At 35.5% G+C, this 120552-nt stretch overlaps 11 protein-coding genes and 1 long non-coding RNA gene across 14 annotated transcripts; 7 read left to right on the top strand and 5 right to left on the bottom strand.

Moving 5' to 3' along the window:
• Positions 1 to 2212: 2212 nt before the first annotated feature.
• LOC117915069 (1,2-dihydroxy-3-keto-5-methylthiopentene dioxygenase 2-like) lies at positions 2213 to 5218 on the top strand. The gene is made up of 7 exons (XM_034830635.1): positions 2213 to 2280; positions 3551 to 3662; positions 3749 to 3846; positions 3990 to 4101; positions 4189 to 4313; positions 4673 to 4743; positions 4858 to 5218. Exons 1-7 carry the CDS (start codon positions 2266 to 2268, stop codon positions 4922 to 4924), a joined length of 600 nt encoding a protein of 199 aa, XP_034686526.1. The 5' UTR covers positions 2213 to 2265; the 3' UTR covers positions 4925 to 5218.
• Positions 5219 to 7203: 1985 nt separating this feature from the next.
• On the top strand, positions 7204 to 9310 carry LOC117915067 (heat stress transcription factor A-6b-like). Its single transcript, XM_034830632.1, has 2 exons — positions 7204 to 7441; positions 8075 to 9310. Exons 1-2 carry the CDS (start codon positions 7232 to 7234, stop codon positions 8843 to 8845), a joined length of 981 nt encoding a protein of 326 aa, XP_034686523.1. The 5' UTR covers positions 7204 to 7231; the 3' UTR covers positions 8846 to 9310.
• A 1249-nt stretch (positions 9311 to 10559) lies between these two features.
• LOC117915066 (dymeclin) lies at positions 10560 to 27872 on the top strand. Its single transcript, XM_034830631.1, has 18 exons — positions 10560 to 10987; positions 15549 to 15788; positions 16552 to 16615; positions 16731 to 16860; positions 16966 to 17110; positions 20081 to 20329; positions 20412 to 20496; positions 21543 to 21645; positions 22045 to 22170; positions 22250 to 22363; positions 24020 to 24138; positions 24244 to 24331; positions 24445 to 24537; positions 24663 to 24752; positions 24938 to 25057; positions 25163 to 25254; positions 25889 to 25946; positions 27549 to 27872. The coding sequence occupies exons 1-18, from the start codon at positions 10798 to 10800 to the stop codon at positions 27621 to 27623; spliced, it is 2181 nt and encodes a 726-aa protein (XP_034686522.1). The 5' UTR covers positions 10560 to 10797; the 3' UTR covers positions 27624 to 27872.
• Positions 27873 to 28617: 745 nt separating this feature from the next.
• Positions 28618 to 29621, bottom strand: LOC117915068 (early light-induced protein 1, chloroplastic). The gene is made up of 3 exons (XM_034830633.1): positions 29379 to 29621; positions 29180 to 29290; positions 28618 to 29085 (listed from the first exon to the last, which is right to left on the bottom strand). Exons 1-3 carry the CDS (start codon positions 29520 to 29522, stop codon positions 28741 to 28743), a joined length of 600 nt encoding a protein of 199 aa, XP_034686524.1. The 5' UTR covers positions 29523 to 29621; the 3' UTR covers positions 28618 to 28740.
• A 591-nt stretch (positions 29622 to 30212) lies between these two features.
• On the bottom strand, positions 30213 to 36659 carry LOC117913935 (DPH4 homolog). The gene is made up of 2 exons (XM_034829067.1): positions 36430 to 36659; positions 30213 to 30946 (listed from the first exon to the last, which is right to left on the bottom strand). Exon 2 carries the CDS (start codon positions 30912 to 30914, stop codon positions 30366 to 30368), a length of 549 nt encoding a protein of 182 aa, XP_034684958.1. The 5' UTR covers positions 30915 to 30946; positions 36430 to 36659; the 3' UTR covers positions 30213 to 30365.
• Positions 36660 to 37556: 897 nt separating this feature from the next.
• Positions 37557 to 40098, bottom strand: LOC117914056 (perakine reductase-like). The gene is made up of 7 exons (XM_034829221.1): positions 39971 to 40098; positions 39536 to 39706; positions 39076 to 39279; positions 38799 to 38971; positions 38551 to 38647; positions 38264 to 38417; positions 37557 to 38048 (listed from the first exon to the last, which is right to left on the bottom strand). The coding sequence occupies exons 1-7, from the start codon at positions 40028 to 40030 to the stop codon at positions 37870 to 37872; spliced, it is 1038 nt and encodes a 345-aa protein (XP_034685112.1). The 5' UTR covers positions 40031 to 40098; the 3' UTR covers positions 37557 to 37869.
• A 7092-nt stretch (positions 40099 to 47190) lies between these two features.
• On the top strand, positions 47191 to 58966 carry LOC117914986 (transmembrane emp24 domain-containing protein p24beta3). Its single transcript, XM_034830525.1, has 4 exons — positions 47191 to 47484; positions 57236 to 57422; positions 57627 to 57734; positions 58667 to 58966. Exons 1-4 carry the CDS (start codon positions 47266 to 47268, stop codon positions 58798 to 58800), a joined length of 648 nt encoding a protein of 215 aa, XP_034686416.1. The 5' UTR covers positions 47191 to 47265; the 3' UTR covers positions 58801 to 58966.
• A 1201-nt stretch (positions 58967 to 60167) lies between these two features.
• LOC117915099 (stem-specific protein TSJT1-like) lies at positions 60168 to 64261 on the top strand. Its single transcript, XM_034830666.1, has 4 exons — positions 60168 to 60441; positions 62311 to 62551; positions 62674 to 62794; positions 63798 to 64261. Exons 1-4 carry the CDS (start codon positions 60242 to 60244, stop codon positions 63983 to 63985), a joined length of 750 nt encoding a protein of 249 aa, XP_034686557.1. The 5' UTR covers positions 60168 to 60241; the 3' UTR covers positions 63986 to 64261.
• A 174-nt stretch (positions 64262 to 64435) lies between these two features.
• On the bottom strand, positions 64436 to 68991 carry LOC117915098 (meiotic recombination protein DMC1 homolog). Of its 2 annotated transcripts, XM_034830664.1 has the most exons (15): positions 68909 to 68991; positions 68733 to 68815; positions 68127 to 68218; positions 67983 to 68054; positions 67841 to 67879; positions 67510 to 67567; positions 67367 to 67412; positions 66917 to 66962; positions 66409 to 66470; positions 66198 to 66264; positions 66019 to 66111; positions 65865 to 65933; positions 65375 to 65453; positions 65063 to 65229; positions 64437 to 64781 (listed from the first exon to the last, which is right to left on the bottom strand). In XM_034830664.1, exons 1-15 carry the CDS (start codon positions 68923 to 68925, stop codon positions 64737 to 64739), a joined length of 1035 nt encoding a protein of 344 aa, XP_034686555.1. In that variant the 5' UTR covers positions 68926 to 68991; the 3' UTR covers positions 64437 to 64736. The 2 variants fall into 2 exon arrangements, with proteins under 2 accessions (XP_034686556.1, XP_034686555.1); XM_034830665.1 differs by lacking the exons at positions 68733 to 68815; positions 68909 to 68991 and adding an exon at positions 68304 to 68554 and having other exon boundaries at positions 64436 to 64781.
• Positions 68992 to 75804: 6813 nt separating this feature from the next.
• LOC117914169 lies at positions 75805 to 91500 on the top strand. Its single transcript, XM_034829394.1, has 11 exons — positions 75805 to 76562; positions 82281 to 82545; positions 83015 to 83177; positions 83322 to 84063; positions 84200 to 84629; positions 84739 to 84920; positions 85659 to 85818; positions 86228 to 86455; positions 86554 to 86904; positions 90288 to 90389; positions 90888 to 91500. The coding sequence occupies exons 1-11, from the start codon at positions 76066 to 76068 to the stop codon at positions 91119 to 91121; spliced, it is 3354 nt and encodes a 1117-aa protein (XP_034685285.1). The 5' UTR covers positions 75805 to 76065; the 3' UTR covers positions 91122 to 91500.
• A 5771-nt stretch (positions 91501 to 97271) lies between these two features.
• LOC117914241 lies at positions 97272 to 98985 on the top strand. Its single transcript, XR_004651248.1, has 2 exons — positions 97272 to 97875; positions 98015 to 98985. It is a non-coding gene; the product is annotated as an uncharacterized LOC117914241 (long non-coding RNA).
• Positions 98986 to 101491: 2506 nt separating this feature from the next.
• Positions 101492 to 111108, bottom strand: LOC117914642 (protein argonaute 10-like). 2 transcript variants are annotated; one of them, XM_034830055.1, is made up of 22 exons: positions 110775 to 111108; positions 109234 to 109870; positions 108709 to 108917; positions 108294 to 108443; positions 108060 to 108193; positions 107849 to 107958; positions 107655 to 107761; positions 107296 to 107434; positions 107076 to 107192; positions 106520 to 106627; positions 106362 to 106433; positions 105939 to 106061; positions 105687 to 105846; positions 105444 to 105565; positions 104908 to 105045; positions 104664 to 104806; positions 104474 to 104536; positions 103259 to 103322; positions 103022 to 103157; positions 102829 to 102902; positions 102370 to 102496; positions 101492 to 102024 (listed from the first exon to the last, which is right to left on the bottom strand). In XM_034830055.1, exons 2-22 carry the CDS (start codon positions 109726 to 109728, stop codon positions 101828 to 101830), a joined length of 2988 nt encoding a protein of 995 aa, XP_034685946.1. In that variant the 5' UTR covers positions 109729 to 109870; positions 110775 to 111108; the 3' UTR covers positions 101492 to 101827. The 2 variants fall into 2 exon arrangements, with proteins under 2 accessions (XP_034685946.1, XP_034685947.1); XM_034830056.1 differs by lacking the exon at positions 110775 to 111108 and adding an exon at positions 110426 to 110532.
• Between the last annotated feature and the right edge of the window lie 9444 nt (positions 111109 to 120552).

Genomic DNA, 120552 nt, shown 5'->3' on the forward strand with positions numbered 1-120552 from the left:
ATAAGGATGAGATGTGTTAGATGCTTAGGAGGAGGGCGGGGAGTTAGGTAGTTGGAATTGTCACTTTTCAAGACATTTTAATGATTGGGAGATGGAAGAGGTGGAGAGCTTGTTCTGGAAGCTGCAACCTTTGGTCGTGAGAAGAGATGTGGAGGATGTTTTGAGCTGGAAAGAAAGTAGGAATGACATTTTTTTTGTTAAATCCCTCTATTGCTCCTTCACAAGGGCCTCTAGTGATCCTTTTCCTTGGAGTAGTATTTGGAGGTATTGGGCTTCGATGAGGGTGAGTTTTTTTTGCTTGGGAAGCGTCTTGGAACAGAATTTTGATCATCAATCTGCTCAAAAGGAGGGGATGGAACATGCCGAGTAGGTGCTACTTGTGCAAAGAGAAAGAGGAAACTAATGATCATCTAATCCTGTTTTGCAAGAAAGCTACAATATTATGGAGTTTGATATTCTCTCTTTTTGGTGTGCAGTGGGTTTTGCACTCCTCAGTTAAAAAGAATTTGCTTGATTGGCATGGTGCTTTTGTGGGCAAGAGAAGGGAGAAGGCATAGAGGGCTTCCCCTCTATGCTTAATGTGGCCTTTATAGAAAATGAAAGAGTGTTCAATGATGTCAAACGGTTTGACCAAGCTATAAAACATTCTTTTTTTTATACACTTGAATTGGGTTAGGGTGTATTTAGAGGATCATTCTTTGTCTATGTTTGATTTTATAAAGTGGTTGTTTTTCTAGTTAGGGGAAAGGTATTTTGTCTTTCTTTTTGTCTAGTTTCTTGGGCAATGTTTGTATACTTCGTGTGTACTGTTTTCGCCGCTTCTAAGCGTTTCAAATACAAGCTCTTATTTACCTATAAAAAAAATAAAATCAAAGCTTCTGATCATTTTTTTAATGTCTAAAAGTCTAGCCCAAAGAGGGTAGTGAAACTCAACTTATAATTCCCAGTCCAATGCTTCTTGATAGCAGCAGCTCTTGCTCCTGACATGAGCACCCAAGGATAAAATGAACATATGAAAAACCATCAGCCTCAATAATTATTCTTCCCTGTGATCTATTGATGATGTAGTCTATGTTGTGTGTGTGTGTGTGTGTGTGTGTGTGTGTGTTAGATCTATGATGGTATGGAAATCTATCAGAAAAAAAAAATCTATGATGGTATAGAAAATTCTGTTCTCTCCATCTTTTGAGCTTCATTACTTTCTACCCTTTGTTGCTTGATATTGCTGCTAATATTTGCTTATTCCATTTCCATCTTTTCTCTTCTTATTCAGCACAGAACAACTATTACACAAGGCATCTTGCAAAGATTTTGATTCACNTATATATATAATATAATATATATATATATTAAAATAGTATAATAAAAATTAAATTAAATTAATTTTATATATAATCGGGATGGGACGGGGCAATACCAGAACCGGTCCCGAATTTTAAAAAAATTCTCAATTTATCCTAAACCGGTTTATTAAAATCGAACCCCGTCCCATTAGGGGCGGGACAAAACGGGTACCCGAAAAACTGCGCCATTGCCATCCCTAGCCTTAACTTGTTCAAATTGTAGACCCTCTGCCCACAATAATAAAATTGACTCCAACCTTCTATTTTTTCACTTTAATCAACTTTCCCATGGTTTTATTCAAGTTCTCAAATCATTCATCTCAATGTTCAAAATTCAAAGGTCTACAAATTTGACTTGACTGTGAAATAAGGCCCAGCTTTCTTTTAAATTAAAATATAAAATGAGAACTTATGAATGATTATGTTATTGATACAAATTTCTTCTTGAATTTTTACAAAAGAGGAAACTTTTTCTCCGTTTATCCTCTCTTCTTTTTTTTTTTTTTTTTTTTTTTAAATTTTACAACAAATATATATTTTTTACAATATTAGAATGTTATTTCTATATTTTAAAAATATATATGAATTTCTAATAATTTTAAAATATCAATGCTTTTATTTTTAAAAATAAAATTATTCTCTCTTAAGGAAATGATTACTGTCAATTGGCTGGCGGTGGTGGGTATGTATTATTTTTCCATGTTGGACTTGCTTTCCTGTCCAAAATGACAATAAAGCCTTAAACGACCCCACGGGTGATTCTTGTCTCTGGACGAGTTTTGGTCTTTTAACAGCCCAAATTGCGAAATTATTGCGCAAATGGGGAAGGGCATTTCAGTATTTTGACTTTCATTACACGTATATAAAATGGAGGCGTGGGCTCAACGCCTTAGAGCGTGTTCACCCAAAGGCAGTGGCTGAGATGGGTTCGTTCAAGGTAAGTTCATAGTTTTCCCTTTTTATTTTCTCGAGAATGTTTTTGAAATTGTTTTTCTGATGATTAATTTTGGAGGGTAACTGAACGGTGATGAAAAATTTTCTCGTGGCAAAATTTCCAGGAAATATTTTCTATCGATAAAAACAGACTTTAGTTTGGTTAGGCTTCTGTTGAAAATTTTGTTTCTGGAAAATTTCAATATTATTTCGGATAATCTGCTCTTCCTACTCACAATCAGATCCCCTGCGATGCTTCGTAGTTGGATTAGAAACTATCTAATATTATTAAAGCTTCTACCAGTCGATTTTTTTTTTTAATTCAATTTTTTGTTAAATAGTTATTCTTGAGAGTTGAGAATAGAATTGATGGCTTGATGATTCTTTGTGTTTTGTCTCTATCAGAATAACTACTCGGCCCTAATTTGAACTTAGGGTTTACTACAGGATAAGCCCTACCTGATAAGATGGCATCAACCAGAAAAATTTTCTTTTTTAGCAATTATTTTCAATTAGATGAGAATTTTAAAAAAATCTATTGACAATAACTGGCATGGTTTGACAAGCAAGATTTTATTGGTCAGCGGAAGATGCTGAGCAGAATTCCCAAGAGAGAAGATAGTGTTGGAAGCATTTTGTCTTATCATCTAGTAGATTGGAAAAGCAGCATAGGGAAAAAAAAAAAGTATACTTCCACTATGCTGCAAATGGTTGGGACTAGGGATAATAGTAGAGTAGAGTTTTTATATAAGCGAAAAAACAGGTTTAATAGTTATCAGCTGATTCTGTATTTTATTTTGCTCCTGCATGCAAGTTCTTTTAGTGGATTGAGAATCAGAGCCGGTTTATGTTAAAATGCAGGAGATGATATTATATGGTATTCATGAATTTTGAATCTTGAAACTAGTTCTCAAGCTTCCTTGCCTAATAAATTCCTTGAGGGAAACTAGGATTGGATTAAGTTGTAGCAAATTTTTTATTTTTATTGCAGATTACTTGCATTATGTTAGACAAAATCTGCCAAGGAAGAGCCTTTTGAAATTAGATTCTGATGTGTAAAAATTTTGTGATATGTCTTTGTTTGGATGTTCATCAAGATGACATACCCAATGACCTTAGGAAAGTTCTACCTCCCATCTTCATGTTCATCTTCTAACAGGATTAACTGTTATGTGTTGAATTCACTTTTTTTTTCCACTCACAGAAAAATAGTCTGAATAGTGAAAAAGCATATTGCAGTTATGGAATGTTTTCATTATCTTCAATTACTGCAGGATGACAGAGAGGAAGTCCTACAGGCATGGTATATGGATGATAGTGATGAAGACCAAAGGCTCCCCCATCACCGGGATCCCAAGGAATTTGTGTCCTTGGACCAACTTGCTAGTATGTATTTAAACGTAAATGTTGTTCAGACCATGAAACTCATTAAAAGGTTTTGACTAACTGCTCATGAGCGATTTACCTTGCAGAACTTGGAGTGCTCAGCTGGCGATTAGATGCTGATAACTATGAAACAGATGAGGAATTGAAGAAGATTCGTGAAGCCCGTGGATACTCCTACATGGATTTTTGTCACCTAACTTACATTTTTCATTCAGAAAAAGGAAATTGTTCTCCAATTCTTCCAGTTTGTGCCTTGAATTTATACCATAGCCTATAGTTAAGTCTGTATAATATAAGTGTAAATGGATGTAAACATTTTCTCCAGGATTTTGTGAGGTTTGCCCAGAAAAACTGCCAAATTATGAAGAGAAGATCAAGAACTTTTTTGAAGAGCATCTTCACACTGATGAGGAGATTCGCTACTGTGTGGCAGGAAGTGGTTATTTGGATGAGTTGCAGTTTTGTAGTTTTTAGTTCCCACTCTACCTATTAACCCAGGCTTTCTAATTTTTACTTTATGGTGAAGGTTATTTTGATGTGAGGGATCAAAATGACTCTTGGATCCGTGTGTGGCTAAAGAAAGGAGGAATGATTGTATTACCTGCTGGAATTTATCACCGGTTCACACTGGATTCGAACAACTACATCAAGGTAGCTTTACACTCCATGCTTATGAAACACAAATTAGTGGTTTGTTTGCCTGCCAAGAATGGCAATAATAATACCAATACCACTAGGACTATATATTCTATTCCCCTATGTTTGGCAATTATAACCATTATGAATAAAATGACTGGATGGGAGATTTGCTCATTTTTCCCTCAGCATGCCCTGATACTGGGTAACAGCCCCAAAACTTTGTGCCGTGGCACAGTATATTGCATTAGAGTTAGCATTATTTATGTTTCGTGTGACTACTGTGTCTTGTCCTTGCATATCTTCTATGCCAGTTCATTATATACTGTATGATTAAAAAGGAAAACCTATTTCTTAATGAATTTATTTTTCAGGCAATGAGGCTGTTTGTTGGTGATCCTGTTTGGACTCCATTTAATCGTCCTCATGATAATCTACCTGCAAGGTATGGCTTTTTCTGTTCTCCATCTTGTTTATTTCTTTTAATCTCCACCTTAATACCTGGTGGCCAATTAAGTCTTCGTATTCTTGAATCTCACAGATGGCCTTTTATTTGCAGGAAAGAGTATCTTGAAGCTTTTGGGCAGGAGGAAGCCGCTAATCATGCTGTTGATGCTGCAGCATGAAATCCATCTTTAGTTCTAGTACTTTGAAAAAGAATGTGGTGTGGGTCTAAGAAATAATACCCATGGTTATGCATCTGGCATATTGTGTGGTTTGCTTTGATTTACTTGTCTCTTTCAATATACTTGTGTACCTCGGCCAGGACTGGCAAAAACCTGAATATAAGGGAGCTCTACATGATATTTGCTGTATGTGTATGGGTGGGCAGCAACAGATGGATAATCCATGTGTGTGGTTGCTTTCTCAGTTTGCGGATGGATGTTGACGCCTCTCATTGCTTCATTTTTATCAGGACCTGATATGTCTCACGTGCATGTGGCATCTTGTCTTAATTATGGAGTCTGATCTAGACATTTTGTATTTAATTAGGTCTCTTCGAAACTGAGTCAACCCATTGTGGAAGGCGGCTGATATCCATTCCATGAGGGGTGGAAGCCGCTTGTGGAAGATGATAGTGGATCACTGACCAGGAATGCAATAATTTGCTTCTAAAATAATAAATATCAGATTGTGGGCAACAGTCAACTCCAGGCTCCGTTTTGAGATATTTCTTAGGTTTTGTCCCGTCAGGGATAACCATTTCCATTCCTTTAATGGGTAGGTACCTTTTTGCCTATCGGATTCATTTACACTGATCTGTCTAGTGTTCCGATGCTGGGTAGCATGCTGGATAGCATGCCAGGTGTATTAGTATCCCTGGCTATGTGAAAGAAATAAAGGGTAAATCATGAAAAATTAAATAAAAAGGAATCATCATGACATGGTGTGCGGACTTTGCATGATGGATGGCATGGGCAATCTAAATCCAAAAGCAAAATGGTGGGCGCATATCCATATGGGCTTACTGTTCACCTAAAGCAGCTCTACATGTGTCGGATAAAAAAAATTCACTGTGGTTTTATCTAGTGGGGTGTCATTTCATAATCATTGGATTCTTGTAAATGTGTCTTCCTCAAGTTTTGCCCCTAGAACAGCACCCGATTGCCACCTTGAGGACAAATTCATTCCAATTCACGACCTGATAAATGTGCCGCCACTTTCACTTTTCCCTGAGTTGATGCATGAATTGTTTCATATCTTCCATGATTCGCTTCAAATCCTTGAACACCAAGAGCATGTGATCCTTTTGCTCTTTAATCTAATTAGTCCATCTGTTATGCACTTTGGGGATGATTAAACCTGCTAGGGTGGATGGAAGCCCCGTGTTCAACTCAGATTGACCGACATCTACCAACAATCAGTAACTATCTCGGTGGGACCTACAATGAAAGCTAACTATTTTTGTAATTCCCCATTCATCATTCATTCATATCCCCAACCTATTCATCCAAGCTCCAGCAAATGTATCAGAGTATGGGTATTTCCGTACTGCCCTTGTCACACGACTTGAAACATATATGGGTAGTGGGGTCCAATTCAGATGGGGAGTCCTTAACTCTAGGACACTACCACATTTTTATATTACAATTTACAACTTGATGTGATTAATATTTAATGCATATAATGATGTCTAATTTCGTAGCCTTTTAGTTCCTTATCCTGATCCCCACCCACCCTCCGGGCTATGCTCTTTCTTTCGTTATATATCTTGTGCTCCCATTATAAAATTTTTCATCCTTTTGTGGCTTGTAAAATGTTTTTGTTTAGCAAACATATATTTCTGAAGTTAGCCCAATTCCAACGTCATTACCGTGGAAGACAGAAAAGCGAAGCTCCCCTAGTGCCAGGCATTTATAAACGTATAAACCAACTTGCTGAACATAAGCCAGTTATTTTGGTAAAGAAATTCTTGATTTGGTAAAGGCTCCCAACCTTACGGTCCAGTTCTTTTCTGGTTCTTGATCTCTTCGTTGCTGAAATTCTAGGCCAATTTTTTCCCTTTTTCTAGTCAAACTGTGATCCATTTCAGCACTTCGATACTATTATCAGATACAACTTTGTCATATATGTCCGGGTTTTCCACATTTTCATCCGTTCAGTTGAAACCCCAGTTGGACTTAGTCTTTCTTCCATCTCTACCAATTAGCTTCTACTTTTATTTTGTTTTATTCTTTTTATTTTATTGTAAACTGCTTACAATCAATACCCTTATATAAGGCGAATTCAGATTCAACAGCATTGTGCTGTAAGACCTGAAGAAACCTTCTATCTACTCATAACCGGAAGAAATTTTCATGAAGAGAGTCAGACATCAAATCAAGTATTTCATCTAACTTTGTTGGGTTAGTGGTCATGAATCCCCCGGTTAGAGGAAGCAGTTCATCTTACCCGATGAGCCTCTCATCGCTGCTTCTCAACGACCGCAACCAATGGAGGGACTTCATGATATAGGCCCTCCACCTTTTCTCAACAAAACCTATGACCTTGTCGACGACCCAAGCACGGATAGTATAGTGTCTTGGAGTATAGGTAACAACAGCTTTGTTGTATGGGATCCTCAGATCTTTGCCGGGAATCTTCTTCCGAGATATTTCAAGCATAACAATTTCTCAAGCTTTGTTAGGCAACTCAACACCTATGTAAGTATTCTCTTCCACCGACAATTCAGATAGTTTAATCCAATATCATCTTTTCTTTTGCAATTTTTTGCCTAAAAAGAGAAGAAAACTGTTGACTGCTCCCATGTTCCTGCACCGACAATTCAGATAGTTTAATCCAATCTCATCTTTTCTTTTGCAATTTTTTGCCTAAAAAAAGAAGAAAACTGTTGACTGCTCCCATGTTCCTGAAGAAACTGGAATGTTTCGTTAGTATTATAATCCCATGTGTGGTTCTTCAGATTTGGCTGCTTCTTTGTTCACGAAGCTGCAGGAATCTTTTATTATTATTTCGGTTTCCATTTTTGTTTACAAAAGATTGAATCACTACTTGCTTTTCTCTTAATTGTTTAATGGGTTTCTTAATGTGGACGCTTTGTTTAATGGTTTAAAAAATTGAAAATGCAGTGATCAGAAAATAAAATAGACTAGTGACGAAGCAGTTCTTCACCATATCTATCTATCTATCTATCTATCTATCTATCTATATATATATATGATGCTGCCACACCATTATTTCTCGTTTTTAAAATTCAATATGTTTCTTTCTTCTGTGTAAAACTGTTTCACGAGTTCCGGGTATTGATATGAACAAGAGGAATTTCAATTGTATAGGGTTTTAGAAAGGTTGATCCAGACAGATGGGAGTTTGCAAATGAAGAATTTCTCAGAGGACAAAAGCCTCTGTTGAAGAAAATCAAGAGGAAGAAGGCACTTCAGCCTCATACCTCACAGCAAGCTGTAGGTCCGTCAGTTGAAGTTGAGCGATTTGGGTTAGATGGGGAAGTTGATCACAGGAGGCGGGACAAGGAGGTTCTGATGATGGAGCTGGTGAAGCTCAGAAGGCAACAACAGGATACAAGAGCTTACCTCCAAGCAATGGAGCAAAGGATCAAAGGGACAGAGTTGAAACTGAAACAGATGATGAATTTCTGGGCAAAAGTTATAAAGAATCCCAGTATCATACAGAAATTGGTCCTACAAAGCAGAACAAAAGAACTTGAATCAGCATTAACTAAAAAGAGGAGACTGATCGATGAAGGGCCTACCTATGTGGAAGCCACGGGGGAAGGAAATTCAGTCAAAACTGAACCCCACGACTATGGTGACATTTCAGCATTTGAAGTTTCAGAGCTGGATACACTTGCTATGGACATGCAGGGACTAAGCAAAACTGGGAAGAACCCAGAGAAGGAACAGATAGAGAAAGAAGAGATGAAGCTCGAAAGCGGAAATAAAGCACTGGATATAGGAATATGGGAAGAGTTTTTGAATGAGGAGCTTGAAGGAGATATGGGTTTACTGGATACTGTTGGAGGGGATGATGAAGAAGACGTGAATGTATTGGTTGACCAGCTGTGTGACTTGGTTTCCAGTCCAGTATAGGGAGCTGAGCTTTCTCAATGCTTTCCTACTTGCCTGTGTCTTCAGTAGTCAGGGAAGAAGAGACCTCCCTACAGCAGTCTGACTCCATGATTACTTGTTTTCCTTTTTCATCTGGGTCTCCCTAATGCCAAAGAACCAGTAATTTTCAGACGGGTTCTTGGCACTGACAGAGAGCGTTTTCAGTATGTACTCAAAGAAAGAAGAAATTCCAAGACATGGTGATAAGTGATAACCAAGCTTGTATATTTTTTGGCTTACAGTGTCCTCAAGCGTTCTTTCAGAGTAGAATTCTAGTTTAGGTTCTTAGTTAATGGTGCTCTCAGGCAGTGCTGACTAGAAAACTTGCTCTAAAGTCCAATCTCGTGTCTGTTTTTTTTTTTTTTTTTTTAAGTTTTTAACAGATAGATTACTATTTGCCATTAGGGCTTTTTGTCATGTAATCATTTTTGTACTTTTCATAGAGCTTTTGACCAAAATATTATAAATATATATATATATATATATATATATATATATATATATATCTTTAAAAAGTACCCGATCTATATCTGTTTAAAAAATAATGTCCATTCTTGTTCTTCTTATATACATGGATGTTCGCCTACATGGATGAATTCATCATATTGATGGATCATCTTCTTTGCCTAAGATATAAAGAAATCCATAGGGTTCCACCACTCACATAAAAATGTAGCGTTTGTTGCTTCACAGAGAAAGTAGCACATGATGTGCATGACAAGGAATGAGACCCCCCATTATTCTATTTAATATGTGGGCTTCCCAAATCTTGGCCTATTCTCTTCAAAACTACTTATTGGGCCTTGAGCCCAAACAGCCCAGTCCGGGTGAACCCAATCCCCAAAGTCCCACAAGGCTCCAATTGTTCTTCTCCAAGGCCATTACAGCTTCTGGAAGTGTGATTGAATTCTTTCCAACCGACGACTAATTCAAGGGACAACATAGCCAAACACACCCTTCCACCACCCATTGGTTGTCGATGAAATCAATTGTACAGACTCAATTTTTTTTATAAAATATAAAATAAAATACAACTAAAGGATTAAAAAAAGAAAAAAAAAAAAGGAAATGATAACAGTTTAGAAGAAAATATGTGGAATTGGCTACAAGACGTGTGGAAATGATGAAATGTTGAATAAAGACGGAATTGAAAAATACCTGAAAAGGTGGTGTGTTTCATACTTTGCATTTGCGATGTGGAGATGCCCAACATTTCTGCAAATTGCACAATGGAGGAGGTGTCGCCTTGATGACGCTGGAGTGGTTCTGAGGTGGCGCAACATAGAAACCGACTTGCCACGTGGCAACCCACCGACGAAGCCTAACCTTCCCTCTCCTACTGACGTCAAAACTGTGGTTAATAGAGAAACTCTACCTTCCAAACCATGGAACTGACTAAACTGCCCTTTGATCTCACATCACAATGATTTTATTTTTGTTAAAACATAAATGCTTGAACATGTTGAAAAATTATTTTATTTTTATTAAGGTCTTTGAATTTGTAAAATAAAAAATGGTGGCGTATGCTTTTACCAAACACCCCTTTCCTCGAAAAACTAATTTGTTTAAATAGTAATTGGTTTTCTTTTTCTCTATGGTTAGGGGATTTGGAAGCAAGGCAAGGGCAATTTCGTCAAGCGGTATGAATTAATGACGCATCGTCGTCCCAAGCCAAAACGATGAGAAGTCAGTCCTCAATCTCTCTCTCTTGCGTCCTCTCTCTCTCTCTCTCCATAAAGTCCAAACCCTTGCTCTCTGACTTCACAATTCCGGCTACAATTTCTGTCTGAACCGACAGATCCATACCTCTGATCCACTCTGAATCCATTTCTTCTGCAATGCCATTGTTGCTGCCGACTCACCGCTCGGAGATCTCCGGAAACGGTTTCTGATCAGAGTTTACTCCTCGCAGAGACTGCCGCTTTACGCTTTCAATGGGTACCGTGCCTTCCACTCCTCGCTGGAGCAGTGCGCGGCCAGTCGACACCGCCGAGTACCTAATTGGCACCTTCGTCGGCGAGAAATCATTCCCTCTCACTTCCGATTTCTGGCAGAAGCTTCTCGAGCTTCCTCTCAGTCTTCAATGGCCGAGCCACCGTGTTCGTCAAGCTTGCGAGCTTTTTGGTCAGTATAGTTTTTTGGTGATTGGTTGTCGGTGTTGTTGTTTTCTTTCAATTTTGCACTGCACCAGGGCCGCTTGGTACCCGAGAAAACCAGGGAGAAAGAAAGCAAACGGAAAATTGAATTCAAGGCTTGTGTTGGTTTGGTTGAGTGGAGATTTTTATTTGTTGGGATGCTAAATATGACAATCCTAAGATTCAACATTTCACTTTATTTTCTTTTATATTCTTTTATTTTCCTAGAATTTCACGAAAGCCAAACAGAGGGTTAAGGAGTAACTGCATTTCGAAATGGGGTTAAAAATTCATATTTGGCTGTTCTGAACGTTTATTTAGGGAGTTTATACAGCAATTTAAGTTGATAAATTCATATCTTACAACAAAGTCTCAATTATGTTATTAGATGACGTCTTTAAAGGTCTGTATCAATTTGGATTACAAATTTTAAGTTTTTTATATGGAGTTATTTCTGAGTTTGAGATCTATTTAATAGCGTTACAACTTACAAGTCAAGGCAGCTCAAGTCCATGGAAACAAAGTAGCTATTCTCATTTTTATGATTGTGATTATGATAAATATGCATTCTCAATACCCTAGGTAAACTGTATGTCAACTTCTACAAATTCGAATATAATTTGATATGGTATACAATACTTTACAAGTTTGCAAAGCACAAGCAATCCAGATCAAATAGAATCTTTTGTAATCCATCTTTGGCACTGGAGAATGCTATTGAAATCTACGTGGTGGTTCCAAGTATGCAAGCAGTTTGTCAGCTAATTTGTATTGAATTGATTTTTGAGAAACTATTGATCAATCCTTGATCCCTGTGTCTTACCTGTGAGCTCCATAAATCCCAAACTAACATTCTAAAAATTCCCCCACCTTAAATGGTAAATGCCTGGAAACTCATATGTAACTTCTCAAGACAACAAAACTGTTAAAATAGGAAAATACAGCCATAAATTACTAAAGGTAAAATACACAATGAAATAACAATCATCCTACAACCCTGATTTGTTGGAATGAGTTATCACATATCATGCCTTGTTAATTTTAGGTTATTCTATAGCTCCTTAATAGGTCAATAATTGATGCCTTCATACATGCATATATTTAGTAGTGCCAGGAATTTCAAGAAACCAAAATGCTGAAAGTTTAGACAGGTTGAATATGTTTTGGAGTTGAACAACTATTTTCAAACTCATTCGAGTGACTCGAAGTTGAACTTGAAGGTTTATTGTGAAACTAAAGAAGCTTGTCAAAATTTATGTTACCATGCAATGCATTAGAATTTCTAATAGGATAGATATGCGAAAGAAAAAAAGTGTAATTACAAATTTGAAACTAAATCAACTCTTAAAAGATGCTTTCTTAACTTTCTCCAATATAATTCTTAAATTTATTTGTGTCACCAAACTAAAAGAAAATAGAGCAATTAAACTTATTGGGTGCACCATGATGTTTAAGAGCTGAAATCCCTCAATTTACTGACAAACCAGTTATAACATTCTGAATTTAGAACCAAATCACATAATCCAGGGCATGATAAATTGCTATTTGAATGATATAAATCAAAGCTTTTGATCGCTTACCTTGATAAAAAGCACTTTATCAAGTCTACCAATTAATTTCATGTCTCTTTTGTCATTCCACGGAAGGTGTGTGTAAGACTTGAAAAGATTCAAAAGGATTTTTTGTGAGGCAGTGGTGCCTTAGAGAAAAAACCCTATTTGGTGAATTGGAGTTTGGTTGTGTTGATAAGCAGGACTGAGGCTTAGGAATCCATAGTCTTGTGGCTCTAAACAAAGCTTTACTTGGGATGTGCAGTTGGATATTTGCGATAGAAAGGGATTTCTTTTGGAAACAAGTCATCATCGACAAATTTGGGGTAGAGGAAGGAGGGTGGTGTTCGAGAGAAGTGAGGGGAAGCCACGGTGTGGGGGGTGTGGAAATCCATTAGAAAAGAATGAGAAAATATTCATTGTAGATCCCACATTATCGTAGGGAATAGGAGAAAGGTCAAGTTTTGGAAAGACTTGTGGTGTGAAGACCAAACGTTAAAATAAGCTTTCCCTAATTTATTCCTATTGGCCACTCTGAATAGAGCCTTACTGGGCAAGTGGATTTGGAGGTTTGCTTGTGAAAATGATAACCTTTGGAAACAAGTGATCTCTACGAAATATGGGCAAGAGGATCATGGATGGAGGTCTAAGAAGGTCAATGGGGCGGCTGGAGTAGGGGTTTGGAAGGAGATTATGAAATAATCAGAATGGTGCTGGGAGAATTTGGCTTTTATAGTTGGGAAGGGTTCCAAAATTAAATTTTGGAAAGATAGATGGTGCACTGATACTCCGTTGTCCCAATGTTTCAACCATCTTTTTGTCCTTGCTGTGCATAGAGACGCCACGATTGAGGAAATGTGGGATCAAGATTCGGGTCAAGGAGAGTGGAATCTTGTTTTTGAGAGGGACTTCAATGACTGGGAGTTGGACATGGTTGGTGATTTGCTCCATACTTTGAGGGGTCATAGGCCTTCACTGGGGGATGACTCTGTTAACTGGAGGCAAGAAAGAAATGGTTTTTTCAGGGTTAAAGATGCTTATAGGCTGTTGGATAAACCTAATGATACAGTGTTTCCCGCAAAGAAAATATGGGTGGATAGGGTGCCAACTAAAGTCTGTTTTTTTGCTTGGGAGGCCACTTGGGAGAAGGTGCTCACTCTGGATAGGCTTCAGATAAGAGGGGTGCAACTACCAAATTGTTGTTTTTTGTGTGGCTGTGAAGAAGAGAATGTAAATCATATTCTTTTACACTGTATAGTGACTAGAGTCCTTTGGGATATTATTTTTGGGTTGATAGATATCAAGTGGGTCCTCCCAGAAACTGTAAAAGAGACTCTTATCTCCTGGAGGGGCTCATTTGTAGGGAAAAAGAGGAAAAGATTTGGAAATCCATTCCGTTGTGTATTTTTTGGACGGTTTGGAAGGAGAGGAATAGATTAGCTTTTAGGGAGGGTGAGTTGAATATTCAGAGATTAAAGAATTCTTTTGTTTGTAACCTGTGGAATTGGGCCAAAGTGTATTTAGGTGAGGAGTCTTTCTCCCTTATAGGTTTCTTGGAGTGGATAGCTTCCATTTGAGGGGAGGTAGTTCTTTTTGGTCCTTTTTCTTTTTTTGGGCTGTAGCCAGCCTGTATACTCCCTATATGCTTTGTGGCGTTTAGCCTTTTTAATGAATATCTTGTTTACTTATCAAAAAAAAAATTTATTCCTATTGGCGGTTAATAAGGATGAGATGTGTTAGATGCTTAGGAGGAGGGCGGGGAGTTAGGTAGTTGGAATTGTCACTTTTCAAGACATTTTAATGATTGGGAGATGGAAGAGGTGGAGAGCTTGTTCCGGAAGCTGCAACCTTTGGTCGTGAGAAGAGATGTGGAGGATGTTTTGAGCTGGAAAGAAAGTAGGAATGACATTTTTTTGTTAAATCCCTCTATTGCTCCTTCACAAGGGCCTCTAGTGATCCTTTTCCTTGGAGTAGTATTTGGAGGCATTGGGCTTCGATGAGGGTGAGTTTTTTTTGCTTGGGAAGCGTCTTGGAACAGAATTTTGATCATCAATCTGCTCAAAAGGAGGGGATGGAACATGCCGAGTAGGTGCTACTTGTGCAAAGAGAAAGAGGAAACTAATGATCATCTAATCCTGTTTTGCAAGAAAGCTACAATATTATGGAGTTTGATATTCTCTCTTTTTGGTGTGCAGTGGGTTTTGCACTCCTCAGTTAAAAAGAATTTGCTTGATTGGCATGGTGCTTTTGTGGGCAAGAGAAGGGAGAAGGCATAGAGGGCTTCCCCTCTATGCTTAATGTGGCCTTTATGGAAAATGAAAGAGTGTTCAATGATGTCAAACGGTTTGACCAAGCTATAAAACATTCTTTTTTTTTATACACTTGTGAATTGGGTTAGGGTGTATTTAGAGGATCATTCTTTGTCTATGTTTGATTTTATAAAGTGGTTGTTTGTCTAGTTAGGGGAAAGGTATTTTGTCTTTCTTTTTGCCTAGTTTCTTGGGCAATGTTTGTATACTTCGTGTGTACTGTTTTCACCGCTTCTAAGCGTTTCAAATACAAGCTCTTATTTACCTATAAAAAAAATAAAATCAAAGCTTCTGATCATTTTTTTAATGTCTAAAAGTCTAGCCCAAAGAGGGTAGTGAAACTCAACTTATAATTCCCAGTCCAATGCTTCTTGATAGCAGCAGCTCTTGCTCCTGACATGAGCACCCAAGGATAAAATGAACATATGAAAAACCATCAGCCTCAATAATTATTCTTCCCTGTGATCTATTGATGATGTAGTCTATGTTGTGTGTGTGTGTGTGTGTGTGTGTGTGTGTGTGTGTTAGATCTATGATGGTATGGAAATCTATCAGAAAAAAAAAAATCTATGATGGTATAGAAAATTCTGTTCTCTCCATCTTTTGAGCTTCATTACTTTCTACCCTTTGTTGCTTGATATTGCTGCTAATATTTGCTTATTCCATTTCCATCTTTTCTCTTCTTATTCAGCACAGAACAACTATTACACAAGGCATCTTGCAAAGATTTTGATTCACTTGGGACAATGTTTGCAAGAGTGTATTTCAACTTCTGGTGTGCCATCCACAGTTTATACAAAGGCTGTTAATGCAGTATACATCTCATCTGTTTTCCTGAAGTACTTAATTGAAAATGCCAAGAGTGAAAACATTGAGGAATTGCACTTGTCATTAGACGAAAGTGAAGTTATACAAAACAATTTTCCTGCTGGTAATTCACATGCAACCTACAATTCATTGCGGCATATTTTACATGGGTCATTTGGCACTAAAGTTGGCTATTACATATTTGAAATTGTTGAAGCATCTTCAGTCTGTGTTACATCTTAGATGGGCAAAAATAGCAAAATAGTAGCTCAGTTATATCCAATTGCCTGGTTGTAGCTTAGTTGCTTTGGCTACAATTTGGGCTTGCCCTGCTAGCCCTGCTAGCTGGCTCTTTCTGAGATGTCCTCTTTCTTTGATATCCAACATCTTGGTTTCTTCTTTCCCCACACTTTTTTTAGTTTCCATTCATATCAAATGTCACTTTTCTTTCCCACTCTCTTTCTTCTTTATTTGATATCTAACTGCTTGGTTTTTTCTTGCACCACAACCTTCCTAACCTCAATCTACAGAAGAATTCCTTCTTCCATTCCTTTACTTTCACTTCTATCTGCTTTCTTTGGTTCAAAACAATGCATGCCTTCATAAAGAACCTTGGTTGGTGGGGAGGCAAATTCATTTATAAAACCTAATGGAAGCTCAAAGAAAGTTTAAAAATAACACTTGAACTGCTGGGCCCTGATTATGTAATAAATCTTGGTTTTGGATTCATCCTCATCTTTCATGTCATCCATATTGCAGCATTGTTGGCTTTTGTTTGGCAGTTGGAATTGCATTTTTAAAGGGATAGGATTATTTATCTTTATCATTTTTTTTTCAACTCTTAATGAAAATAATGCAGGGCTGAAGTTTGCATGCTTTCTGTGCAGATCAAAATATTGAAAACTTTGTTATGCACGGTGTGCTTAGTTTTATTGGCACCTTAGATGTAAAGTAAGTTATGTATTGTTTGATATGCTTCTTATTTTCCCAGTTATATTCATTGTTCTCTTAATTTTATATCATTCTGATGCTAACAAAGTGCTTCCATTCACATTCCTTTTCCAAGTCCTGAGACACACCTCCTACATCATGAGCTACTTAACTTCATGCTCATCGTGATGTCAACTCAGCTTCTTTCTGGGCCATCTCCAGGACCAAAAGATGTGAACCCATTCATTGATGCGGCAATGGCTCAGGTAACAGGAACAATATTCTCTCTCTCTCTCTCTCTCTCTGTTGGTGCAGGATCTCCAGATCTTTCAAAATTTCTCATGTCTTAAATCATTGATATAATTGTGCAGGAAAGTTCTTTGGTTGGTTTGGTTGTTCGCAGACTGCTAATTAATTATATTAACCGGCCTCGCATTCCCTTAAATGATGTTTCTTATTCCATATTCTCTGAAGGGAGTCAACCTGGTGTTCTACAGAGAGTTGGTTCGGCAGCTGGTATGGCAGTTTCTTTGATTCTTGTTTCCATTTAAGTAATCTTGTTTTTTATTTTTATATTTTATTTTTTTTAACATGTTTTCATAGGAAACACTTGTTGGATAATGGACTGAAAGGCCTTCTGAGTACATTCAGTTGTAAATGGGTTTTATTCTTATGTGCAAATGATAATCCATTCCTTTGGTAGAATCTCATGTTCTTACTATAATTTAAATTTCCATTTTTTATATGCATTTATGCATCATAATACCAGAGTTTGTATCAATTATTTATTTATTTTCACGGCCTTATCATTTGTTATGTTATCTATATTTTTGTCATTTAATCAAGATGGCATGAAGGCTTTTTGACAGTTTTCTTGGGAGTTTGTGAAGGATGAGGTGATGGGATTTTTTAAGGAATTTCATGAGCTTGACAGTTTTTTCAAGAGCTTGAATGCAACCTTTTTAGTTTTGATTCCAAAAAAGGGGGAGTTGAAGATTTAAGGGATTTAAGGCTGATTAGTTTGGTGGGTGGATTGTACAAGTGGTTGGCCAAGGTGTTAGCCAATAGACCAAAAAAGGTAATAGGAAAAGTGGTTTCCAAGGCCCAAAATGCCTTTGTGGAGGGAAGACAAATTTTGGATGCAACACTTATTGCTAATGAGGCCATTGACTCGATTCTGAAAAGTAATGATTGTGGTATTCTATGCAAACTTGACATAGAGAAGGCTTATGATAATGTAAATTGGTCTTTCCTGCTTTTGGTCATGAAAAAAAATGGTGTTTAGGGAGAGGTGGATTGGGTGAGTCAAGTGTTGCATATCCATAACAAGTTTCTCTATCCTGGTCAATAGCACCTTGGCAAACATTTTTCAAAGCTCTAAGGGCTTGAAGTAGGGGGATCTCCTTTCACCCTATTTATTTGTGATTGCTATGGAGCTGCTCAGTTGCCTTTTAAAGAGGGTAGTGAATGAAGGTGTTTTAGTGGGTTGGCAAGTGAGGGTTAAGGGTGGAGAAGGGTTCAAATATCCCATTTATTATTTGTTGATGACACTCTTGTCTTTTGTGAGGCATCTCAAGATCAGATGACCTATTTATATAGTTTGAGGTCATTTCGGGGTTGAGAATAAATTTGGATAAAAGTGAGTTAATTCCAGTTGAAAATGTGGAGTATATAGATAATTCAACTTCAAAGTTTGTCTATAGGGTGGGTAGCCTCCCTTCCTCTTATTTGGGCCTCCACTTGGGTACACCATTTAAATCCATGGTAAGATGGAGTGGAGGAGAGGTTTTGCAAAAAGTTAGCCATGTAGAAGACACAATACATTTCCAAAGAAGGGAAAATTACCTTGATTTAAAGTACTTTGTTTAGTTTGCCCATTTATTTTATGTCTTTGCTCTGCATGCCACAGTCGATAAGATTGAGGCTAGAGCAGATTCACAGAGATTTTTTGTAGGGAAGTAGGGCTCTCAAGCAAAGACCACATCTAGTTAGATGGGCGGTTGTTTGTTCAAACAAAAGGAAAGGGGGATTGGGAGTTAAGTGTCTCTCAACTCTCAATAAGGCTCTTCTATGCAAATGGAGTTAGTGATTGCAAGTGAAGAGAGGCCCTTTGGACTCAAATCATTGCGGGAAGTATGAGGAAGAAGGATGGAGGTGGTTAGCTCAAGTAGTGAGGGAGGGGTATAGTGTTGGGTTTTGGAAAGTGATAAGGAAGGATTAGGACCTTGTGCATAGCAGGATTTTTTGTTGGTGGGTAATGGGCGTAGTATAAAATTTTGAAAGGATAAGTGGTGTGGGGACAATCCTTTGAGAGGCTAGGGTGGAGGATGTTTGGAATTACTTAGCTAAAGCGGGTGGGGTGAGGGGGTAGGGGGGTTGATGTCATCCTTGCTTCTTTAGATCTTTCAATGATTAGGAGGCGGATTGTGTGGAGAGATTTCTGTTGTGTTTGCATGGGAAGAGAGTGTGTAGGGATGAGAAAGATAGGGTGCTATGGATAGAGACAAAGAATGACAAGTTTACAATTAAGTCCCCCTATAATGTCTTGGAGCTTGGTAGTTAAGTTTATTTTCCATTGAGAATTATTTGAAACCCATGGGTGCAACCTAAAGTATGTTTCTTTGCTTAGGAGGCGACATGGGGAAAAGCTTTAACTTTAAATCAAGTTCAAAGAAGAGGTGGTCTTTAGTGAATAGATGTTATCTTTGCCAAGTGGAGGAAGAATCCATAGACGACATATTTTTGCATTGTGTAAAGATAAGGGTTTTATGACAGTTACTTTCTGCACTTTTTGGGGTGTCTTGGGTGCTTCCCTCATCTGTTGGAAAGACACTTTTGGGTTGGCATGGTTCGTTTGTAGGCAAAAAACGCAAGAAGGTTTGGAGAGCAGGATCCTTATGCATCTTTTGGATGGTTTGGAAGACAAGGAGTAGAATCACTTTCGATGATGAAGTGCTTTTGATCCAAAGGCTAAAAAACCCTTTTGTTTGCTTTCTTTGGTCAGAGACTAAGATGTCTATAAATGATGGTTCTTTGATTCTAGTTAGTTTTTTGATTGGTTGGGCTCTTGTTGAGGGTGGTGGTGTTGTTGCCCCTCCACTTTTGTAGATCCTTCTCTTGTTAGGGCCTCTTGGCAGTGGGTGTATACGTCTTGTGTTCATTGGTTTGCTTATTTGGCTCCTCTTTTTAATATATATATATATATATATATATATATATATATATATAATATATATATATATTTATCTATTGAAAAAAAAAAAAAAAAAAAGGTGGCATGAAGTCCAAGTTTAATTCAAACTGAATTTGATGTAATACATTTCCAAAATTTTCTCTTCCTTAACCTTCTCAATCCTAATTTATGCTAGTTTTTTGATAGGCCATAGTGGGTGTTTCTTTAGAATGCCACTGAGGGTTTTCCACCTATACAAAATTCTTGTATTTTATTAGTAAAAGTTTTGATAATATTTTGTGTTTGATTTGCAGCAAACTTTGTGCTATTGCCATTCAATTACCTTGTCAGTTCAGGTGGTGAAGGTCCAAGAAGTCCATTGGCAGACAGCAGTCTCCAAGTGTTACTTATTCTCATCCATTATCGTAAATGTATTCTGGTAGATGAGTCCATAGCAGATAGAAAATCAGGCAGTGCCACTTCAGATTCTCTTTCAAAGGAGAATACATATTTTTCTGAGAACCCTTACTGCAAGGCCTTGGAAAATGCTAGGGATATTGAATGTAAGTTCCTCCTTTCTATTACTTTTTGGATGGTGATAACATGTATTTATGGTGTTTGAAGAAATGAATTCCATGGCTGCAGTTGATCGTGTGGATATTGAGGGGAATGCACACAGTGGTCCACTCGTGAGATTACCTTTTGCTTCGTTGTTTGACACTCTTGGCATGTGAGTCTCTCTTTTTCTATCACATAGTTAAAGATTAGGCTTATTAATTTAGGTTGTATGTTCTGAGGCTATCCTGATTTATTTATTTTTTTCTCGTTTTCCAATACCATAAGATCAATCTGTGGGCTGAAAAATATTGCCTTTCTGCAGTAGCCTTTGTGAACCTGAAGATAAATATGAAAAAATTGTTTGGCTTGATGACAGCTTATGCTAAGTTATAATGTAGTACTGTGGTTCAAGGTGAGCATAGGCTTAGGCTTGGGCTTGTGGTTTGTCAAATTTTGAATGCTCCCAGTATGGGGCACAATGATAAATGAATTAAAATTTGGTCCCTGCCCACCCCTTTCTATGATTCATGCATGATTGTTGTTGATTATTATTTTATATATTTGATTGTGATTGTATCAGATTATATTAGATTTAGAATATTTTTTGAATAGCTTGTTTGATCTACTTTTTTCTAACACCATATACACCTCCAAAGTGGAATTCATATCAATTTTTTCCCCTTATCTGCCTATTACCTCTGTTGTGGCTTGGTCCTAACTTCAGGTATATCAGGATAGTTCTTCATGACTTCTGTAACATTGGAAGAAACTGATTCAACCCTTATAAGTGTAGGGTTCCTCATAAAATCATGATTCTCATAAACTACAACTGCAAGCGAAAGAGTTATAACATGTATAGACACCCAGATTCATTTACTGCGCATAGCTCCTAATGCTATAACAATAAGGTTTGATACTCAAGACATAATTATTAAAACAGCTGTGTTATTGAATCTTAACCCACGGTAATTTTACTGTTTGATTCTCAACCAAAACAAGAAAATTTTCACTGAAAATTGTTCTGAATTACAAATTATATGAAATTTTGGTAGCTCCAAGGGCTTCCTTGTGATTTCATTTAGTGGGACGCTTATGTCCTTGCTTTGATTTATAATTTTTTTGAATCTGAAAAAGTATAAATGTGTGATCCTTGATTTGTAATCATGCATTTGCTTTCTATCTTCTTTTTTTTTTTTAACTTCTATAGTATTTGCTCAGGTTCTTGGCTGATGAGACTGCCATCCTACTGCTTTACTCACTGGTGCATGGAAACTCCGACTTCCTGGAGTATGTTTTGGTGCGAACTGATTTGGACACATTGGTATGAAACATCAGCTCATATTTCTGTCTTTGTTGAGCTAAAAACCAGTCCCCATATATTCCATTCTCACATCACCAGCCCAACCCTAAGACCCAAAAAATTAAAGATAAAAATAGAACAATCATGTAATAAATGCCCTTGCTTATTAAGCATTTAAGACTGTAACACTATCATTTTGCACAAGTTGCCAGTTAGTTTTATTTGATTTAAGTTGGTCTTGTCATTTTGAATGAAACAATGATACATATAATTAATTATCTTTAACTTAAAGGACTCTTGATATTAGTCAAATTCTCAAGACCATTCTTAATTATATGAGGAGGCATTTCATATTTACTTGATCTGACATAGCTGCAGCACAGCTGAGTTTGACATGTGTTTCTACCCTGAAATCAACAGTTGATGCCCATTTTGGAGACCTTGTATAATGCGTCAAGGAGGACATCTAATCAAATCTACATGTTGTTGATTATCCTTCTCATACTTAGTCAGGATTCCTCTTTCAATGCCAGTATTCACAAGCTGGTAAGGATGGACTCTGTAGGCCTGCTGCATTCCAGTTCAGTATGTATGAACCATATTGATGTATTGTTTATTTTGACAGATACTTCCTAGTGTTCCATGGTACAAAGAACGCCTCCTTCACCAGACCTCTCTTGGTTCTCTGATGGTCATAATTCTCATTAGGACTGTGAAATATAACCTATCTAAGCTGCGGGTATGACTTGAAGTTTTCATATTTAGATTCATGGTCAAGTAATTACTGTCATCTTTCTTGTGATTGTTAAAAGCAGACTGTTTCTTTGACTTGAGATCAATGTGAAAGTTTTCTTCTAAAGATTTTGTCATCAAGTGCTTGTTCTCTGATTTTGTCAAGGTTTTAAATGTCAGTGCCAACTGACTTGTCGAAGTCTAAAGATACTGATGTATTGATGAGTATTTGATTTGATGTGATGCTGTGTAAAAATGTTAATATTTTTGAAAACATTTAGTGAATGCTTAGACAATTTCATAAGAGACTAATGTGAAAACAAGACTGTTATTATGCTATAGTGTGATCTGATAAAGGAAAAGTCACTAGTAACAAGTTTGTCATTTTTAGAAAATTCATACATTTACAAGTTAAACATAATCATTGGTTGTTTCTAACATCTAAATGTAGTTTAGTACTTAAATATGGCAATAACCTAATAAGTGCTATAGAAATTTACCATCCTTGCAATGTACAAAGTTTTTAAGCTTTTTATTCTTAATGAAAGGACAGGTTCTTTGAAATCCTTTTTTTGAGTTGATTTTCATTTTTATTTATTTATTTATTTATATTTTTTATTATTATTTTTTGTGTTATGTCAAAACCACTGAGTTAATTATATAAACATGTTGTTTATCATAGGAATATCAGGATGATAAGGGCTTATATCATGTACAACAAACCTCATCAGAAAAGAAAATATGTTATCTTTCTATGCAAAATGATTTTGTTTATGAGTTTAAGAAGTGAAATGTATTAGGAAAGAGAGGAGAGAGGAGGGGATGGAAGAAAACATACATACACAGGATAGGTGGGGATAGGTATCCTCGTTAGAGGGCTTCAAACCAAGTAACTAAGAGAGCTAAGCATGGAAACCAAATTAAGTAACTAAGGTAGGTTGGTGCAGAAAGTCTCAGAGGTTGTTTCTGCTCTCTTAACTAGGAAGTCAGCTTCATTGGCTTCCTAATTCTTTGTATGATATACTTCTAATGTATGTGTATGTTCATAGATAGATACAAGTTAAGATGAAATATCTTCTTCATAAAGTGCAATATCTCTAAATTCTCTGGATTCTAGACCCGGTCCTAGTAATGACAGACTTGACAGCAGGACCACATTGATTCAAAATGTTGCTGAAGCTCTGCCCCTTATCATTGCCTAGATTCCTTAATATATGATTGTCCTTATACATCTTGAAATGTCAGTAGACATGCATTATGCCAATTGTATATGGGTGATATACCAATTGATAGCCTGATGTGTCAAGAGACATTTTGCTTAATTATAACATCAGTAATAATTCAATGGTGCCACTTGGATATTGCACACATTGGGAGATTTGTCAGTAGGTCTAGGCATTTAAAACAGTGGATTTTTTCCAGTCCCTTCTTACTATTGTGTTTTAACATTTTAAATACCAATATTATATGGGCAATATCATTTGTGATATCCTGATGTGTCAATAGACATTGTGATTATTACACCACCAGTAATATTTCAGTATGCCACCTGGAGATTGGACACTTCAGGAGATTTGTCAATATGCAAAAGTATTTAAAGCACTGTATTTTATACCAATCCTTTCTTACTATCATTTTTTTTTCACATGTTAAATTGTGACAGGATGTTTATCTTCATACAAACTGTCTCGCAACTTTGGCGAACATGGCTCCTCATGCCCACCGTTTAAGTGCCTATGCATCACAGAGGCTGGTTAGCCTTTTTGATATGCTCTCACGCAAGTATGTTTATGTTATATATTGATAATTTGGTAATTTTGATAAATGCTTTCATTTTCAGGGCTTATGATCTTTTAATTTTTCCTTTTATTGTAATATTGGATCCAGGTATAATAAGTTAGCAGAGTTAATGGATGATAAAATGCATATAGACAAAGCCAACTCACCAGAAGGGGACAGCATCGCAGAAGATGTGGTTAGTCACTGTCATCTTTGCTTTTGATGGTGCTCGTAGATCACATTTTGTATGCCTTTTGGCTGTTTACCCTTTATATGTTTTATTGTTTCTCTAAATTATACATGTTGCAGTCAACAGAATTGCATATATACACCGACTTCCTGAGAATTGTCCTCGAAATACTGAACGCAATCCTAACTTATGCCCTGCCTCGAAATCCTGAGGTATCATCATTTGTTTGTGTGGCAACTAATACATTATAGACTTGTATCTGTTATATCTCACAAATATACAAATCTTATTAGCACCTTTTCATGCTTTATAAAATTACTCGCTGTATTTTGGGCAGGTTGTATACGCGATAATGCACAGACAGGAGGTCTTTCAGCCTTTCAAGAATCATCCACGATTCAATGAGCTGCTTGAAAATATCTACACTGTGAGCTCCAGATTTTTTGTTTAAACCATGGTTTTTATTTATCTCTTTTACAAATCTTGCAATTTATCAAAGAGCAGGTTTAGGTGGTAGTTGTAATAACTGCCTATAAGCTTTCTTAGTATCTAAATTTTATAGTATGCTTGTCTACGTGCTTCAGAATTATATGATGCCTGCTTATTTTTTAGGTATTAGATTTTTTCAATAGTCGCATGGATGCCCAAGGAATGAATGGTGGATGGTCAGTTGAGAAAGTTCTCCAAGTCATAATCATCAACTGCAGATCTTGGCGGGGTGAAGGGATGAAGGTAAAAGGCAATTGGTTGTTGAGCAATTACAGTTGTTCCAATTAATGAATCTTATCTGAAAGGTTATGTTCCACTTATCACGTAATATAAATTTTCGTTTGACAGATGTTTACACAATTACGCTTCACATATGAACAAGAGAGCCATCCAGAGGAGTTCTTTATCCCCTATGTGTGGCAGCTAGTTCTATCCCGCTGGTACTGTTCCTGAATCTTTCCCCCTCTTTTTGGAGGAATTAAACTAGGAAAAAATTAAATAAAAAAATAAAGTAATAGAGCCCTTTGCAATTGTGCCTTGATGCATATCCTATTCTACAAAAGGGTGGTCCAACAGAAAGGAAGAAAAGATGACCATTCCAGTATTGGATATGTGATTTTCCCTGCTATTTTTGTCACTCATTTTATGACACGGCTGTTCAATTTAGCATAATGCAAAACTTGTGATTAGCTTGATTTTCTTAAACTCCATATTTTGATGGTTGAGTTTCTTTAATCATTATCCATCAGTGCAAAACAATCCGGATAAATTATTGTCTGGATATGATCTGCCCATTTCTTTAATCATTACCCATCAGGTGCAAAACAATCCAGATAAATTATTATCTAGATATGATCTACCAATTTAATGAGTCTCCTTCATTTATCCCTTTTGAGTAGCAGGCTACATGTGGTTTTGACATATAAAAATAATTTCTATGTTTTGCTGCATGTCCTTTCTTGATCTGTCCATTTAATGAATCTCATTATCCACGCATACTCTTTCAGTTGCATGCTACTGGTGGTTTTAACACAGCGCTAATTTCTCCATCTTGTTGTGTATCCTTTTTTTCAGTGGATTCAGCTTTAATGCCAGTACCATAAACTTGTTCCCAGTTGATCAGCCTATAGATGTGAGTATTTTGGCTCTTCTTTAAATATTTCCAAGATGCAAACTGTGTATCAGCTAATGCATTTGCCTTAAATGCTACATATTTCTTATGAGGCTTTCATCCATTGTGGTCTAATAATTTTTTTTTAATGCGTACTGCTGTGAATATGTTGGTGCATGTTTCTAGGGGGTAGACTTGGATATTTGGATCCTGTTCAATTTGTGTTTTAGTGAATTGTTGACATTGTTCATAATATATTGATCATGTTCAATTTTTGTTTAATGAATGTTAATGTTGTTCAGTATGTACACATTATGTTATTTTAATAAAAGGGAAGGAATACATGTATTGTTACTTATTTCCTCTTGCACAAAGTTTTGGTGGTAAGTTCATGTCATATTGTTGGTTGTAATTTTTTCATTTTCCTTTTTCGGTAGTTTACTTTATTTGTCTGTTGTTGTTTTGTTTCCATATTCCTTTTCCTTTTTTTTTTTTTAATTTCAAAACCTGATATCATTTTATTTCTTTCGTGTAAGGGTGTTTTTCCCCTTGCTGTCATGGAACATATGTTCAATTTTGCATTATCTTACAGGAAGTTTTTGCCAGTAAATAAAAATGAAAGAGGAAGAAATTGTTTGAAGTCTTTGTCTAATTTTCCCTTTCAAAAAGGGAAAATAACTGTCATAAAGGAAATACTTCCATCATATCTTGGAACCACGTAGAATGGTACTTGCTTAGAATCTTGCAAACAATTCATATTTCAAACAAAAACGTGTTATACACTCATAGAAACTATATAACAGACTGATACTGGTATTGTAGGTTACTTACCATCAAGAAGTACTCCATTCTGTTTTTGTAGGCTTCTTTTCTGGTGAAAAGCCCAGTTGTCCCACCCAGCCTCTGCAAATGTGCTAGATTTATCATCATTTTGTTTGTCATCCTTATCCTATCCAAGTGTTACAAACCATGTCAGTTCTCATTTGTTAGTAGCAGTGGTATAAAAACAATCTAACTCCTTCATATGCCAATTACAGCTTTTGAAATCCTACACTACATGCTGGGCAACTAATGCATGTGGTCAGTCCTATTATAGCCCTTTCATATATAGGGTATTGGAGCACTAAGAGATCTATATGATTCTTTGGCCATTATACTTTCTAGTTGAGCCATCCAAAGTAATTTTGGTTCCAAAATGTAGTGACTACTTCATTTACAAGTATCTTTAGTTTGACCTGTCCTTTTGTTACTTCAAAGTGCCTTAACTGCAGCTTCCATGGAAACTAAAAAGGGTTGTACCATTCTATGTTACTGATTGTGCAATTCTTGCAGTTATCTATAGTATTTTCAATATCACTAAGCACTATGCTTTGGACTGTGTTTAGCCAATCCCTGAAACACAGGTTATTTAACTAGAAATATAGTGACATTGCTTCCTCTGATTGGATTGCAACAATTGTGAAAAAGGCAAATGCACTGGGTGTATCTCTCTATTATTCTCTCTACCGTGATATGCACATTTAGTTAGATAACTTAAGACTAGACTTCAATATCCTATAACAATTATTCCTTTATTGAGTGCTTGATTGGCTGCCTTTAACAATGATTTGTACTTTGTCACAGAAACAGAATGTTGACTCTGAAGGGGAATTGAATAAGCCTCAAAATGGTGAGTTGATTGCTGAGCTGGTTCAATAATATACTCCAACAGAAGTTCCAAGTTTTAGTGAGATGTAAATACATGAAATAGTAGGAAAATGTATTCTTCTCATTCTTTCTTGTTTATATGCTTGAGACGTTGTAGAGAGGCCTTTTCATATAAATGAATGTGAGATCCACCTATGTAATGAATAAAAGAGGTTGCTCAATTGCGTTAGCAAATAGTAGTTCTTAAAAAAGGTTGAACCTTCTTTTTCATGTCTAGAAACTGCACCATTGCCCTGCTAATTCTATTTGTGATTAGGACAAACGGCCAAACTAATGGGCCTTTTAACCCCATGGATCTAACTCTCCACTGGCTTGGCATAATTTGCCCTAAACGTGCTTAGCTTTTGATCCTCTAACTTTGTGTGTGTGAATGGGAATGAATGCATTCAGGAAACCTGTTGGGAGGCATTGTGGAATAATGGCGCGCAGGAATGTTGATCAGACCTTTGGCCCTGCGCACAAAATAGCGAGCATTACGCAATATTTTAGAGTAAGCTGGCAAGCTTCTCTGAAACTTCAAAACCCCTATTAGAATTAAGGCCGCCATTCAATTAGCCAAATAATATTTGTGTAGGTATGTTCCGGGGGGGCGTCCGTTTGAACTGAATGCCATTTTATGACCGAATCGGGAGGTTGATATAGTTTGTTTGAATGGCCTTATAACTCTTGAAATTAGCGAAAAAGATTGTTTTATGTTATTAAACTATATTTGGAAGATATTTCAACTCAAATTTGATTTTGAAATATTTAGAAACCTTAAATGTATAAGAGTGTGCTTTTATTGCATTGTGTTTGTGGAAATTTAAAAAAAAAAGGGTAAATCAATGGGGTACATGATTCAACAGTGGTGCTGTTTTGACACATTTTAATGGTTGAGAGTTGATTTACATGTGATACGAAGTTGTGAAGTTGAGAATAGCTTGAAGTTGTATTCGACCTGGGGCTCTTCCAAGTTCCAAAGAAGAGCCTCGACATTTCATCAGAATTTTAGGAGAAAAAACTTTGGAGTATATTAAGTCAAGATACCAAATTTTCCATTACATTGAAGTATCCTGAATTTACATTAAAGATGTGAGCCAAAACAGATGGCAAACGCGGGGGTTGAGAGCTAGACAAGAGCACCACCTTTAAGATATTCAGTGAAGGCGAGTGCAACCAGACCCAACATGGCAAACCTCCCATTCCACATCTCCGCATCAGAAGTCATCAACCCCTTCGATTTGGACTCCACGCTCACACCTTTGAACAAGGGAATCAGAGAAGCTAGTGAGAATACAACAGCGGTTCCCAGGAACCATGGAATCCCACCGTTGGATATCTGAGCAAACACATCCTCACCCTTCCATATTTCCGCACCCATTGCCGCAACAAAGCCTACCATGGCAAGCCTGCCGTTGATCCTCTCCGGTGCCGGCCCACTAAACGCGAACACATCCCCAAATTTGGTGCTCACCTGCCACAAAATTCAAAAACATATATATATTCTCAGGTTATACACCCCACCGGAAAAGTGACCATGGAAAAAGTTACCCGCGGACTTTACATACCTTGGGCGCAGGAGGAGGAGGAGGAGGAGGGATCGGTTGACGTGACTGTGAGAGTGAGGGTGGCTGCTGGGGGTTGGTGGTGACAGGTGGTGGCCGTTCGCTTTGGCCATCCTGCACATTGGTTACGAGATCAGTTGTCAAAATCCCATAAATCGGCTGACATTATCTGCTATGATCTGAGTGGAGGTTGAGATCTTACCTCCTTGGTGCACCGCACCTGCACAGCACTCCTTTGAAGACGTAGCACCGACCTGGGAGGGACGACCTGGAGATCTCTGGTTCTGTTGGCTACGCGTGTCATAGCTGTTGCAAGGGTGGATTGCATGGTGGTTGCCATGGCCATCAGCGTCGACTCCGAAATTCTTAGCGAGTCGTGCAAGGGCTTCCAAAGGCGCTATGATGCTATGGCGATGCTACTGTGTACTTCTGAGTGTGGGTATGAAGATTGGAGCCTGGCAGCATTATTTATAACGTGGGAGGGTAAAGGCTAAATCGAGGTGTGGATATTTTGAGTTCCACGTCATTTTCTCAGAGTTGTCCAGAGGATTGGATCACGTGGGCTCATATTTGTCCACACATATAGGTTGAGGACGTGGTCTCTGCTCCGCTCCACACAATATCACCATATGCTAGGTTGACGACGTGGGCTCCGCTCCCAGCACCCACAATATCATCACATGTGGCTGTCGAGTCTACCTTGTTCTAGGTTTTTCCAGCCCCGAAATTAGGCAGATGTCCATTTGTTATGTCATTAAATTCATCTTCGTCAACCATAACCATTCACACCTTTGCACAAATTAAATTCAGAATTAATTTGAATTAATTTCAAAACTTGTACACTGCTTTATAAATATTGACGAAATATTATTTATTTTTATCATAGATGTTTCATTTTTCTTTAAAAAATCTATGTAGTTTACATTTATAATCGATGTTATACAAATTTCATATCATAATATCAATATCCTAAATTTTCTTTTATTTTCAAACGTTACATAATCATATTAATCCCATATTGTTACGTGACATGGCATTAAAACTAAAAGAAAATTTATATCATGCCGTTTTTCAAATCAAAATTTTGCTGGGAAGCTCCCAACAGATGTGGAAAGGCTGCCCTGATAGTTTCAACTCCTCTTCAATCAAAAACTTGAGGCCCTCGATCACGAAAAATTAATCCCACAAATTACAGATTATCAGAAACTACTACTGCAGTATCTGCGTTAATCAATAGGCGGACTTTTAGAGAACAAGACCCACAAGGAAGAATAAACGATGCGGGCAAAGAATCTGGTGTCTGTAAAGAGATCTTGCTTCCGTCCCTAAACACAGCATACCCCATTTCCCCCAATTCAGACGAATCAACAGAGAAGTAATCACCGCAGCGACACTGGTAAAAGAGCTCTAATACTTTGCCATCATCTTCAATTGTCATATCCTCTAAGCTGAGATCTTCAGCTGTGGCTGTATCCTGTCTTGAAGCTCGCAGCCCACTATCATAAACAGCTCGTGACCTTGGATCACTGAGGGTTTCCCAAGCCTTCTGTATTTTCAGAAATCTATCTCCTGACTCAGGATCAGTATTGGATGTCTCTGTTGTCTTTTGCAATTTATCAGGATGGGAATTGAGGATGGCGGATCGGTAGCATCCACGGATCTCTTCATAGTTTGCATCTTCCTTGACAGAGAGAATGTCATAGTAAGTTTGCTCAAAGGAGTTCTTATAAAGAAGCATGGTTTGGTTCCACTTGCATCAGACTGCTTTCCCTGCAAATGCAATGAAAACTGTCATATTATCTACTTTGTAGTAAATTCAATGACCAAACCCACCTTCAGAATGGTGACAATGTCTACCCTCTGATGCAGAAAGATGTCTGACTATAGTGTAATCTTTAGACTGTTACACTTCTAATTTAACTTTTACCTTCTTTTTGGGAATACCAAACTTTGGATCAGGCAGACGCACATTTAAGCTTTACCCAGTTTTAGCCCAGACCAACATATAGTTGATTGGAAAAAGGTTATTCCATGCTGAAATTTCTAAACACTATGTTAACTAATCAAACAGTTTTGAACTTTAACTGGATCAGATTATGATAAAAATAAATAAATAAAATAAAAAGAATGAGCAACTAAGAAATCCAAAATAGAGGGGCTCTAAAAGTGATTTAATGAAGAACTCCTTCAATCTTTGATCTGAGAGTTCATCATTATCGAAAGTTCTTCAGTTGTACTCCTTCCAAATACACCAAAATAAACAAATCGGAGCCAAGCGCTGAACCATTCTTTTTTTATCTAGCCCCTTAAATTTTCATTCAAGGAGGATATTTCTCACTGAAATCAAAAACACCCAAATTGTGCCAAAAACTGCTATCAGAAAAGTTCATAGCATTCTTGTCTTATCACAATGAATCAAGATGTGATTAGCCAATTCTTCATCATCTTTACAAAAGTTGCATCTATTGACGATGGGCCATCTCCCCTTCATTAACATATCTATAGTTAAGATCTTCCCCAAACAACTTCCCATGCAAAAAATAAAAAAACAAGCTAAGTGGAGCATGGAAACCCCAAATCTTTTTGGCTGGAAATACTAAATTATTCTCAGCACTTGAGGATTTGTTGTACAACTTGACACTAAAGTTTCCCCTCCTATCATCTTTCCAAAGTAAATTGTTAAATCCTACTCGCACTTCCAATTAGTAAATAAGTCCCAAAAATTGGGTCCCCTCATCTATCTCTCAATATTGGAAGGGTCTAAATTAAACCTCCCAATGGCCACCTCCGGCTCCTCCTTCCTCCCATAAATCTGCAACTGTAGCACTTTTGGAAGAGTCTATTCTGAAAAGTGCAGGTGTCCTCCCTCTCATAAAATGTTTACATCAACAAATGGAATATGTGACCCATACCAAATAGCTGCTAGTTACCATATATATATATATATATATATTATAAGTAAGAGGGTGAATTAATAAATGCTTAAAGCGTACAAAAGTACACGGGTCGTATACAAAGAGCACCAAACAAAAAGCAAGAAAGAGGGTACACAAAAAAATACTCCCTCCCGCATCCAAGACCCAACCAGTCTATGAAATCAACCAAATGTGTATATCCTCCACCTATATATACCCTAATCCATGCAAAGAAATTGTTAAGGAAAATGTTTTTTAGCCTTTAATTTGATAATTCCTCACATTCAAAGAATCTCCTATTTTTTTCCTTCTAGATTGTCCAAAAAATACAAGAAGCAGCTTTGCTAGTTACCCGAATATTGAACTCAATCATCACATTAGACAAAATGGCACAAAGAATATGAAATCCAACAGTGAGCCAGTGCCTCAAAGTTTGCTGTGACAACTGGGTAGTCTTGAATGGTTGAAAAAATCAGTACTCCCCATTCAACAACAATGATGTTTACAATGCTTTTAGAAGAAATGGATATTCTTTGGCAAATAAGAGAGTGAAGTTGTTCCCTTTTGACATAGTTTGGAATTCTTGGGTACCATCAAGAATTAGCTTTTTTGTTTAGGAAACAACTTAGACAAAGATTTTGACTCTAGATCAACTCAAAAAAAGAGGTTGGAGGATTCCTAATAAATATTACTTGTTTAAGGAAGAAGAAGAAACGAATGACCATATTCTCATTCATTATTCGAAAGCTTGCTTATTATGATGGTTGATTTCTGCTTACTCAGTTCTACAACTCACGTATTTCTACAGCAACTTACTCAGTTCTTGTTAATGGCACACCGACAAGATTTTTCAACAGCTCAAGGGGGTTGAGACAAGGGGACCCCCTTTCGCCCTATCTTTTTGTGATAGGTATGGAAACCTTAAGCTGTTTGATTAAGAAAGCAGTTAGTGGGCCATTTGACAAGCTGCAGGGTTAAAGGGAGGGATGGTGAGGGAGTTCAACTCACCCATCTGTTGTATGCTAATGATATGCTGATTTTTTGCGAAGCCTCTGCGGAACAACTAACTCACCTAAACTAGGTGTTAATGTGGTTTGAAGCCATCTCTAGTTTAAGAATTAATTTGGACAAAAGTGAGATCCTACCAGTGGGGAGGGTTGAGAATTTGGAGGAGTTGGCCCTTGAGCTTGGGTGTAAGGTGGGGACACTCCCTTCCTCATACTCAAGGCTTCCTTTGGGTGCCCCTCACAAATCAGCGACAGTTTGGGACGGGATGGAAGAGAGGTTTTGGAGGAGATTAGCTATATGAAAGAGGCAATATATATCTAAAGGAGGAAGACCCACTCTTATTCGAAGCACTTTGTCCAATATGCTTATTTACTATATGTCTATTCTGCGTATGCCTAGATCAGTTAAATTGAGACTTGAGCAAATCCAAAGGGATTTCCTTCGGGGTGAGGGGCTTTGGAGTGGAAGACTCATCTTGTTAAGTGGACAGTTGTATGCTTAAATAAAAGTAAGAGTGGTTTGGGTGTTAGATGCATTTCTACACTTAATGGAGCCCTTTTGGGTAAATGGAGTTGACGCTTCATGGTAGAAAGGGAAGCTCTTTGGAAACAAGTCATTAGTATGAAGTATGGAGTGGAAGAATGGGAGGGGTATACCCTTGATGGAAGAAAGGGTTTTGGAGTAGGGTTGTGGAAGGAGATTAGGAAGGAAGGTTCTTTGTTGAGCAACAACATTGTGTTTACGCTTTCCCCTCTTTGTTTGCTTTGGCGGTTTCAAAAGAGGAGTGGGTGGCGGAGGTTTGGGACCCATCGGTTGAGGGGGGGAATTGGAGTCCTCGTTTTTCTAGGGCTTTCAATGATTGGGAGGTAGTCTTGGTGGAACAGTTGCTCATGACAATTCAAGGGAAGAGGGTTATCGCAGAATTGGAGGATAGGGTGGTTTGGAAAAAGACAAAAAATGGGATTTTCACTATTAAGTCTCTTTATAGTGCAGTAGAGCCAGGAAATACAGTCCGGTTTCCAAGGAACATCGTTTGGTGTCCTTATGTTCCTCCCAAAATGGGTTTTTTTGCTTGGGAAGCCTCGTGGGGAAAAGTTTTAACATTGGATCAACTTAAGAGGAGGGGTAGGACCCTAGCTAATAGATGTTTCTTTTATCTAGCCAACGAGGAGTCTACTAATCACATATTAATCCACTGCACGAAGACTAGGGTTTTGTGGGAGTTATTATTTGCTCTCTTTGGGGTGACTTGGGTTCTCCCTTGCTCGGTAAGGGAGACTCTCCTTGGATGGTATGGGTCCTTTGTTGGTAAGAAGCGCAAAAAAGCTTGGAAGCTAGCTCCTTTATGCCTTTTTTAGGTAGTGTGGAAGGAAAGAAATAGGATAGCATTCGACAATGAAGAGTTTTTGGTTCATAGGTTGAAGTATTCTTTTGTGTGTAGTTTTTGGTCTTGGACAAAGTTGTATATAGATGTTAGACCTTTACCTTTAATCGACTTTTTTGATTGGGTGGATTCTAAGTGAGGGCGGATGAGGTTTTTTGTATCCCCTCCTTTTTTGTTTTTCTTTGCTTATGGCACCTACTGTATACTTCCTGTATGCCTTGGATTGTCCTCCAAGCTCCCTTTTTCTAATTTATATATTCTCTGTGTTTACTTATCAAAAAAAAAAAATGATAGTTGATTTTTGCATTTTTTTTGTGTCAAGTGGGTGATGCCCTCTTTAGTTAGAGGTCCTTATGAGCTGGCACGGTTCTTTTGTTGGTAAAAAGGTAAAAAAAGCTCGGAAGGTTACTCCGTTGTGTTTATTTTGGACCTTATGGAAAGAAAGAAATAAGAGAGCTTTTGATAATTGCAAAAGCCCAAACCTAATAATTAAAAATTATTTCCTATACCTTTTGGGATTGGATCAGATTGTATATTGGGGATGGTTCTTTGTTGTTGTTAAATATTGTGGATTGGTTAGGCTCTCCATAAGGCACGGTTGCTGATTTTTGTGTCTTTCGCGCCTCTTTTTTAGTCTTTGGTTTTCTTTGTATACATTGTGTATACCTCTTTTTTATAAACACACTCATCATTTACCTATCAAAAAAAAAAAAAAACTCGGCACGAAATTATTGCTCAAAACTCCATCTTTAAAGTTTTTCCTGATCCATTGAGCATTCCCAAGTTTATCAACTCTTAAAGCATATTTTATTGTATTCACCACCAGAAAAAATTCAAACTTTGGGGTTTATGCTGCCTCTCAAGCTCGATTGTGGCATTAAGTCTCAGATTTCAAAAACAATCATCACATAAGAATCACACCTCGAATTTAGGGTAGGCTTTATACCATATCCTTTAGCCCATTTGTAGCCAAAAAAACACCCTCAATAATTTGATTGGGCCTTATCACACAACTATTTGAGATTGACCATCCATGTCAGTGCTTCTCCTTCAAATTGATCACGATTCAAATAGTTTACTTTGATCATAGGACAATTTTCCTCCTGGAAAGATTACGTTGGGGTGCTTCCTTGAAGTGCCTCTTTTTATTAATATATTGTCTCTTTATTCATCAAAATTTTCCTCCTGGAAAGACAGCTTCCATTATGTTTAATCACCTATTTTCCATGTAGCACCATCAGCTACAGCCCACCTCTCCTTACTGTTTGGTATCTTTCTAATAACTTTCCATTCCATGATGTTGTCTAATCTCCTTGGAACACCATCATCCTTTCCCCAAACTTTGTCACAGTGGTTTTTCTCCCCAAACTATCCCTCTTTCCAGAAAATTTTCACAGCCATTTTCCTAGTAAAGCTTTACTGAGCACCAACAACATCCTGACACCTAAACCACCCTTGCTTGTTTGAGCTACAGTAGTTTTATAAGTGTTTCTTGACTTTGCAATGTTCTATTCCATGAAGCACAACTAGCCTTGCAATCGTCTAAAAACGCTTCTTCCTAATGATGACCTTAATTGCACAATAACCTGAAACATCCTTCATACCCAATGCCTAAGAAACATCTTCTTCAGTATCCCTCCCTTGGGAGGGATTGAAAAAATGTATATGGATGTTCTCCTAGCAGAAAATAAACCAAGTTTAAATGGTCATTTTTGAGCATCTTCAATCCCTAAGCATTTTTTTTTTCATTTCCTTAGCTCTCTCCCGAACCAAACCTACCAAAAATCAACTAAACCGTAAGTTTTAGGTAAAGTGCAATTTTTTGTATTCTCGAACCCTAGATGGTGAAAAATCTACCAATTTCTTATTATTTTCTCAGCATGCAAACAATCATATCTAACGCAGAATTCGATTGATTGGATTGTAAATAGAGATTCAAACAGTACCTTGAACTCAGAGATCGCCCGAGACGCAGCGTTTCAAGAATGGGTGATTGAATGCCTTTTTGTAAATAGAGGTTGAATGCTCTTCTGTAAACAATGATCGGGCTACCTTGAACTCGGAGATCGACCAAAACACAGCGTTTGTAGAGCAATGATTGAATGCTTTTGTGTAGGCTGAGAGTCTATGATCAAGGTATTTTGAACTCAGAGATGGCCGAAACCAGCGTTTGGGTTGCTTTTGTGGAAACGGACGTGAGTTTCGTCGGGTAATAATGGGCTGAGGCGGGCACAACCCGGCCCATTTCTTGAATTATTGAATTATTGAGGTGATTTCCAATACAAATCATAAATTTCTTTATTCAGGTTTGGTTTGGATGAAATGCAATTCACGAGTAGCCCGCTAAATGGTGATTCAACGTAAATTTTACATCTTGGAACCAAACCAATTTTGGAGTAGCTTTGTGATGATGGAACCAACCAGAAAAAAGCATTATGATGCAAAGATCAATGTGTCTGGCACAATAAAGTTGTAGTTCACTAATTATTCTCACTACATTTAAAAAAAATCAAATATTATTTGTATTCCTCGAAAACCCCCATTTGTGTCACCATTCAATATTTCTTAGCCCATTATTAATCAAACTACCACTAGATCCAATGCGAGTAGATCACTTAGCCATGCTTCATGATTGAAAAAACGAGCACCGTGAAAATACATGTCACTTAACCAAATAATGATGATGGAAAGTTGCCTGAAATGGACACTAGATACTTTGAAATTCAATCAAATCTTATTTCAATATCAAGATTTTCAATCCGTGTTCAATTTCATCAGGTAGGCTTCACAAATTTAATAAATAATTTATAATTTAAAGTTTATGTAATTTATATTCATTAATATGTTAATTTTATAATTAATTAATATAACTCTAAATCACTTGAACTGATATTACATTAAATTTATATCCTTCAATTTACAGGACCAAAACCCCCATCTCAATAACTTTATATCCTCTTCCTCTTCCTCTTCCACTTCATGTGATTCTTGCTGTTCAAGTCCTCCAAATTTTGAATTTTCAACGTTGTAATGAATTTATTTGGAATATAACTGGAAAAGAAGGGATCAAACAAGAAGAAAGTGATGGAAAAACCTCAAAGGCCTCCACATGGTATTCTCAATTTGTGCTTCACTTAGATCACATCGCCACTTATTCATTGTTGTGACAAACTGCCATTGCAAAATGCTGGCGGTGGGAGGCAGATTTAATACTTCACATAATTGATATTGAAAATGCTTACATGGTTTGAATTTTTACAGGAATATAAGGGGAACTCTTTCAGAAAGTGGAATGTCTTGCCTGTTACTTAACACCAACACCAGCACTCGTTCAATCTCTGGCTTTGGCATGCACCATATCTTCTTCTTTGTACTTCAGTAATTTTCTATTTTTTTGGTGGGGTATCTGCTAACTTCCAATTGTACTCAAATAAAAAACTGAGATCTCTACTGCCATTCACTTCATCAGTAGGCACAGCATCACAAATTTCTTTCAGATCATCCTCAGTAAGCTTCACTCCCAAGGATCCAAAGTTATTGTCAAGGTTCTTAACTTTAGTTGTCCCTGCAAGCACAATATCAAAACGCCACATTATAGTATGTTGTAAAAATAGGATATTGTCATAACCACTCTCAACTGCAAAGCATAATGAAGTAGAACTCAGCATTTGAGTTTGTGGCCGGGCAATGGAAAGAAGAGAAGTCGTTTTGAAAAGTAATAAAAGCTACTGGGTAAACAAACAGACAAGAAAATTGAAGGGAAGGAAGAGCATAATTTACCAGGGATCGGAACCACATCATCTCCCTGATGGAAAAGCCATGCCAGAGCAAGTTGAGGAAGAGTGCAGCCATGTTTTGCAGCCAGTTTCTCAAGGCGGGCATATATAAGTTTGTTCTTCTCTAAATTCTCTCCAGTGAACCTTGGATGCATAGTCTGTGGCAGGAATGTCAGTATGAATTTAAATAACTGATTCCAATGCTAAAACAATGATCGATATTCTTTGCCCATCAAAAGAAGTAAAAGAACTCAGACGCAAATTACTAAATTTTTATCTATAGTTACTGACCAGGATACTCTGAGTGGGCAAGCTCTCCACAACTGCCTTCCCACCAAAGAATCCACGACCAAGAGGGCTATATGCTACTATTCCAATACCAAGCTCTCTGTGAGTAACAGATAAGAAGAGATTCAGAGTCCATGATTTAAATTCTGTAATATTCTCAATCCCTCAGCTTTTTCAGGCTGTTCTTCACCCTGTATAAAAAACTTAAAGGTTTGGTTTAGTGATGCAAACATTAAAGCTAGATAACCAACCGGCAGAGTGGAATTAAATCTTCTTCAATTTCACGGGCCCAGAAAGAATACTCCATTTGTAAGGCAGTGATGGGATGAACTGCATGGGCTCTCCTTATTGTGTCTAAACTAGCTTCAGATAAACCGATGTATTTTATCTTTCCCTCCTCCACCAACTTCTTAAGCTCCTCCATCTAAATCAAACAAAATTAATCATCCATCAAATTTTGATGCAGTTTCATACATTAGAAACTAGATGAAACCGAAAATAAGAAGAAAAAGAATATTTGATACTCACTGTATCCTCTATTGGGACTGACATGTCCACACGATGCTGAAAGTACAGGTCAATGTAGTCCACACCAAGCCTCTTAAGACTGGCTTCACAGCAGTCCCGAACATATTCAGGGGTACCCTTTATCACAACCTTACCGACCTCTAACACCTGAAGGCCAAATTTTGTAGCTAATTGAATTTCTTCCCGAGGGAGCTCCTTCAGAGCCTGAAAATATAAGGAAAAAGACTACCCATCAACTTAAGAACATGATTCAATCCCATGGATGATTCGGCAACAGATTCATACTTCAATATAAAATTTTGGTTTGCCCGTGTGTGACTTTCTTTTCTTTCTTTCCTCCCATGAAACTTCCCATTGAAAAAAAGTGAAGCATCATGTGAAGGAAGAAATTGGCCTTTCAAAATGGTTCTTTTATATTCCTGATTTACTCAGATTTGAGCTTGAAAGTAAAAAACAGTACCTTTCCAACCATGATCTCATTGTCATGATTTGCTCCATAAATATCTGATGTATCAAAGAGGGTGATACCCTTATAAAAAGCTTCCTTTATAACTGAACATCCAGCTTCATGGGAGAGGGGTGAATTATAGATCCCAGAAAGTCCTGCACATCCAAAGCCCAATCTAGAAACCTACAGAAGAAAAAAAAGAGCAAATTATTAGAATGAAAATCAATCTTTTCATTTTTTTTCACAAAAATTGCGAACAGATATTTTACATTTTTATGAAAGCAGCAAACCAGATATGATTCATTAATCCATAGATCTGAACTGATAAGGATATACAACAATAATCAAGTCATACCCGCAATGATGTTAGCTGAACAAAATTAAAGAAGTCCCAGAAAAAAAAAATAATGGGCATGGTACAGATGGGTGTGAGAAGAACAAACTCACCTCCAATCCCTGACTGCCCAATTTGACTCTTGGGATTTTGATCTGAGGCATGTCCTCCATTTTGGTTCCTCAGGAAGCCAAAGAAGAAAGATGCTGCAAGAAACAGGGAAATGCTGTAGGTGCCCACCCACCTGCCACATCTCAAGTTAAACGGGGTACAAGTGCCGACCCGCAAAGGCAATTGCTGGTGGCAGAAAGTTGAAACGAATATTCTAACGGCGGCTCTTGTCACTTTCTTTCTGGATGTATATGTGTTGGACATGCCACTCAAAGCATTTTGGGAATCTATAATACATGTTATAATACAATCTCTAGTACAAGTTGTAATTTTTTTTAACAACAATTTTTAAAAACAGTTTCTAGTGCTTTCAGAGACAAAAATGCTTTTGAAAACTGAATTCTAAAACACAATTTTTTGTTCTAAAAAAAAGAGTTAATAAAAGCTATTTTATAGGAAAAGTAAAATAAGAAAAAAAAATACTTATTTAAGAACTATTTTTTAAAATTGATTGTTTTCTTTCATTAATTTGATGTTATAAATATAAATAATTTTTAGATTTATACTGCAATGAGTTAAAAAAAATGTATCCATTTTTAAAATTACTTGCATAATTTTTCATTTTTGTATACAATTTTTATAATATATTTACACTTTAATCATTAGTTAGCCTAAAATGCAAATTACCTCATCTTAGAAAAAAAAAATTGTATCCATTTTTAAATCACTTGATTAATTTTTCTTTTTATATACAATTTTTTTTATCTATTTATAATTGATCATTGGTTAGCCTAAAATGTAAATCAACTCAACTCAACTCGGAAATTTCTTCAACTCCGCAAAACTACATTCAATGAAAAAATCATTCTTTTATTACTTCATTTATTCAAACCAACTTGAATATGAATCTCACTAGATAACACCAATAGGGGGTGAATATGTGTTTTTTAAAACAATTAGATATGGTATCTCACAAATGCTCACAATTCCCTTGTTTTTCCTATAAAATGATATTCTTTTTCACCCTTATAAATAAACAAGCAAATCACAAACAACAATGGATACACCAATACTCTTCTAAACAAGTTATTCAATGCAAATCACATGCAAATGAGACAACACTCCCCGAACCTGATATATAAAACATTGCATCAATATAAAACTCTTTTTCATATATCCCTTGTCATCAACTAGCAACAATTAACATATATCTTGTTATTTCAAAGATTCAATAAACACATTTCAGCTAATGCTCCAATTAATTCAATCATCATAACACAATGAAAAATACCATAAGCTCATGAAATGCTAATCAAAAGACAAAATAGAAAAGAGTTTTTAATATGGAAAACCTCTAAAGAAATAAAAAAACCACGTGTCCCAAGTAATCAAATAATTTACTATGAAGAAATATTAGCTGAGTACAAGATTATACCTAACTCAAGTCTTTCATCCTCTCCCGAACCACTTGCTTAGAACATTCAAATATCAGCTACCATCATTCTTCTTTAGAAAAACACTTGTCATCCACTCAAAGCTTTGATCTCAGCCTCTTCTTAAGTCCACACAAGAAGAATCTTGGGTTTTACCCCAATAAGTTGAATATGAGAGTTAGGATGAAAAACACAGTGAATCAACCCATTTGAAATAAATATTTTTCTCTCAAAAATTGATTTTCAATTCAAACCCATAAATTTTTTCACTAAGCAAACACTCCCCAATATAGTAAGAAAAACTTGAAGCTCAAAAACCTAGAGTTTTCTCTCTCATAGTAGCCCACACCACATCTAGAAAGAGGACTTAAGTATTAGGATTTTGAAACTCATCAGACTTTTATAACTTGAAGCTCAAATTTTCATGATTTGAGATTTGTTTGAAAAATCATGAAAATTTGCAAGTGTGATCGAAGTCTGATGGATTAGACAAGACTGAAAAATTTGGGTTCAAGATAAATTGTTACCACTTAGTTCGATCAATCCAAATGTTTTAAACACAATGTTTTACACTTTTAAGTTTCAATTTCATTTTCTAATAAAAGAATAAAAATTTTAAATATGATTGATAATTGTTTGTTATCATCCATCATCTCAAATGCACTTACCAATTTCTCTAGTCATCTTCAAACATGAAACAATTTGGAAAAGGTATGTGTCCAAAAGAGGATTTGAAGCATATGAGCTACAAGACATAATGATAATTTTGACCCAAAATTGCCAATACATACAATATGGTTACACAACTCAGTATAGAAAATTTTGATGGAGTGTTTGCAATGATCTTAAATAATGTCTTCAAATACTACACGAAAGGTATATGAAAGAAGTTTTCTTCAAACAAATCTCTACACATCATCGACCTTATCATCCAAAACACCCGATACAAAGTTCAAGGTACCTATTTCTTCACCCTTTTTAGTTATTCTCATTAGGTCTTTTTCCCCTTCCTATCTCCGAGTGACATTGTAATTGCATTTTTTTTTCTTATGCTCCCAAATCAAGTAAAAGATGGGGTTTTTTTTTTTTGGTACAATAGCTTCCCCGAATCCCTAGCCCATAAAAACAATAGATTAAGGAATGAGTCCTTCACCTTTGAACTTTTTTCTTCATCTATCCAAATTGTCTATCATACACTAAGGGGATTACAAATTGCAAGCAAAAGGCTCCAAATTTGCTTTTTCTCTGTTGTCAAATCTAGCAAATTGTTTAGAATTTAGAAGGTCCCTGCCCAACATATTTTCAAATCTAGCAATATCAAACTAAGAAGAGAAGCATGAGAACACAAAGAACACCCTTTTAAAAACATAGAGAACAACCCATTTTTTTCCCACTAAATATTACAAAAAAAACAAGTGAAAACATGAAAAATACAAAGAACTGGAACAACATTCCTTGTCAAACATATTTTCAGTGTTCTTTTTTTCTAGAAAACAAAAACCAATGCACAAAAACAGTTCTCAAGTGGGCCATGATCTCTTTTTAATTAAAAAAGAAAAGAAACTTACAAGAATTTGCAAAATAATAATAATAATAATAATAATAAAGAAATAATCCTAAACACCCCATTTCGCTTCCTTATGTTTCTCAAGATCAATCCTTACTATTTCATTTCTTTCATCTTGTGAGTAGGTTCAATTTGTAAAAATGGACCAATAAGATTTTTTGTCAAAGAGTAACAAATCTAAGAACTACAAAATGAAAAACAGAAAGCAGAGCATCAAAACACACCATAGGAGAGCAAATCAAAGCATAGATTTCTTGTTTGAGGTCTTAAAATGTTTCGAAATTTTTATAAATTTCCATGTTTTTGAATTGATAATGTGTATAATACTTAATAATAATATTTTGCATTATAGTGAACCATGAATTTGAAGAAAAATTTCCTTTGATTGTTTGTGTTAGTGTTTTACCAAGGTTAAATTTCTATTTGAGTTATTGAATGGGTGTTTGATAAAATAATTTAATAACTTAAAGTGATTTAATAACTTAATTTAAATTATTAAATAAATTAAGTGTATTTGGTAAAATTATTTAATGGTATGACTTAAAATAAAAAATAACTTTAAGTAATAAGTAAAAAAAAATAAACTCATTTTTAAGTTCATCTTCATTTTACATTTTTACCCTTTCATCTTTTTTTTTGTTAGGTAACTTCACAGCCTCTTTTACTACTCTATGACTTCTATTATTATTCAATATCTTTTACTCTAATTATAATTTATGAGAATAAATATATCAATTTAATGATTTAAAATAAATTTTAAGTTAATTTTATTGAACACTCTTAATGTTAAAGTAAGAATTAAGTAATAAGTTTTAAGTTAATATTTAAATATAATTAAACTTAAAGTCAACTTAAGTTATTAAGTGATAAGAATTAAGTTTTATCATATACCCACTAAAAGTTTTTAGATTTAGGAATTTCAATGTTGTTAAGTTACCATTTTTATTTTTATTTTTTTTATGGTGTACTTGTGATATGTGTATATAGTTATGACAATAAAGGCTAATGTGGTCAACTCAAATTATGATATGACTAATCATGTATAATGGGAGTCTTAAAATAAAAATATTGAAACTAATACTATGTCTTATACTGATTTTAGAAAGTGATTTTAGTTTTTCTAACACAAAAACTTTTATCTTTCAAGTACTATAAATACTAGAAACATTTCTTAAAATTATTATTAAATACACTCTAAAATAGTATTTGATAAACTTAATACTTATTATTTAATAATTTAAGTTGACTTTAAGTCAAATTATACTTAAATTGTTAACTTAAAACTTGTTATTTAATTATCAATTTAAGTATGAAGGTTATTTGATAAACTAACTTAAAACTTATTTTAAATTATCAAATTGATTTATCCTCATAAATTATAACTATGGTAAATGAGGTCGACAGTAAAAGTTGTCAAGTAGCGAAGGAGATTATGAAAGTAATTAAGGCAAATGGGGGTAGAAAGATAAAATAAAGATATGAATTATCATCATCTATACACATGCATTTGTGATACTATATAATTTTCTGCATGATCACTAATTTTATTTCTTATAATTTCAAGAATGACACAATTAAGAATAGAGGATTTGTTGTATTTTTCATCAAATTTGCATGTTATAATATAAGATTATTTAATTCAAAAGATGAAATAATCTTAAATTTGTAAAAATAATCTCTCTCCTATTTAAACTCGAAAAAAAAACTTTTTTATGTATAAATTTCCTTCAACATTTGAATTATATTAAGTAAGTTTTGAAAGAGTGGGTTATTTTCATAAAAATATATGAGGGGTATTTTTGTTATAAAAAAAAAAAAGATATTTTTCTTAGAGTAAAATATGTGGAAGGGTTAGATTTGTAAATTTAAAAAAAATCATCAAATTTCCATAGGCCATAGCATAACAAGCTCATTTAATATCTCAACTTTTATTATTGTTTTCATATAGTAGAACTAACATAGTTGGAGAATTATTTTTTTTTTTTGTATACTATTACACAATTCATATGGATTTGTAGTAATTTTTTTACTACTTTTAATTACCTTGTAGTATGTGATGCCACCTCCGTCATTGTCTTTTATCTTGCTAAAATACTTTGGAGGAGTTGACAAAATTTTATATTTCTGACACTTGGAAGACATTGAGAATATTAAGAATAAATTGATCAAGCTATAATTTGAGGTTTTTAAGACCTCACCTCATATTTTGATTCCTTCTTGGTCATGCATAAACTTCATTTTTCAACCCAAATTGTCCATTAGAGAGTTTTGGTCCCATTCCATGGCATGAAAAAAAATAATAATGAATAAGGATACATTCCTTAATATTAAGAATAAGGTGTGTGAAAAATTGTTGTCTAGTAGAGTAACACCCAGAGAAGAGTGAACGAGTGTATTTTTAAATATTATAAATTAGAAGTTGAATTATTAACCCAATTTAAACTTGTGAGATATAAGAGATAATTAATATAATCAAAATAGCTAGAGATCGAGTAAGAGACATAGAAATTTTAACATGGAAAACCTCACACTAACTGTGAAAATAAAAAACCACAAAATCTAAAATCTAAAATCTAAAATATGTTATATGAGATCAAGTTACACATAATTATCTAATTATTTTATTTTAAAGACTTTCTCTTTAAAACCTATAGCTTGATTAACGTCTGCGACACAACAATCTTTAATTACTCCAATGAATACTTCTCAACCTAGTTGAAGGGATGCATGTTTTTCAATAATTCAAAATTCAAACTTTGAATATTTCATGTGAGACTGAGAATGGTAGGACAAATTAGGTTAAACCTTTCTATAAGTGTTCCCACCCTAAAAGGGTTAAAGAAGGGTTTGGCCTTTAGGCGTTAGGAGATCAATATCCCAAAATTTTCAAATAAATATTTATTGAATTCCCAAAAGATATTTTGGCAAATTTGGGATGATCGCTTAGGTGTACTTGTCCACCGCTTGAGTGCCTAAGGTGCTTGAGCACTAGATATGCACTTGAGCAGTTCCAATGCTAAAGCACTACTTCCATCGCTTGAGCATTCTTTGTTTTTCTAAAATAATAAATTAAGTATTTTAATTCATATAAAAGATGTTGATCCATTTTTAACCCCTTAAACACCTAACTTGTCATTAATAAAACGTTTTTAGGTATATTTGCAACTATCTGGTTGAACGAACAACAATTTTGAATCTTTAATGAAAAATAAGTTACTATCTAAAAAATTTCAAAAGAATTAGAACAAAATTGTCAACATGTAATGAAGACCCATTGTTTTAACAATGTGTAATGATGTGTTGAAAAAAGTTTTCATTTCTTTGGGTGAACAAGAAAAAAAATTAGAAGAAAAATGAATGAGCCTAAAGATGAAAACATGTTAACCCTATTATACTTTCTAGAACATATTTTACTTGGGAAATAAGAAAATTGTTTAATAGATATTCAATGAGCTGATTTTGTTGAGAATTTTTTAAGACCTTAACAAATATGCATGGGGGAGCTTTGTTACAAGATCACAATTTTTAGATTGCAAAAGACTAGAAAATTCAGGTTTCAAAATACCAAAATAATAAAGAACTAAAGGGAAAAGTCATATTCAAGACATACAACGTTATCACATTTGCATATAAGTTATAGGTTTTGACATAAAAAATTATTCCACTTATTGGATTGAAAGTCATGTATCACGGAACTACCTATAGATATTAAATTAAAGTGTAACTATTACTTAAAATCGACAAAAATGGAAAAGTATTTTTTAACCAAAATATGAGTAATTCTTTATCATTAAATTTTAAAGATGCAATGATACACATTGTTGTATTATTATTATTGTGAAATTCTATATTTTAAAAAAATTTATGTTCTTAGTCTCTTCAAAGTGAATTTTGGGTTTTATTGTACATAATGTAAAATTAAATCCAAAAAAAAGACCACATGATTAAAAATTTAATCAGTTATGAAATTAGTGTAAATTAAAAAAAAATTATGAAAATGTAATAAGAGTATTTAAAAAATTATAAATTTAATCATTAATTTTAAAAATAATTTTAATTTTATTTTAATTATTTATTTTTTTAGTAATAATCTTTTTAAAAAAAATGTATTTTTGAAATGGAAGTTTTCAAGCAAAAATAATACCAAAGGCCGCGTTATGAATGGAAGCACATGACTAAAATAATTAAATAAATAAGCGACTAAAAAAAGCGTAGGTTTTCTACAGGCTATATTCATTATTCATTCTTCTTCTCCTTGATCCACCGATCGATTTTCAACCCAAAACCCTAATTCAAGATGGAGAGGAGGCACACGCACAGATGTGCAACCGGCTTTATTTTTATAGCTCTCTTTTTCAGCTTTATCCACCGTATCTCAGCTCTCTCCGTCACCGTCAACGAAGTAGAATGTGTTTATGAGTACGTTATCTACGAAGGTGACACCGTTTCTGGGAACTTTGTTGTCGTCGATCACGACATTTTCTGGGGCTCTGATCACCCTGGCATCGATTTCACTGTATGCCCCTGCCTAATTCTCATTTAATTCATCTAGTTCTTGGATTTTTGTTTTTCTTTTCGGGGTTTTAATCGTAGTGGTTAATTGATTTGGGGTTGCTATGGGATTTGAAGAAGTTTTCGGTTTTTTTTTCCTGGAGTATTTAGGGTTTTTGTTTGGTTGGAGAGAAAACTGAGGAAGAGAAAAAGGAAACGAATTTTGGATCTGAGATTTTATGCAGTTTGGCTTCTTAAAAAAGGGAAAAAATTCAAGTGCCCACAAACATCAAATAGAGATGTGTTAGATTTTGCTTGATTAGACCTAGATTTTTGGTTTCTCTTTCGGGTATCCTCAAAGTTTCTCCACAATCAAACAGTCGTTTTTCCCCTTTCCTTTAATTTTATTTTAAAATAGATTTTTTTTTTGTTTCCTATAAAAATAAATATGTATAGAGGTGTTAGGGTGCACCAACAACAGAAAATAGATGTGTTAGAGGTGCCTTATGATACGGATGATTGAGGGCTAGTTTGAGTTCTGGTCTTTCGGGTCTGAAACAGTGGAAAATTGTAGACCCTGATTTTTCTTTGTTTAAATCTCCTCAGTTTTTCTCAGGTCTGAATTTTTATATGTTGTCATATCATTTCATATCAATTAGAAATTTAGAATAAGATTCCGGGGCCTTTTGGTGTATCTGTTCTGGGTAAAAGAGACATAAATAGGTCAATTATAGATTAACCTGGAAGATTCTCTTGCAATTCAGAAAATTAATATCAATATACCAACTAGGCGTTATGGTTCAATGGTAAAATGATCATATATCAAATTCTGGACCAAGCCTTTTATATCATGACCAGAAAAAGGTTCAATACCGAGATGAAATAGTATCATAACTTTGTATTAGATCTGTTGATCTCAAGCTTCAATTGCATCTTATTCGAGAATTAGTATCCAATTGTCCAACCTCATCCTTGGGGTGAAAAGATTGGTACCTGGGGAACTCCTTAATTGAAGAAAAATAATATCCAACTTGACATTAGTAGGGCTGTTGAGAAATTTCAAACCAGCAGGTTGATTAGAGGTAGAGGTACCAGAAGCTTGTTGAGAGGACTGCAGTTAGTCCTTAAGGAAAACAATAAACAAGTGATTATTCCTAGATAAAATTCAGAAACAATCAAATTCAACCCCAAATATTGTAGTGTTAGTTTAGCTCAATCCTTTGTTTTCTGAAACAAGAAGCTGATGCTTCCTTGTAGACTTATCCAGTTGAATTGTAAGCTGGACTGGTCCTGATTGTAAGGTTGTTTGAAAAATCTCTTCCTGTCTGAGAAAAGTGAACACAGGAATTATATCCTCAGTCATCCTTGCAATATTTAATGTCTTTGATTCAAGCTGGATTAATCATCTGCTCATGTGGCCTAAATGGATGGCTTTGATGATGATGATGGCAGCTGCAATTGTGAACATTAAGGAGTAAATAGTTTTGATGTAGGACAACCTAGGATGATTGTAGATTAGGATATAAGAAGAGGAACATTTTTTTTTGATAAGTAGGATATAAGAAGAGGAACATTGAACTAAAGTTATTGTTGCAGGGGAAAAAATAAGATATAGAACAAGAAAAAAATAAAGAAAAGATAGGAAACCTTAGAGTCTTCCCAATTCCTTCTAAGAGTAAGAAATAAAGTCTTACTCTTGAAAATTGGAAGGCACGAAAAAACTTAATACTATCCCTCGTCAATAATTAGTCTCATTTTACATCAGTTACCATGAAAAAAGAAATCCAATCTATGTAGTCATTTAGTAGGACTATTATTCCTTTTCATAAAACTATTAAATCTTCTAAAAAGATTAAAAGAGCATAGAAGCTTTTATATATATATATATATATATATATGTATATATATATAATTAGAAACCTAATTTTATAAAGACTTCTTTTAATAAAAGTTTATAATAAAGAAGAGTTGTAGATACTAAAAGGACTTACATAGAAACTTTAGAGAAGAAAGATTTTAGAAAATAGACAATTTAGAAATTTAAAAACTTCTTTTGAGGAGAAATTTTCAATTAAAAAAAAAACCTTTCCAAATTCTAAATGCAACTCAAATGCTGATTACTATCTAATTAATACATTAGAGTTTAAAAAACTACAAAATTACCTACATACCATTGATAGAGCTTGGAAAAACTTGACCTCGAGTTTAAATGACTTTTCATGGTTAATTGTAATCCAAAGCAGTGTTTTCCACCTTTTTTTTCCTTTGTTGCCCCCTATAAACTTGTTTTTTGATTGGCTAGGTGCTAGTTGAGGGCTGGTATTGTATTTCATCTTCTTTTTGTGCCCTTTGGCGCCTCCTGTATACTCCCTGTATACTTTTGGGTCAGCCTTAAGGTGCCTTTTTCTAATATATGCTTTTTGTGTGTTTGCCTATAAAAAAAAACTTGTTTTCCACATTTCATTGAATTTTTTTATATAATATGAAGTCAAGATTAAATTTCTTTCCACACTTGTAAATTATTCAAAACAATCTTCGGCTTTTATAGGTCAAGCATTAGCTTTACTTGAGCTTGTACAACTTCAAAACAATTATTACTTAGAGTATGATCTCTCTCTCTCTCTATATATATATATATATGTTTGATAGGTAAATTTTTGTTCCTATTGGGACTCGAACCTGAAATCTCCCACAAACTCTCCCCAACCCTTTATCACTAGAGCCAAGCATCAAGGGCTCTTGGAGTATGAACTATGATTGCATACTCAACATTGACAATTAAAATCCGTGTCATCACTCACATAAATATGTTTGGTGCATTAGTTAATTGAGAGATTATGACCAACCGCTCATATAGCCTATCCTTAGGATATAGTAAGCAAAAAACCTCCAGGAATGCTCAACCTTAATCTTTCTTGAATAAAGCCTTCAATAGATGATTCATCAACTTGTCTTTAAGGACTTGCTTGCTTCATAGGACTTGCATAGTAGATAGATAAATTAGGTGATTAATTCTTTAGCACCTTAGGAATTTGCTTGCTAGAATCAACCAGCATTTGTCGCACTTCTTTGAGCTCTCTTACAAGTTATTTAGGGATAGATTCCACCACATTTGGCATTCTAGATCCATCATACCTTACTCCTTGTTTGCAGCTTCAAATTATTTCTTAATGGGAGTATTTGGTGGTTTTTTTGGTTCTTAGAATGTTGCTTGCTCCATTAGTTGCTAAGGTGGTGAAATTTCCTTAAATGAATACAGAATCTTCTTATGCTCATTTTGACATGTGTTCTCATGACCATCATGTTGCACTCTCTCATCAAAAGTCATAGTCTTTCAAACAAAATATGAACAAATTTCATCGACAAAACATCACAACATATCAATAGCTCAAAATTATTGATAAAATTAAAATGTTAATAGACAATGAGAACTCATTGTAATAGAGTTGTCATCTACTTGTGTTATTTAATAAGGATTTGGATGCTTCTTTGTCTTTAAGTTAAGCTTGTCAACAAGTTCTTGTGAAGCTAAGTTGGAATTAATATTTACAATAATCACTGCCCAATTTTGTTGGACTGTGGAGGAGCAAGGAAGGGGCCTTCCCCCTTCAAGTTTGAGAATATGTGGCTGAAGGAAAAAGGTTTTAAGGATTTGTTAAGGAATTGGTGGATGGGCTTCCAATTCAGAGGTTCTTTCAGTTTCACTCTGTCTGAAAAACTGAAAGCACTTAAGGCCTACTTGAAGATTTGGAATAGAGAAGTGTTTGGTAATGTCACTGCTAGAAAAGATTCAGCTTTAAAGTAGATGATGTCTTGGGATTCAATAGACGGGGACAGGGTGTTGTCTGCTGAAGAGCAAACTCTCAGAAAGCAGGCTTTGGAGGAGTATAAGAAATGGGTGATAATGGAAGAGACATCCTGGAGGCAAAAGTCTATAAAGTTATGGCTGAGGGAGGGTGACAAAAACATTGGTTATTTTCATAAAATGGCCAATGCACATAAGAGGGTCAATTCGCTGGTGAAGATTAAGATAAATGGGGCATGGGTAATAGAAGAACGTGACATCAAGGATGGTGTGGTTCAGGCTTTCCACTCTCTGTTGTCGGTAACAGATGAGTGGAGGCCCAAATGCAATGGGCTATAGGTTAGGGTTCTGGAAAGGGAAGTTGCAGCATTGTTAGAGGCTCCTTTTTCTGAGGAAGAGGTGTTTGGTGCTCTCTCGGACCTCAATGGGGATAAAGCTCCTGGTCCTGATGGTTTCACAATGGCGTTTTGGCAATTCAGTTGGAGCTTTCTGAAGGAGGAAGTTATGGGGTTCTTTAAGGACTTTCATGATTAGGGCAAGTTCGTCAAGAGCATTAATGCTTCTTTTATGGTTTTAATTCCTAAGAAAGGAGGAGCTGAACAGAGCCTTGCTTGGCAAGTGGATTTGGAGGTTTGCCTGTGAAAAAGATAATCTTTGGAAGCAAGTGATCACAATGAAGTATGGGCAAGAGGATCATGGTTGGAGGTCTAAGAAGGCTAGTGGGGCAGTTGGAGTAGGGGTTTTGGAAGGAGATTCTGAAAGAATCCGATTGGTGTTGGGATAATCTGGTGTTTCTAGTTGGGAAGGGCTCCAAAATCAAATTTTGGAAAGATACTTGGTGCACTGATACATCGTTGTCCCATTGTTTCAATCATCTCTTTGTCTTGGCCGCGCATAGGGACACAACGATTGAGGAGATGTGGGACCAAAATTTTGGTCAAGGAGACTGGAACCTAGTCTTTTTGAGAGACTTTAATGATTGGGAGTTAGATATGGTTGGGGAGTTGCTCCACACCTTGAGGGGTCATAGGCCTTCTTTGGAGGAAGATTCAGTTATGTGGAGGCGAGGAAGAAATGGTCTATTCAAGGTCAAGGAAGCTTATAGGCTGCTGGACAACTCTAATGCCACAGTATTTCCTTCAAAGAGTATATGGGTGGATAGGGTGCCAACTAAAGTTGCTTTTTTTACTTGGGAGGCGACGTGGGGGAAGGTGCTCAATCTGGACAGGCTCCAGATAAGAGGGGTGCAACTCCCTAATTGTTGCTTTTTATGTGGATGTGAAGAAGAGAATATAAATCATATTCTTATACACTGTATAGTGACTAGAGCTCTGTGGGATATTATTTAAATGGGCTTTCCCAGAAACTGTAAAGGAGGTCTTAACTACCTGGAGGGGTCCATTTGTAGGGAAAAAAAGGAAAAAAGTTTGGAAATCCATACCGTTGTGTATTTTTTGGACGATGTGGAAGGAGATGAATAGGTTAGCTTTTAAGGGAGGGGGGGGTGTTGAATATCCAGAAATTAAAGAATTCTTTTGTTTGTAACTTATGGAGCTGGGCCAAAGTGTATTTAGGCGAGGAGTCTCTCTCCCTTATAGGCTTTTTGGAGTGGGTAGCATCCACTTAAGGGGAGGTAGTCTTTTTTTGGTCCTGTAGTTTTTTTGAGGCTTTAGCCGCCTTGTATACTCCTTGTATGCTCTGTGGCTTTTAGCCTTTTTCTAATGCATATCTTGTTTACTTATAAAAAAAAAGGTCTTTATAAGTTATTAGCAAAGGTGTTAGCTAATAGGCTTAAAAATGTGATGGGTAAGTTAGTGTCCAAGTCCCAAAATGCATTTGTGGAGGGAAGGCAAATCCTAAATGCCTCGTTGATTGCGAATGAGGCGATTCATTTGATGCAAAAAAGTAAGAGAGGTGGCATCCTTTGTAAGTTGGATATTGAGAAGGCATATGACCATGTGAATTGGAGTTTTCTTCTTTGGTTGATGGAAATGATGGGTTTTGGAGCCAAGTGGATCAGCTGGATTCAGTGGTGTATTGGGACTATCAGTTTCTCCGTCCTTATTAATGGAACTTCCTCAAGATCCTTCCAAAGTTCTTAGGGATTGAGACAGGGGGATCCCCTATCACCCTACCTGTTCATGATTGTCATGGAGGCCCTTAATTGTTTGTTGAAGAGAGCAAAGGAGGTGTTTTTTTTGCTAGGGTGGCAACTCAGTGGTAGAGGAGGTGTGGGAGTGGAGATCACTCGTTTGCTGTTCGCGGATGACACTTTAGTATTTTGTGAGCCTTCCATTGATCAGGTATCCTACTTGAGTTGGCTTCTTATGTGGTTCGAAGCCATGTCAAGGTTGAAGGTGAACTTGGACAAAAGTGAGATCATCGTGGTGGGAAAAGTGGAGAATGTAGAGGAGCTGGCCCTTGAGTTTGGTTGCAAGGTTAGCCAACTCCCTTCTTCTTATTTGGGTCTTCCTTTGGGTGCTCATTTTAAGGAGGTGGCTACTTGGGATGGAGTTGAGGAAAGGCTGAGGAAGAGGCTTTCACTTTGGAAAAGGCAGTATATCTCCAAGGGGGGCAGAATGACCTTGATCCGAAGCACTCTGTTCAGCATGCCTATCTACTGTATGTCCCTGTTTCATATGCCAAGGAGCGTGAGTTTGAGATTCGAGCGGATCCAAAGGGACTTTCTTTGGGGTGGTGGGGCCCTGGAAAGGAAGTCCCATTTAGTGGAATGGTCTATTGTTTGCTCAGATAAACGAAATGGTGGATTGGATGTGAGGAACTTGGCGTTGCTAAATAAGGCACTCCTATGTGAGTGGAGTTGGCGTTTTGCGGTGGAAAGGGAAGCTTTATGGAGGCAAGTTATATGTGCAAAGTATGGGTAAGAAGAGGGTGGTTGGAGGTCCCGTGTTGTGAGAGGCAGTTTTGGGGTTGGTTTGTGGAAAGCGATTAGGAGAGGTTGGGATGTGTTAGGTGACAATTTGGTTTATTCTGTGGGACATGGTAGGAGGGTTAGATTTTGGAAGGACAAATGGTGTGGAGATAATCCTTTGTGTACTTCTTTTTCCTCCTTATTTGCTATATCCTTGGATAAGGAGGCTTGGGTGCGGATGTGTGGCCATTCTGGAGGGGGAGTGTGGGCTCCTAAGCTGATTGGGAAGTGTTCGATGTGGAGCGTCTTCTTTTAAGGTTGCAAGGGAGAAGGGTTTATAGTGATGTGGAAGATCAAGTAATTTGGACTAAGGCAAAGGACGGAAGATTTTCTGTTAAGTCTCTTTACAAGGCATTGGAACTGGAAAGACTAGGAGATTTTCTTGCCAGAGTTATTTGGAATTCTTTGGTGCCTCCGAGGGTGAGTTTTTTTTCTTGGGAGGCTATGTGGAAAAAGGCCTTAACCTTGGATCGTATTTAGAAAAGAGGGTTCTCCTTGGCTAATAGATGTTATTTGTGTCTGGCAGAGGAAGAGTCTATTGATCACATCCTCTTGCTTTGTGGGTTGGCCAGAAGTTTATAGAGCTTACTTTTTTCCCTCTTTGGGTTAAATGGGTGCTCCCCTCTTCAGTTAGAGAGGTGTTATTGGGGTGGTTTGAGCCTTGTGTGGGGAAGGAAAGGAAGAAAGTGTGGTTTTCAGCTTCCTTGTGCCTTTTTTGGATTGTTTGGAATGAAAGAAACAGTAGAGCGTTTGAAAATGAAGAGCATTCGATTCATGGGTGTAAATCGCTTTTCCTTTGTAATCTGTGGGCGTGGACCAGGGGGTTTTTTTGTTTTGGTCCTCCTTCCGTTATAGATTTTGTTGATTGGTTAGGCCCTGGTTAAGGGTTTTTTTCTCTCTCTTTTGTATACCTCCTATATACTCTAGGGTGCTTCCTTGAAGTGCCTCTTTTCTTTTAATATATTTCTCTTTATTCATCAAAAAAATAATAATAATCATATTACATAGTCTTCCTTGGCAAGTAACATGAATTAGGAAGATGTTAGTTGGTCCTATATCCTCCTCTTTGTTTACCTTTGCCATAGTTGGCAATGGTCACATTTTAAAAATAATAATCTTCAATCATGGTTGTGTAACTTTTTCCACTACTCAAGTGGACACATTCTTTCATATCAAAACTGATGTTAAGACAACCCTAGGATAGATATAGGACAGCACTAAGATGATTTTTTACAATCAAATAAGGTGAGTTAAGGCTTCATGTTTTTAGGATTTAAGATGTACAATGAGCCAAAATTATGTAGTGGGGAAAAGAAATATCATTTATCGTATTAATTTTGTTTTACATCAGTTACCTTATTTATAGACTTTAGAAAACTCAAAAACGAATAAAACTTCTAACTTATTAGGACTCTTCTTTTTCCCTAGAACTATTAAATCTTATAAAAAGATTAAAAGCAAATAGAAACCTTTTTTTTATAACTAGAAACTTAACTTAGTGAAACTTCTTGTAATAGAACTTTCTAATAAAGAAAACTTTAGATCTGAGAAGTTATAAAAACTTGGAGAAAAACTTTTTACAAAATAGAAAGTTTAGTAATGTAGAAACATTTTTTGAGGAGAAATTTCCAATTAAAAAATTTTAAACTTCTAAATGCAATTCAAATACCAACTATTAACTAATTATGATACTAGTGAACTTTAAAAAATTACAAAATTACCTAAATACCCTTGATAGGATAACTTAGGATTTCTTTATTTCCTTTCATTCATTTCTTGAATAGATTTTGGAGATTCATCGTGATGGAGGCTCTTTAAGAGATTAAAGAAGGGGGTGGGGTGTGCAAGAATGTTGTTTAAATTTCTTTTCTTTTCTTTTTTTCCCCCTTTCTATTGAGACCTAAAAGTTTTTGTTTGAACAATAATGCAAGTAATATTTTAGTATGTGCAGCTTTTGTCTTTTTGTGTCTTTAATATGTAAACAATATCAATTGACCTGATATGATAATCACATTGGGACATTGGTTTTATGATTACCGTTAGATTAGACTCCTTTGTATGTCTCCTTTCCATCTCTATTTGCTTGCGCCTCATCAAAGGAGGCTTGGGTGGCAGATTTGTGGGGCAAACAGGGGAGAGGGGTTATTGAAACCCTTGCTTTACTAGAAATCTTAATGGTTGGCAGCTTGAAAACATAAAACATTTTTTTTGCTAAACTGCAAGGCATGTTAATGGAGAGGAGGACAGGGCAATGTGGATAGTTTTGAGGAAAGAAACATTCTCAGTGAAGTCTCTTTATGCTATCTTAGAGTTGGGGAGCTCAACTTCCTTTTCTAACAGGGGTCATCTGAAATCCTGGGTCTCCATCTAAGGCAAGTTTCTTTGCATGGGAAGCTTGTTGGGGAAAGGTTTTGACTCTTGACCAACTACAAAAAGGAGGATGGACACCGGTTATAGATGCTTCCTTTGTGAAATGGATGAGAAATCAATTGATCACATCCTTTTCCATTGCCATAAGGATAGGGTTCTTTGAAAGCTGTTGTTTCCTTTGTTTGGGATTTCCTAGGATTAGGCAGCCATAGTGAGGGAGACTTTGCTAGGGTGGTATGGATTTTTGTTGGTAAAAAGCGGGAGAAGGTATGGATAGTTGCTTTCTTGTGCTTATTTGCGAATTTGTGGAAAGAGAGAAATCGAATGTTGTTCAAGAATGAGGAGATATCTATCTGGAGTTTGAAAGGCATGTTTTTTAGTCAGCTTCTCTTCTGGGTAAAGTTGTACATCAATGATGGTTCGATGGCTCTAATGGATTTTGTTGAGTGATTGGGTACTTATTAAGGGAGGGAAGCATTTTTTGTAATCCCACCTTAGTTGCTCCTTGGCTCTTTTGTATTGTTTTCTTTAGTATTCTTTGTGTACTTCTGATATACTCTGTTTTTGCATTTTTAATAAATTTCATGATTGCCTAACAAAAAAATAAAAAATAAAAAATGATTGCCACTGGATTAGTCATTTATTTCTTTTAATCTTGGTTTCATGCAGGTGACGTCTCCCGCAGGCAACACGGTGCACACTGTAAAGGGAACATCTGGGGACAAGTTTGAATTTAAGGCCCCACGAAGTGGAATGTACAAATTTTGTTTCCAAAATTCTTATGCAACACCTGAGACTGTCTCTTTCTATATACATGTTGGCCATATTCCCAATGAGCACAACCTCGCCAAAGATGGTATGTTCAATTTTTTTTGTCAATATTTTCTTCTTGTCATATTCTTATATCTTATCACTATTTCTATATATTTTATAATTTTAAGTGCTATTGCAAATGACATGACACCATTGATAGTGAAAATATACATTGCTTGTTGGACCATCTTGGTCCAACTGACATGCTTGAGGCACATATACATCATAGATTTTCTCTTTGTTACAGAACATTTGGACCCCATAAATGTTAAAATTGCTGAGTTGAGAGAGGCACTGGAATCTGTTACAGCAGAGCAGAAGTATTTGAAAGCTCGAGATACTCGTCATCGTCACAGTAAGCCTTTTGCTTTTCTTTCAAGTGGTGATAGTGAATTAATGTGATCAAACCATTTTTGGATGTTGTTCTAGCAATTATTTGATCTCTTCCATTAACACAGAATCTCAAATGGCAATCCCCCAAAATTTAATTGATTATCTATTTTTATTTGTGTTACTTAGGGAACTCAGCATCTAGGTGAAAGGACTATAGAATTTTCTTGGATGATTGAATAAGTGCATACTCAAATTAAAATAAAAAATAAAAAAATAGAAAGAATCTATAAATGGAAGATACAAATGAGAAGGGAAAGAACATGCTTGAATATGGAAAGAGTGAAGTTTGTCTTGCTCAAGGAATCTTGAGTGATTAAAAGCTCTTGAATTTGAGATTTTGTAGGCTTTAGAGGTGCTAGGCCAATGGTGTCTTCATCTGTCTCCTAGGGAGCATTCTAAAACCTAGAGCCTTCCTAAATTTGTACACCTTGCCTTGGACAATCTATAATTGTACAGGTCTAGGTTATAGAGCATTCCTATAATTTCTCTCTTTGTTTGGTATGGTTAAAAAAATGTAGTTATTCCTATAGTTCATTCAACAGTCATCCATTAACATCTCTAACAGATGATGAGTGTGTGTTTGGCCTTAGACCCATATTTTTTCACCAGCAGGGTGCTGGTAAAATGAACATATGTAGTGTTTGGATCAGTCATTGTTCTGAATGTATTTCTGTTGTTTCTTGCTTGATTAAAAAGGTACAATGAATTTACTCAATTACACCTTACATCAAAATTACATGATGTTTTTCAACTTTTGTGGTATGCCTCCTCCTGCATGCTGTTTTTCAAGCAAAATTACATCAGTGACAAGAGTTTTATACTGATTTTATGATGTTTAGGAACTGAGAAGTCTCGTAGTAATTAGTCATTCACAATATCTTTTTGTTGCTACAGCAAATGAAAGCACAAGAAAGCGTGTCATATTTTACACGCTGGGTGAGTACCTTTTGTTGGCTCTTGCAAGTGGACTTCAAGTCGTTTACATCCGCCGTTTGTTCAGTAAATCAGTGGCATACAACCGAGTTTGAGGTAGCATGTTTGAGAGGCTTGACTGATGTAACTGTTGAGTGAAGAGAATTATGTATTGTGTAACAAAACATGGTTATACTATTTATCCCTTGCTTCTATTTATAATGTGATATTCAAAGATAATGTTGTAGGTTTACCTTATTCACAAGTTCCACTGGCTGTGAAGAATGATTCTGAGTGGGAAAAGTTATGGATTTTAACAAAAATAAAATAAAATAAAACTCATAAGCATGTGTACTGCACTGCCTACCGCTGGATGACTTGATTCTAATCAGAACAGGTGGGGATGCTACTTGTTTTGGTTAAAAGGAAATGGAAGAGAAGTGGGAGCAGGTGCATGTGAATGTCCAAACGTAGAAAGTCTTACTCTTTTTTTGGTGCTGCATAGTATCGGGTGGTGGTTATGAGTGTGGTTGGTGAGGTGAAATCATATAAACCAAAGTAGACTGCTAGCTTTTCAGTATTCACATGTCTTCCCGTAATAGCTGAGAAAATGCCACTGTCATCTCTCTCTCTCTCTCTCTCTCTCTCTCTGCTGATTGAGTCTCTTTCCTAATCAAATGGCAGTGGTTTCCATATACAGAAACTCGTGTTGATTTACCTTTTCTTCTTTGCTTCCAACTTTTTGAGTACACCATCCTTGTTCAACTCTAAAATGTCAGGAAAACATTAAGCCCCTCTGAAATTTTAAATAAATAAATAAAGGAATTTTATTTTATTTTTCCTTTCGGCATTTTCACCTTCGAAAGCGGAAACAGATGAGCAGCTTAGATCGGACTGAGTTCTCAGATGATTCCAGCCCACAGAAACATCCAGTTTCCGCGTAAACCGTCCAACAAGGAATCTGAATAAAATACGGAATCCCATGTCCTCACTCCTAACATCCACACAATTGCCATAAATCTAATGGCGGATCTCAATACAATTCAGAAAATTTACTCCGATCTACTAAATTATTTTCCAATTGGAATCTTGCCACGTAGTCAATATTGGGGTGTTTGGATAAGTTGTGCTCCTCTCTTTCAACTTTGGCACTAAAAAAAAAAGGCACTTGAATTTACAGTAATAACCCCAGATGGAATTAGTCAAAACATACCACCTAATCGTCGTGCTTGTGTTTTGTCTACGTGGCTCTTCTCTATTTGACCTTTTTATTACTTTTATGATATGGATAATGCCATACTGTGATAATGGGTCTTTTCATAATGTTCCCGTATGCTATGCCATCCAAAATTACTACCCTTTACAATAATAATAAATAATATTCTGATTTTGTGAAAATATATATATAAGGGTAATATGGGAAATAAAAAGAATTCCAAAATTGGAAGAGTAACAACGACCTCAAAATCCATGATCTAAGTTTGCAGAGTGGAATTTTGCGTTTACAGAGTCAGTGATAAAATCATCTCTCCCGATCCAACACCACCCATTTCCAAAATGCTTGCAGTTTTCCACAAATCTATTGCTGAGGCCCCTGAGGGTCTCCGGACTCCGGACTCTGCCTCCCTTCCTGCTCTCAAAGATGGATTTCTTCCTCAATTTTTTGCTTCTCTTCATCCTTCTGCTGTCACCGTCAACCTTGGCTCTTCCGGCGTCATCTCTTACTCCGTTGATAAGCAGAATCCTCTTCTTCCAAGGTACAATGTTTGTACATTTTTCTTTGTGATTTTTTCTTGATCTGGCCTTGCGCACAGTTTCTGGTTGGTTCGATTTGTTCTTTACTGGATTTGTTGTTTATCCGATCGTGATTATTTGTGGGCTTTTGGGTTTTTATCTTCAAATATAGTTCTTTCTTTGCCTATCTGATCTTGATCGTTTGTGGGTCCTTCGTGTTTTTTTTTTTTCCTTCTTCCTGAAATGCATGTTTGGTTGCAAAGAAATCGCCAGGAAAAGAATCGACTAACTGGGAATGTTGTATGGGTTTGGGGTTGAAATAGCTGCTGTAAGATCTCGATCTTCGTTTTCATTTTTCACCGACCACATGAACCGCTGTTATATGCTCTGTGTGTTTATCTCCATTTCTTGTTGTTATTCTTATAGATAGATTTTATGGTACTCATGTTTCCATTTTCTATTATTTCTTCGTTATTATTATTATTATTATTTTCTTTAATCATTATAATTTGTGGGTCCTCTCATTTTTCTCTTAAGGTACGTTTGGCTGCAGAGAAATTATAGGAAAAGAAAGGGAAACTGCGTGGAATTTTAAAACCGGAGGATTATTTTGAGATAATCTATGTTAAGCTTAATGTTGTTATAATTCTTTCATACAGATTTTGAAAACAATGAACCAGATAGATTCCCAAGTCTTGAAGAGTCTTATAGATCCTGTTAAGTGTTTTTTTATGATTTCCCTTTCATATTAATATATGTTTGGCTGCTGGGAAATCTTAATCTTATTTACTGGGTTGCAGGTTGAGTTGACCGTTGTTAGATTCTATGTTTTCCTTTATTCTCCTTATATTTCTCAGCAACCAAAAGGAGCCTTAATGGATTTCTTTCTACAAACCCCACAAAAATGGATCACAGATTCCTTGTTTGATCAGTTATTTTTCTATCATAGCTATTAAAATCTCTTTTGTTCAATTACTTAAGTTTTTCCATTTGACTCAGTTTTGTGAAGCATATTTGAGGTTCAGTTACCAAGGCACATAATACAGATCTAGAGATTTTCTCGTTTCTTTTCTTTTCTTTTCCCTTTTTTTTGGTCTTTTGTGTGTTCTGTTGTGGATGGTATATTCAGTTGGTTTTAATGAATACAAAATAGAGATTCAGTCATTTTATATGATTCTATGTTTGGGGCATTGTTTTAGATATGCCATGAAATGTTCCATCTATGCTTTGCATAGCATTTGAAATCATATTGATTTTGCTTTCTTACAGAATTTGATATTTTTTCATTTCTTTGAATGTCTGATCTTTTTTATTTTAGGGACTATTTTTATAGATAATACCTATTTTTAATGTGATGTAGTATGGACAGAAGTCCAATGTCCTACATCGGCTGATTACTAACGTTGGTTGGGCCTTATATGTGGGGCTACCTCTACCCACAATTAGCTTAAGCTTTTAGTACTATATGTGGTCCTGCATCATTTGGTATCGGGGTGAGGTTTTGGCCTGCCTTCCCTCAGCAAACAAAAAATTGGATTATTAGCGTGATGCCCCATTAACTACATTTTTTTGCTTTATGATGCCACTATTATTACTGTGATTTGTGTGTTTGAATGCCATGGAAAACAAAAAATTGGATTATTTCATTTCCATTGATAAACTGTTCTCATTTTGTTCTATTCATGCCTAATCCTTAACAATTGCATCTTCCTATAAGGAATGTTGAATGAATTTTTAAAGCATCAGAATCTTACAACAAGAAGGGAAAGAGATTAAATCTGAATTTCTTTCTTTCTTGTTGCTTTCTTCCCAACTTACCACTTGACTTTATCCCTCTTTTCACTTGGCATATCGGTTGCTGATTGTGATCTATCTCCTCTTTTTTTTGTCAGATTGTTTGCAGTTGTGGACGATATATTCTGCTTGTTTCAAGGACATATTGAGAATGTTGCTCTTCTTAAGCAACAGTATGGGTTAAACAAAACAGCAAATGAGGTGATCATTGTCATAGAAGCTTATAGGACTCTGAGAGATAGAGGTCCATATCCTGCAGATCAAGTTGTGAGAGATCTCCATGGGAAATTTGCATTTGTTCTCTATGACAGCTCTAACAGAACTGCATTTCTAGCTGCTGTGAGTAAACCTTTTGGCCAGTAATTTTGCTATCCAATTTCAAGTATCGCTCTCAGATTGTTATGATCACCTTCTTTGAAGGCAGCTTACATCAGGTGTAACTTTACCCACATGTAATGCAGGATGCTGATGAGAATGTTCCCTTCTTCTGGGGAGTAGATTCTGAAGGCCATCTTGTTCTTTCTGATGATGAAGAGACTGTGAAGAAGGGCTGCGGGAAATCTTTTGCTCCATTTCCTAAAGGTATTGTTATATGTTTTGCATATTGAATCCATAGTTTGGGGAAACCATTTCATCATTGTTTGAGTTTTTCCTTGGGAACCTGCTCACATGTTTCAAATGGTTTAGTTTCCGAGATTTGTGGAGTTACCTGAGAAGTTGACATGGATGTTCTTTGAAAATTGAAATAAGTAAGAAGTGGGTTTGTGTTCAAGCTGGAAACAGAGCTGAACTTATCCGACAAACATAAGGGAAATGTGTGTAAAGTGAAACTATTATGGTAATGCCATAATGATCCATATATGGTTTATATTGTTGTATTGCCTTGAGATGCCTTCTGATTGATCTTAGATTGCCTTGAGATGAAATGACGTTAGTTCAGTTGATAGTTGCCTCTGTATATGGGCTGGATGGGCCTAAACTACCATGTTACCTTGAGATCTTTGTTTTATGTATGGTCTATCATATTCAGAATAGAAGTTGTAATGAATTTGTTAAGAAGTTACTTTGTTTTGCCCATACTGTATGATGCATCCATATTTTATGTTGCCTTGAGATGCCTTCTTGCTTGGTTTTAGATTTGTCATGTTGCATTGTGCTATGATGTTGCCTTTAATTGATGAGCCCTTGATCTATGCCATGGTAGAGCAGTAGAATGGCACAGCCTTGATCTATAATCTTGAATGTATGTATGGTCTAATGAAATCTTTTCCAGTGAGGCTGATCTTTTGTTATGAACTTATTTTAACTTCCCCAAATATAAGGAAATCCAATGGAGACAAATATATGGCTTGAGATCTGTGTTAAGTGGTAATGTATGGATGCTTTCTTGGCTGCTTCCAAGCAATTCCATTGCCATTTTCATTGTTGCCCTCTTTTAATATCCTGTCTTTATTCTGTTCTACATTGAGGTGAAATTTTAGGCTCCATTTCCTCATTCTGTTATTCATTCCCACTTTTACCCATGAAAATTCCCAATGAACATGGGTAGTAATGTCGCTGAATTTTTCTGTCTTTTTCTTCTCAGGATGCTTCTTTACAACCTCTGGAGGTTTGAGGAGTTTTGAGCACCCGCTAAATGAGTTAAGGGCAGAGCCACGGGTGGATAGTTCTGGCCAGGTGTGTGGTGCAAATTTCAAGGTGGATGTTGAAGCCAAGAAGGAGACTGGCATGCCTAGAGTTGGGAGTGCTGCAAACTGGTCCACACACTACTGAGCTCTTAAGTTATAACCATCTTGATTACATCAAGACTTTCATTATTCACTTGGCCTTGCAATGCTTTTTCTTATTCATCCTTTTTTTTAAGTTCCGCTACCATCTTGATGACTCTGTTGCTTCAATTTGTACTGAACTTCTAGTTAGAACATACTGTCAAAACCAAGGCATCTTTATGCAGGCTATAAATGTTGCTCCATATTGAACTGAGCCTTTCACGGATAATGCATGTAACATGGAATAAAATTGCTTTACACTAGCACTTTATGTGATGCATGCAAGAGTTTACATGTTTGATGTGTGGACTCAACTCTTACTAGCATATTGGAAGTTTGGAACTTCCTCCTAACAATTATATCATGTTATTTATTGAACTCAAGAATGATATTTTACTTCCACCACAAGCTTTAGCAGGGTTGCTTCCTTTGAAAACAGAACAATCAGCATGCTGCTGATATTGAATTTTATATGTTATTGAAGTCATTTGGTTTTTATGACACCATGTCTGCCAATTGCAGTACATCTTGTTCTACTCTTACTAAAGAAGTCACAATATGTTCAGAGCATAATGAGAGTAGATAAAAATCCTTTTCATGGTGCTAAGATTCAAAATCAATATGGAGGAATTTCTATTGCTGAGGAGACTCTTGTGTTGATCATTTACAACTTTTATACTAAACTATTAGTAGATAACAGGAAAATGAAAGCCGACAAGCATTTTCTGGTGTCGCAGAAGAAACTTAAGCCGATTTCAGTCCTTTGCATCTGCAATACCTCCTGGTGTTATCTGAAACACTTGCCTTTGTCAAGAACAACTTTTCAACAATATAATAGTAATTCTTCTCCAATGCCGTCTGGTTTGTGAATGCCAAGATATCAGATACATGGGTGCGCAGTAGGTATTTAGTCTAGGATCAATGATCATCATGATACCAGGTGGTGATGGCAATTTGAGTTTCCAACCTCAACCAGTATCTAGTAATAATCAATGATCAAATGGTCGCCATTATGGAGTAATTATTTTTTAATAGATGATATAGGGATAAGATCAACAACTAAAAAACATGGGAAGGATATTGCTTCAGCTTCAGGCAGATTTGGGGCATCAAACACCTTGCAGACCCGCTGCTCCCCTTTGCCTTTCCTAAACATTAACCTTATTGTGGCTGCATGGGCAAGCACATGTCCACCTGCTGGTTTTTTTGGATCTGATATGAACACCCCTCCACCAGGATCGGCTATAACTGCAATCATCAATCCAATTACATGGATCAGCAGTAAGTGTTGGAAACTTCATATATAAAATTAAGGGTCACCATGGTAGGATTACAAAGTGAAATTTCTGGCTACCTAAAATATTCATTGTGTCTCAAACTAGCCCAGTATTACCTTGGTTGGTCATATAAACTGCGACATTGAATTCCTCGGCTATCTTTGTTAAACGGGAGAGCATCTGTGCAAGTTTTTGCTGCAGACAGAAAATGACTCATTTCATGGAAGAGTATTTACATATTTAAAACCTCAGAAAATTGAAAATTTTGCCAAAACTAAGATCATTTTGCTAAAAATATCACTCTAAATGAGATCTGCATGGCTTGCTAAACTTTCATAATTGACAAAATTAAATAGTAAAATAGAGGATTCTCTGCTTCAATAATCTGCCACTTCGCTCCACTTTCAAGGAGTGATGTCACTCCATTTTTTTGCTTTGCACTAAGCTATCATGTCTAACCAACAACCATTGGCCACAACAGTATAATACGGACATTAATCATAAAGCACCTTAAATCGGAAATATCAGCAAAAAGAATCTAGTTTGGTTGAATTCTCTCAGAAATTCAAACCACTTGTATGCATCTTAGGGTTGTAAAGGTTTAACCTGGCGGTCTGCTAATTCCCCTCTTCCCGTGAAATCCACCCGAAAGAGAGCAATTACTGAATCCACAATCTGAAAATATCAATTCATACATTCATCAGTCTGTCAAGTCGGATGATATTTGTATTACAGAGTAATTCTGTTACTTGTGACTTACCAGGAGTCTAAAAGGTTCTTCAGACATTTTTGCTGCTAGACCAAGAAGCAGGTTGTACTGATGCTCATATGTGTATGCTCGAGCATAAATGATCTTTCACATGCACAGAACAGGAGATGTTTCAGTTCTGAGAATAGCTCCCTTAGTTCAATTTATATGAAATTAGAAATGATGCTTACATTGTCAAGAACAGCTCCAGCATCCATGCCAAACCGCTCAGCAATTGGTACAATCCTATCAGGTCGACTGCAAGTGCATTTAGTTGAGAAAATAAACAAAAACCAGATAGGCATTGTTAAATCATTTCACAGTTACCGTTTCATGCAACAGAAACTATAACCAGTTCAGAAGTTGAAATTTAAAGAGGGAATGAGAAACAAAAAATCATACAAAGTTCCTTCAGTATCTATGTAAGCAACTTTTCCATTCCCTCCCCGCATGCTAGTGGGAAGCTGCAAAAGTTGTTGGAAAGAAAAATCGGCAAATCAAGGATCCATGTGAGTAAAAACTGCTAGTCTTATGTCATGCATTAAATGCTAATCTGAAGCATATATTTGATTCCACAGTGATTGATGCACCAGAGGGAGTTCACTCTTATTTCATTTGTTAAATTATTTAGTTCGTAACTTATGCTACATGACATAGGAAGACTGTTAGGATTAGCACAAAAAATCCAGCCCATCCACCAGCCACCCATGTATATTATTAGATTCTTGTATAATCATGGGCGACGCTACCTTTCACTCTTTATAAAGCCCTCATATTTAAAATGTTTTGAAGGGATCAAGAAAAACACTACCTACAGACTATCAGTCACACCCAGCAGATTTTTCTTAGTGCCGCCAGTATAAGCTTAACAAGCTAACATTACCATGCTAGCATAAAGCAAAAAAATAACCTGTGTGGAAACGCATAGAGTATGTGCGAGCTGTGTTTTCCCGGACCTGAGTCAATTTTGGTAGCCAAGCAATCAGAAGACAAGCCAACAAAATAAAAGACGAGTTAAGAGATTCGTCCTACCAAATTTTACTTTCTCTATTTAAATTTGGCGGGAGAGGAAATGAAAGAAAATAGAATCCACATAAAAATAGATTTTTTAAAAAGACAAATTAACCTGCTTCATTTGTTCTTGCATATTTATTCAAATTTATTTATCTTCTTTCTTCTACTATAAAAACAAGAAAAATAAACTGTGCAAAATCAAAAAGAGAATTTGAATGTTTTCCTTTTTTTTTTTCCATCTAAACAAGGCCCGAAAATATAAAAAATATTTGAAAGGAAATATTCCATAATTTTTGTAAAAATATTTTAATTTTAGAGTATTGATAGACTGTGCTAAGGCTCTCACCGGAATTCCCCAAAGGCTTCTGTTATTGCCGAAGTTTCTATGCCACCTATGCAGATTCAAAAAGAAAAATTAGTTGCAGCAAAAGTCGCAAATATAGAACAAGAAAATCAATTTTTCAGAGAGAGAACAGTATTAGAATTTACCGCCTAAGAGTTCATCTAAGGCCTGGCTTCCAGTTGTGATGCGAACCACCGACTTTCTCTATATGCCAACGGGAATTAGCATTCAGGTTCACTGTTAAAACATGGTTGAGTCTAACCACTTTTGAGTGTTGCTAGCATGCGCCTTTATTCCTAATTCCTAACCATTTTGTTATAAATAAAATTATGCATTTGACTCAGAGGAATCAGATCTGATCCGAGCCCTTAATCTGTGCCCAGATCTGATCAATAGGCTAATAGGTGCATTTGGCGCCAGCGGGAATGTTAGACTTTCCATTTTAATTTAAAATTTTTGAAAGAACTTCAATCTTACTCTGAGCAGAGCATCGCTTCCAGTAATGTAACCAAAATTCTGAGAACATTCCAAACGAAAAGTACAACAAATTAGCTCCAAGCCTGAGCAAAATATATGAAAGAAAATTATTCATATAATATTGTTTTTATCTAGCACTAACCACTATCTTTTCAGCTGCTTCGCATATCTTATCAACTTTGGCCTCTGATAATCCTTTGATCCCTGTCAAGTTCTGGAAAAAAAACAAAATCATGGTAAGCAAAACCTTCAGAGTTCGAACAATCTAAATTCAGAATCGTCTCACTTTCTTTGTGTGCATCATCAAGCCGTTGCAGGTATAGATTCCTGCGTCTTGAAGCTTCTTCACATCTCCAGCATTAATTCCCTGAGAAATCACTGCAGAAATCGCGAAGCTTGGAATCTAATGTTTAAAATGGATAACTCAACTGAACCAAGGCAAGTTAGAAAAGCTTTTGCTTACATTTCGCTTAACGATTAAACGGAGGATAAGTGGTTTTCGCACAAAATCAACATCCAATATCAAAACAGAGAAGAAGCATATTTGAATTTTACACATGTAGTACACAACAGAAAGTAGTTGGAGATCTACACTAAGCGATGAAGTAACATCAGATTCTTCTCCAACACTCGCCAGATAAAACAGATACTGTAGAAATCAAATTCTAAAACTAGAAACGAAGAAACAAACGAAGCAAGCTGAGAATTTATCGTCAACATGAAAACAAAGAGAAACCGAGTCTGAAACTCATCATTTCCCACATGAATCCAAAATAAGAACTCAAAGCTCACGTGAAAGAGCTGGATTTCAATTAACAGTATTAAAAAAAAAAGTATAAGACAGGAAGGAAGAATTCAAACAGAAACAAATCAAAATCGATTGTGTAGTTACGTTTATCGATAGCTTCAAACAAGTCTTCCTCATCTTCAATGTCTTCTCTTTCCACGAGCTGTAACTGGCTATGTTCTTCGGATCTGGACGGAAAAGAATAATGAGATTTTGCTTTCACATAATTCAATACTGTTGCAACAAATTAACACGAAATGTATGAATTTCAAAGAGCTTACTTGAGAGCTGCAATCATTTTGCGTCACTGTAGAGAGAGTGTCTGGTGAGTTTCCAGAGTGATGGATTGGAAAAGAAGATATAGGGCGGGAACCGGGATTGAAGACGTTTATTAAATAGAGCTAATTTGTGATTGAGATCCGAATTCTAATGTGAACTAATCGGGAGTGTTTGTTTGTGGAGTTATGCCATACCAAATCAATATAACAGTGGTGAAAAAAGTGTTTGTCAATATCCAGTATCCACAAAGCAGTCAAATTATGCTAGTCTGTTCAAAACTTCAAATCCAGTTCCTCGATCTCTTTATGAGACTTTTGGCTGCTTAGACATTTGTTTCGCAACCATCAATTGGAGATTTTTAACATTGTGGATTCATGTAGAAAGTTGTTTGGCTAAAGATTCATTTTCAAATCACTAGCTTATATGGTATCCCTATGTTTTTCCAAATGAGGTGTTGCCTTGAGTTCTCAATTCTTGGCATGGTAAATCAATTTAATGACTTAAAGTAACTTAATAGCTTAATGATTTAATTTATATCAATTTTAAATTTTTTGTAAACAAAATTTTATATTTAAGTAATAATAAGATAGTTATTGTAACTTGATATTTAAACTCATTTTTAACTTTAAGTTGTAATATTAAGTTATTTTAATAAATATATTTAATTTATTTAATAAGTTAAATAAAGTTATTAAGTCACTTTAAGTAATTAAATTGATTTATCAAACGCCCTTTAAACGTCAAAATAAAGCAGAGGTTAATGCCCAATGGCCCAAGGAGTTAATAGGGCTCTATTGGAAGTCTAAAAGTAATAATAGAGGAAGTGAAAAAAAACATGTTGTTTCCCATCCCCTCGTAAAAAAAATAAATAAATAAGGTCTTTGTTTCATTGATTTGGGCATGAGGAGCCATGTTTAAGTTTGGTGGTTGTTTTCTTAGTATAGTTGTAAAGGTAAGGTGTTGTTATTGGAGGTTGATCGAACAGGTATGATGTTGCAAGTGATTTGACAATTTTCTCAATAAAACATCCTTAGTCATAAGGGTTAAGGGTCACCCCCTAACTGTTTTATGCATATATGGAAGTTAAAGCTTATGTTTGTGAAAATTATCAAATTGTACATCTTCACTTTAAGGTCTTCTTACTTGAGCAACTCCATACGACCTTAGGTATCAATTTCCCTTCAAGCATAAGAAGCTTGAATGGTTGAATCAAGGAGTTCTCAACCAGAGCCCACAAACCCTTAAGCTATGAATGTCTTTTAGGTTACCATAGGAGGTAAATGAGATCAGAGGGGTAGGATTAGGGATTTCTTAACTCGACTCCACTTGAACCCTTAAATGATGAATGCCCTTGAGGGTATCTTAGGAAGCAAATAAAATAAAATGAGCAAAGTTAAAGAATTCTTGATCTAAGTCTACTCAAACTTGTAGACAATGATTGCACTTAAGAGTCCTTTGCCTTAGAAAGCGAATGAAATGAGAGGGGTAAGGTTAGAGACTTCTTCACTTGAGCCTACCCGAACCTTAGACAATGATTGTCCTGGAGAATCCCTTGCCTAGGAGGCAAATGAAGTGAAAAAGGAAAGGTCAAGAAATTTCCCTAAGGATAATGTTACTAGCAAATAGTCAAGATGGTAAGACCCTTCTACATAACATTGCAATCATAAGATCATTGTTGAGCTATCTTCTAAATATTTTTAGACTCCATCTTAATAAAATTTCTTTCCAAGGAAAACACATGAAATAAATATCTTCTTTTAGGGTTTGGGAAAAATGGTCAACTAGTGAGATATTCATAATATCATCCTACAATAGAGCTTTCATATATAGAAAAGCAAATAAAGCCCCAAAAACAAATGCTTCTTGATAAATCACTTCTTGTTAAGGTGGATAGGTTTGGGAGGACCATATATAAATAAAATCCTTTACCATAGAGAGTCTCTAGCAAGTAGAACTTAAGACCTTACTTGGTAACTCTTACAATTTTATTTTATTTTTTCTTCTTAAGAACACAAAACTATTTTCTAACTAAAAAACCATGTGTTTGTCAAACTTTTACTAGAATATAATTGTTTGAGGATTTATTCTAAAAATAGATTGTTTTTTAGAACAAAATTTAAGTGTTTTCAATTATTTTTTTCTATAGAGTGCCTTAACCAATGATTGAAAATATGAAAGATACTTTAAAAACTTTTGCATTTTATATGTGTAGTACCTTTACAGAAAACAAGTCAATAAAACTACTTTTTATATTTAAGTTTCTAAATACAATTTTGTTCTCGAAGACAATTGAAACTATTTTTAAGAGTTTTTCCTTAAAAAAAAAACTACTTTTTAAGAAGAATTTTTGAAACATTCCTAAACAAGCCCTAATATTTTCCTTTCAAACATGTTGATTTCCATAATAAGAGTGCTCTTCTTTGAAATAGATGTAATTTGGTAATTTTATTTAAGGTCGAGAGTCCATTGCATATGAGTACCTACATAATTAAACATCAGTGTTTATCTAAGAATAAAATTTAAATAAAAAGTATTGGAGTGTAACAATACTTTATTAAGGACAATGATGGAACACCCAAAACGATAATGATTGAATATCATAAAAGATTTAACTTACCCTCACTACACGCCAATTGATTTTCAAATAAGATGGTCAAAGTTCAATTCAAGAATTTATATCGCACCCGATGATCATGGACTCGATCCATGTTGGAAAAAGAATTGTTAGAGTACGACAATGTCACTCTAAAGCTCGGGGATGGGTCACCTAGATGAATATCATAAAAGGCCTAGCCTATCTTCACTAATACCAATTGATTTTCAAATGAGACAGTCAAAACTCAATTCAAAATCACTCATCTTTTGGTTTTCAAAGGTTCAATCTCTCCCTACATTTGCCTCTAACATCTTACACCCTAAAACTAAATAAACTTGTATAGTAAAATCAATTATAACACACATGGCATAGGCTTATTAGGCAAAAAGACCTAAAAATAAACAATATTGTTTAAAAAAATATATAAAAAACACAAATCTCAAACTAGTTGGTTTATTTTGAACTATGTTGATGCTTGAAAAGTCCAAAAGTCAAAGTGAAATGGCTCGGAGATGCTTTGTTTGAAGTTAAGAAGTTGTTTTTCAATTCCAAATTGCACAAGCTTTGTTCAAAATCTCAATTATAAGACACATGACATAGGCTTGTTAGCCAATAAGATCTGAAAATAAACATTATTGTTTAAACAAATATATAAAAAAACATGAATCCCAAACTAGTTAGCTCATTTTGAACTACAATAATGCTTGAAAAACCCAAAAATCAAAAGTAGAATGGCTTGGAGAAGCTTTGTTTGAAGTTAAGAAGTTTTGTTCATATTGTAATGGTGTCATTCAAAATCGCACAACCTTTGTTCAAAATCTTGTTCCAAATTCAAGAGGATTTTAAACAAAACTTTTAGTTTTTAGTAATCATCGGCCCAACCTCACCCAAAATCATCTCTCCAACCCAGAAAAACTACATGAGCTGACTTGAAGCCCAACTATTCGGGCTTGGGCTTGAGCGACTGACCCAAATTTACAATCATAATCCTAATATATGTTTAAGGTTACAAATATAAGTGTAAAATAAATCTTAGCATGGTGCTAAGCTATAATTTTTACCCACAATGAACCAAGTTGCTTGGATTCTTGAGCATTGATTTTTCTGACAATATTGTGATATAATTGCCAAAATATCAACAATATCCCTAATTATGTACCAAAATCAACAACTAATATGCCCTTATGAAAATATCATGATAGATTTATTTATGACTTTTTTGGTTGATTTGTGCCGCTGAAAATATATATCGTCTTTCGATTTAAGATAGGGCATATATTCGATCATTTGATTAAAGTTTCTCAATTTTTTAATCCTTACTCATGAAAACCATCAAAATTCATGTGTGCTTGCAATAGTTTCTAGTCATTACCTATGTGAATAATAAGGATCTTGAATGCAACTTAGAAGTTGCCATTTTAAGTCTTCTGAAGCCCATTATAATTAACGTATGTTCTAAAAGTTATATAAGGAGAGAAATCTTCAAAGTATTGGGAGCAATTTTTGTCAAAGTGAATTCCTTATGATCATATTTGGTTGATTAAATATAACATGATATAGAATAAGAGATAATATAATATATTATATATTTCATTTAATTAATGATGAAAATAAGATGATATTTTATCTTCAATCAAATATAAGATAAAATAAGTATTAGAGTATGACATATTTATCTCAATTCTATTTTTTATATTATGATATAATGATATAGAATATATGTGCCCATATACACACATATATATATATTTCATTTTTTTCAATTTTCTATATTACTCATTTCATAAAATAATTTTTTTATTAAAAAACAAATTATAGTTAAAAATCTAAAAAATACAAATAAAATAAAATGATATTATTGAATGTATTATTTAATATATAAAAATTGTTTTATATATTCAACAACGTAATATGATTTTTTTTTTTTAAATTTATAAATTTTAAATATATAAACACGAGTATTATCAATAAAGAAATAAAGATTATGATGATATTCAAATAACACTAAACATATGATAAATTTAATACTTTTTAATCACAAATATTGTAATGTAATAGAATTTATATTTTAAATAAATATTCAACACTGACAAATTTGGCGGGATATAATTTATATATATATATATTATATCCTGCCAACCAAATATAACCTAAGACCATATTTGTCTAGTTAGAAATAACATAAGATAAAATAAAAAAATGTAATAATACATTTTATTTCATGTTTGGTTCTGAAATAACACAAGTTATATCATCTTCAACTAAATATTAGATAAAATAAATGACTTACCAAACATGTACTAAGGTATATCATCCCACATTTTTTTTATATATCTTATGCATGAGATATAATGATTCGAAGTTATATATAAGATATGCATTTCCCATAAATTATAAATTTGTGTTACTTGTACATTTCTTCATTTTTAAAAAATAATTTTTCTATATCAATTTATTTCTTAAAAGAAAAAAATTTGAGTAAAAAAATAAAATTTGTAGCTAAAAAAAGAACTAAAAAAATATGGATAAACTAAAATAATACTAATATATGTATTATTTAATATGTATAAAAATTGTTTTGTATATTTAATAACATTGTTTAAATTATTATTTCTTTATTAAATTATAAATTATAGAACAATTTCAAAATAATATTAAACATATGGGAAATTCTTACCTTTTTATCCTAAATATTGTGATGAAATTTGATTTTTATTTTACAATAAATATCAAAAATTGAAAAATAATATGTTTTTCTTTTTTCTTTTACCAATCAAATATAAACAAGATATAACATATTACATTGGATACCATATCTATTATCTTGAAACTAATATCCTTATATGTATATATTGAGATATGATATTTTAGAATAATAATCATGTTGGGTTGGATCTTGTATAAATTTATTTGATTAATGTTTCGATTAAATATAATTATTATTTAATTCATTCATTTTTAAAAAAATAAATTTAAAATGACTCATATACGAGTTAAATAGTTTAAAATTATAATTAGATTAATAAGTATAATTTATCAAATGAGTGAATTTTGATCAATTTTATGTTATATATGTTGACCTAAAACTATTTATTTATTAAACGGGTTATGATGTTCGATATAAATTTGACTCAAACACAATTATACTTAACTTAAACCCATAAGAAGCATATTGATTTTGAGTCATGTCGATGAATTATATTAAATTTTGCAAATTCTACTTAAAAATCTATGAAATTTACGTGCATAACACGATAATAAATATTTTAATTTTTAATGAATTTTATGAAATATGTGACTGTGAACCAAATAGCACACATGAGTAGAAAATAAAGAAAAATACAAAATTTTTAATGACGATCAATATGATCCATACGTCCACGAAGTATATCAACACTTGATAATCTATTAATCATAATGAAAGAGAAGAGTTACAATAGTGAAACTTAAAAAAAAAGATATCTCATTTATGGTTGTATTATTTAAAAAGCAAAACCTTAAACATAAAGGTTTAATATATAATATAAGTAAACTCGTCCATCAATACATAATTTTTTTTCACACTTTGTGAGTTGATTGGGTAACTCGTAATATATTGAGAGAAACACAATAAAATTGATTCAAACTTTACAATCCGACAACAAAATATCAAACTTATAAATTTAAAAATAAAAATTATAATATATTATAAAATTAGATTTACGAAAGAAGTGCCTATAAGTGTTGGGTAATGAAAATAATTTTTATTTTTAAAAATAAAAAGAAGGGAATTTTAGAAAATACTTTTAAAAACAATCATACAATCATAAAAAGTAATTTAAAATAAAACATTATACATAAGAATTATTTTTAAAATATATAAAATAAATTTAAAAATATTAGTAGTTTTCAAATTAATTTTTATTCTTCAAAGTATTAAAGAATAATTTTTAAAAAATTATTATTGAAAACACTTCCGTGGACTCTTGTTTTAAGATCCTCAAAAGGAAAGGATAAAGAGGTAATTTACCCTTTATGATGATTCCGGGTAGATTAATTAAGACTAGACGCCCCGAATTTGATTAGAGAAAAGGCCAAAATGTCGCGTGGAGTGTGGAGCGGTCGATGAATCACACGGTGGCTGAAAATATTCATGGATGGCCTGATTTGAATATTTGACAGCTCAGCCACTCACTGTTTAAGTGTTGATGACTTTATTCAGAATTAGAACGTACATTCAAATAAGGGTATATTCGGTCTTTCCTCACCTTCAGTCCACAATGATTACGTAAATAACTTTGCCTGCGACGCCCACTACTAGATTTTAGGGTTTCTCTCACTTTCGGAAGGAGCGGTGTTCTTCTCCTTCCGCTCCTCTTCATCTTTCCTTGTTTGCCTCTCTGTTTGCTTTTGCTTCTTCCCCTTGGGTTTTCTTTTCATTTCCCTGCTATTCTCTGCTTGGCCCCGCCTTGATCCAAAACCTCTCCAAATACACTCAAACCTCCAATTCCTACGCAGCTCCAAAAATTTGATTCCTTATCCGTTGGTTATCCCCAAAGTTTCTTTTCTCATTTTATTACCCAAATGCAGCTTCCCGATTCCGGTGAGGTCGTCTCCGTGGCCGAACCCGTAAACGACGACCAGTCAAAGCCATTGGACGCGGCGTCGACCGGCGAAAACAATGCCGATGATCAGTCGATTCTTGATGTTTCTGGGAGGAATTTGGAGTTTTCGGTGTTGGAAAATTGTGAGAGCACTGTTGAAGGGTTGTATTTATACAAAAATGTATTCAATTTGATTCCACAGCGGTTGGGCGAGTTGGGGAGGTTGAAGATGTTGAAGTTCTTCGCAAATGAGATTAACTTGTTTCCGCCTGAGTTTAGGAATTTGGTGGGATTGGAATGCTTGCAGGTCAAGTTATCATCGCCAGGGTTAAATGGATTGCCTTTGCATAAGCTGAGAGGTTTGAAGGAGCTGGAGCTCTGTAAGGTGCCGCCGCGACCTTCGGCTTTTCCATTGTTGAGCGAGATTGCGGGGCTTAAGTGTTTGACTAAGCTCTCTGTGTGTCACTTCTCCATAAGGTGAGTATGTATGTTTAGTTTTAGCAATTATTTGTGTTATTCATTTTTAAAGCAGTTTTTGATAGCGAATTGGGGCTCATTTAAAATTCACAAGTCTGGATTTGGAAGGCTTGTTGACGTTGTGTAATTGTGTTTATGGGGTTTGAATCCGATCAAGCCACCAACAAATTGAATTATAATTAGCAAGTTTAAACCTAGCCAAGCTTGAGCTGTTTGGATTGCTCAGCACTGTATAGAGTTGTTTGTTCGGGTCATAATATGGGTGGAAGAATGGAGTTGCTGCATTGTCAACCAATCTTATTGATTAGCTTGATGGAAACTTCCTTCTCGTACTATGTACTTGCTTAACTCAAATATGGAACTTTGGTTTAGGTCATGTGGCTTTGCAAGGTCTACGGTTTCCTAATTACTTTAATCAAATCTCAGGATGAGTCCTAGTCCTTATTTAGTGAAACTGTGAATTCACATTAGTAATGTTCTTTTTGGTATCTTGAGCAATTGGGAAAAGCTGGAAATTTAAGTTCCACAAATTGTAGGGAAAAAGGTTCACTTAGTTCGTTCTAACTTCTAAGCTATAATTTTCCATGGTTTTTGGTGTATTTTTTGGCAAAACATATATTACGTTGCATTATAATTAATGCATCCTTTCTAGGATGAAATATTAAAAGACCTAAATCATATTAAGTGAACTATGGTTGGTGATGATGAGTTTCTGAGAGGGAAAGAGATTAGCGAAAATTTTATATTCTGGGACATGTTTAAGTGGCTTTGTATGGTCCCTTGTATCCTGATTCCTTCATTTGATCAGTTCTCAAGTTGGATTGTGGTTCTTGTTGGCTGAGGCTATGAATCCACATTAGCAATCTCTGTTTTGTATCATGGATGTTGGTAATGTAAGTTCTACAAATTGTTGAAAAAAAAATTGTATAAGTTCATTAGTTTACTGTCTAATTTGTAATTTTCTATGTTTTTTTTGGTGCATTTGGGTTTGGAAAGAATATGTAGAAGTCCTGTTATAATTAAACGAACTGGTTGGGGCAAATTAAAAAAATATAAAATTTATTAAAAGCCGTAAACCATGTTAAAAGTGAAGGTCAAAGAATTTTAGTAAGAGAGGAACAAAATTAGGGAAAGTGAGGAAGTTATTTTAGCAGTGGCTAAGTTAGGAGATTCCTAGAAACTAATTTTGTTTTTGATAGGTAAATAAGAGCTTGCATTAGAAATGCCTAGAAGCGGTGAAAACAGTACAAAGGAGATTCCTAGAAACTAATAACTATACTAGGGTTAGAAATTACAAGTTTTTTGAAGACTTGGGATAATGAAGGTGGATTAAATTTTTGAAGAAATAAAAGCAGGAAAATGAATGGATGATAACAGTGTGGTATGGTTAATTTGTTTAATGAGATCCTTTTTTTTTTTTTTTTTTTTGATAGGTAAGTGTAACGAGATCCTATGTACATGGAAGATGCTAATGAATGAGAACACTATGATTCCCCTATATAAATAAAAGGGGAAGAAGATTGAGGGTAGAGGGGAAGAAGAGACCCAAGTCTCACACCTATTGTTTGTAGATGATACCCTTCTTTTTTGCGAGTATAATGCAAATTGGCTGAAATATTAGAAGTGAATTGTCACTTGCTTTGAATTGATGTCAGGTTTGAAAATAAATTAGAGCGACTTCTCTTTTTGGGTGCAAAGTAGGGAAACTTCCTACTTCTTATCTACGCTCACCCCTTAGGGCCCCTCACAAGTAGTGTGGTGTGAAAGATTCAATTGAGGAGAGATTTAAGAGGAATTTGGCTGCTTAGAAAAAATAGTACCTGTTCAAAGGAGGAAGACTTGTCCTTATCAAGAACACTATCAAACCTATTGGTGTTAGGTTTCAAACTAAGTTTACAAAAAACTGAAATTATTCCAATGGGCAAAATAGAGGATGTAAATAGAGCGACTTCTCTTTTTGGGTGCAAAGTAGGGAAACTTCCTACTTTTTATCTAGGCTTACCTCTTGGGGGTCATCACAAGTAGTGTGTTGTGTGGGATTCAATCGAGGAGAGATTTAAGAGGAATTTGGTTGCTTAGAAAAAAACAATACCTTTTCAAAGGAGGAAGACTTGTCCTTATCAAGAACACTCTATCAAACCTTCCTATATATTTTATGTCCCTCTTTGCAATGTTTAGAAAAATAAGGTTCAGATTAGAGAGATTTCAAAGGGACTTTTTGTGGGGAGATACGGGAGGAAGGAGAAAGATTCACTTGGTAAATTGACCGTATGTGTGTAAGGATAAGAAGCATGGAGGTTTGGGATTAAGAAGGTTGGAGGGTCTTAATCAAGCCTTGCTAGGCAAATGGTTATGGAGATTTTCTTTTGAGTGAGAGAGATTGCAGAGGAATGTCATTTTTGGAAAATTCGAAGAGATGAAGGGGGTTGGACTACTAGAGGGGTGAGGGATTCCTTTGGGATGAGCCTTTGGAAAGATATTAGAAAAGGGTGGGACGAGTTTAGTGTCAGAATTTCTATCCAAATAGGAAATAGTTGATGTACAAGATTCTGGTAGGGCAATTGGGCAGGGGAGTGTAAGTTGAAAGTCGTTTACCTTACACTTTTCAAGATAGCATCCCACAAAAATGCTACAGTTGTAGATTTGTGGGGCAAAGAAGGGGGCGGAGATGGACATTGGGATGTTTAATTTAGAAGATTCTTCCAAGATTAGGATATAGAGGAGATGATTTATTTCTTAGAGCTTATTCACCAGTTAAAAGTGCAAGGAGAGGACATTTTAATTTGGAAAGATGATAGGAGGGGACATTTTAGTGTTAAGTCATATTACAATTCCCTAAGGGTTGAGAATAATTTAGTATTTCTAGGCAAAGAGATCTAGGGATCCTGTACTATCTTAGAACTTGTTTTTTTACTTGAGAAACTGTTTGGAGGAAGGTCTTAACTGTAGATACTTTAATGAAGAGGGGGTGACAAATGACCAACAGATGCAACTGTTGTAAAGATAGTGAAGAATTAGTTGATTGCATTTTGATTCATTATGTTAAGAGAAGAGAGCTATGAATGTTTTTTATTAGCAATCTTTGGCTTGGTTTGGGTGTTTCCGACCTTGGTGAGGAATCTCCTCCTAGAATGGAAAGTTAAGAGGCTAGATAAGAAGAAAAGAGCATTTGGCGCTTGGCTTTGATTTGCTTATTTTGGCATATTTAGAAAGAGTGCAACCGAAGGACTTTTGAAGATGAAGAGCTTTCATATCAAAGATTAAATGATTTTTTCATTTGATTGCTTTCAAAGTGGTCCTAGGATTCTTTGGAGTTGGAGCACTCCTCTATTTTTATTTTCTTAGTTGCTCTATATTGTGGTTAGCTATACCCTGTTTTTGTAGGCTAACTTTGTCTTTGTTTGTTGCTTTCTTTGGGCTGTTCTGTGTATACTACCTGTATATGTAGGGTGCACCCCCTCTTTTTGGTGCTTCTTAATCCATGATTCTGTTGTCCATCAAAAAAGAAACTATGGTGTCGTTATGCTTACGAGTTATATGATGACATTTGGTGAAGAGTAGATGGACAAGGATTTAGAGATGAAATAATGGTATCAGAAAATTAATTTGGTTTTATGCTAGGAAGATTTACCATGGTAGTTATTTATTTTAGGCAGTTAATGAAAACATAGGTGGGGGGGTGCCAATAGGAGCTGAAAATCACAAAACCTAAGCCTCCTATCAAAATAAAACATGGGTAGAAGCAGTAGAAAGCAGTATGATTGCTAAAGGATGTAACCGATGTATTGAACTAGGTTGAGCTGGAGCAGAAAAAAGGGGCTCATTTAGCCTAGGAAGCAGATGGGATAAAGGCTATGTTGAGCTGTGGAGCTGGACTTTGCACAAACCCTCTAAGTATTTGCTCTGACAAAACATGGTGGGGTGTGGGAGTAAGATATGTTTATGGTCACAGCTACAAGGTTAGGTAGATGTAGTGGTCACATAGAAGAGGAGACCGGCCTGGAAACAACAGTTTCTGAGAGCTCCCAATGTAACAACCTGAGATCCTGTTTCAAGGGTGGTGTGAGCTATCCTATCAAAAAAAAAAAAGGGTGGTGTGAGCTAGAGAAATCATCAATTACATACATTTCTGCCACATTATTTTGCACTTTTGTTGCTTTGAAGATCATCGTCTAGTTTTGCTAAAGCGGGCTCAATACCCTCACTCCTTGAATTTTTAAGAAAGTAGGGCAGTCATTGAAGCTGTATGAACATGAAATTAGGGAAAATAAAGACAAAAGGAGGAAAATGGAGAAAGAATTCATATGTTTTTTTGCAATTTTTAAGTTGTCAGATAACCATAAGGTTTGCTGGAAATAGAACAAGTTCCATATGGTTGCTGGTGTTGTATCTAGGTTTTTATAGATTCTGGCAGATAGGTTTCTTCTATAACATAAGAGATACGCGCATAGGTGTTTATTACATTTTTAGTAAGTGAATTATTTTTGTGAAAATTGCCTCGGAACCCCATCATTGGTATTATTTGTCATTATCATTACACATTAGTATTTTTTATATTAAACTCTTATCATATAAATGGCTGTTAAACAATCCTTTATTTTTCAAAATTTCTTTTTAATATATATGTACACACACATACTTCAAAATATATGTTCCCCTCCCCCCCCCCCCGGCCCCTTTTTGGAGGTTGGGGGTGTTGAGGAGTGAGGTTGGCCATTGTGGAAATCTTCTCATCCTCACTCAATCTTTTTGCCACCTGAGCAGGCTTCAGGAGCACCTTAATTTTACCTTTGATAGTTGAATGCATATGCCATGTCCTTTTTTTTTTTAATAAGTATCAATGCATATGTCATGTCGTGGGTTATCAAAAAAAAAAAAAAAAATGCCTATGTCATGTTGTGGTATACTAAATTTGGTGAGTCAACAAATTTGCCACTTATATTGCACTCACACTCAACACCCATACAGTACTCCATGTAGGTTAATAACTGCTTATAAACTGCAAAATGCTTATTTTTAAGCTATGTCACATGCTTACTTTCTGGTGCTTCTATTATTATAATATTTGTCTCATTTGCTTATCAACACGCCCCCCCCCCCCCCCCAAAAAAAAAAAAAAGACAAAAAAAAAAAAACTATGTTTGTGACTGTTCGGTGCAGGTGTATGTCTAGGTATCTAATCCTTCATGTCTCAAATTTAGCTTATGGGGACTTGAATGAAAATTGCTCTTGAATGGTATTTGAACATGACATAATAAAGAAAAAAAAAATCAATTCAAAGTCAATTAGAGGCCAAAACTAACAAATCCTTGATTAAAAAAAGACTCTATTATCTTCTTTTTATCCCCCCCCCCCCCCCCCCCTTTTTTTTTAAAATAGGTTGAGATCCAAAGCAAAATAGGTACCCTTTTCATGTTGTATTGACACAGATATGTAAGGTGAAGTTGAAAAGTCCTAGTACCACAACTTTTGAATATTTAAATTTGTCAAGGCACTTGCATTAAATTTTTCTGTAAATTCATGCTCACAAATAATATATTTAAAGGACACTTGATGAATGCAGAATAGAATATGCTTTTTGGAAGACCCAAAAAAAAAAAAAAAAAAGGAAAAACTGTTAATGTTATTTGTAAATAATATTCTCTAAAGCTTGCTGAATTATGTTCTCAAATCATTGGAGGGCCTTCTGGCAATTATTGCATTTATTTTCTTCTGTAGATACCTTCCCCCAGAAATTGGTTGCCTTAATAATTTGGAGGATTTGGACCTTTCGTTCAACAAGATGAAGAGCCTGCCCACCGAGATTAGTTATTTAAGCGCCTTGATATCATTGAAAGTTGCTAATAATAAATTGGTGGAACTACCATCCGGCTTGTCTTCTCTGCAAAGGTTGGAGAATTTGGACCTATCAAATAACAGGTTGACGTCGTTGGGATCTCTTGAGCTTGTCTCAATGCATAACCTTCAGAACTTAAATCTTCAGGTATTTATCTATTAATCATAAACTAAGAAAAATGATGTGATGTCACTCCCTTGTCATCTCTCTAGCATCCTGCATTATTCTCCTCCTATTGTTCGATTTAGCAAATTTCAGTTCCTTCCTTGTTCAGATCTCTATTCCATTATACCTCTTTTCTGCCTTCCCACTTACTGACAGCATGGATCCTCTTTTCAGGGGACTGTTTGTACTTTCCCAAAAAATAAAAATTCTGATGGTTTGCAGGCTATCTTTTAATATACATTCTGAATTATATTCTTTTAATTTTTTTTCTGGTGGCCTTTTTTAATTGTTTTTATTTTTAATTTTTTATTCTTAAATTTGCAGTGGGAAAATTTTATTAGCAGTTGGTTGTTCATGGCTTTTTACTTAAATTTTACTTTGCATTTCCATGTCCAAATCTCCAAACCTGACATGTTTATTTTGTGCCCTTAATTCTTTATCATTGTTCAAGTACAATAAGCTTCTCAGTTGTTGTCAAATACCCTCATGGATATGCTGCAATTTGGAAGGAAATGGCAAAGATGCATGCAATGATGAATTCATCAGCTCTTCAGTTGAAATGGATGTATTGGAAACTACCAATCAAGAGATTGATGAAAGCATCTGCTGTAATGGTGAGACCTGGTCTCACATCTTCCCAGTGCACACACACATGCAGATGTATATTTGTTAATATTGACATCGTTCTTTTTTGCTTTTGCATATGATTCTCTAGCATGCTTATGATACCAAGTGTATATTGTTTTGAATTGACTCAGGCTCTCCTAATACCTCATCAAGTACTTTAACTGGGCCATCATCGAACAGTCGATGTTTTGTGGCAAGGATGTCTCAGAAGGGGTGGAAGCGAAGATATTATTTGCAACAGAGAGCACGTCAAGAGCGTTTAAACAATAGTAGGAAGTGGAAAAGTGAAGACCATGCTGAGGTGTTGACCATCAAGGCAGCGGAAAAACGTGAACATGGAAAACTAGCTGTTCTTCACCCTGAATCTCTTGCAGAACATGCACCAGACATTGTGGTTCTAGATAATGATGATAAACAGTTACTTTCTGAAGAAGCTGAGAGTGAGAATTTGCTTAACAGTGTTGAGGATGCTGAAAGCGGTCCAAGAAAAGGGTCATGTGCTGTCCTTGATACCATTGCAATAAATCAGGGGAGTAAAAGTGAATGTAATGATGATGATGCATCATTAACCTCTCTATCAAAAGTAGCCAGTGAGAAAAATGAAGGCTCATCTTCAGAGGTATCTAAAAGTACACCAAAGTCGAAAAGGCATTCTGATAGGGATCTTGATAACCCCAAACCATGCAAGGCTCGGAGACCAGTTAATGAACACTCAAATTTGTCTTGTAAATATAGTAAAATTTCATACTGTAACATTGAGGACCGCCTACCAGATGGCTTTTATGATGCAGGGCGTGATCGGCCCTTCATGCCATTGACGGTTTATGAGCAAAATTTTCATTTTGATTCACGTGAAGTCATTCTTTTGGACAGGTTGTTCCTTGTTCTTGGTGCACTTTAATGTTGAATTTGATATTAGTTTTGATTTTTCTGCTATCTGGTAAGCCATAGGCATATTATAATTTTTTTATTTTATAATTTAACTGATATGTTTAATTCTTTTCCTCAGGGAAAGGGATGAAGAGTTAGATGCAATCACTCTGTCTGCACAAGCGTTGGTGTCCCAGTTGAAGCAGCTAAATGGTTTAACGAAAGAAAGGAAACAGGTTACTGATGATAACCTGCAGATTGCGTCATTGCTTGCTCTTTTTGTATCAGATCATTTTGGAGGCAGTGATAAGAGTGCTCTTATTGAGAGGACACGAAAATCCGTATCTGGTTCAAACTATCAAAAGCCGTTTGTTTGCTCCTGCTCAACTGGAAACCGTAACAATATTAGTACATCTAACAAACAGAATTTGGATACTGTAGAAGATATTGTTGTCGCTGATCTCTGTGAGAAATCTCTTCGTTCTATCAAAGCAAGACGCAATTCCATCATAGTTCCAATAGGGACTTTGCAGTTTGGTGTATGTAGACATCGTGCAGTGCTCATGAAGGTGATTCTACTACTGGATTTATTTTTCTATTTTTAGCTGGGTTGATTTGCTTGCTATCTGCTTCTAATTTTTAGCAATTATGAGCTGACAAAATTTTCAATTGTTCTAGTATCTATGTGACCGAATGGAGCCTCCAGTTCCTTGTGAGCTTGTTAGGGGCTACTTGGATTTTTTACCACATGCTTGGAACGTTGTTCATACTAAGAGGGGTGATTCATGGGTTCGCATGATAGTTGATGCTTGTCGTCCACATGATATTAGAGAAGAGACAGACCCAGAATATTTTTGCAGGTCATTCTTTATATATATATATATATATTTTCCGTCATTGCTAGTCATTCTGTGTATTCAGAGATGCATATGGAGCTGTGTTCTTGTGTATGTGGGTAATGTATTAATATGGAGCATGGAATTTGATCTAAACATGCAAACTCCCCATACCACTCTTCTAACATTATGCTTTTTCTTTTTTAAATAAAATATAACATATTGTACTGTCTCAAAATAAAATACTGAGCATGGAGGTCCTCTAAAGCAATGGACTTCACATGTTTTATTTCTTCATTTATTTATTTTTCAGTTGCAATTGTGGGTTGGCCTATTCTTCCTGAAACTGGGCAACATATGGTATTCCTGTTTTGAGATTTGTAAGATTGGTTCTGTTTTGATTATTTAGTTGTTTATGGATAAGTAACTTGAGCGTTGCCACTGATTTTTGCTGCCTCTTTTGTTTTTTTGTCCATTTTTTCTTTTAATTTTTTAATAAACACAAGACATTGGATTTACAATGTTTTTGCCAATTAGTTCTGCTTTAGGTTCAAATCTATATAAGATGAAACCATAAGATGTTTTCTAGTTATATAATTGTTTCTACTTTCTATTTTCCTGACTATTTCATCATTAAACTAATTGTATCATCTAAGTTTTCTTTTCTGAAATCTCATTTGCATTTGATATAAATGCCTGTTTCTATTATAATTTGTGTGTTCTTTACTGAAATATCTGACATGCATGCTTGTTTTTTTACAGATACATTCCTCTCAGTCGGATTAATGTTCCTCTTTCAACTCAAAGCACTCCTGTTACAGGAGGTTCTTTTCCTTCTCTGTCCGCATGTGATGAAATTGCAAATGCACCCTCTAGTTCACTCATCCAGTGCAAATTTGGATCAGTTGAGGCTGCAGCAAAGGTGTGTTCTTGTTTCTTGAAAACTTTTCAGGTTTACATGCTGACCAAGTAGAAAACATTGAGCTTGTTTTTTATTTTGTGATTGTGTTTCAGTTAAAGCCAGTGCTGATCACATGGTGTCTTTTTAAAAGCCTCCTTGGTTTATATGCATCAATTGGTTCAAATCTATGTTTATATTTCAATTTTAGTAAAAACATGAATGCGTCTTCATTTAGTTGTCTTATGTGTCATTATCTGGGTTTTAGTTATTTCCCCTGGGCCTTCAACTAAATTCTCTGTTCAATTTATTATGTGCCAATATCTCAACTTTATAGGCATTGGGCACGTAGTTCCTATTGATTATTACACTTTATTGCATCATTTAGGCTATCAGTTAGCTTGTGACCTGTTTGACTTGTTGGATACTGCAGGTGCGTATTTTAGAAGTATGTGGTGATTCCGTGGATGAAGTTAGGAATTTTGAGTACTGTTGTCTAGGGGAAGTGAGAATTTTAGGTGCTCTTAAACACTCCTGCATAGTAGAGATTTATGGGCATCAGATATCTTCCAAGTGGATTCCTGCATCAGATGGAAATCTGGAGCACCGTGTATTGCAGTCTGCAATTTTGATGGAGCATGTAAAAGGGGGATCTTTGAAGGTAATCTTGCCTTTAATTTATCAATGGCATGTTTTAGTTGCTTAATTTACGCATGTATCTTTTAATTTATGCTTGAGTGTTTTGCCTTCCTATAATAGAGTTATTTAGAGAAGCTATCAGAAGCTGGTGAGAAGCATGTCCCAGTGGAGTTGGCATTGTGTATTGCTAGAGATGTTGCATCTGCATTGGCAGAGCTGCATTCAAAACATATTATTCATCGTGACATAAAAAGCGAAAACATTTTGATTGATTTGGATAAGAAGAGAGCTGATGGAACACCTGTCGTGAAGCTTTGTGATTTTGATAGAGCAGTACCTCTTCGATCTTTCTTACATTCCTGCTGCATTGCACACATTGGAATACCTCCACCTGATGTTTGTGTTGGAACACCTCGTTGGATGGCACCTGAGGTGCTGCGGGCAATGCATAAACGGGAGATATACGGGCTGGTAAATTTCTCATCCATTGAGTTTTTAAACTATCTATCTATCTAAATGTATGTATGTATTTATGTATGTATGTATGTATGTATCTATATATATAAATATACCTGTGTAAAATTAGCATGCAATAGATGCATATATTAGCATATACTTCTCTGGTGAATCTGCTGCTTTTGGCCCATATTTATACCTGTTCTATTTGTGAAATCGAATGCAAGTTCTTTGACTGGCATGTGCGAAGTTATGTTTACTTTGAGCTAGATGATACTTTTTCTTTGGGTGAAAATTGTATTTAAGATAGAAAGAGATTATCATGAGAAAGGGGTATTCATCTGTATTGATATTCATAGGATAGGACAAGGGTGGATGAAGACGATAAAATCTTTTCAAACAGATGGGTCTTCCTTTCAAACTCCGAAAATACACTAGAGAAAATAGGGGTTCTGAAGGTATACTTGAGAAAATAGGGAACTTTTTAAATAATTAATGAGATCAACTTTACAAGTAGGGAATTTTTTAGTAATTAATAAGAAAGAGAACATTACAAATGGATGAAAATTACAATGTCCTTCAAAAAGTAAAACAGGACAATGGTTGCCTATACAAGCAACAACTTAAAATTCCTGCCCCAGCTACTCTTTGGGAAGAAAATAGCTACAAAAATCTCCTTAAGGTTGCTTTTGGTACATGGAAAAGAATATAGTAAATGAGAATGAAGGTGAAACACAATACCATATGGAAGAGAGAAATCAAAATTCAAATAAGAGTGAGTTTTGATTTCTATGAGAATGAATTTTTATTCTTATTTCCATTTCTATTAAGTATCTAAACACGGTAATGAATAGGAGATGGAATGGATTTCCAATTCCTATCTTCTATTCCAGAGTTCCAAACATCTCAGAAAAGCAGCAGTGCCTCTTCTGGTCAAGTTTGTCCACTGTGTCATTAGTGGGCTGAAGGATTATATTATACTCTGCATCCTGATGATGAGAACAATCCAAGTTCTTGTGAATGAAGTTAATGTAATCCTAAGGTACCACCCAAGCTTATCATTCCCAAGTCCTAACCCATAATAATATCACACAGGTCTCCTTAACAAATTGAAGAAATACGATTGATGGATTGAGTAAGCTTTTCTAGAAATATTTAATGATAACATAAGAGTGATCTCAGAAAATGATTACAAATTCTTGCAATGAGATCAAGCACTGAGTTTGTCCAGGATCATCATTCTTGGTTAAAGTATATGATAAAGTGTGTGAAGGGATAGACAACGTGGATAATTCAACAATGTTAAATAAGATGTGGCTTGTGGAACAAGACTAGAGGGTGAGGTTAGGATGAATGAAGTGCTTACATAGGGGATGACGTTTTGTGGCATTTATTTACCCCAAGCAATGTGTTGTTCATAGTTGAAACTAGCAGGAGGAATGCCAAAATGGAATGTCTAGGATGCTTAATAATTTAGAACTAAATTTACAGAAAAGCGCATACATGAGAAAATATATGCAATGAAATATTAGAAAAAGACATGTTATGAATGTCAGTTTAGATTGGTGACCATTGGATATCTTCTTGTCACCTTAAAGCCACTGATTTTCTCTCTCTTGGGTGGATTCTACATGAGAAAGAAGCTAAAGAAATCTGCTTTTGTCCCTTTTTTTTAATGATAAATTTTATGTTTGAATCTTGAAGTCATTACATTGATCCGTCATGGATGCTGGCTAATTGATTTGGCAGAATGGAACAATCTCACTTTCATGGAATTGTTGAAGATCCACAGATCTGATCCTAAAGGATAACATAGAAAAAAAATATCAGGTTACTGTTGAATGATGAAATTCCACCCAATTTTGTGGGTGGACAAAAAAACCCACCAAACCGATTGAGAAAGAACCGAACCTATGTAAGCTGGTTTTTTGTCAATTTTTTTTATAAAATGAGAAACCAAAATGATTTATTTGACATTTGGGTAAAGAGGCTTTGCATGGGTTGAAACTGAACCATACTGTAATAAGTTACCCTTGTTTTGGTTTCTTTTCCTCTATAGCCACATTTAACTAATTTCTTTCTTTCTTACTTTTCTCTCAATAACAATATGTTTTTTAGGCATGAATATCTATGTAAAATATTTTGATAGATAGACCTTAGTGTGTGAAAACAGATTTTTTTGATTTGATTTTTCTGGAAAATATCGAGTCTGATTTTGGCCCAAACCTAATAAAGCCAATCTGGAATGATGCTAAATTGGGTAGGTTTGGTTTAATAACTAGATCTATTCTAATCAGTTCTAATTTAATAGAAGTCAATCAACTTGGTTCATTTGTTGGGTTGGTTAAGAACCAATGTAAACCCCCCACCCCTACTCACTTTCAACTATCTTTTTTTTGTTGTGCTGTACTTATATGGTGTCTCATGGTTGCTTTTCCTTTTATTTGCAATTCGTCTGTTTTACTGTTATAGTGATGCATCTCAAAAGCAAAGCCTCAACAGTGTAGTTGACTAGAAATTAGTTCTTTTAATTGGATTGAAATATTAATGATGGGTTGCCAGTTTTTCTATGAATAGTTTGTATCTTCTGTTTTTTTGGATAGGGGTGGCACTAAATAGATCAGGGTTTTGTTCATGGTGAATCATCTTTGGTCTGATCGGAAGTTGTTGCTAGGATTGCTAACTCAAACTTGTCCAAAATTAGGTGGGGTTGGGCCAGTATAATGGTTTTGGGCTTTTGTGCTCAGACAGGTTTCAAATGGGTTTGGATGCCTTGAATGTGTTGCAAGGTCTCATCATGTGAACTCAAAATAATTGAAAGTTTGATGGGTTGGATGTGGCTAAAATTTGAGACCCCTGTTTATGGGGCATTTCAGTGGGAGTTTGGCTATGGCAAACTATGTCACAATTCTCTGACAGGCATTGGTTTTTTTGTTTGTTTGGTTTTATTTTGTCGCTTTTTTTTTTGGTTAATAGTGAACCAATTTGACAATATGAATAGCTGGTTGGTTGTTAACTTCTTGATACCTTGATTTTTGTTGTAAGAGAGAATGTATATGCAAACACTAGGACCAGAAGTGATGGAATGTAAAGATTTAAAAATTGAATGAGCACAGCACTCTCAATTCCTCCCTCATTCTCCTCTTCTCATTTTCTCCTTTTTCACTGCTGTTTTATTTTTTCTTGTTTAAATATTTGCAAACTGTTAGTCTGATTTGGATGTTTATCTTGTCTTTGCTATGCATATATATACATATGAGTTTCAAATGGGAAATGCTTTCCTTATTACCTATGAAATACTGAATTTTGATGGGTTTGGATAGCAGTGCCATTGCTACTTTCATCAATTGGTAGATGTGACTTTGGGTCATAAGTTCTCTTTTCTTATCTGGCTGCAGGAAGTGGATATTTGGTCATATGGGTGTCTCCTCTTGGAACTATTGACTTTGCAAGTTCCTTATTTTGAGTTATCAGAATCGCAGTTTCATGATCAACTTCAGGTATGCTCTCTCTTCTTCTCTCCCTTCCCTTCTCCCTCTCTCTCTTCCATCTCTCCTCTCCGTCTTTTCCTTTCTCATTTAAAGACAACTAGTTCAGGGTGGACCAAGATTTTGTGTGAAAGCAGACCACAACTAAGAAATGTGATGATGATGGTAGACAGATACTGGGAATGGTTTTTATACATGAATATATGCTCTGTAATCGGTTAAAGAAGAAACTTATTCTTAACCAAACAATTATAGATTTGACATACTCAGTCACAAGATTCTGCAAGGTTGAATAGGGAAATTTTTTATTCTGGTATATTCCCCTTCATAAGTTTCTAATTGACTATAACGGTAGTGTTTCATTGCATAATAGTTTGGGTTCTATGTTCTGAGGTTGCAACTGAGGGTTATGGACAAATACTCTACTTCCACACTTCATTTGTAGTTTTTTCAACTTGCTATTGTTATATTTAAGATGGTGTATAAATTTCAATTTTTCATTTTAAGCAGATGGGAAAACGACCACAACTGCCAGAGGAATTGGAAGCATTGGGTTCACAGGAGCCTGAAATGGTTCGATCTGGCAAAGAGGAGGGACCAGAGACTGAAGTAGAAAAACTAGGATTCCTAGTTGATTTGGTCCGCCGGTGCACTGAGGGAAACCCGACTGACCGTCCAACAGCTGAAAACCTCTACAAAATGTTGCTCACACAAACAAGAACTTTCACCAGTTCAAGAAGTTAGGAACAAGAATAGGTTAACCTGTAGGCAATAATCTCATCCTCACTCCAAAGTTTTGTTAGCCCTAGATGTTGTGCTATTGTACTGTTACTTCATTTCTTTGGGGATCTAATATTTGGGTTTTCCTCCCAAGAATCATTACAACCCTGTGTCATTCAGTCAATATGTTTTAGCAGCCTAACCATATTATTTCCTTTGTAGGGTTAGATTCACTTTGCGCATTATCTATCTGTAATATATTGAGATGGTCCTTCATTAATGTCCTAATTTCTATTCTGAAATGCTTAGCCATTGATGTAATTTCCCAATGATGGGAGTAGGCTGATTAACTTGTTACAGAAACTCAAATCCTTTTACTCAACTCACTGTTTTTCTGTGTTTATTATTATCAGTTTTACTTAATTTAGTACAAAGGTTTTATCTGATTGGTAACCATCTTATAGACCTTCCAAAATTGCACTACCTGGAAATTTCTTGTGACCATTCCACATGTAAGGATGGGTGTCGTGAACCAGAGGGGGCGGAACCGTTACAATGAGTTGGGGTTGTTTGTCCTACTCCAAACAAAGAAAAATTTGCCATGTCATATATCATAATGGGTGTTCCATGCTATGTAATTAGTGGGACTGAATGCAGTAGTAGAGCTTGTATGCATAAATGGTGCCCGGTTATTTCTAAAAGATGGTGGCCTTTTTACTTGACTGCTTTATACAGCAATGGAGGGTGGAATATACTATGCGCCAGCTTGAAAAAGGGGAACCATCTCCATACCCAACAATGATGGAATAGGGTCCGTGTGAGGATTTGGTGTGGCTTTTCTCATGATGAGAGAGCTTCCATGATAAAATGAAATTGAAATCGGAAGTCCTTCCTCATGAGCCTCACCATGTATTATTATTATTATTATATTTTGATTCTTAATGGAAGCAGTACCACCAGCCCCATCTATAGTAATTATTAACCCAGCTTCTTGAAAGAGAAAAGAAAACAAAAGAGACAGTGAGATTTGGTTGGATTGGATCCCAAACCATCCTTCTCATTGCTGCTGTCTGTCCTTGTGTATGTCGTAGTGACCCATGAAATACCCATCCATAGACTAATTAATGATTTGCAGCTGCCTTCCTCTCTCTTTTCACTGCCTTCTCTTGTTTGCCTTTTCTGTGACCATAATGTATATGATGCTTAGAAGATGTGACTCCGTGTGTGTGTGTGTGTGTGTGTGAGAGAGAGAGAGAGAGAGAGAGAGGGGGGGTGGGGTGTAAATGTTCCCTTCACAGTTCACACAGTACAGTTTTAGTACTGGACCACTCTACTAAGTCTAGTCTAATCTAGACTAGGCTATTACCACCCTCACTGTTCTGGCATCCTGAAATGAGGACCACCCCAGTCTTAATAATAATCTAGGCCTAACAGGGGTCTTTGCCTTTGGGAACATACACCAAGGACCTCTCCCTCTCACACACATTTTAAGATCCAAAGTGCCTTTAGTCACAAGGAAATCATTTTGGCCCTTTCTTTCTCCCCTTACCAGCTTCTACCATATTTGATTAAAAATCTAAAAAAAAATGATTTTGTCTTCCCATTATGTTCTCAATATTGCTGCTCCGGAAAACCTCAATAACTTGTTGTAAATTTACATGTAGTCTGACAAAAGAAATGAATCCTAGGTAATTTCGACATTTTCCTGCAATTGTTTTGAGTCCTTGCTAGATCTCAACAGAGACTCATCTCTGGATTTGAGAAAATCCTGGGGCCATAGATAGGAAATTGTCACTATAGGACCTGTGAGTAGCATCCAGCATATACAAAAGTGGGTGGGTAGACTGAAATTGGAAAGGGTGATGATTTTAGGTGGTAGAGAGGCATACTAATAAAAGGAGTGAAGCTTTTTGCAGTGGGTAAGGTTTTCAATAAGAGGGTGCAAGCTACAAACTGACCAGCTTAAGCACACCTATCACCTATGGGGGGGTGGGGGGGCACAGCAAATGGACCACCTCCTTGACAGCAAAACTGTGACAACCATTTTGGTAAAGCCAAGGTCTCTGTCTTTGGTAAAAACCTTTTGTAGCCCAAATGTCCTATTATCTGAGTGGACCTCAGTCCATCTCACTGATGGAGTCTTGAGCTCATGAATTTTGCTGAAATGGTCCAATGGCTGGCCTTGATATTTCATGTCACTGTTTAGGAGCCCCACTTCCCAATTGCTCAACCACAAATCCAATTCATTTTGGTTGCATTAAAGAGTGGAGTGGGCTACTGCCGTTTTGAACTGTGGGTTTCATTGGTTTATCTTCTTGGATTGGAAAAACTCATGGAGCTGTGTCTTAGCTTTTCAAAGACTATGAAGCAGCTGCTATAAGATGATTGATAAATTCAAAGATCAAAATTACATATCCAATAATGTTTTGAGCATGTGAATCATCCAAAAATGGAAGAGGGACTCTCACAATTCATAAATAAAGTAGGCCCTGCGTGAATGCTAGAGAAGGTGAGGTAGCTTTTATAGCAAGTCCCAGCAAAAAGAGAAGCAGGGCGGCGCTATGATTGTCCCCCAATGGTGTCTTGAGAGACCATACTACTATACTCTCCTTTTTTCTAAAGCTTGTAAAGTATTCATGGTTAGGGTATTGTCAAATGATCTTCTCAGTAACTCTGAATCCACATGCAACCTAATGCTATATATCTACTTGCCTCTCAGATTTTTTTGAACTAAAGTCTCACCCATCTCTTCAATTCTTAGCTAGCTAGCTGAAAACCACCAAAAAATATATTGCTTCGACTCTGAGAAAACATGAAAGGAACCTGATATCTTGGATGTAATACTGCCAATTGCTGTATATAAGAAAGAAAATTCACATGGGTGAGAATGCAAATGGCTTAATTTCGGTTCAGAAACTCGTTCAAGCATCTCAATCTTATATTAATGGAATCTCACATTTTTTCATTACATGACGTACACTAATGCATTTTAGTGGTCAATGAGTCAGAAGCATCTCTTGTTAAAAGTGCTTTTTAGTTTGGTCAAACACACAATTTTCCTGCGTCGCTTGGCAGTATGAGAAGCTCTAGACCAACTTATAGTTTAGTCAGGAAACAACGGATCAGCTCACACATTGCATTGATCATCACTGGTTTTGTACATAAAATACAAGAATATTTCTGAACTTCCCTTCCACAGTAGTTTACTTGAGAAACCCACTTTGATGCCATTCAACGTGCTGTTTTGTTTGCTTCTGATCATATTTAAAAGGGAAATGAGATAAATAAAAAATAAAAATAAAAACACAGAAAAGCCATCTAGATAGTAGCTAGAGGACCAGGGAAAAAACAAACTAAACCCTGGGAAACCTGTATTACTTGCTCGTATTAACAGCCACCACTTGCCCACCCATCCTGCTTAATTAATCTTTGCGATTGTCATCACATACCGTGGCCCCAAGAACTAGTTGTACGTTTATACATGATCAGTACATATATTTTCTAAGCTTATTTCTGAGAAGAAAAGAAAAGCCTGGTCAGGCTACTCCGCCTTCTGTCAAATACATTGCAGTGATTAATCACAAAAACTGAACTAAAAACAAGTCAGGCGCCGCGTTGTGGAATGATTGAACTAGCTATGTATATTATTTGGCACTCATTCTATTTGGAAGGAAAGTTCATGATCATCAGTACTCGATTAGGCATTATATATGCATGAAAGCTTTCCTTTTAAGGCTGATTTTGTTCGGTTTTATCATCATGAACCTTTTTTTTTTGTCTAATAATACTCCCATGAAAACTGATCTTGGCTGACAAAGGAGAGAAACCATCTGCAGACTAGGTACAACATCTGATCTTCCTATTCGTTTCACCAGAAGATAGGAATTCTAAAAGCAGTGCTGATATTAAGGAGCAGGGTGATTATCCTAAAGCTCGAAAGAGGCTTAACATGTCTATCTGGATGGCATACAGTCAGTCATAACTTCCTTTCTAATTGAAACATCAAAAACTCTTGATCACTGTCTAATAAGCGTCCCTTTTTAGTGTTTTTAAAAACAATTTTAGAAAATTATAATATCACTTATTGAGATTCATGGAGAAAAGAAAAAATTCACTTCCACTAAAAACACTTTCAAAGAATACACTTTCAAAAAATATAGAACAAAATACTTCCTCACAAGCAAAACGCGAATCCAATAGTAATCTATAAACAAATTCAATGAGCCGTTCTTTCTTTCTTATAATCTCCAAAAGTTTTCACCAAATTTACGATAATTGTCACACTACCCAAATTCCAGAAATTTGACCTATGATCTTAGGTTAAAGATTTAACTTTAAGGGTTTCTTCTAATCTAAATTGACAGTCAACAAACACCTGAAATTTATTTTTTATATAAATAAATTATTATTACACGACCCAAATTCCAAACAACCCGAAATTGACCCATGATCTCAAGTCAAAGATTTAACTCTAACGGTTTCTCCTAATCCAAATTGATAATCAATCAAAATATCCTGAAATTTTTTTATATATATAAATAAATCATACAAAACTTTCCAGGCTAAAGTTCTAATTCATCAACATAAAGACCAATATTCAAAAGTAACATGGGAAAGTAAATACCATTAAGGTTTCTAATCCAAGTTTGAAATAATTTCTAATCTAAGTTTGAAATAAAGGTCTTTGAACAAATTTAATCAAAATAAAGTCCAAATACAAATATAGTTTAACAATCCACTATTAATACCATTTCTAAAATTAACAAACATAACAACTATACTAAAAACCCTCTAAGCTGCTCTACTAACCACCCATATCTTCCTTCATTACCATCTTCTTTCCAATGCAATCTATATATGTTTTAGATTACCCCACCACTGCATTATACCCTTTTTTCAGTGTCAAACCAAGCCCCAAAATTCGACTCCAAAAGTAGTGCATGTGCTCACAATTATTAAATATTCACAGTTGATGAGGAACAAATTTTGTTATGATTACTTATGATTAAGTTACATGTACATAAAAGAAAAAAATCCGCTGACATGTGGAGAATATAAGCCATGATCCATAGACTAATAAGGTAGGTAGGACCTATGAGGAAAAAAAATAATGCTAGGCCATACCTAGAAAAAATGTAGTGTGAAGTCTCATTGGCCTACTGCAATTCAGATGCAACGATTGCCAAATCAAATATTATTCCAACCTACAAATAAAATCTCTAAAAGGTTATGCAAATCTAAACAGGGCTTTCAAAATATATTCAAAATATACTAAGATATTTTTTTTGTATAGAACATTTTATTTTCTAATAAAGAAGGCGACTTTTGGACATCATGATTCCATCTCTATACACATGCGCATACCGCAAAGAATCAAAATGAAATCAAAAGGAACAAAACACATCCTAGCTAGCTAAAAGGTTATATAGGCTCACCTAGGCCAGGTATATAAGTAAAGATTTGGGCTTATTGGGTCAAAGGTTTAATGTAACACACAATTTCAATTTCATTTTTGTTTTAAATTAGATATGGAACATACATACATCAATCGCTTCTTATGTCTGCATCAGATATCTCTCATGAGTCATTTAGCTGACACCAAGTATTCAACAAATGGTAATTTTGCAAAGCAAAAGCTATCATCACTGAACAAAAAAAAGATGCTTATAGGGAATGAATTAAATGCCCAAAACATTAAGAATAAGAGAGAGAGAGAGAGAGAGAGAGAGAGAGAGAGAGTCACATAATTTTGTTGCGATTGAGATGCTCTTTGCTTTGTTTTTCTTTTTGGTGTGAACCTTATGCAACACTACTATTGAAACCATGCAAATTGGTCCCCCCACCATATACTACCGTTTACAGTAGTTCTCCATGGATACTGCCTTCCATTTGTGTGTATGTGTGTGTGTGTGTGTGTGAGAGAGAGAGATATGCATGTAAGGGTCCCCCCATGCTCTCAACCTCTAAAGTTATTAATGCTCTTACAATATTTAGAAACTCTCACTAACCTGTCTGCAATCTGCATGGTGGTGGTGTTGGCGTGACAATATTCAATTTGCATCACTTGGGACCACTTTACTTCAATAATTTTCAAAGCTTTTCAGTTCCTCTATTCTCCATCTTGTGTCAAATAAAATTTGATTACTCCCCTTTAATTTCCTCTCTTCACGCTTCTATTTATATCCTTCACATCCTCTCTTCTCTAGGTGAACTTTAGCTGCAGAAGCAGCAGAAGAAGCAGCTCTGTTGTATGATGGAGTATAGGTCTCTCTTTTCCCCATGAGTCTACCCTACTAGGGAGTGCTCTTCTTCTTCTTCTAATGGGTGCACCACTATCAGTTGAAGCTGCCAGCATGATCTAAACTTGCTTCCCTTTGTGAACAGAGATCAGATCATGTGGCAGTTTCACCTGTTGTTGGTAGCACAAGAAACCCTAATCCTGAATAAAAACCCTAAGTCCCACTTCTATGCTTACTTTCTCATCAGGGTTTTCTTTGTAAAATCCCTAAAAAGGTATATATATATGTGATCTTCTTGCCTTGGATTTTTGCTCATCTGGGTTTCTGTGACATCCTTCTTTTGAAGTACGTTAATTCTGGTGTTCTGAATGTGGGGTTTTCTTGTTTTAAACTTGCGCGAAAAAAATGTTAGCTTGATGAGTTGGTTAGGGTTTTGAGTGACAGGATCTTTTTGCGTCTCCATGCCATTTGAATATTTCAAGATCCCCCACTGTGCTTTGGGATTGAGTCATGCCGTACTATTTCTGTTAATTCATGAGGTATGCATCTCCTATTCCATGTATATGATGTGCTGGTTCCTATATCTGATTGTCTAGGGTTTCATAAACTGGAATTTTACCCACTAACAAAATAATTAACAATATTGTTCTTATGAACCTGTGCCCTATGATGTTTTAGGATATCAATCTCCCTTGCTGTCTGATTTGGAATCGACCCAGGCATATCCATCTACCTAAGTTTTTACGAAGTGGGGATCTGCCCAGCAATGGTCGGAGAAGTCAGGAATATATGTTGAGGTGAACCAGAAAAGTTCATGGGAGCTGGATCTAACTGTCGACTTAGTAAATGTTGAGTGTTCACTATTCTATCATCTGTCATTGCATTATATGTTGTCTGTTTTGGGGTAGGAGAGAGCTCAGACCTATATGCCCCATTAAATTCTTTTTGACCTTCGTCTTCTTCCCTCAGGTTGAATTCTTTCCTGCTTCTGCCTATCGGTTTTTATGAAGTGGGTTATATAATCTTACTAATCCAACTGTCCCAAAAACCTTATAGTTCCTGATGAGTATCTTATCTTTCTCCACTGATTGTTTATTGTGATTAGGCACCATCAACTGGTTAGAACAAAACAAACAATGAAGCCCCGAACATCTTTCTTTTTGAGTTTGGTTTCACTTGAGTGATGTAAGTGTTCATGAAAATAGAAAGGAAGAGCAACTGCTTGAAATATAAGGCATCTGAGATAATATAACAAGTGATGGAATACTGAACTTGTCCTAGCACAGAAGAGCATCTGGCAGATTTGGATATGAATAGAATACTTTCTTCTTGCCTAAAGTACTTCTGAAAAATGAGAGCTTAATATTTCTACAATGGTGGAGTCAGTTCTGTCTTGAGGGTATAAGCTAAAAGAATAACATATATCCATTTATAGGGCTTGAAGGACCTTTTCAAATTTCTGATGTATTCTTTGAATGCTCAGCTCAAGAGCAGACAACACAACCATTCTGGCTAAAAATACAGGTCTGAGATAATTAGTGTAAAAAAAACCTTCTTTTTTTTCTTTTTTTCCTTTTGGTTTTTTTGTTTAGATGTAGACACAAAATGTACAACCATTAATCTAATTCATTTTCAAGTTATGAGCAAAATCATGTGAACCCTACTTCAAAATTTTCAAGTTAGTGGTCTAGTTGCTGTCTCTCTTTGCAGTCTGGTTCCTTTCAGGCCTTGCTGGTTTAGCTCCACTTGGACAAGTGTCCACAGGGCTTTCGTTTTGGACAAATCACCAAAAGGGTCATTAGTTTCATTCTTCGGAAACTTTCCAAGGGTTTTAAGGAGATAAGATTGAAGGGTGCACTTACTAGGGTTTATTAATTAATATGGAGTGTTCCAGATGCTTCCAAGAGCATGTCCATGGGTTGTCAAAGAGACAACGGTGAATCATAAAGTGCAGCAGTTTTTATACATTGTTCTTCTTTTTAGTGTAGTTTTTCTCAAGGGGGAGTAGGACAAGCTTTTTTTTTCATGATGATGTTGTTTTCTGACTTGTATTATGATGCATAATAGGTCTATTTACACTTGCACAGCAGCATTGCTGCAGCACTATACATTCTCTCTCTCTCTCTCCCCCCACTACATTTGCTTATAAACTTGCTTTTCATCTTTTATCTTGTTCATCAATTAATTAATTTGTACCTTAGTCTCCTAACTTTGCAGGCTTCTGTATTTTTGTTGGATGAAAGTTCAGACTTCTAATTCACAAAGTGGGTGCAATCTCTTTTCAAAACTGGATATATTAAACATTCATCCATATGGTCTCTTAGTTTTCATTCTTGTGCTCAAGAATTTGCATACAGACAGTGGTCTCAGAAATATAGAAGTGTACTCAACAGTTAATTTGTCACCGTGACTGCAACAAGTATATATTATGAAAGTGTTTAAGGTAGTTCTTATTTTATCAAACTGAAGTGATCAAACAAATCCAAGAAACTTAATTGATTCAGTAGGACATCCTGAACTTAATCTTAATCTTCATGCTAGATGGCATTTGCTTACAGTGATTGATGAGGATTGTATATTTACTCGTGGCATAGTTAGCTTTTGCTGGGTCATGAAATATTCTACAAGATTGTTACTTTCTTTCTCAATGATCAGATAGTGCATCTTTGTTTATTTGTTAGACCCAGAATTAGTTATATATATATATTTTTTTGTTAAGTAAAAATTCCTTCAATTGGAGGAAAAAAAGAAGAAGATGGTTTTGGTCAATATCAAAATATGTATCATTAGTGATATCAAAGTGTGGCATATATGGTTTATGCAATAGAACTTGTCCTTCATCAAATCCATAGAATGAAACTCAAATGAACTCTCCACTACTCAATCATGGACTCTGTATGAACCTTAAGGAAACTATATGTATAGAATCCTCTGAAAGATACTCCAATTGTTTCATGAATTGCATTTGGATGTCTGAATTGTCTTTGGGAAACAAGCCTTGAGATTTGAGTATTGACTGTCTGAGAAGCAATCGTACCATTCAGTACATGGGAAATGAGGCGCATTAATTCTATATTCAATGCATGAATATCAAATGCAGCAAGCAAGAAGCTTCTAGTTTTTGGTCAGACTTACTTTCAAAGAATTCGTGACCCGCCTGGGGAGAGATCGGTTATCAGCATTTCACATGCTCTGAAAGTGTCTATTGGGCAGAAGAAAAAAAAATGCAGAATCCTTTGCACTGACCTAACTGAATTCCATTAGTTAATTGGAAAATGTTACTCCCCACATCCATTTATACCCTGCAGCATGTGAAAAATTATAAGTTTGACATTAGAGTTGTATCTTGAGCTTGACAACTCAAGCAACCATGCCAAAGCTAGTATGATTTGTGCCAGGGCTTGACACATTTGTCCTTGCGATAAAAGCTTTCAGCATGCATGTCCAATCTCATGGAAAAGATTGTCCGAGACTTTAGCTGAAGTCAGCTCCCCATTTGTATCACGTCAGGACTCGGGTCTTGTTTTGAGCCCCTGCAGAATATTGGATGCTTACAACCTTTGACATTTCCCAGATCTAAAGGCTGAGAGGAACAACATCTTCAAAGTATAGCTAGTAGCTGTGTGACTGTGTCAATGTGTTGGTACAACCCCACCACATGGCCAGGTACCAGCAGGGGCGCCAGTATGGCCTGAATGGCTCCTCAAACTGCCATCATATCCAACCCATTTAAAGTCCCTAGGTGGCCCACCATTTCAACATCTGTACGTAAGGGCCCTACAGCTCTACCGCAGAGTGAGTGGGTTGATCATGCTCAGCTCACTGTCAGAATGTTGTAGACATGCCAAGAGACTTACAGAGAATCCCATCGTCAGCAGGCTATACATGCTAACAGCTTAATGGCAGCCAAAGAAACCAGAAAATCCCTCCAGTTGGATTTGGGGGTCCCAGGTTTTAAACCCTCACAATTTCATAAGTCGAGGCGCGCAGAAGGTTGCCCAGGGCCCAGGGCCCAGAATCCATTTTCATTTTTAGAATTTACTTTGTTCTTGTATTATTTTTTCTGGACCTAGGAGTCTACTGGGTTCTAACCAAGCATTGCCACAAATGCTTCCTGTTGGGTTGGTGGAGAAAGTAAAAGTTGCCTTGGTTAGCTTTCCAAACGACAGACGCCCATCTCACACTTTGATAATATTCTTCTTCACAAGGCTGAAGCAAAATTCCTAAACTGATTAATGATTACATTTTGGGCATTTTCTACATTGCCTAGTCATGCATTTTTCCAAGGCATGGGGACTCTGTCAAAGTTGTTACAAAGAAACCTAAACTCTCTTGCACTATCTAATCACTGATCTAAATTTGATGTTCTTACAACCAGGCATGAATTATCATACATATACAATGAGGAAACTATAGAGATGAAAGAGCAGCGCATGATAGCCGCATTCCCACTGATGGCTCTGCAATCAACATCACCCCTCTTTCCCTCTTCTAACAATAAAACATTACTCTTTTCACATTTTCTTTAAGTGCTGGCAATGGCCGGACACCAGTCTCTCCGGATGCTCGTGTAGCCTTGGCAGCATGACCACCACCACCACCTCCATTTGAACCATTCTCCTGCATGTCAGGCTCCATGTAGAATCGGGCTCGAAATGCTGCTAAATGTGCATAATATGCTGGAGGAACTGCAAATGAGCCATGGGTTTAGCTATTTCAGTTGCAGCTCATAGAACAAAATGATGGAGCTCCTCAAGGAGGAGAATTTGAACAAAGAACTTCAAAGGATCTAAATTTTCTAGCGATGACAAGTTGAATGACATCCTACTGAGACTTTGTACAAGTGAATGCAGCAAATTCCAAGATGTTTTTGTCAATATATATATATATATATATTAGGAATCTTTTGCATCTCAATTGCACTCTCCTGGTGAATCTTTGACATTTTTTTCCGAAAAAGTTTTCAAGGGAACAATTTAATTCTTGAATGCAGATGCATATGAAACTTCATTAGGAAGGAAGAACAGGCTTACCAACAGACACCGATCGTGTGCACCTGGCATATGTGTAGCAAAGATTGTTCGTCAAGGATTGAATTCCATCTGCTGTGAAATTGTTCTCATCCCATAAAACATGGTAATGAGCAGGCCTACTTGTCCCCTGCCACAAAGAAAGAAAATAATGACTCATCCATTCCAAAAGTTCTGAAAGCACATGTTAGTTAGAAACTGACAAATGAGAGCCTCCTAAAGTGAGTGTTCTCCCAGTATCAGGAAGGCGAAGTCTCTCTTGAGTATAAAATATTTGCATCTTTTCAAAAAAAATATAATAATTTTATCAAATGATTGAGGACCACACCACCAGGTTTCATAAATCTTTTCCTTTCCTTGTTTGGGCAATATGTTCCTTTTCATCACTTTAGAAGAAACACACTTCATTATTTTTAAATCTAGTCAGTTTAATATTCCAATGAAAGAAAAACAGAGCTTTACCTGAATACCAGCATGGCTGCAGAGATAAAAATCAAATTCAGTCGGATGACAAATTTTAGAATCAACCACTGTGCCTGTGGAAAAGAACCAAATATGGTTAGATAAATCTGGAAAAAGGAACCCCAGTGAGGACATGTTTCCATACATATGCACACAGCAAAAATTGTATTTTTCCATGAAACAAAAACTTTACCAGGCAAAATATTCCCGCTTCTGTCAGTGCTGTTCCGGTCCCTGTGGTTGTTAGCGAACAATCGGGTATGATGTCGTTTTTGAACCACAATAAAAGTAACTGGTGGTTGATAGTTTGGTTCTAGAGAAGCACAAGCCTGTGTAGAAATTATTTATAAGGACCTATGGGTTGCTATTTGGTTTCAAATGATTTTTAATTAAAGAACGGAAAAAATAAGAATAAAAAGCTGAAACTCACTTTCCGGATTGCATCTAGTTCATAAAGTAGCACTTGATAAAATTGCCCTTCACTAACACCATCCCTGCTCAAATTAATATCTGATCAGGATAAGAATTGTAACTATGAAAAGAGCTTAATGATGCACATGCAGTAATTTGTGAGGACACTGCACATAGAGATCCCAATTAAGCATCCTTTCATCCAAACACACGCACACACACATATACACGTCCTCTCATCCAAACAGATGATGTTTACTTGAACTGAACAGAAGTATGTTAGAACTTTTGATCGAAAAAATCCTTTGTCAATAGTGAAGCCACACTGTGCTCCAAAATTTCATCTTGTCACCAGAATTCAACTCATCAGAACCTCAAATTGCAACTACTCCGGCTACACTAGTCTCCTTTGTTCATATTCATCTTTATCTATGATTCTAGAGCCATATCCTCCTCTAACCAATACCCAATATTGTGAGTCAAGCACACAACAGGATCAGGAATGCCAAATGCTTTTAACCACTGCTTTTGACTGTTTAATTATTGTATTGAGATTTTTATGGCCCATGTGCGACATGGTCCCATTAATATATTATTATTTTTCTGTTTTGCATAAAAAAAATGGATTATTTACTTAATTTTGACAAGCAACTGTCCATTATTAATATTGGAGATTGATTCCAATTTAGTCCCTATAGACTAGGCTACTTAAGCACCATCAGAATACTGAGGCCATTTAAGTCATTCCAGGCTACTTTCTTTTCTTTAAAAATCATTGGTTGTGACAATTGTTAGTTAAAAGTTTATAAAAGCATACTTTTGAAGCAAAAAAATAAAGCATATTATGTTTTAGCTTTTTTCTGAACAGTGGTGGATTTGGTAGCCATGGTGCCTCACTTGACTGGGTATCACTTTCCTTCTTCACTTCTAAAAGCAAGAAGAGTGTTTCATGATGCTAACTAAATGGCACCCAACTGATCCATCTTTCCAACCATCTTGCTGAGGTGCTAGCCACCCCAAAGCTACAGACAAATTGTGCTACTGGTACCTGTAAAGTTTCGAAATGGCATCCATTTGGAATCAAATTCATATAAAATATAGCAAACATGTCAACACCAGGAAAAGGTTGTGGGATTATCAAAAGCACCATGTCAAGCTGCAGCAAGAATGTCACAAAGTACACATGCAACAAGAGGATCTATTCAATGATAAGCATCATGGACAAAGTAGTGACCTGTAAAATATAATCCTTAGTGGCTTCTGCCCTGTCGCCTTCCGAAAGGAAACCAAAAGATCCCTGCATAGAAAGCAAGAGGAAAAAGAAATCTAAATACTAGCACCAAAAAATGTACATACAGTATAAAAATATGCACATGCACACACACAGGAAAGTCCAGATAAAACATAGAGAAGAATCCTTATACCGAATCATGCCACCACTAACTGTGCCACGAACAGGATCATGCCATGTCTTGTATAAATCTTGTATCAGTTCCTGTCTGTGAGCCTGAGCACAAACCAATCCTGCATATTTTGTGACTTCAGGCCAGTCCTGAGAAGCTACTACCTACAATTAATACAACAATCTATCAGCAACAAAGTTCCTCAATAACCACTTTAGGAAAAACAAGGTTCTAGGAAGCATGATATCAGTTAAAGAAATTTTACAGCAGCAATTGAAGGGCTGGAGTCTTCTCCATTCTCTGGATGCGTCACATCTGCTCCAAATATTATGGTTGGTATGTCACTAACTAATGGTATCCTGCAACTGATAGCATCCAAAAGGACAGTGTTTCTACCACCCATCTACATCATGAAAAGAAAAAAGTAAGGATTCTGTAATTATTCATGCTTTGAAATATTTTAATTTGACACTTCAGATGGTAAGAAAGAATAAACAGACTATAATGGAAAAAAAATCACAAATAATTTGGGACAAATGCAAGAATGAATTTGAGCAGTAGGGAAGGCAATGCACTTTAGTGGGGTGGAAGAGGAGAGATCCGTGTACTATGCTTTCCATAACTCTTTGAGGTGATTAGTTGAATTGGATTTAACATATGTGGTGAAAGCAGGATTCATTCTCATTTGACCAAGAAGGCACCTAAAGTACTTTGAACGTTGGGAGAACTTTGTCGATGTAAAGCATACAAACAATATGATACAATGTAAGTGATATAAAACTTGTATATGAATTAATCAACCTTAACATTAATCTTCAGAGACACATTGGCTAAGTACTGCTTGCTAATCTTGAAGACATGTTTTGTGAGACAGCATTGTGATATTAGACCAAGGTCGGTTTCACATATTCTCTTAAGATCACCTGAAAATCAGAATCATATGACACTTCAGATGTCAGTATAATCATTCAGTCAATTCAAGCAAATCAACTAGAAAGCTTGATTTCATGGTTTACCACCAAATCATCAGTAAATTAGGCATACCATATAAAGACCCATTGTTGTCAGGTAAAATAGCTAATAGAAGCTCCAATTCTTTTCCTTTGAGTTTGTTCATAGATGCATGATACACATGCTTCAGAGCTTTCTCTACTTGATCAGGTCTGGCCATGTAGATTGGAATAACAGGTTCGGGGTTAAATTCCTACAAACAAATGCAGAAAATTACCACTCAACAGGAAACCACAAATGACTTATCTATAAACCATTTAAAAATTGAAGCAGAGAGAACAATACCATGCCAGACACTTGACACATTTGAGCCAATTCATTACAAAACCCACGAGCAACACTCTCTTGCACACTCCGAGAGAAGTTGATACATGCCCACCGGCTAACAGTCATTCCATTGATCATTTTCTGTTATATAGTGCAGAAGACCAAGATATTAGTGCAGGGATATCATATCGGTATGATGAGGATTCAACAAATCCTAATCACTCCTATTCAGTATAAACATGAGGATTCAGCAAATAATAATCATTCATATTCAGTATAAACATGGGGATTCAGCAAATCCTAATCATTCATATTCGGTATAAACATGGGGTTACTGAACCCAGACATGAAAATTAAATGATCTGGCTAGGAGCTCCTTGTTGCTTTAGAGGAAAAAAAGGGAGATAAAAGAAAAGATTCCAAAAGACATAAGAACAATACTTTGTTCATCATATTCCACTGACCGACTTGAGGCAAACAATCCTTTTCCTTCCCAGTTTCATGATATTTCAGCTGCAGATAAAATAGAAGTCAGATCAGGCACAATGTGTAATACCTATCATCTTTCACATATATAAATTTAGGATGGTGAATATTACCCAAGGAGCAGGAAGAATCCGAGCCTCAACAGAAGCTAATTTTTCACTGATTTTGATCCCAAACTCCTTTGCATATGGATCTTGATCATAAGCATTATGTTGAACCGTCTGGTTATTTTTTGAAGTTCAAAAAGCATAAGATGTTATTAGCTCAAACTAAACCAAGACCCAAAAACATCACAGAATCATGTCAATCCAAGATCAAACAAATTATTTCATGTTAATCAACCAGATTTTCCACTCCGTACTTTGACTTGAATATATTTGTGATTCTCAAAACCTAGTGTTAAGAAGCCACCTTCCCCCTCCCTCTTCCCCAAAGGTTATAAAACTAGGAGCATATAATGCTTCATTTGGGTGGAAAGAAGATGGGCAGGGTAGAATTATTTGGATTTGTACACCCATCTTCAAATGAAATGGTGGTTGTAAGATTAGCATTTTTTCCTCTTTCTCCCATTAGCACAAATCAATGAAGCATGAAGCGATCTACCTATCATGCTAAGAACAGAAACTATATCTTGATTATTTGGTTCAAACAGACTGAAAGAGCAAATACCTGCAGAATATCGTTTTCCTGATCCCTGGGTCTTTGGCATGTAACTTTTAATAGAGCAGTAATTTGCCTCTCATTCAACCTTTTGGTATACCGCTGCCCCTCTACAATTTTGCAGGCCTGGCAAACCACAAGCATGTAAATTCCAGATGAGAATTACAGAGAGAACCTGTAACTAAATCAATCAGTAAGAAAAGAAAAATTATCAGCTAACACTCTGTACCTCCAAAGGTAAATAGTTAGCCTTCTTCTGGTTTCCTACTTGAAGGCAAGGAAGGTGTGCATGTTGAATTGTAAAGCCATACATTTCTTGGAAGTATTCCACAACTGACTTCATGGTTGAATTATCATCAACAGGAAAACTGAACAAGAACCATGAATAATTAGAAAACTTGCATGCATTTATAAGCAAAAAATTCCAGAAGAAAAAGAAGAGTTAATAGAGCAATTTTTGCTTTAACTCTTGCTGTAACTTATAAGTAACAATTGTTATTTAGCTATCATAATCTTCTTGGAATGAAGAAAGTAACAGCATGTAAATTGTGACTGCACAATCAAGAGAAGCAAAACAAGAGATCTTACACTAGTTCTCTTGTAGGTTGGGATGTTAGTCCTGATACACGATACTTTCTTCGTACATTCCCTCTGTGTGTTACTTCAACTTTTACTCCTCTAAGGGCCTTTTTGATCTGGGAACCATTTTGAAGTGAAAATCTAATTATCAAATGAAGTAAAATTGAAGAGAAGCACCCCATATTGCCAGATAAAGAAAGTACCTTCACACGGTCAGAATCAGACAATGGCCTAGATAACACATCTTTGCCTAATAGCTGACCAACAAACTCTATTACAGGGAGAGCTTCAATAAATGCAGCCGAAGACATATCTAACAAGGCAAAAATAGAGGATGGGAAAATAAGAGCAATTTAAAATTGAAAACAGTAAAAGAACTAATTTACTGGAACTTTTTATCCGTTTTTTATTTACCAATATTCAGAGACAAACCCATCTGAGTAGGTCTTATACTCTGGTAGAATCCACACCATGACTCCAAACCTTCTCCAAGACGTTGAGGTGCTCTAATATCAGGAGAAAAGAAGGATCTCCCAACAGGACAGTACCTAAATGCAGGCATTTGAAATGAATAAGAACTCAATTTGTGTGTATGTTATTGAATGGAATTAATAGGGATCGACACAATCACCCTTTGAGATTTCATACCTTCTAGTAGAGAGCTCTCTCAATACAATGTCAAGAATTTGAAGAGCTTCCTGTGGAGCATCTGCTCGCTTACCAGCCAGAAACTGGCCCAAATGATGCAAGTTTGCCCGTGCTACAAACTTGATGACCACTTTATACTCCCTCTCTCTTCTGAAGAATTGTATAGAGGTTGGAATTAATTCAACAGATATACACAGATGGAAGAGAGACACATTGCAACAAATACAACAGAAAAAATGAACGGGCAAGGAACAAATTCTTGGTACTTCTTCCCTTCGGTGGGGAATTTCTTTTGTTTCCATTCAATTGTTACAATAATGACCTTTAGCAAACTATAGGAAAAAATCAAAGCGCCTAAAAATAAATTAAAATAAAATAAAAAGACAAGCCAAAACTGGTGGCTAGACATCCTTACTTGGGACCATTGATTCCATCCTCTTCATCAACTAGCTTAACCTTGAACTCTTTCCAAGCAAATGGAAGCTCACCAGCAGTGTATAGACTCTTTCTACCATCATAAGCAGGCAATCTCATTCCCAAGTCAGATTCTTTGTACAGTTTCACCAGCTCATTCATGATAGCTCTGTTAACCGTTCTTGAGGACACTTCAGGAGTAATTGTCACCTGCAAAAAACAGCGCAAAGGCGAAGCCAAAAAAATTACAAAGGGAACATATAAAAATAACAAAAAGAACAAACTTTAAAGGCCAAAATTAAAACTCATTAATGCTCTTAAAAGGAAAGGACAATGAGAAGCAGGAATCTATTCAATTATATCTGCAAAGTTTCAGCAATATAAGAAGAAAACAACAGGTATATATATATTGAATGTCAGATTAGGGGTCCCAACAGTTAAGACAAACAAAAACCCATTTGAATTTATGCTGCAATATACTCGACAAATGTGTTTACCATAAAACCTATCAAAGAAGAGAGCTTACATCATACTGATTCAAGTCCTTCTCTGGTAACTCAGTAAAGAAATGGTTGGCCTTCACAATACATTTTGTTCCAAGTTGACCATACCCGGGCCTAGGTGCAAAGGTCAAAGACTTACTTGAAGAAGGAAAACCCATCTCCATTTCACACATGTTGCCCCCATTTTCGACACACCCATGAGGAATATCAGTAACAAGAGGTCCAGCCTGGTGCGCCAAAACTGGCTTATCTGCTACAGTGCAGGGCCTTGAACTGGGGCGCATGAAAACATCGCTTTGATCAGATTTTCTGCCACCTCTTCCTCTTCTCCTCCCTCTGTTTTTTGATGAAGGCGAAGTTTGGCTGTGAGGTTTGGCGTTCTGAGGTTCATGGGATGGGGGGCCTTTCCCATTTTGAGCAGTTTTGGGGGGCTTTTGAACTGGGTTCATGGAGTTCTGCAAGTGGGTTTTGATCACTAGGTGTTGCTCTGAGCTCTCTTTCATCTGCCTCATAGGCATGTTGGATTGCTGCCTCTGAACTGATATCCAAAGCAAAAGCACTCGTCCAAATGGGAGAAACTTCAACCAATACCACACATACACTGTTCCTTTTCTAGCCCTTTCTCTCTCAAAGATTAAGTGCTATTTAGGACTTGAAAATCTAAAAGAAGAAAGAAAAAAGAAATGCATGTCAGCAAGATGACCAAAATTGCAAGAGAGATAAAATAAACAAAAGATGATGATGATAATGCATCATAGTTCTGTGCACAAAAGTAAAAAAGGGTATGGGTAAAGGCCCGGCCTTTGGTGCTGCTTACAAGCATTACCATTCCTTTGCAAAGGTGAAAACCCACCCTCTCACCTCTGTTTCAGCAAACAAATCCAAAAACAAAAATTTAACAAGGAAAACCCAAGACCCAAAGCAATAGTTTCAGTTAAATTTCTGGGAATTTCAGAACCACGAAAGGAACACCATAAATTTCAAGATTTTAAAGATATTTCCGCTGAATTTTTGGTCAAAATCTCAAAAACCCACCAAAGGAAAGTTTCAAAACAAACCCAAACCCAAACTTGTAGCTAAAAAAAACTTCATAACTCAGAAAACCATAAATGCAGAGACAAAACGAGCCATCATCACCGAATACCCAAACCAGTCACCATGAAATCATTAAGTGAATTACTGAAAAATAATTAAAAGAAAAAAAAACCAACTCACAGATACCCACAAGACAAAACCATTCCTCAATCAACCGTGAAAACTTATCAGGCAATCGCAGAACAAATGAATAGTGAACCCCGGAAGAAAGTATAAAAATTTTATGAAATTTCTAAGTCACCACCCAAAAACCAAACAAAATCATAAAAATAAATAAATAAATAGAAAGATTTGACTGACAAAGGAACAGAATAAAACACCTAGATAAAAACAAAAATGAAGAAAGTATACAAAGAGAAGGAATAAACATTGAAAAGGGAAGTGAAATCACCATCCATAAGTACCCAAAACTTAATGCCAAACTAAAAATGACCCAATAAATACCATCAACTCACAACTCATCACTCACCAGTCACCACCAACCAAACAGTCTCACCATGAAAAGAGAAGGAGAGAAACAGATGAGGCAGTCTCTCTATACTCTTCTTCAATCATCAAAAACCGATACAGGAGGTTCAAAAGATGGGCTGGGGCTGCCAAAAGAACGTGAAGAGATAGAAAGAGAGTCGAAAGTGGAGATAAAAAAGGATGTGGGTGTTTTTGGGTGAGTTTTCAGACTTCTGAGAAGGAGTGTATAGAGAGAGAGAGAGAGAGAGAGATGATGATGATGATGATGAATCTTTATACACGCATGCAAGTGCTTTTGGTGTTTTCTTTATCACGTGTAAAAGGCTTGCCAAGGCCCTGCCCCCCACACACCACACCCCCCTCTCTTAGCTTTTTCATTTAAATAAAAATGGCTTCGTTCATCTCTCTCCCCCGCTTCTCCCTTCTCTCTTCTCTCTTCTCTCTTCTGGACAGATCGCGCAGCCTCGGAGACGTACAATAGAGTATAATATATATTGAATATTTATAGATATTAAGAGAGAGAAAGTGGGTATAGTCCAAAAGAACCACTGAGGATTAAAAGCAATCATATACAGAAGAAGAATAATTCGAACTTGCAGTCCTCTCTTCTGCAGACTTCTCCATTTGTGCCTCTCTCACTCACTTTCTCTCTCTAGCCCCATTCTCATTTTTTGTGTACTCCCTCCTCCCTCCTCACTCCCCCACCCCAACCCAGTTCCTTGGCTAAGCTGTAACGGTCCATTCTACCTACAAACCGGCCCCACTTTTCAAACGGGTCCACCCCCCTCTGGCTTCTCCTCCTATGGACTTTTGGTCTCTTCCTCTGCGCCCCACCCTACCATTGCCAAAAACTCATCTACCCTCTTCTGCCGTTGATGCCGGTGACAGTGAAGTTTGACCCCTATTTTCTGGTTGCTGAATGATGACGCACAGTGATACGGTGGCTCGCGGAGCAGAGGATGGTGACCTTAGGGTTTTTATTTTAAGTATGGGACAAACGTGAAGCGTAGTGATGGTCCATCATGGCATCAGGGACTAAATAGCGTGAGTGGGTCCCGCCCAGATGGAAATCAACATGGTAGTGTGATGAAAGCCACTCATGGTAATTTGGACGGTTGTGATTGGTTGGTTGTTTTTGCTGACCCCGTCCTGAGTTGTTTGGGTGTTGTCGCTCTTACAGGAGATCGTGTGTGCTGAAACTCATGGCCATCTGATCTCAACCAGAATGTACCTTTTCTTCATGTAAATACTAAATACATTGATCCAATGATCACGATTCAATTTGCTGGTTTCAGATAACGAAGCTTAATAATCAAAGTAGCAAGGGCCCACAAAGTGTAAGGTTGCCGCTGGCCAGGATAAAAATCCAAAAGGGAGGCTTGGAATCCTCTTTTTGGCTTTGAATCTTTGTCTATAATTTGGATAACAATAATGTTTTGTTCATGTTAGAATAATTAGTCAACAGTAGGAAACATGATGGACAAATTTTGTATGATATAGCTTCAATTATATGCATTTCTCAAACATAAAGCCCTTTTAGATCAGCTTTATGGGGTGTCTTCAAAGCATGGTTGTTCTTGATTATTAGTCATTAGGCCTGTCAAAGGCAAGAAAACAGCCCAAAATGCTGCCACCAAATATAGATATTGCCATATTGGACACACAGACAGACTTGCAGTAATTCAGAAGGCAATGAATGGATTAAAATCATTGACGCGTAAGTCAAGTCAGGACAGGAGTAGATATGCAAATGGTCCATAGGAAAAGCATAAATGAGATTGAACCACTAGTCGGATGGTTTTGGTGCTTTCCACACAAAATTCCATCACACAATAAATGCACCAAATCATTACTCCCAGGAAAGGAGAAGATGTTTTTGGTTATGGGCTTGTTTTGTTTTGACACTGGGAGGGTTTTGTTTGGAGTTTTCCTTTATTGATTTGCAGTAGAGATTAAATGGTTGCAGACTTGTGAGGATAGTGGGGGGAGGTGGAAGTAGCGCATTTGTTTTTGAATTGGGATTTGTTTCCTCTGGGACAACCATTAAAATAATGGTGTGTGCTTGTGGACATTGGAGATGGATATTTTGAGAAGACTAGTGATGGTGGTGAGTGGTCTGTGGTGAGTGGTGGAGTTTCCCAAGCAAAACAGTTTCCCAAGCAAAAGGATGAGGAGGAGGAGGATGAGGGGGAAGAGGAGGAGAGAACGGAAGTGCTGAGTGGGGCCCTACCCCCGCATACACACGTCCTACATTGCACTGCTCCATTGCTGCTATGATTCCACCCATCTCAAGGTTGGGGGAGGGGGGGGCTAGCTTTGTGTTTGCGTCTCTGAGAAAGTTCAGAAATTATTCAAAAACAAAATAAAATTTCAGACATTCCTCCGCACACGCCTTTCTAGTGCGTTTCCGGCACCCCCATTAAAAAATCACACTCTACTTTGTGTTTGATAAAAGTCATTTTTATACTAAAGTCCCCTTTCTGTTTACTACTACTTTATGGGTGTTCTCAAACCTTATCCCACTTCCTTAATTCAGTCTGTAAACCTCCAATTAATGGAAGAAACATGCTCCTATATTCTACCATATCCTATTTTGTTTGTACTAGATTTAAAAACAATATCATTTATGCCATTTGCCTTACACAACAAACAAAAATCCATACATTCTTAAACTTGCCTTCTTCAGCTAGAAAATATTGATAACGAGTGAGTGGAAACAGAGTCCACTCCCTCAAAACAAGGGTGTCAAAATTAACAATAGTCAATAGTTTAATGAAAGGCCCACTAGATTTTAGCAAACGGGTCAAAACATGGATATAAAATTTATAGGGTATGGTTAAGAGAATAAAATAATCGAGGTTGGAAATTCTCCCCATCATGAAACACCGCCCTATAATAATAATAACACTCACATATGCCTACCATTAACGACCTTCCATCCTGTTGAGATTTTCTATTTTTTTTTTTTCCTCTTAGGCCACAGTTGTTAATTAGTAGCCAATGCACGCGTGTGTCTTCTTCTTCCATTGTCTCTGTGCCTATGATTTTTTTTTTATTAATTTTCTTATAATTATTATTATTGCATTGAGATTTATTATTAATATAAAGAGTTTGGAGGCTGAGGGCTCATAAGTACAGCAAGCTTTAATGTTCCACTATTGGAGTTGATAAAAGTGGCATGCTCAAAAGGTTCAACATGGGTGCACACCTCAGAGTTTTGATGAAGGGTTTGGATTATAAAGATAAAGTTGTTGCACCTTGGATTACTTTTTCTTTTAAGTAATACCTAGACTTGGTTTGACAATTTTCAAGGATCTCCTTTACAATATCGTCATTTCAATATTGAACCACTAAATTCGGGATAGATTGATGTGGTTCCTCTAAATTTAGAGCATCAGAATATCGAACCATCATGAACGAAGAAAGACATAACTTTGAAAACTATTTTTTAAAATATTATGAAATAAAGTTTTTTTTTTTTAAAAAAAAGAATAATTTAATGATGTTAACAAATTTTAATTTTTTATATTAAAGTGAGAGGAAAAGAAAGTGGTAGAAGATGGGGTAAAAGAATGAGGGAAGAATTTTGTATGCTACTCCTGCCAACCCCTCTTCTTGTAATGTTCACCAAACCTTTTACCTCGACATTAATTATGATCTTCATCAACACTATGATCAAATGTTACATTTTAATATAATTTATAGTACACATGCTTTTCAATTTTACTAAACAATGATCTATTTCTTAGGCATACTATCATGATACAAGCAATAGTTCTAGACTTAACTTTATGCTCTAAAATCATTTTCAAATCTAATCACCAAGAAAGAGGCAAACACATACTTCGCATTATAATTTATTAATGAAGTGAAAAAAAGGTAATAATTAATTACTAATAAATTTGTTATGTCAATTCAGTGTTTTTAAAATCGGATCATCATTAAATTAAAAAAGTTACTAATTCATAATCTACTAGTTAAATTGGTAGTCGGAGTTGAACAAATTTGAAAACCATAAATATATTTGATTTAAAAATTTTTGAATTAAAATCTTAATAATATTAATTAGAGTTATTTAGTTTTAAGAATGAGTGGAGAAAAAGAGGAGAGTTGGAAACAGTAAAAGTTGCAAAGGGAAAATGTTTGGCCTTAGGCAGCGTCAAACTGACCCTAAAACAGTAAAAAAATCAGGAGAGCAGCTACTGTGTTTGTCCCTCCATAGGTGGAATTGTCCAGTGTCATTCACATTGCCTAGCTTGTATCACATTTGCCACGTATGAGTTCTTATCTTGGCGAAATTATCTATAAAAATTAAAATAAGCAAATCAAGTTGAAGTTAATGGATAAAAATCAATTATTTGCCTTAATTTTTTTCTTTCCTTTTTTTTCATTAATTTTGAACATATTAAAACTTGATTTTATGGAATATCGTAGGTTTGAACCATTTCTTCGTAGTTTATTTATTTATTTATTTTTATTTGTAATTCTTAATATCTTTCTCCCTAATTTGTATTTTGTATTTTGTATTTTCACGTGCAAATATGAGACTATACGTGAAAAAGGGTATTAAGGAGTATAATGTACATATCGAACCCAAATCTTACAAATTTCAATTTTTAATAAAATTAAAAATTGATAGTTCAACATTTAATTTCTCTATATACGTAACAATGCCTCAATTTTAAAATCTTATTCTATCAAACTACTAAAATTAATTTAGAAATTTCCTTTCTATTTTTAATTTTCCATTCTCAAAATTTCTTTTGATTAAATTCTTTATAAAAGCCATCTCCATACCTTTTTATCTTATCGTATAGTTTTAATCTTTTATCATATACATATTCTTTATATCCTTAATCATGTCACATATATTTTTTATCATATGGTTCATACTTTGATCATAATTTTTGTCTGTATTAATTAAAGTGAGATTGATACGATAATATATTAAAAAAAAAAGGGAAAGAAAAAGAAAAAACAAAGTCAAATAAAGCTTTATTTATCTGTCTACCTCTCAAACCATGATATGGGCTATAAATGCCAACTCATGTAGGGCAGGGCGCAGAGGATGAGGCGATTAGGGTTTGATGGGTGGGTGCAAATGATTGCGAAAATATCATATTCCTTCAACATTTAAAGAGGGGCAGGGCAGATGATTATCATACAAATAGGTATGATTAATGCAAGTATTTGAAGCATCATATCTCCCTTTCCGCCTTTCTATTAACCCTTTCCCTACACATTTTTAACCTTGATGCAAAACTCAAAAGGGCCATGTCTCATTTTCAATGGGCTCTCCAAATGATTTTGGTGCTATACAACAATGATCATTTTTTTTTTCTTTTTTGTCATCTTCACCACCTACCTTATGAATGGCAAATTTGTCTTTTCACACACAAACCATTTCCTCAACTTTGAACCCGGTACACACATGTCGGCATCAAAAGGCACAAAAACTTTCATCATTCACCCAAAAGCATGAACGGTCAGAAACTCCAAAAAATAAAAGAAAAAAAAAGAACAAGAAAAAGACCAAAGTACTTTCACCTCCGCTTTAATCATCACTACCCCCTCCACTTTTCTGCCAAAAGCATCAAGGGCATTTTCGTCCCGATGCAAAAAAAAGCAACTTTGTCATTTAGGTGTCTCACCCTGAACCCACAAAAGAAATTAAATATAAAAATAAAAAGAAAAAAAAAAATTCAAAGCCCATGAGCAGGCGAAATCAAAGATTCAAAGATCCAGAGCAGTGGGGGCCCATGTCCCCACCCCTTATCCGTGCAGTGAGGATAAGGCCTTTGTTAATGGCACCCAAAACATTTTCAAGGATTCTATCACCTTTTGACTGAAGATTTAGAGATGGGGGTGGGTTTCGTGTGGGAGATTCATAAACAACATGAAGCCTAATGAACAACATAAAAGAAAAGAAAAGAAAAGAAAAGAAAAAAACTGTAACATCATTTTCGTCAAAAGGTGGTTGTTCACTTTGGCTTTATATTTTTATTGGAGATGAGAAAAGGTAGTTGTTGTTGGGGGGCCATTTGGACTAAAGCTTTGAGGTGATGGAGATGAGCATTTGTGATGGGTGATGGGTGATGGGTGATGGGTGATGGGTTTGATGTGTTTTCGTTTTCTTTTGACTGCGGTGTTCCCCCTGCATTGCCCCCCACATTTATCCTTTTAATTCGTGGGACTTGTCCCATGATAAATGAATTCTGCTCCCTCTCCATTCATTTCCTTCTGTTCTATCACTGCCCCCGATTAGGATTGTCTCAGATTCTAGTGGATGCCTCATGCCTCCTCACTCTTTACTTATTCTAGAGAAAAAAAAAAAAAAGAAAGGCCTCACAAAGATGAATGTGCATGGCCTTGTAATGGATATTGGGTCCAAATTAGCCAATCCTAACGCAAAACCAAGCCTCAGCAGTGGACTTAGGCCTCTTCTAAGCACTCGTGCAATACTTAGAGAGCTTGTAATTTCTACCATGAAAACTAGATACTCGAAGGGGGCACACTTCGCGACTTTTTGAGATTATAAGCTTCACAACTTTGAAATTATTGAGAATTGATGTTTTAGCTAAACGAACGTTTCTTCTATTTATAAATGCCTAAAGAATGTTCTAAAGTCTAAGTGCATCACATTAAGCTTCTCCATTAGGCTTTTACATGGTTTTATATACTTATTTGACATCAATCCACTTCTTAGAATTAGGAATATTAGTAAGCCCTTGCGTATTATTTTTTTAATTGCATGAATTTCTTCATTCATAATTTGAAGCTAATAAACATCACGAGTAGTTTCCTCGTAACTCAATACATCATAATATGCAAATAAAGTAATATTCATCACTCCTTCACCTATTAAGTCATTGTCATCACTATCCACATAATATTACAAGCATGCATATAACACACATAGATGTTGTGGATGCCTTGGTGACTCTAAGGTATACAAAGTCATAATCGGTGCACTATTAAATTGCACACTTTCATCTTCACTTTGCTTTTCAAGATTAATACGAGCATTTGATCTTTTTTTTCCTATTACAAGACTAACTTTACATTACTTGCTTATAAAAAATTACATCATGATTGACAATAGCCTTCTTAGTTTGTGGGTGGTATCATTTATAGCTTTTTGTTACCTAATAATAACTAATAAAGATACACTTTTCACTTTCATCAACAAGTTTCTTACATAACTAATTACGCAGATGAGCATATATCACACAACCAAATATTTTTAAATGAACAATGTTAAGTTTCATATAACCTTAAACTTCTTGCGAGATCTTTTTGTAAACATCTTAATATGATATGTATTTAATAAATAAATTACACAAGAAACTACTTTTATCCAAAAATATTCTAGACAATAGTTTTAATGGAACATAGTACATCTCATCATATCTATAATTGTTATACTTTTATTAGAAGTTTGACTTTGTTTTTTCACCAAGCTTTTAACTTGTTTGAAAGTTTCACATATATTTGTTTTTTGCTTAAAAAAACAAGGTCAATCCTTTCGATTAAAATCATTAATAAAGGTAATAAAAAATATGTGATCTCTATTTGAGGGTGTAACAATCCACTTCCAAGTTCCAACTAGATAAACATCATTCATTCTAAACTCAAAAGGGTCTTCATGGTTTTAAAATGCGTCTATAATACTAAAAATAACTCATACATATACAATGTCAAAAACTTTTTCCTTAATGCAATATAAGATATCATAATCATCTTACATGCAGACATAATATCTTTGTTGTGTCATATGAAATTGTAGGGTCAAATAGACAAACGCTTCTTATGGGGTCGAACAAATAAATGTCTACATTGGAGTCTAACAAATAAAGGTTCACATTGGGTTGGGAATCGACTCCAATACCATTTATAACAAATTATTCTCAATTGTGTAAATATTATTTGTTTTGAATCCAACGTACCCTCATAATTTGAAAACACATCTACAAGGTTAAAAGAGGTTCATACATGTATAGTGTTAACAACTTTTTTCTAAACATATATATGAATGAATCAGTTGGAGGGGCTCATAATTCTCCATTGTTTTTTCATTGGAAATGCTCTCTATACTTTTTTTTTTTCCAACATATGTGTTTCACAAACTTCATATGAAATATCAATAAGAGGTAACTTAAAAACTATTTTCGTAGCACCAATTAATCTTGAACTCCCAAATTTATTAAATGACCAAAATTTAAATGTCATAATCAATTTTTATCATCAACTATATAACTAATTCAGAATAAATTTTCATTATTAATATTTAACAAAAATAAATGATTTTGAGTCATTTTTACCTTTACTAATAGTATTTTTTAATTATCATTAATGATTCACATGCCACTATACAAATGGTTTTTTTTTTTGTTTTTTTGTTTTTTTTACATTTTTTTGTTTTTTTATTCTTTATGTTTTTTGTCCTTCAAGCTAGCTCATATGACACGTTGGAGATTAAGTTTTGGAATTCATCCTTCAATTTAAAGGAAACCGTGTCTTTACCCTTAATTGGTATTATTATATCATTTTCAAGCTTTACCTTTGAATTCAAAGTCTTATGTAACTCGGAGAAACATATATTTCCCACCACATATATAATTACTACTTGTTAAAAAAGACTATTTTTATTTTTGCTCCCTATACTGATACTACATGTCAAAAATAAGGTTTCTAAATTTTAGATTTTATCTTTTATAGCATTGGTCTGAAAAGTTTTCTCATTGATCTTCTAACTCTACAATTAGATTTGTAATGATTATATTTCTTATAATTATAACAATAAATATGAGATTTATTATTTCCTTGAGTTGAAGAATTATATTTTCCTCCTTTTAGGCTTAATTTAGAATTTATCTATCCTCCATTGTGCCAACTTTGAATTTTTTTATTTAATTCAAAACTATCTTGAACCTTTTTTATTTATTTATTTTAACTTAGTTAGCTTTGTAATGCCTCTTCCATCTCGTTTGGGATATTTGATACAAGCATTGGTCATGTAAGAAACCCATTAATTTATCCAACATTATGATATTGATCATTTGATTTTTTATTTATTGTCACATTGTATTCAAACTGTATGATTATGATTCAAAGAATTTTCTTTATAACTTTGAGATTTGAAATACTTTGAACATTATATTTCATTCGATTACCAAAAGCTAATGTTCACAAAAAACACTAAGAAACTTTCCATTTTTTTTTCCAATATGAAGAAGCTCAGCTTACCTTCTTAAAGTTTGTAGTTGAACTTTTTTCATTCTTCTACCCTTTGTAGACGTTCATCAATATGTTCAATGCACATTAATTGATGTTTGCATTTGTAATTTTCACAAACGAAAGTAATATGATTGTTAATTATAGAAAATAGAAAGATTTCTAAAAAGAAGTGATATTATATCAAAAGTTAACACTACAGAAGATAAAGAGGTTTCAAATATGCTATGTTGAGGGAAAAATATAAATTATGAAAAATTACTAAATATTATATTATGAATTTTTGTTTACTATTTTTTATGAGTTCATCAATTACTAATTTATATTTCTTTGTGTCCTTAAAGAATTTCTAATATATATATATGTATATTATTTTATACAATTAGCAACATTAGCTCGAGTTGAAACCAAAAGATTTATTATATAATCAAGATTATTAATTTATCCAACATTTATTTATTGGGATTTTGTTGTATTTTTCATTAGATATAGAACAATTACAAAATCTAATTCTAATAAAACTAAATTCCTAGTAAGTTAAGATC

Source organism: Vitis riparia, chromosome 5 (assembly GCF_004353265.1).
Source record: "Vitis riparia cultivar Riparia Gloire de Montpellier isolate 1030 chromosome 5, EGFV_Vit.rip_1.0, whole genome shotgun sequence".
Taxonomy (NCBI): domain Eukaryota; kingdom Viridiplantae; phylum Streptophyta; class Magnoliopsida; order Vitales; family Vitaceae; genus Vitis; species Vitis riparia.

What these genes read in the sequence shown, in the direction of transcription:
- LOC117915066 (XM_034830631.1), top strand. Translation starts at nt 10,798, where the DNA reads ATGGGTACCGTGCCTTCCACTCCTCGCTGGAGCAGTGCGCGGCCAGTC. An exon ending in GAGAGTTGGTTCGGCAGCTG is followed by an intron (nt 17,111 to 20,080) that starts GTATGGCAGTTT and finishes TTTGATTTGCAG; the next exon opens with CAAACTTTGTGCTATTGCCA. An exon ending in ATAACCTATCTAAGCTGCGG is followed by an intron (nt 22,364 to 24,019) that starts GTATGACTTGAA and finishes AAATTGTGACAG; the next exon opens with GATGTTTATCTTCATACAAA.
- LOC117914642 (XM_034830055.1), bottom strand. Translation starts at nt 109,728, where the DNA reads ATGCCTATGAGGCAGATGAAAGAGAGCTCAGAGCAACACCTAGTGATC. An exon ending in CAACAATGGGTCTTTATATG is followed by an intron (nt 105,566 to 105,686) that starts GTATGCCTAATT and finishes TCTGATTTTCAG; the next exon opens with GTGATCTTAAGAGAATATGT. An exon ending in GCAGCCATGCTGGTATTCAG is followed by an intron (nt 102,497 to 102,828) that starts GTAAAGCTCTGT and finishes TCTTTGTGGCAG; the next exon opens with GGGACAAGTAGGCCTGCTCA.
- LOC117915069 (XM_034830635.1), top strand. An exon ending in GTCCTTGGACCAACTTGCTA is followed by an intron (nt 3,663 to 3,748) that starts GTATGTATTTAA and finishes TTTACCTTGCAG; the next exon opens with AACTTGGAGTGCTCAGCTGG. An exon ending in CATGATAATCTACCTGCAAG is followed by an intron (nt 4,744 to 4,857) that starts GTATGGCTTTTT and finishes TTTTATTTGCAG; the next exon opens with GAAAGAGTATCTTGAAGCTT.
- LOC117915099 (XM_034830666.1), top strand. Translation starts at nt 60,242, where the DNA reads ATGCTTGCAGTTTTCCACAAATCTATTGCTGAGGCCCCTGAGGGTCTC. An exon ending in CAGAATCCTCTTCTTCCAAG is followed by an intron (nt 60,442 to 62,310) that starts GTACAATGTTTG and finishes TTTTTTTGTCAG; the next exon opens with ATTGTTTGCAGTTGTGGACG. An exon ending in TTTTGCTCCATTTCCTAAAG is followed by an intron (nt 62,795 to 63,797) that starts GTATTGTTATAT and finishes TTTTCTTCTCAG; the next exon opens with GATGCTTCTTTACAACCTCT.
- LOC117914169 (XM_034829394.1), top strand. Translation starts at nt 76,066, where the DNA reads ATGCAGCTTCCCGATTCCGGTGAGGTCGTCTCCGTGGCCGAACCCGTA. An exon ending in TGAAAGCATCTGCTGTAATG is followed by an intron (nt 83,178 to 83,321) that starts GTGAGACCTGGT and finishes GAATTGACTCAG; the next exon opens with GCTCTCCTAATACCTCATCA. An exon ending in ATCGTGCAGTGCTCATGAAG is followed by an intron (nt 84,630 to 84,738) that starts GTGATTCTACTA and finishes CAATTGTTCTAG; the next exon opens with TATCTATGTGACCGAATGGA.
- LOC117914056 (XM_034829221.1), bottom strand. Translation starts at nt 40,030, where the DNA reads ATGGAGGACATGCCTCAGATCAAAATCCCAAGAGTCAAATTGGGCAGT. An exon ending in ATGAGATCATGGTTGGAAAG is followed by an intron (nt 39,280 to 39,535) that starts GTACTGTTTTTT and finishes TTATATTTTCAG; the next exon opens with GCTCTGAAGGAGCTCCCTCG. An exon ending in GATTTAATTCCACTCTGCCG is followed by an intron (nt 38,648 to 38,798) that starts GTTGGTTATCTA and finishes TGTTACTCACAG; the next exon opens with AGAGCTTGGTATTGGAATAG.
- LOC117915098 (XM_034830664.1), bottom strand. An exon ending in GAAGCGATGCTCTGCTCAGA is followed by an intron (nt 67,568 to 67,840) that starts GTAAGATTGAAG and finishes GTTGGCATATAG; the next exon opens with AGAAAGTCGGTGGTTCGCAT. An exon ending in CTGGAGCTGTTCTTGACAAT is followed by an intron (nt 66,112 to 66,197) that starts GTAAGCATCATT and finishes TGCATGTGAAAG; the next exon opens with ATCATTTATGCTCGAGCATA.
- LOC117913935 (XM_034829067.1), bottom strand. Translation starts at nt 30,914, where the DNA reads ATGCTTCTTTATAAGAACTCCTTTGAGCAAACTTACTATGACATTCTC.
- LOC117914986 (XM_034830525.1), top strand. Translation starts at nt 47,266, where the DNA reads ATGGAGAGGAGGCACACGCACAGATGTGCAACCGGCTTTATTTTTATA. An exon ending in ACCCTGGCATCGATTTCACT is followed by an intron (nt 47,485 to 57,235) that starts GTATGCCCCTGC and finishes GGTTTCATGCAG; the next exon opens with GTGACGTCTCCCGCAGGCAA. An exon ending in GCACAACCTCGCCAAAGATG is followed by an intron (nt 57,423 to 57,626) that starts GTATGTTCAATT and finishes TCTTTGTTACAG; the next exon opens with AACATTTGGACCCCATAAAT.
- LOC117915067 (XM_034830632.1), top strand. Translation starts at nt 7,232, where the DNA reads ATGGAGGGACTTCATGATATAGGCCCTCCACCTTTTCTCAACAAAACC. An exon ending in TTAGGCAACTCAACACCTAT is followed by an intron (nt 7,442 to 8,074) that starts GTAAGTATTCTC and finishes TCAATTGTATAG; the next exon opens with GGTTTTAGAAAGGTTGATCC.
- LOC117915068 (XM_034830633.1), bottom strand. Translation starts at nt 29,522, where the DNA reads ATGGCCATGGCAACCACCATGCAATCCACCCTTGCAACAGCTATGACA. An exon ending in AGGTGCGGTGCACCAAGGAG is followed by an intron (nt 29,291 to 29,378) that starts GTAAGATCTCAA and finishes ACCAATGTGCAG; the next exon opens with GATGGCCAAAGCGAACGGCC. An exon ending in CTCCTCCTCCTGCGCCCAAG is followed by an intron (nt 29,086 to 29,179) that starts GTATGTAAAGTC and finishes ATTTTGTGGCAG; the next exon opens with GTGAGCACCAAATTTGGGGA.